Source organism: Salvia hispanica, chromosome 2 (assembly GCF_023119035.1).
Source record: "Salvia hispanica cultivar TCC Black 2014 chromosome 2, UniMelb_Shisp_WGS_1.0, whole genome shotgun sequence".
NCBI lineage: Eukaryota > Viridiplantae > Streptophyta > Magnoliopsida > Lamiales > Lamiaceae > Salvia > Salvia hispanica.
This window is the reverse complement of record NC_062966.1, coordinates 1590066-1724460: the sequence shown is the minus strand read 5'-3', so window position 1 is coordinate 1724460 and position 134395 is coordinate 1590066. Positions and strand designations below refer to the sequence as shown.

The window sequence follows — 134395 nt, the reverse complement described above, 5'->3', positions numbered from 1 at the left end:
ATCAAAACAACCCAGGAAACTCCTATGTGCCACCCCACCAAAGGAATAACCAAGGCAATTTTCAGAATTCCCAACAGAACCATCAAGGGAATCAAGGGTCGAGTAACCAATACAACAATCATCAAGGAAATTTTCAACAGAACCAAGGTCAAGGACAAAATTTTGGTCAACCCAACTTCAGACCACAACGGAGTTTGGATGACCTGGTCCATGATTTGGTAAATTCACAGCAGTTCATGCAAGGTAACCTACATTCCAACAATGACATGGTGCACAAGTTACAAGATGCTCAGTCAGAGCAAAAAGCCGCCATGGACATGATGGCAAAACAACTTTCCCAGATCGCAGTATCTTTGAACGAGATGCGAGGGAATGAAGGTAAACTTCCTGCTACCGTCAAACCGCCAGATCGGGCAAATATTAGTCAAATTACTTTGAGATCTGGGCGAGGTCATAGTACTTTATACACTTTATTACTTCATTCATTTTTCATGTTACTTCATTTTTCAGATTGGTCATAGTACTTCATTCGTATACTTTATTACTTCATTCATATTGGTTGTTACTTCATTCAATAGGTCTACTTCCCCATATGTGCAAATCAGCATTATTATGTTGTTTGTTTTTGCTTCAAGAGAAATGCTATTGCTATAATAGACAATTCTTCAAACGGGGATGACAACGACCTCACAATAAATTATGGTCACATTCCAGAAACATTGGTTCGTATTCTTCTCTTATGATTGAATTTTATAGCACATACATATGAATACACACAACTACAAATGACATGTATTTGTTTTGTACATGCAAAGATCATATTTTTGTCACTTCCTCACCAAGAATGGTCTCCACGCATATTGCAAGATCGTTTCCAACGCCAAAATGGAGAGATTGAAAATGCCATGGAGAAAAGTTGATAACGTTGAAGACTGTGGAGTATTTCTGATGCGGCATATGGAAACGTACAAGGGTGAGCGTGAAGGTTGCTGGAATTGCGGCTTGAAGAAATCAAGTTCAGGTGTGCTTCAGAGCTTGAGGGCCAAATATTGTTCGGCACTGCTGTTAGCCGAAAACAACCACGAAAGCTTCAACAACAAAATTGTTACATCAGCGTATTACGAAGAGGAAAGCAAACACATTGAAATTGATGTTGAGAAAATGATTGCAACATATTTAAAGAAGAAATAATGAATCAAATTTTGTATTTGACATACATCTGTTATGAGCAATTTTGAATAAAATACCACACTTTGTAATGTTGTTCATTATTAGCCTATAATACTGCATTGGGTAACAGATTTAGTTCATTTTAGAAATCTTAGTTCATTTCAAAGATCTATTGACAAATGGAAAATATAAAGTAAGATTAATAATCTACTCCTACTATATATTTTGTCTATTCTCTTTAAGATTAATAAGACATTATAAAAACACTTCAGTCTATTCTCTTTAAGCTTGCAAAAAGTCTAAACAAGTTCAAATTCAAAAATGTAAATGAAGTAAGGAACTACATGATTGAAGTACAGAAGTAAGGGAATGAAGAACAGAAATATCCAAATAAAGTAACATTTGGAAGAGAGCTACTGGAACAAATAGAACAACCAGCCTCAACATTGGTTTTTCCTCTTTAAATGTTGTTCAGTGTTAGCCTGAAATACTACATTGGGTACCATATTTAGTTCATTTCTGAGATCTATTGATTATTGATAAGTGATTGAAAAATGAAAAATATATCAAAGTAAGATTAAGAAAAACGTCATAATAAAGAATAAATAAGCCATTATAAAAACACTTCAGTCCATTCTCTTTTAGCTTGCAAAAAGTTTAAACAAATTCAAATTCAATATGTAAATGAAGAAACTACAAGACTGAAGTACAGAACTAAAGGAATGAAGAACAGAAATATCCGAATGAAGTAATAAATTTTGGAACAGAACTATTGGAACAGAACAAAACAACCAACTTCAACATTGGTTTCTTCTCTTTTTCTTGATTTTCTCCTCCTAAAACCAAAGTGAACTATTTCTTTTTAAATCCTCACTGCCTCTGTTTTGTCTTCTCATTCACCTTTTTGCAGTTCCTCGAATCATGGTGTCCAATCACATGACAATTTCCACACTTTCGGCCTGGTTTCATTGATAACTTGATTGCTGCCTCCTTCTTTGATTTCCTCCTACTTCCACTTCCCTTTGTACTGAAAACATTAGGAGGATGAACTTCAATAAAGTTTAAAACTTATGAGCCATAGAAGTTTTCAATCAATGCTCTCTTCTCTGTTGAAGACAGAACAACACCTTCTCAAGAAGTTGCTTCTTACCATCTTCAATAATTACAGTAAATGCATTGATTTGGTCAATGGTCCCTTCAATACTTTGTGCTATTTCAAAGAATAATGCATACATGTTTTTAAATGCAATCTTCTTCTCGTCTACAACAGAGAATATTTCATGATCATCACAAAAACCTCCATGTATTGGCTTCACAAACTGTGACTTCAACCATCTCCATCCATGCAACTTCTCGGGTATCAACTTAACAAACTTATATTTCAACACACAAAATATATGGCTGCACAATAGACCAAGTCTCTCAAACTTTTTACATCCACACAAATAGGTGTCATCGCCAATGGAATAAGTCAATGTCCATGAGTTTGAATCCTTGTCATTTATGTTATATACTTCATTCTCTCTATTGGTAGACACTCCTAGAGTTGCACAAGACAAAGAGAAACATGCATAAACTATCTCCTCTTGAATTGCATTAAAAGCACTACCACTATATATCATTGATGCATGTTTCTCGATTTCCAATTCTGTTCGCAAAATAGACACTTTTGTTGAATCATAGTATTCAAGCTTTGCGCTATTACTTCTTTGAGCCTCCAAAGCATGGTTATAGTTCATATAAAATAGCATAAGGTTAGCCCGACACTTTGAGTACCTTTTAAAGAAGCTATTTGTGATTCGGACAAAGATGTTGTCTTTATCAACGAGCTCATCGGAAAATCACGGAAAAAGGCTGGAACCCAAAACTTTCTAGATGCAAACATTGATGAAAACCAGTCATTATTGGCCAGCCCATATCTTTCCATTATAGCATGCCAAGATTCTTCATATGCATCGGGCTCTATCAACTCTGACCAAACACATACATTCAATTCCTTCTTTAGTTCTTCACTACCAAGCATGTTCTTTGGAAATTTGTCAGCAACTTTATTCATTATATGCCACATGCACCACCTGTGTCTTGTATTAAGAAGAACCTCTGCAATAGCAACTTTCATTCCTAAGTCTTGCTCGGTTACGATTAGCTTGGGAGCCACACCCATACATTTCACAAATTGTTTAAATGACCATGAAAAGGAGTCGGCATTTTCCTTGGACAAAGGGTCAGCAGCAAATGTCACAGGGCGACCATGATTATCCTTGCCCGTAAAAGGAGCAAATATCATGCAGTACCTACATGTTAAAATCACTATAAGACATGCAGAACACTTCACTTTAAGAACGAAATACTTCATTCTAAGCATGTTTTACTTCACTGAAATGGAAAAACTAAGCACTTTAAGCATGGATCACAAACACTTCACTCTAACACTATAATACTTTAGTCTAAGCATATTTTACTTCACTGAAATGATAAATTAGTGCACATAAGCATGGATCACAAGCACTTCGCTCTAACCAAGGAATACTTCACTATAAGCACATTTTAGTTCACTAAAACGAAAAAATAGAGCAATATAAGCATGCTCAATACACTTCACTGTAAGCATATTGTAGTTCACTAGATGCTCAATATACTTCACTAAAATGAATAAAAACAGTACAATATAAGCCATGCTCAATATACTTCATTGTAAGCTTATTAGAGTTCACTAAATGCTCAATATACTTCACTGGATTGAAAAACAATACACTATAAGCATGCAGAAATAAACAATACACTATAATCATATTCTAGGTCACTATATGAACAATATATATCATTATACGCTCAATATACTTCACTGAAGTGAAAGACAGTAAACTATAAGGCATATGAATGGAATTAGTGTGCATGTACCTATTTGTTGAGTATGTCGTATCAAAGAAACAATATCACCATACAAATGATAATTTCTCTTGGCAGTTGGATCATACCAAAACAAACGTGTCAGTCTATCCTTTGAGTTGACCTCAAATTCATAGGTAAATGCTGCACAAAGTTCCTTCTTCCTGCGCATCTCATTTAATAGCATTTGTGCATCAGCTCCTTCCACGTATGCTCTAAGGTCGCGTCTGTAGTTTCGCACTTCTAAAACAGTACACCCTACATAATCTAATCCACCAAGAACTTCCTTGAGTAAAATTTTTGAGATGTGAAAATTTTGCATTTAATGCTATGAAATATGTGGATGAAATTATGAGTAATTTATTGCATGATTCCTTGTGACCTAATTGCGATTTGGAGTTGAGATGGAGTTGAATAGTCAAACTTGTTGAATATATGACGTGGCTATCGAATAGTCAAGATTGTGGAAATATGACGTGGCCGTGGAATGGTCAAAGTCGTTAAAAATGTGACGTGGCGGTGAAATTTGAATGGTGGATTTGTGATGTGAATATGTGAATATTTTGATGCGGGGTGAAATAATATTGTGGTGAATTATTTCCCTAAGGGATGAGTGAGAATTTAATAGGAGCATTATTTATTTAATTGGAATTTTCGACCCTCCTATTTATTGGAAAGAAATCCTATTTTTCTTGGATTTAATTATTGCTTGGGTTAATTATTTAAATTAAATCCAAAGTCCGATCATTCCTTATTTTCTCCATGAAAATTTCGATCCCTATGTTTATCTAAGGAGATTTTCGAAAATCTCTTATTATGGGAGAAGGGATTATTTTATTATATTATTTGATCCCTTATTTATTCTCTTTCATAAATAAATTCAAATATCCTAGCATATCTTGCCATATCTAAGGAGATTTTGCCATATCTTATTTTAAATAATATTTGAAATTGATTCCTTGTAGAGAATCAATATTAACGCCTATTCCTAATTATTTGGGGAGGTTTATTATTTTATTCTGCTCCGTGATATTTTATCCTACTCCGTGAAATATTCAAATTAAACCATAGGCTAAATAAATAGCCTAAAAATTCGAATTCCCTATTTTCCTCTTCAAATTTTCGCCAACTATAACCACCATATCTATTCCAAATCTTCTATTTATTTAATTATGGGATTATATCTTGCACTCTATAAATAAGAGTGAAAACCTAAACCCTAGATCAAAGAAAACCGCCCTCCCCCCTCTCACTCACGTCGATCTCTCTCTCTCCCACTCTCTCAAAACTTTCTTCTACTTTTCTCCATTATTTCTTCATCTTTTGGAGAAGATTTGAAGTTGAAATTCAAGAATCTTTGAAGAATCAAGGCTATTACTTTGTTTTTACCATTCATTCTATCGGAAAAGGTATTTTCTATATTAATCTTTCTTCATCTACCGATTAATCGGTTTTCTTGAGTTCACATGCATTTAGATTGAGTGAAAGGGGAAAACAATTGATGAATTTGGGATGCATAGGTGTGTGTGTGTGAAACCGTGTGTGTGTGTGTGACCGTGTGTGTGTGTGTGTGCATGCCTCGGTATGTGTGTTGTGTGTGTGTGTGTTTTGTGTGAAAAACACTCATGCGTGACACGATTTGATAATAAATCTGGAGTTGTTGTGCGAATAAAAGCGATATGATAATCGTACTGTGATTTTGAATGGTGATATTAAAACTAATCGATGGGAAAAAGGGAAAACGTGGGAACATGCATGATTTTGATCAATGATTGAGACTTACTTGTAATACATAAATTAAAGGTGATAACTCGCGCTCACGGAGTGATAGCAAGAAGAAGAACATACTCGTGATCTAGGAATCGAGGTGGACTTTATTCTTAAACTCATTTATGTTGCTCAAAAGATGAATAGATATCATAACTATGCTCAAAGGTCAAGGGTTTAATGTAAATCCAACAAAAACGCATTATGTCACGATATTCTAAGCAATAATGAAATAGTTCAAAAACGATGATACTAAGTTTCATGTTTAGCGGAAGCAACCAAGAGAAAAGTGAAGAACATGTATGAAGACACAACTCCACTTGATGTTTCAAACGATCATATCATTATTCAATTTATTAGCTCAACACCGCCACCCGCTCGTCATTGCTCAACCTGCACATAGGGAAAACACATGCATGGCTGAGTATTTTAAACATACTCAGTGGACTCATGCCAAAACGTTTTAATAGTTATGCCACCCTTACCATAGTGAACTCGAGTTTTTGCATTTATTTAAATAATATCATCGAGTATCACCAAATAATTTCATGGACTGGCCAGTCAAACAATACCTCCCATTTTCTCATTAATCAACAATTTCATGGTGCGACGAAACTGTGGCCACACTTCGCCCACGAGACCGGCCGACTAGCAAGGACGACTCCCAATCTCCCGTGTACACTAGCCTGATAGGGTTTGCGGCCCTACTCAGACCCGAATTCGTTTATATAGCCCTATAGCCTAATGGAGCGCACTGGCAAACTAGGCATCAGACGCACACAATATCCAAAACAATCACAGGCATGGCATAACAGTTTAATCCACCCTTAGTTCTCCACTTTCATAAATTTGCAACATAAAAGAGTTTAAGAATAAAGCCCACCTCGATTCCTTAGATCACAAGTATGTTCTTCTTCTTGCTATGACTCCGTGAGCGTGAGTTAACACCTTTAATTTATGTGTATCATAAGTAAGTCTCAATCATTGATCAAAACCATGCATGTTCCCAACGTTTCCCTTTTCCCATTAATTCATTTTAATATCACCATTCAAAATCAAAGTATGATTATCATGTCACTTTTATTCGCACCACAACTCCCGATCTATCATCAAAATATGTCACGCATGAGTGTTCTAAAACACACCCACACGCACACACACAAACACACACGCACCAACACACACACACACGGTTTCACACACACACACACATGTGCATCCCATTCATCAATTAATTTCCCCTTCACTCAATCTAAATGCATGTGGACTCAAGAACACCGATTAATCAGTAGATGAAGAAAATATCAAAATAGAAATACCTTTTGTCGATAGAATGAACGGTAGAAACAAAGTAGTAGCCTTGATTCTTCAAAGATTCTTGAATTTCAACTTCAATTCTTCTCCAAAAGATGAAGAAATATTGGAGAAAGTAGAAGAAAATTTTGAGAGAGTGGGGAGAGAGAGTGAACGACGTGAGGGAGAGGGGGGGCGGTTTTCTTTGATCTAGGGTTTAGGTTTTAACTCTTATTTATAGAGTGCAAGATATAATCCCATAATTAAATAAATAAAAGATTTGGAAGAGATTTGAGAGAGGAATGGCGTTAATATTGGTGAGAAATATGGAGATTTCGAATTCCTATGCTGTTTATTAGCATATGATTTAATTTGGATATTTCACGGAGTAGAATAAAATATCACGGAGCAGAATAAAAATAATAAACCTCCCCAAATAATTAGGAATAGGCGTTAATATTGATTCTCTACAAGTAATCAATTTCAAATATTATTTAAAATAAGATATGGCAAGATCTCCTTAGATATGGCAAGATATGCTAGGATATTTGAATTTATTTATGGAAGAGAATAAACAAGGGATCAAATAATATAATAAAATAATCCCTTCTCCCATAAATAGGAGATTTTCGAAAATCTCCTTGAAATATTCATAGGGGCCGAAAATTTCATGAAATAAATAAGGAATAATCGGACTTTGGATTTAATTTAAATAATTATCCCAAGCAATAATTAAATCCAAGAAAAATAGGATTTCTTTCCAATAAATAGGAGGGTCGAAAATTCCAATTAAATAAATAATGCTCCTATTAAATTCTCACTCATCCCTTAGGGAAATAATTCGCCACAATATTATTTCACCCCGCATCAAAATATTCACATCACAAAATCCACCATTCAAATTTCCCCGCCACGTCACATTTTCAACGACTTTGACCATTCCACGGCCACGTCATATTTTCCACAATATTGACTATTCGATAGCCACGTCATATATTCAACAAGTTTGACTATTCAAATCCATCTCAACTCCAAATCGCAATTAGGTCACAAGAAATCACGCAATAAATTACTCATAATTTCATCCACATATTTCATAGCATTAAAAGCATTTAATACGGAAATTTTCATGTCTCAAAAATTAGAGTTCGAAAAAGTGGGATGTTACATACATAGCCCTAAGTTATATTCAATAGCTCATATATATGAAATAAAAAGGTCAGTAGTTGATGATATCACAAAAAATTAATTTATCTATTCTTAGAGCTTTCAAAACTCAGTCTATAAAAGGGGAATTAAAAATCAAAGCTGATCAGTAAAAAAAAATGAAACAGAAAAAAGAAATCTTAATGGAAATTAGCAATATTATTTCAATAGAGAAAATAAAACCCTCTTCACCAACACCTCTTCACCTTAGAGTTTACAACATTTCTTTGCTTGATCGAATTATGGATGCTATATACATCCCCGTAGTTTTATACTACTTGGGCAACGACTGCAGTGACAAAATACAACATCTAAAGGAGTCACTTTCTCGAACTCTGATCACCTTCTATCCCTTTGCCGGAATTATCAGAGATGCTCTCTCGAACTCTAGTATCAATTTGGTAAATTTGAGTACATATCTATAGCCTCTTCTACCGTCTTTGCTATACTAACAATCCGAGTCATGCCCTCTATCGGGCTAATCCTCTCTCCCTTAAATCATAAGCGCGTAACAACAATTCAATTATGGAAGAAAATTATAGGAGTAGTATCAATTTGGTAAATTTGAGTATATATCTATAGCCTCTTCTACCGTCTTTGCTATACTAACAATCCGAGTCATGCTCTCTATCGGGCTAATCCTCTCTCCCTTAAATCATAAGCGCGTAACAACAATTCAATTATGGAAGAAAATAATAGCATCAATTTGGTAAATTTGAGTATAAATCTAATTACACACTCTATATTGATCATTGAGAGCTAATAATATCATGTATATGCCTAATTTTATTATATAGATGATAACAATCATATATGTACATGAAAACAATGGAATCGAGGCATTTTTTTGGAACGGAGTTTAAGAAAAAAAAAATATATTGTATTAAACTGATGGAGATAAAAGTAAGAAAGAGGAAAAAGTAAAGAGAATTAAATATGAAAGTTGAATAATATAGAAAGAATAAAGAAAGAAAGAATAAAATAGAAAAGAAAAAATGAGTTAAGTATTACTATTATCTAAGGAAATGACACCGCTATAAAGAACTTCCCAAAACGGACAAACGACTAAACTATGATGGAAAGAGGGGAGTATAACTAAAATGGTCCAATAAATCTTCAGTTAGATGCCCTATATTTCCCAATATGAATTGCATTACATTACTGAGAATATTGCATTGCATTGCATTGAATCAGTAAATTTATTTATGAAAACACTTATTTAATAATAAATGAAAATCTTTAAAATTAAGGTGCCATATAAAATTATAATGCAATATATTGATGTATTTAATGCATAATTAGTTTATAAGTAACGTAAAATTATAGATTGTCGTGATATAAATATTATTATGAGTTCATATTCATTTTATTTTCGTTCCAAGTAAATTGATACATTTCCCTTTTTTTTTTTTATCAAAGTCGAACTCTGGTCAAGAAGTTGGAGACCAAGTCGGTAACACACCATGTATTATTCATGAATACATATAGTAAATGATGTGTGGGATATTAATGGATCATATCATATTTAGTTGTGTGGGCTAAATTCTGTCAAGGCCCAATGACAATTAAATTGAACGGCCCATGCCCATCAGCCCGTGTTTGTGTTTGTTGTGTGAGTGACTATCCTCACTCATTTATTCACACTATTCATTCTCTCTCTCGGCGATTTAGGGTTTTCTGAGATTTCTCTCTAATCTTCTTCTTCAATTACTAGCAGAGGCAACCACTTAATTTTGGTTTCCTTGTGAAGTCCGGCGCTAGGTTGGACTGTTCAGATCCGATTTGGTTTACTTAGGACCTTGGCCTCGTTTATAGACTTATTGGACGCATCCAGAATTGCATGACTTTATTGATCTATGTTCAATTCAATCCTTTTGTATTGTGTTTGTTAGAGCCATCTCATAATTAAATGGAGAAAGAAAGAAATCAGAAAAAAGGAAAGGTAAATTACTGGAAACAAAAAATACATCTTCAGGAATTGGAAGTCATTAGAAGTGTTGAAATTTGCATACTATTGAGGCTTCACCCCAAGTACATATCATTGATTGTATAACTAGTCAAACCAAATGAGAATTTCATGCCCTTGGTTAAAATTTAATTCGCCATACATAACATATGTATATTGACCACGATCCACTGCCCATCTATAACTAGTGTTTTTCATTTGTTTCTTCAATGCATCAACCTGACCTAATATAATATCCTCAATAATCTCACTATCGACCCTTCTAACTGCTGCATATTTATATTTAGGTAGTTTCACTTGCTTTATTTCGGATTTCAGAGGTTTAGGAAGACCATCATTTTGACACTTTTCAGGTACGTAATAGAACATTGTGTCAGTCGAATTTAAGACAGTAGAATTTGAAACATCCATCATCAGGAATGGGCGTATATAAGAATTATCAAAGATCAACACTCCTTGGTCATTACCCCAAAGCATAGTAATCCAATAAACTGAAGAAATAACACAATCAATTAGAAAATTTGAGAAAATGGATCAAAACTTAATGCGATTTAAAAATCTACTAGATGAATTGAATTGAACTTGTTGCCACAGAATTTAAATATGAATTACCTACTATTGTAGAAAAACAAAAAATAGTTGCAATTGAGAAAAAACTTACACTTCTCCAGCTTTTGCAAGACCACCCGTGATTGAGTGTTGTATGAGACTCGGAGCTCACCCATAAAGATTAACTATACTTTCTTATTTCAAATTCTTTTTTACTGTGAATAACAGTAAACGTTGGACATTGAACTTTTTTATACGGCAACGAAGGACCATCTCCTCCATATCCTTTTGTTTTAGGACCTTTGCATTCTTGTACAACAATGCATGAAAATATTACCAATAGACAAAATGTCTTTCTTAATGAAGACATTATATTGGAATAACTTGATTTGATAATGTTTTCCTTTGCTCGACTTGAGAGGTGTATATAGTCACACAAAAAATCATAACGTAATTATCATTAATTAGTCATCACTCTTGAATAAAACCTTGTGTTGTGCTTCTAGAATTGGAGTTTAGAAAATCGCTGACTACTATAAAATACAATCGAGATTTTTGTATAGTTTATTATTGATTCTTGAATTTATGTAATGTATATGCATTGATCACTGGCGTTAAATAATTATTAATGGTTTTTATTTTAATTGTTATTCTTTTATTTTCTATTTCTGTTATTCTATCCAATCCAATGCAGTTGCAGATTACTCTGAAGCACATAATATATACTCTTTCTATGTAAATATCTGTTGTATTTTTAAAATTTACATAGTAAAGAAAAAGTAAATTGTAAAAATGAGAGAGGGACAGCTGACTAAAATATGCATACTTGAACTTTTTCTATACTTTTTTTATCTCTCTCCTACTCTGATATGGTGTTCTTGAGAGTTTTCTACGGTGTGAAGGTGAAGGTATGAACGTGTGTTGAGAAGGCTACGTCTGGAAGTAATTGATGAGATCTTAGGTGATCTTTTGTTTTGTCGGTCTCACGGTGCTCCCTTGTATGAATCGTGTGATTGAGGAGGTCATTGGCCCTTGTGTATTCGCGTTGCGACCTTAGACAAACTCTCAATCTTCTGACTTTTCATCCTTGTAGGCTTGTACTACTTGTTTGGATCCGAAAGGATCTTGTTTACTAATCTATGTACTTAGTGTGCAGGTGACAAAAATTGACTAGTTTGAGACCGAATGGGTGACACACCATGCACTCTCTCCGTACTAAAAAAAATAGACTAATTTTACCATTTTAGCGTCCCACAAAATTAGATCAAGTCTAAATATGGAAAGTTATCAAAAACAATAATTCTACGCATAATTTATAATGTGGGCCCCACAATCTACGAACACCCATTCCACTATCTTTTTCCTCTCTCTCTTAATTTACTAATTGTACATTAAAACTCGTGTCATTTTCAATTTTTTCTATTTTAGAATGGAGGGAGTATTATTTAGGGGGTACGAGGAGGGGGAATGGGCCCTTTACGCTCCTATGTAGGTCATCTGCTCCTTTGCATAGTAGGTTCTCAATGGGTGATAGACTAAACATTTTTTTTAAAAGGGTTATTTGCATGTAAATACAAATTTTCAAAAAATTTTATTTTTTTTCTAAACTTTATTTTTAGAATACAAATACATGAACTTTAATCCTTTCTAATTTTTCCCTTAAATTAAAAATCAAAGCTGATGTATAATGGATTAATGGTTAAAAAATCAGTAAATAACACTTAGTAAATCCGGAAAAACTGACTTACAACATACTTCTAAGACCAAAGACCAAAATGGTTAAAAAAAACAATATAATTGTCATTGGATTGAAAGTACTAATATAATTTGTGAGCCTAATCTTGAGATGAAGCATTAGCAAGCGGATCAAGTAGCTGGCCGACGAAGAGCACAACCCCACTTATATCCTCTCTTATAGTAAAGAGAAAAGGATGGTCAGCCACGAACCGCTTCGGCGGCGGCCTATACCTCGAGCACCCCGACACTATATCTGCTTCTGTCACAGCCGCCGCCTCTGTGCCCTCCTCGTTCACCTCCACAAACGCCTTATGCTGTATTTTGTTAACCATCAGAGCCTCTTCATCCTCCACCATCTCAGTCAGACCACCCATCTCGAAAAGATCCACCACTCCCAATTCCTTCATAACGCTTGAAGCCTCAATCTCGAAACCTATCTTAAACTTAGGTATGCGGAATTCATCAAGAGTCTCGGCATAGGAAGGGCGATGGCTTTCTATGAACCCGGGCTCGGAGCAGATTCTCTCGGTCAGAGATGGCAGGCCGTCTTTGGCGTCTGGAAGATAGATGTACATAGAGAATCTGCGCGTGTCGCTACCTTGCTGGTAAGACAGCTTCAAAACTTTGAAGCCATCAAAAGCGCGGAAGAACTGGTTATCCCAGCTGGTCATGAAGGGGGCGCGAACAGAGCTCTCGTTTAACATGTAGAAGACGCCATCTGTTGTTAGACTCGCATCGAATGTGTTGGTCCATTTACCTTTGAAGTAGACTGCGTTTGCCAGGATGAGTCTGCTGTCGGGCTTGACTGAATCTGGTGGGAGTATTTCTTTGATGAGGCCTTTTGTTTCCTTTTCGCACCATGCATTCACTTCTTTTCTAGCCTCTTCCGGCTTCAAAAATATGTAAGATAGCAAAAATTAATTGACAAGCTATATAAAAACAAATATTTTATCAGTTCTTGATGCAACACAACCCATTTTCCCCAAATCTTGACACAATAACAAATTTTTAACCTTTTAGGCCATTAACATTCACTATAAATAATAGCAAAGCTCGGTCAATATTTGTCAAAGTTGATTTAACAATCAGAAACCCTAGACCTCCATGGAAGCAAAAAAAACACTAACAAAACAACCTATGCTCAAATCTAAGTATTGTAACTATCCTACCAAACATGTGGTCCGCATACCATATTTACACTCACAAACAAGCATAATAAGAATTTCATGACTTCCCATCAAAACATATTTCTTAATTTATCAATTATGCATTAAAACTCGTACCGTTTCACAAGTTTCTAATTTTTAAGGACGGAGGTAGTAGTAATCAAGTAATGTTTTCCACAGAATTAAGAAAAAATAGCATAGTACATTGTCACTTAGCTCCAAAATTCTGCTAAGATAACAAACCTAGAAGACATCTATCTAGAAAAATATGTTAGAATTCCCCATACTGCAAACAAATTGGCGTCAAACCCTTATTTCTTTCTTGTGTTATTATAAATTTACATTAAAAGTTAGAGAAAACCTACTTGATTCTGAAAATCAACAAGTTGGGCAACAGCCTTATAAGAATTGTGGACAATATCTTGAAAAGTGGGTTTGAAAGTGAGGCTCTGATCGACCCAGAGGCCGTTATTGGTGGACAAGAGGGGCCCACCGGCGTGGCTGCCGTCAGCGAGAACTGTGGCGGCAATATGCGAGTACATAGAATTGAGGTGTTCGACGCGCTCTGATTTGAGATAAGTGAGAAGCTGGTCGCGTGTAGAGCTGCTTGAGCCTGCGGTAGTCATGGAAAGCACCATATGGATTGAGAGAGGCGAGAGAATGAGGTTTTTGCCTTGGTTGCCGGCGGCGATCACGTGCTTCGCCAGCTGAAGATAACTATCGCTTTCTTTTTTGATGGGATAGTTGTTGAGGGGAGACATTGCCGCAAGAATGATGAGAAATATTCTTGTTGTTTTAACCAACAAAAACATTATTATAAGGCCACTATTTGTAGAGAGTATATACCAAGCTAGGGTTTGTTGTATCATTTCTAATTTTGGGTGAGATGTATTTCAAATAGGAAATAATTTTGTAAACAAATTATGATAACAATTGAAGTATAGGAGAAAATAATACTCAAATTTGATAAATTTGAGAATGAGTCTAACATACTCTATATCGATAGGTGTAAAAATTCCATAGTCTTGACATACCAAGTGGCAATATGATTTGGTATGTCCAACTAATAACATTTTGACAAATGGAATTATGAAAGTATCACGTGGATTATAAACTAATTAGTGTAAATATAAATAGATTCTTTATTTTTAATGAAAACTTCTCCCAAAATCGCCGGGTCTTCCTTATACAATTTTTGTATTGATATGCAATTATACACTCTTAATTTGGGATCTTATGTGTACCTTTATTTTTTTATTGTGTTATATATATATATGAACAAAAAATACATGTGGCCATAACTTGAAATATTATGTACAAGTTTTTTTTTTGGTTTTTTGTTTTTTTTTTAAAATATTACGTACTCCAACAAGTTATCAAACCATCTCATCATTATCAATCAAATAAATTATTTGTATATTCTAGCTATTCCACTATAAAGACTTTATGAATATTCCATGACTTCGATCATTTTATTTTCTTGTTTTGAATATTTTTTGAATTTTTGACCTGCTACTGAAAATGTATTAAAAAAGTCAAACAGTGAAATTAATTAATAAATATTAAATACTATAAAATTTAATTTACGGTCATATTTTATTAATTGTGTAGATTTTTAGATTATATGGAGTATATATAATGTGTAGAGGAGGATATTATTATATGCATGTATATGAGGAAGGTTTAGAAAATCTTGGAGAAATTTCCATAATTTAAAACAATAGCTCTAATTAGCTTCACACCCAATACTTACCATATGCACATGAAATATAACATTTTTAGAGTTCAAGTTGTCAAAATATTATTAGTAAAACATATCAAGTCATATTGTCACTTGGTATGTCAAGACTAGGGAATTTTTGCTCATATCGATAGTTAATCCCAAACCATTTAATGTTTTAATTAGTGTAAAAATTTCTAGTTACATGCAGTATTATCTAGGACTTTAGGGTTTAGAAAAATCTTACCCCCAAATAATCTATCCATTCCACGATAAGAATCACATTTCACTTTTACTATAAATGGTATATAAGTCTCATATTTCACTAGTTCACTTAACTCACATTTTATTATAAAACTAAAACTAATATAAAAATATGGACATCATTTCCACTAACTTTTCCAGTCCACTATTCTTTAAATTTCTTAAAACTCGTGCTTACATTAAATGTGACTCATATTATGGGACGAAAAAAGTAATAATCATGTGTAATATTAACACTAGTTCCTGAATGCAAAAAGTGAGTATTCTCTGACACTTTTTGTCATTAGCCATAGACACTAAAGTATTTTCAACAGGTTTGAACTGAGAAAACACATATTTGAAGGGAGAGATGTGATAGGTGCATCCTGAATCAATTAGCCAATCATTCATGGAAAAAGAACAGCCAAGAGAGGAGTTAACAGACATAATATCATGAGTCATGAAGCAGACACCTTCAGAATCATTATTCTTAGCCAGGTTAGCAATTGAATCCAGTTGATTATTATTGTTTTTCTGCTTTTTAGGATTAGGGCACTCCTTTTTATAGTGACCAACCTCACCACAGTTAAAACACTTTCTATTAGCCTTAGGATTCTTGCTCTTAGACCTGGATCTACTCTTGCCCTTCTATTTACCATTTCCATTAGAGTTACTGTCCTCATTACCCCCTCTTATTTTAGATCTGCCCCTAACATTTAAAGCTTTGGACTAAGTAGATTTAAAAGCCTGATTTTCTTTAATTTAAATTTTCTTAGATTTTAAAGAACTAATGATCAAATCAAGAGGGACACTATCAGTGCCATACTTTATAGCAGCTTTAACATCATTATATGAATCAGGGATAACATTCATTAGAGCAATGCTAGTCTTATCAATGGTTTTTTCACCAGACCTTTTAATATCTTAAACAAGTTTTTGAAAAACATCAATGTTATTCTCAATATCCTTTGAAAGATCAAGCTTGAACTTAAAAAGTTTTTCCAACAAATACATCCTTGAAGACATTGAAGTTTCAATATACAGAGTATCTAGTTTTTCCCATAACTTAGAAGCAAACTCAATGGCCCCAACCTTTCTGATCACATAATCAGAAAGGTTGAGGATTATAGTAGACATGGCTAATTCATTCATTTCTGCAACTTTATCTTCAGATTCAGTATCAACGATAGTTCCCTCTACTAACTTAAAAACTTTTTGCTGAATCAAAATACATTTTATTTTCTGTTTCAAGATAACAAAATCATTTTGTCCATTGAAGGGAACAATACCAACTGGCTGAGACATTTTGAGAAAGATTTTAACATGCATAAAAGAACCAGCAACACGGAAGGCACAACAAGCAACCCTACTAGCACAGTAAGTGGACTTAAACACAAAACAATTAGAGAGTCCACTTAGAACAGTTATGCAGGGATTTTTCATGCAAGAATCACATATGCAAACTTAGTATAAACGTGCTAGAGTATTGTAGTTGGAATTTTTTTAACTTAACGCGAACGCACATCTTCGGGATTCCCTTATCTCTATCATCTTTCTCCCTGTTTTATTTGCTCTTAGTTGTTCTATGCTTTTATTGTTTTTAGTTTTCAAAAGTTTTCCCATCTTTTTGTTTTTTGAGATAAATAATTTAGTCTTAGTAGAGGATAGACACTTTTGTTACCTTCCCCGTGTTCGATATCCGGACTAACCTTTAGTATACTATATATACTATGTATACTTGCAGGTTTATTTAGTGCTAATAAATAGTGCATCAAGTTTTTTAGGCGTAGTTGCCGGAAAGACAATTCACTTTGGGTGAAATATCGTCGAGACGGATAATTTTACTACTTTGGATTTTAATCGCTTTTATTTTATTTTTTATTTTTATTTTTATTTTGTGGATTTTCTGTGGGGATGGGGATACATATGGCTATGGCGACAGTGGGAGATTCGATCGTCTGCCTTTCCAGGCCATGGGGGATGCGTCTGCATTATTTCTTTGTGAATTCTCCTACGATGCACAAATTCACTAATTCGATAATTCTTACGAAATGTGTACAGGTATGGAGGATCGACCACTCGATTGGGGAGAAGTCTGGAAATGCATCGTAAAGTTTTCGAACATAGAAAGGTGAACGGTTGGAAAATCTAGAAAGAAATACAAACGCCTTGGAAAGGGTTGGCAACCCTAGTTACTCAAATCGAGATCTTCGGAATTTAATCTTGGGATCCACAGCCCACGACCCCGTAGGCGAGGCACACCTCGGTACAACTGGCTGCCCCGGAGGTTAACCCGAAAAGGAAAGTGCCACGATGTGCGGGCATGGCAAGCGGAACTACATATCAACCTCCGGAAAGCGGGAGACCTGAGCGGGGAAAGGGAGCGGAAAGTCGGCATGACACGTCTGAAGAAGTGCAGCGGTCCCGCCGCGCCTCAACACAACGACCCGCCACCCACGGTCGGTGGACTACGGGTAGCCCGCGGTGAAGTCGGCGGCCGCCACACACCCGTTGTGAGCGGTCGCCGGCAGCGGCGCCGACCCGGGTGAGACCATGGCGGTGTTGCCATCCGTATCCTGGTGATTGAAGGAAGCAAGAAGCTTGGCCGACTCGGTTGCCAAATTCTTGGGCGATAGTAAAGTCCACATGTCAGCGTTCCTTAGTAGGAGTACGCAGCAAATGCCCAGTCACCCAAATTTTTGAAAGATGTGGGTGGCGAGAAAAAGGAAGTGGGGGAAGTACGAAGCAGTAGAACATGAGAGAATTGCCGGTGTTATCATCGAAAGGGATTACCCACTAAACATAGATACTACAGGAGTTTCTCTATCTTTGTGTTTTGGGGAATGATGTGAAGGGTGAGCGTTATGTGATCTAGGATCTAGTATTAACTTGATGCCTTTATCTTTTTACGAGAAGCTTGACGATGATAGCATCAAAAAGCACTTCTCGATCGCGTTGCAAATGACGGATCGGAGCTACGGGGACCGCCTAAGGTAGAGCTAAAACCTCTCTCGAGCATCCTGAAGTCGTTCCTGGGGCCAGGAAAAACCTTTACCCGGTTGTTGTGTCCGGCGCGAGTGAGAAAGAGTGTGAGAAGCTTTTTGTGTGTTTTGAACAAGTATAGGTTTTGCCGCCATGGATGAATTACGATGGTGATTTGAAAGGAATTAGCTGACCACATGCATGTAGAATTTTACTTGAGGAAGGGCATAAACCTCGTGTGCGAATCACGTAGACTTAAGCTACAAGCGTACGAGATGTAGTTGAAAAGAGGTGATAAAGTACTAGATGTAGGGATTATCATTACCGTGTCGATAGTGAATGGGTAAGTCTACAGTAGTAGCTAAAAAGAGGATGAAGGTAGTGCCCAGGCCGGGATGGAGAGATGATAGCCACTAGGGTAGCCGAAGAGGTTGAAGTATGCATTGATTATAGGATGTTAAATCACGGCCATTGAAAGGATCATTTCACTTTGCACTTTGTTGATCGAATGCTTGATAGTAGGGGGATATGATTACTCACCCCATTTTCTTATTAGCTAATGCAGGTATGTCAATTGCAATTCTTCCCCGAAGACCAACATAAGAGTCTGCTTTCACATATCTTATAGTATTTATCTTATAGGAAGATGTCTTTTGGTTTATGCTTAATCTGCTCCTGCTCTTTGAGGAGATGTATGATGGTCGTATTTCATGATTTGATTGAAAAAGTGATGGAAGTTTTTATGGATGATATTTGTGTTTGGTAAATCTTATGATCATTGTCATGACAATCTAAATTTGGAGTTTGCATAGATGCGTAGAAACTAACCTTGTTCTCGGTGGGAAAAATGTCGCTATGGTGAAGGTATAGTTCTAGGCATAAAGTGTCTTACGAGGATAGAAGTGACAAGGCAAGATTACGACCATTAAGCTTCACGCTCGTCAACCCGAAAAAGGAGGTAAGAAGTTTTCTAGGACATGCAGAGAACACAGGAATTCATCGAGGATTTTCTAAGATCTACAACTTTCTTTGTAAATTATACGAGAATGATGTAGAAATTGATTTACCAGGTGCTTGAGACTTTGAGACATATGAAGAAAACTCGTGAAAGCTGACTCACCCATCTCGTCACACGATTGAGTCAACGGTTGAGATCATATTGCAATCACGAAGTGATATTACTGGAGTTGTTGACTTTAGGCGAGAAGAGGCGAATTTTTGAAGTCATCTATTATCTTAGTAGAACTTTAGATCTATACTCCAAACTAATTATCATTCTTGAAAGGGAGATGCTTCTTATTGTTTTTATTAACTTTTGGTAAATTTAGGGCTTTATCTTGTTTGGAACTAAAGACTATTGTTTTATCACCGACTATGCATCACAATGGGCATTTGTTTGCAAGAAGGATCTGAAACCACGACTTATCCAGATGGTCGCTATGCTCCCAAGAGTTTTAGTGAAATGAAGGACAGAAAGAGAGTCGCGAAGATGTGGTAGCAGGACCATTTGTCAAGGGTTGGAGCACCGGTGGAAGAGGAAGATTTATCTCTCGAAATCAGCGAGGACTTCCCAGGATGAGCATATGTGCTTCCTTTCTGACAGCTTTTTCGTGGTACAGGTAATGCATGAAATCATTTGAAGGTACATCCACTCGGATCTTACTCACTATCGGAAAAAGAAATTTTATAGAGATGTATGCGTATCTTAGTTTTTGATTGACCCTACTTGTTCAAAAGATGTCTGAAGATCTATCTTGGAGATGTGTCCTGAAGGCGATTGGGTGGCTATAGTTGAAAAGTGTCTCGTCTCCAGTGGAGGCCGCTGGTGTGCAAAGAGCGTGATAAAGTCTTACACGAGTGGATTCTATTGCTTTACCATTTTTGAAGCCTCGCTAGTTTTGTTCTCCAGCTCACGATGAATGCCAGCCAGACGGTGGAATTTCTACAAGAAGAAGGAAATGCCTATGAATACCATGATGGGTAGAATTGTTTGATGTATTGGGGGATAGATTTTATGGACATTCCAAAATCGGAAGGCATCTGATATATCTTTACTTGCGATAGTATATGTTTTTAGTTGGGTGGAAACAATTCCAGCGGAGACGACGATTCTAAAGTTGTCATTCTTTTTTGTTAGAAAAAACATATTTGCGGTTACAGTACGCTTTCGCTCTTATTAGTGATGGAGGATCTCACTTCAACAATAGATGGTTGGACATTGTTGGACAAATACGGAGTCAAACGCGATAACTTTCCTTTATCATCTCGAAATAGCCGAGTTGAAACAGGAAATCAAGTAGGTTATTCAAAAAGGCGGCGTGGCCCAGCAAGTTGAGCACCGGTTTGAATGGCAATTACAAAGGCGTAGGTATAATATGCTTATCAACTTGTGTTTGGTAAGTCTTGTGAACACTCTTGAGATGGAATACAAGTCATATTGGGCAATCAAGAAGTTGAACCATGACTTTATGAGCCGGTGAAGAAAGACATCTTTTTCTTAATGAGATGGAGCCGAATTGGATAGAAGAACTTCTGACGTTAATCGATTATAAGGAGCAGTGAGAGAACACAACAACGTCGAACTCATGACTTTAAAAAATGACTTTGTGGGGCGCAATCCAATCTTGTTTTTGATAATTTTTTGCTTTAATTTTAAGTAAGCTTATTGGTTTTAGTTTAATTTTTGTGCGTTGAAAATTTATGAGTTGACCTGCCCGTGGCGGCCGCGCGTATGTTCTTGGCCGGTCCGCTAACATTGGAACATTTTGTTTCTTGGCGTCGTACTTCGGAAATGCATGTGGAGCATACTGGCTTGTAATTTCAGTAGCGATTTTGAAAAATTTTACATTTTGTGATCGAGCGCAGCCTTGAAATTTTCAAAGTGGGTTTTTTTGATGGTTAACTCGGCGTCCACTACCAACTGCAAACTTATTTTACACTTTGTTGTAAATAATTTTGGGGGATGAAGTAATTGGGCCGGAAGTGAGTTTAGGTTTGTGTTTTAAAGTTTTGTTTTTTGTTTAAAACCCAATAGGTGAATTTTGTGTTCTCAAAAAGCGATTTTACTTGAATCCGTATAAATGAACACGAAGAACTTAGAAACACACGTCTTAAGGAACACACTTTAGACGAGTTACCAATGATATTACATTCCATCATGTTTAAAGTGGCGAAACTAGCGTTTTGATTTGATGGTTTGGTGGAAAGGTCGCGTAATTGGTGAATTGCTTGTTGCTTGAATCATGCTTTATACCTTGTGAGGATTTGAGCACAATTTCTTTCTTGGCCGTGATTGCTCTGGTCGCGTGTCTGTGTTTAGAATTTCATAAAATCTTTGCCTAGATCTCATAGTGTTTAAGTTGTTTAGGAGGATGATTGTATCTTTTTCTAGCTCTTTTATCCAAAAGTTTGACCCTCTCAAAAATTTTAAATAATTTTTCCTTTTGGAGCCAATTTTGAGCCTTTACTATCTTAATAAAGGAATTGGAGAGATAAGGTGAAAGTATAAAAAGTAGTGTGCTTAATGCAAAGAAAGTACAAGTTGTGAAATCGAAAGAATTCCAAATTTGTGTGATTGCCGAAAAAGAAAAAGAAAAGAAAAAAAGAAGAAGAAGAAAAAAATGTGAAAGGTTTGTAGAAAATAAAAGAAAAGGCAAAGGTTGAAAAGTGGGATGAAGGAGAAAAATAGATAAAGTGTTAAAAGTGCTTAGGTTTAGAAAAGTGGGGTGTCTTTACTATACTTGGGATATTTTATTTTAGTACGACTTTTTAGCCAAGATATTTCTCCTTTTCAAAGGCTGCATTACAACCAAAGATAAGGACCTTTCGGACTTTTGAAGCTTAATCACATTTAGTAGAGAGGGATTAGACTGACGAGCACTGGTAAGGCTGCATGATCATGGTTGAGTGTTTATCAATTTATCTTTATACACTTTGAGAGTGAGGAGAATCTTACGTCTTTGGAAGTTTGCCACGTATGAGCTTGATTCAGGTGTTCACAAGTTAGTAATAAGTGCACTAATAAAACCTTGCTTGATTTGATTGAGTTAATACATGTTTAACTTTATTCTTTCATCTTGAGGCGATTATGACGTCTAGTCCTTATGCGTCCGTGCGTATATTGTTGTGTCTTTATTGTTTTGTTCGAGGACAAACAAAAATGTAAGTTTGGGGGAGTTGATACACTCGGATTTTGCACTATTTTAGGTCATTATTTTAGTCCCGTTTTTATGTGAAAGTCATTTCTACCCACGTCCATTATTTGCATATTTTGTCTATTTTGGTATTTTGGCGTGTTTTGTGGCATGATTGCATAATTGAGCCGAAAAAGGGAACTAAAACGCAAAATCTGGAAATTTGGAGTCGAGACAGCGACCGAGCCGCCGCGGATGTGTCTCGCGGCAATCGGCGCTGGCCAAGCGGTCCCGATGCAGCGGTCACTTTCGGCATCTGTTTAGAAGAAGTCTAGATCCGGCGACCGGTAGGCATGAGCATAAGCTAGGTGACTCGTCCTTTCAAAGTATAAACTGTGCTAGAGTATTGTAGTTGGAATTTTGTATAACTATAACCGTGAACGCACATCTCTGGGATTCCCTTATCTCTATCGTCTTTCTCCGTGTTTTATTTGCTCTTAGTTGTTCTATGCTTTTATTATTTTTAGCTTTCAAAAGTTTTCCACAATCTTTTTGTTTTTCCAGATAGTAATTGAGTCTTAGTAGAGGATAGACACTTTGTGATTGTCTTCCCCGTGTTCGATATCCGGTACTAACCTTTAGCTATACTATATATACTCTGTATACTTGCAGGTTTATTTAGTGCTAATAAATAGTGCATCACTAACACATCCAAAGAATCCTATGAATTTAGTTAGACATAATTGAATAAGCTAAAAACATAGATTGGAGTGAAAACAATTGGAACATAAAACTAAAGCAAATAAAACACGTAGGTTGAATCCTTGTCGTTCTTGATGTTCTTGCTTCTTTCTCCAACCCCTTGCACAATGAAGAACTCTCAAATTTATGCTATGGAAGTAATTGGCAAAAAGAAGATGAAAGATTAGGGTTGGAGGAGGAGCTATGAAAGCTCCCCTTTTTGGGGGCAATGGAAGGGTTGAATTCTATGAATGAGGTTATGGGTTATATATAGGCTTGAGAAGGATTTAAATTTGGTAATAAGTTTCCTCCATGCATTAGGAAAGATGTAATTTTCGTTCCCCATAGTAGAAGGAAAAGATTTGGCTTCACAAGGTAATATCTTCTTTCCTTCTTCAAATTTCCGCCTAGACTGCAGCTGGCAGCTTTGCGCGACTTTGGTAGAACGGCCATAACTCTCTCCACAGAACTCCGATTGAGGTGATTCTTATACCATCTTGAACATATTTTAAAGACGAAGAGAATGGAGTGTAGAACTCCCTGATCGGACTTCAGGATCGCCGGAATGTTGAGTTTGAAGACAGCTACCGCGCGCCGCATTTTTGTGGCGGGCCGCCGCACCTTGGCCGGCGGTCGCCGCGCGCAGTCCAGAAGCTTCTGACTCTTTGTGGCGGTCGCCACGCACTTCCCGGCGGTCGACGGGCGTGTCTTTGTCACCGCTGAGCGCCGGCGGTCGCCGGTAGTGTTGCGGCGGTCGCCGGAGAAGCTCCAGATTTCTTACTTCGCGTTACTCCCTTTTTAGGCTCAAATATGCACATTTCTCACAAAACATGTCAAAATACCAAAATAGATAAAATATGCAAATAATGGACATGTAATGCAACTTTGACATTAAAAACGGGCCAAATAATGGCCTTAAAACCGTGCAAAATCCGAGCGTATCAACTGCCCACCCCTAAAACTAGAAAGCTTGTAAAAGTTTTAGGGTTCAAGCCAATTTACTAGAGCGGATACCCTTCTTTAAGGTGTATCCGTCTTACCTCAGGGCCTATACCGGATGCCGAGCTTTACTCTGAAGAGCCCGCCTTCTTTTAATTTGCGACCCGGCGTGCCCAAGTGATCCCCTCGTGGCTCTGATACCACTGTAGGGATCAGATCACTCTAGATTCATTAATTACCGAGACCTCTTTTGTATTAGGTCACCACTAAGATGGCTAATCTAATAGGAACAAGCCAAAGAAAACAAAAGATGTTACACAAGTATTCTGACTAAGTACAAACTAAGATTACAATCAAGAACTATAGCTAAATGCAGATCCTTGACCGGATCATAACTCCAAGTTTACACCGATTGTACATCTTGCACACTTAGTAACGAAGTCAATAATACAAGAAAGAGATCCTTTCGGATCTAAATCAGAAAATAACAAAAAGGGAAAAGGAACAAAAGATTATGATATGGCTCAGGTCGCACGCACGACTGCACAGGGCCAAGGACCTCCTCAATCTTCACCAACAAGTCTCAAGGGAGCACAGTGAAACAATCGGACCCCCAAAACCATAGGGATACTCCGATTACTACAACACAAAAGCCACCTCAACACACAACCACCACACATCTCACAATCACTACCGAAAGGAACTGATTCGAACACAAGCGTTCGAACTCAAAGAAAATCTCCAAATCAACACAGGATTTGAGAGATTAACACTCAGTTCTCACAAAAACAGAGAAGAGAGTCACCGGAGAAGAAGATCGGAGCACATTTATTTAGAGAGAGAGAGAGAGAGAGGAGAGTTCTAGAGAGAGGTCAGAGCATTTAGCAAAGAGAGAGAGTGGGAGAATAGGAATCGAATGAGGCGGATAGAGAATAGGGGTGAGTTTATCTTTCCCAAATAAACACACCCTAGATCCGACGGTCCAAACCAACGATCCGCGTGAGATGGCCACGTGGCAGCCATCGGAGCATCCCACTTAAGTTATTGGGCCAAACTGCATTTGGTCACCAATAATAGAACGGGCCATACAATTAAATCAGTCTAGCTGATTAATAACAAGCCCAAACAATTTGGAATCCATAATATCTCACAGTAACATTATCTTAAAATATAATTATATAGAACTTGTTGCTAAATTTGATTCTCATCAGTAACATTAACCTCAACGTTGTTGCATATATTATGTACTACCTCCGTCCCACTCAAGATGTCCACATTCTTGAGTGATCAGGGATTTTAGGCTGAGTTATTAGGTGGAGTAAGTAGAGATGTACGTAGTTGAAAGCTCTCAGACTCTTGCATGGTTCTCCTTTCTCGTTGTGGATTGCTCAAGAGTATTGTCAAACTGACCCAGCTGGCCAAATGTATGTGATCTACCTACAAATGTCGGTAAATCTGTCCAGAGGAAATCCAGACTGATCAACTTCACTTAAATCAGACTTGAGTGAGATGAATGGAGGAGCTCAAAAGTGTTTCAAAACCTTAACCCACAATACTATTAACTAGTATAGGGAAGTAAGGATCGATCCCACATAGATGATGTGTTTTACATTTGTTGTGGACAAAATGGGAATGGGTGCGGCCACGCTTTCCAAGGATGGATTAAGTTAAACTACTTGACTTGAGAGACTAAACTAACTAAACTGATCCACTTGCTAAACGGACTAAAATCTACTTAATCAAGTCATCCTAAAACTTTCCTGAAATGTACAAACAAAATAAAGTGGACGACTGTCAGTCTCCTGCAAAATGTACAATAAAGTAAAACTTTTCTAACAACTTCATCTTCTTCACGGAAACAACATGAAAAACAGAGCATAAACAGATCTGAACATTTACGAACAACGAAACTATCATAACAACTTGTAAATTTAAATCTACCCCTAAGAACTAAATGCACCTACGTAAACAAGAAACTAACCCATGATCATGCAGAAATCACAAATAAACCTAGATCTGAACATCCTAAACACTTCATCCATAATTTCCTTCGCAACTAGACAAAAACTTAAATCGAAAGATCGGATCCAACCAAATCAAACCGTAACAAAACACTTGAGCTAAAACATGCATCCTAAATCAGAAATCGGAAGCAGATCAGAGAATTCATGCATGGTAAACTGAACATTTCAACGAGAATCGAAATCATAATTCTAAATTTACTAAATCAGAACATCAATAGTCTACAACACCAAGCATAACCTGAAAATAGACAAAAACAAAGGTAGAAATTGTTTCATCGCCCCTTTTCGGAGCGGAAGTACAGAACCAAACGATTAAAGTGATCAAAACCAACACCAAACCATCACTGAGCTAAACTAAACATGAACCTAGCGTGTGTGTTAACGGAAATCAGAAGTTTGGAGTGTTGGGATCCCCCATTTCAGCCCTAGAAGAGAGCTGAAATCTACTGAGTGTCAAGAACTGGAAGCTCATCCTTCTTCCTTCTCAATTTTCATTCATAGGAAGGCGTGAGGCCTAGATCTTGAAGGGGTTGGCAGCGGAAGCGCTCATATAAATCAATTACATAACAATTCTGATCTATTTAGCATATTATTTAGACAAATTCTATTCGCACAATTATCACATGTATCATGCTCATAACTCAAATAAATCATGCTTTAAATTAATTAAAACCTAAAACATGCTTTTCTACGGTTTAGCTATTTTACCTTGATGATTCTCCAAAGAATCGAGCTGGCAGCTTTGCACGACTTTGGTAGAACAACCATAACTCTCTTCACAGAACTCCGATTGAGGTGATTCTTGTACCATCTTGAAGATATTTTCAAGACGAAGAGAATGGTGTATAGAACGCCCCGATCGGACTTCAGGATCGCCGGAAAATTGAGTTTTAAGACAGCTGTCGTGCGCCGCGTTTTTGTGGCGGGCCGCCGCACCTTGGCCGGCGGTCGCCGCGCGCAGTCCAGAAGCTTCTGACTCCTTGTGGCGGTCGCTGGGCGTGTCTTTGTCTCCGCTAAGCGCCGGCGATCGCCGGAAGTGTTGCGGCGGTCGTCCGACGCCACCTGAAGTTTTCCAGATTTCCTACTTCGCGTTTTAACTCCCTTTTTTGGCTAAAATATGCACATTTCTCACAAAACATATCAAAATACCAAAATAGATAAAATATGCAAATAATGGACATGTAATACAACTTTGACATTAAAAACGGACCACAAAATGGCCTTAAAATAGTGCAAAATGCGAGCGTATCAAAAGCATTTGAGGAAGTGAAAAAGGCAGATTTCATGCTTCACAACACAGTTGAAGAGCTAGAATTCGAAATACTTTCAGCTCTCAACAGATACCAGCCTAATTACGCCATCGGCCCCTTCAGTTTATCCGAGGCCAGCAGCGTTGCCGTCGGCAAAAGCCTTCACGCCGAGGTAGACATAACCAAGTGGCTCGGTTCCAAGCCAGCCGGTTTGGTTTTATACGTGTCATTCGGGAGCGTGGTTAGTACTAGCAAGGAAGTGATCGAAGAGATAGCTCACGGTCTTCGTCTCAGTGAGGTCAATTTTATTTGGGTTGCTCGAGCACATCTCACTGCTTTCAGCGATGCAAAAGTTTTACCGGATGGATTCGAGGAGTGCATATCTAGAGAGAGAAAGTAAAAAGAAAATGCATAACTCCAAATGACCACGGAAGGAGGACTTGGGGGAAACCAAATAAGCCAGGGTCACTTTGGTAAACTCGCCATCATTTCTTCATCACTGTAGCGGTTGAGATTTCCAATATCAAGTTGGATGCGTGAATTATTTCAGACAAAAGTCAAAAAGCATAGTGCGGGCTGGGGGCTTTTTCGAGGGCCATACTTGTTCAGTTATTGAACATCGAACCGTCATTAATGAGCTAATTTGACCTTAATTCTAGCCAATTAGTCATCACCGAACAAGCCCTTAATATAACACATGTAGTGTAGTTGATTTGGAGTCAGGTCTGCTTATCTGGAGAGAGCAGGTTCAAGTCTAGTCTGTGTGATATTCTTATACCAGATAGTTATATTCAATTTGTTAATGTGTTTTTTATTTACTCACATTACTAAAATTTTCCATTACTAGGATTAATTCATTTTTCCAATTCTCAGTTAAATCATTAATTAGTACTCCGTTGAGTCGTATTTCTTTTTAGTCCGTCCCAACAAAATTGAGTCATTTCTTTTTTTAACAAAAGACAAAACATCTAATCACTCTTATTTTATTCCATCATTTACTTTACTCTCCCTTATTTTTCCTACTTTTTTCATCTCTCCTATTTATTTAATATAAATTCTTAATCTCCGTGCCCAAAAGTTTTGTCTCAACTTTTATGGGACGGAGGGAGTAATTAATTTAAGTTTTTTATTTTATTTTTTCACTAGTATTTTTTATTTTTATTTTTCATTTGTGTAATACTCCCTTCGTTCCATAATAGATGTCACACTTTCTTTTTTAGTTTGTCCACAAAAGATGTCGCATTTCCTTTTTCTGGAAAAAATAATCTCTCACATTTATATAAATATATTATTTTCTCTTTCCACTTAACACACAAAACAACACCTCCTACAATCCCGTGTCAATATCAAAGTGTGACAGCTACTATGGGACGGAGGGAGTATTATTTTTGTACGTTAAAAAGTGTTGATAAGTGAACTAGTAGCACAATAAGCAAAATGTCAAAATGTAATTGTGTTGACATACTTATTTTACTGTGGTGACATTTTTAATATAATGTGTTCAATTAGTTAACAAGTAGCACATTAAGATAGTTAGCACACTAAAGCAACTATATATAGATATATATATATAGGGGGTTATGTTCAATTGCTAACTAATTAGCAATCATAAATTAAGATCATATCTGAGATCTAGTAATTAAAATAATATCATCGTTAATTATATTTTATATTAAAAATAATATTAAATAAACTTAAAGGTATTAATTTCAATTTTTAGTGCGAGTATGAAGAGGCATATCAATCATCCTATTGTATTATTATCTATATACATACACGTTTGAATATTTATAAAATACTGTATGATAATCAATGTAGGGAAATATGTACATTTACGTTTCATTTCCGATTTAAAAATGACATTGATTAGTCATAACTCTTTTAGTTTCATTGGTCCAATAATTTTAAATTTAAATGAGTAGTCGTGCGTTCATGTTTAATTAAACACTTTTGGTTTTACAAGCAAAAATATTATATTTACGTTTCATTGCGTTTTAATAGTCATTGTCATTGCTTTTTTGGTTTCATTTGCCAAATAATATCATGGTCATGAAACACTTTTTAATAATAATAATAATTATTATTATTATTATTTTATTATAATAATAATAATATAACATAAAGTACAATATTTTACTATATTAAACTATCCTGTATGCATGTAACAAGATCTCAAAATGAAAATAACGGTTAAATATGAAATTAAAAGTTGTTGGATGATGCAATCCATTAATTAGCTTTAATATTAGTGACAAATGTACTTAATTCTTAAGTCTTTTGTTCTTCATTAATTTATCATACCTTCCCAACTTCTTTTCCCCATATAAATTTCATGATTTTCTTTTCCCCACATAACTCGTCAAAATTCTCTTTGTGCTAAAATTCTCCTCCATGATTTCGGCAAGAATATTGGTGATAAAGTCGAGCCTCACAACACAGCTAAAAGTTGTGGGTCTAGCACCGATCGACCATCTCCATGAACATAGTTGGACAAGGAATATTTATCAGAGTAGAAGCACAAGTGGAGTGTTAAACATAGTTGGACAAGGAATATTTATCAGAGTAGAAGCACAAGTGGAGTGTTAAACATAGTTGGACAAGGAATATTTATCAGAATAGAAGCACAAGTGGAGTGTTAAATCTGAAAGCGATGTTTACCTTTCGACTGAACAATCAAAGAAACATGTTCAACTCACTCATATAAGCGAGGGCTGGAGGCCACGAGCTTAACCTATCGGTGAAAAAAGGAGAGCATGTTGGATTGGCGCTAGAGAGAGAGGACTTTGAGAAAGAAGAGAGATGCTAAGAACGAGGAGGTTTTAATTTAAAAAATTTGAGCTTTTATTTTTTAGAATGAGACTAATTATATGTGTGAAATGTTTACCAATTGACAATTAATGAGAGAGCTTATTGTATGTCATTTCATTCTTAACCTGTGGGATTGATCATATTAGTGGACAATTAAATATGTACTACCATGTATAATATATGTTGAATATTCTACATTCAAAAAAATAACTAACTCGCATAGTACGTTATTTTGATTTTTTTTAAAGTCACGTTGTTTCTTGATTCTTATTAGTTAAATAATATTTTAATATGGGTAAACACATTTATTTATAGTGATTAATAGTTAAATAAAGTATATTTTAGCTATATAAATTTTATTCTTAATTATTAATTATGTTTTTTTCTTTCCGTTCATTTTTATTTATGTTTTTCTTTTTCAAATTTAATTCTAATACTTGAGATTTTATTTTTGAAATGTGACTTATTAGCAATTAATGAGATTTATGGGTGATTATTCATTCTTATTTATTGGGATTATGATTAGCAATTTACCATGTATAAATATTTTGAATTATACTTTCCAAAAAAAATAATAAAATAATTAATGTAAATGGAATAATGCTATAAATTACTTATTGAGATTAATTATGTTGTTTGAATGTTTTTTTAAAATTTCCATTTAGATCTATACTTAAGTACATCAATATTTGTTTATTTAATAATTAATTATAAAGTTCATTATATATTATTCAAGTTTCTCAATATCAATATGAAATAAGCACATATATTTATACAACTTGATAACATAAATATAAATTTTGTTTCTTATTTTGAAAAACTTTATTATTAGTATTATATAACTCAGTTTACATAGTGTGAAGGTTTTCCATAATATTTATAGTATAAATTAATGATAATTTAAGTCCTTTTTAATAATTTTGTTTGAATTATCGATTATATAAATGTTAATTATCATGAATTGTCGGTTATATTTATGTCCCAAAATTTTGTACTTAGATATGTAAGATAAATACTTTATGTAAAATTTCAAATATAATAATGTACACAAAATCTATTAATAAGCATTTATTTAATTATTCATCAGTTATTGTTTTTATTGTTTACAACTTCGACATAGTGAACATTGTAAATTTTGATATTAATTATTTTATATAGATGGTATTTTAGTATTGAACGACATATGTTGTTAAAGCATGATTACTCACTTTATACTATAGATTCAAAAATATTTTGATTCATATATGTGCTTCTATTATTTTTATTGTAATTCTTTTGATTTTCTGTTTTAATTGTCTAATTATATATTTATCTATTTTAAATTTCATATAACTATATCATTTCTTATATTAGTTGATTAACTAACAATATGATATTAATACAATGAAAATAAAATAGGTCGTGCAACGCACGGGTGTAATACTAGTATATATACTAATTAAAATTAGCCACTTCCTCTCTCCTTAAATCATCTTAAAAATTTTAATTTACGTAATTTTCTCGATTGAAATTATTTTTTCGTAAAAAAAATATCAAATTAAAGGTAATTTAATAAGGATTCTGACGAGATCTCAATTGCATATGTTTTGACGATGATCGGATGATTTCATCATATTAATTTTAGTTTTCGTATATGTTGATAAGCATATTTATATCAATAAATGCATCAAACAATCTCAATATAATATCAATAAAACTGTGTTTGATATTCTCAGATACTTGTGTTGAGATTCTTGTGTCATTGTAATGATATTGATATTTGTAATCATGCAATGTGATCAAATGCAAACTTATATATTGTACAAACTCCAAACAATGATCTAGATTATTAAAAAATATCAACAGATTATAAAATAACAGCAACAGAAAATATCAACACAACACTGTGTTGATATTGTATTGACATTGTGTTGTGATCAAAATCTTGAAATTTTACACTGTGTTGACATTGTGTTGACGCTGTGTTGAAAAGTTTGGAGTTTATATAATATATGAGTTTGCATTTTATCACTACCCTTGTAATCATTATGTTGATATAAACGGTAAAAATTACTACTATGTTCTAACAGATTGACTATTTTACTTTTTTGTTGATATTTTATCTATTATTTATTGAATAGTAGAACTTTAATCTCATCCACTCATTTTAAGGTTTAATGGTATGCAATTAGTCTTAATTCTTGATTGGATACCATATACTACATTTTAACATGCCTCATAGTATAATATGCCATCAAAACCAGTGTTTTAAAAACTGGACCGGCCCCGGTTCGACCGTGAACCGGCAGATAATCCAGTCCGGTTCACACTTAAAAACCACTAGCATGTTGAACCGCCATGAACCGGTGGTATCGGCCTGTAAGACCGGTCCAACTGTGAATCTCGGAAACTGGATTTTGAAATTTTTCACTTTTCAAAAAAATTTCAAAATTTGTTGTTGGTAGGGCTTGAACACATGACCGTATTTCTAAATACCAACTTCATTACCACTCCACCAAATGGTCATTTTGAAATATTAAGAACATTAATTATTGTTATACATTAAATCTGAAATTTTTTTTTCCCACCAAACTAATATTCATTTTAATTTTATATATTTATATTTTAATTATGCTTTTACAATCACTAATATTTTACAATATTGGAGTTTATAACTATATATAGTATTTAATAGTTTTTAATATTGTGTAACTAGAGTTGTGATCAATGTCGAACCCTTCTTAAAGACCGAACTAGAGATTGAATTTGGGCCATTCATTTTTTAATCTTATGGTTAGGATTAATTTAATACTCCCTCCGTCCCGCTTTAGGAGCCCCGGTTAATCAATTTTGGGCGTCCCGCTTTAGGAGTCCCAGTTGAGATAAATTAATAAAAAATGCCTACAAAGTGTTATAAGTGTTAAAAGTGGGTCACAACATCCACTACAACTAATAAAAAAGTGATAAAAATGGGTCCCAACATCCACTACAACATTTATTTATTGGACACTCAATTGAAAGTGAATCCCAACAGCAACTATAATATTTATTTATTACACACCCAAACACTTTTTTCTTAAAACATGTGCCCGACTCAACCGGGACTCCTAAAGCGGGACAGAGGGAGTATTTTATTTAATAAATAATTTTTTATTTTCATTTTTTTAAAAAAATTTTTAAAAAATTTTTAAAATTTTATTTTTTTATTCAATAAAAACTTGCTGGAGTAAATAATGAACTATATTCACTACATAATGAACTAAATGAACGTATGTTATGAAATAAATTTTCGCATTCATTACATACCGAATTTACTTTAACTGAAAGATAATTATGTCATAACACATTGTGAAGTAATAAACTAATAGAATGAAATAATAACATGACTGAATGAAGTAATAAATTAACGGGATGAAGTAATAAACTAATGGAATGAAGTAATAGTATGACTAAATGAAGTAATAAGTTCATTACTACTATTTGACGTTTAACACAGTTAACATTGTATTTCAATAAAATGTCATATTTACTTCATTACTAACATTCATTTGGTTCATTATTTATTGAATATAGTTCATTACTACCGCTTACGTTTAACAATAAAATTTGTTGTATCATTAATGTATTTCAATAACATGTCAAAATTACTTCATTACATACTTCATTTAGTTCATTATTTACTCCAACAAATTTTTATCGAAGAAAAAAATATATATATAATTTTTTTTTAAATAAAATAAAAAATGAATAAAAATATTTTTATAAAAATTTTATAAAAATTTAAAAAATAAATTAAAAACATAAAAATAAAATAAATATAAAAATTAAAATTAAAATTAAAATTAAAATTAAAAAGTTTTATTGAATAAAATATTAAATTGATTGTAAATTAATCCTAACCACAAGCTTAAGAAAATGGATGACCCTAATTTGGTCAATAGTTTGGTCTTAAGAGTGAATTTGTGGATAATAGGACTCTCTAATCATTTATATATTTAATTTTATTTATCTATAAAAATAAATTATGAAATTTTATTATTTATGAAATTTTAATATTTTTACTTACAACTAATTATGTATAAGGTTAATGTTTGTATATACTATTAATTATATGTAAGTTTAATATATTTTATTTTAATTATATGTATTTAAAATAGTAAAGTATAATGGTTCAACTAATGATTAAACCGGTTGAACCGTGAACCAGTAATTGCTCTGGTTCGTTCACTAGTCCTATTTTTAAAACATTGATCAAAAGTTCAAAACTAATTTAGGCGACGAATATACCTTACCCATCGTCTCCGACTACCCACCGTTGAACATTAGTTCTCACAATCAATGTCCAACAAAATTGCACAAGAAAACGACTGAATCAGATTAATTGCATCCAATTTTTAAAGTCAAAAGCACTGTTAATCGATTTCCCGATTTCATTGATATAAATATGTTCGCTAAATTATTCCAAAAACCCACTCAGCCTCAACCATCACCTTCTTCCCAGGTGAGCTCAATAATTTATTCTTAATTTTCTTTATTTTAAATTTCCGGTTCGTTTCATATTGTTTTGCGAATCAAAGCTCGAATTTTTTTGATGAATTGCGCTCGTTTAATGTTTGGGTTTTACTCATTGAAATTTGGAATTTTATGATTGCTGTGGGAGCTCTCACAGTCATGCATATGTTTTCTGTTTTTTGTTGATTTTAATCGCAATTAAGTTTAAAAGCCATATTCTGCCAATATAGTATTTGGAGGCTTTTGTTTTTTGTTTTTTTTTTAAATTTTATTTTGTTGTTGATACAATGATACTCAAAAGTTTGGAGCTGTGCTATTCCAAGAAATTATTGAATTTGTCACAGGGCATATAATGCCTACGCAATCATTGTTTTCCAGTATTGGCAATCCGTGTGGAATTTACTGATAATTATGGTTGTCTTCTTATATTATTGTGTAGCCAGATGTTACTCAGCAAACGACGGCGTCTTCTGAATTGGCACCGCTTGTCGCTGTTCACTATGGCATCCCATCAACTGCATCGACTCTTGCTTTTGATCCCATTCAAGGCCTCTTGGCAGTAGGGACTCTGTACGTTCAATGTCCAAGTAGATGTTCGGTGCATTTGTCTTTTGTTATTTGGTAGCTGTTATTCATTTATGAGGCATACAAACTGGTGTATATTGTTTTACTTTTAGCAATTATTTACTTCCAATAATTTACTAATCTTGTAAGTTCAGTTGTAACGTGCATCTAGTTTCAGTAGTTAATAAGCTACTTTTTTTATTGTTACCTCATTCCTTCCAATTTAGCATAATTTTTCTCTTCCGATTGCAGTAACTCATCATCTCACGTTTGTGTCCATTTTCGTTGCCTATAATTAACCATCATAGATTTTATTGCTTGTTCTTTTTCATGTTAAGTGATATGGAACAAGATAGCTGGGTACATGGTTGAGTGATAGAACATCTGATCACAGTGGATGATCTAGCCCTTAAGATGGTATACTATCCGTACTTTAGTAATCATTTGTTTGGATGGGCTGCAGGGATGGCAGGATTAAAGTGATTGGTGGTGACAACATTGAAGCTCTTCTTATCTCTCCTACAGCTTTACCGTTTAAGTACCTAGAGGTTTGTTACTATAGTCGTAAGACAATTTTCTTCCATCCATCTCCTCCGTCTATCAAGGAGTTAGTTCATCTCTCTTCTTTTACTTCTTGCTAGTTTTTTGCATGAAATTTTTAAATCCTTTGGAAACCTAGGCCTCTCCTCTGATTTCCTGAATGTTTCACTAGATTATGACTGTTCAACGTCAACCTGTAATACTGCTCTATCGAATGGTTTCCTATTAATTTCCTATATTTACATGATAATGATGCTGACACTGACTGCATTTAGATCAGTCACCCATTCATAAATGATTGAAGTTCTTATTACATACCTTTTGGTTTACACTTGCTCTTTTCAGTTCCTGCAAAACCAAGGTTTTCTAGCGAGTGTCTCCAATGAAAATGAAATCCAGGTATGTGCTCAGTCTAACTTACTGTGTGCAATTGTGCATGTATTGTATTCTAGCTTATCTTCTGGTAAAATCCTTCTGTCTCCCCTGGCAATCTTCATAATTTTTATAGTTACCATTTGGATATTCAAGTTCCAAAATTAGCTATAGATTTATCTCCATCTTATGCCTGATACTCGTATAGATTTTTTGTTTTCTAATCAACCACCATTTTTCTTCTTTTAACATCTATTTGTATGCAACTTTATTAGGTATGGGATCTTGGGATGAGGTGTATATCTTCTAAGATAAAATGGGAATCCACTATAACTGCGTTTTCTGTTATCTCCGGAACCAATTACATGTAAGAGATTTTGAGTTCTAAAGTATTTTTTGTGTTTCTCTGAAAATAGTGCATCAGACATGGCATAAATGTCCTTCCTATTCCAGATATCTTGGAGATGAGTATGGCTTCCTGTCAGTGCTAAAGTATGATGCTGAAGAAAAAAACATTTCTCCATTACCATACCACATTCCTCCAAATCTTATTGCTGGTAACTGGATCTCTAGAATGACATTCTAAAAGTAATGCTTATGAGTTTGATTTGCTAGTGGTGATAATGCAAGAAGGCTGAGGATTTATAACTTGTGAAGATTTAGTGACCTAAATACTTAATAAATCTACAATAGTTGCATAGTCTATCTTTAAGGCACTGTTTTCAAAAAATTGTCCAGAGTTCGAATCCCATAGGTGACAATTTTTTATTTTCGAATTCATACAATTTCCTAGCAAATTCATACATGTTCCACATCGAAATTCATGGTTCATAATTTATATCTTAAAAGTGGTTTTGTAGTAGCCAACCCATGTATATATACACCCACATATATATGGTTAATATTCTATAAGGCACTGTTAGGCAATGAATTCATGGTTCGGGTTTGAACTCCAAAGGTGACAAATTTTTTATTTTTGGCTTCATGCAATTTCCTAGTGAATTCATTTTGCTCCATAGCGGATTCATTGTTCGTGGTTTATATTTTTATATTAAGTTTTATTTTAGAAGTGAATATTATAAAAATCTTTTCCTAGTGTACGAACTATAAAAAAATATCGTTATAATTTATTAATAGCATTATTATTTAAATATGTGTTGTATGTATAAAGAAAATTATCATAAAAACCATTGTAAATTGTAATATATACAAAGACCTAAATTCCTATGCTCCTACACTGAATATGGTTTTTACCAAATACATACCCAATCATCCTATATATATGTTATATTTCTATGCTCCTACATTAGGTATAGTTTTTACCAAATCCATACCCAATAATCCTATATATATGTGTGTGTTATATTTATGTCATGCCCTTGGCCTATTGGGCATAAATCTGATTCATTTGTAGTCAATCTTGTTTCTATTTTTCTGATTTACAATTTTATTTTGTAATGATTAAAGTGCATCATTAAGTAACTTGCCAATGCCTTAAATTTTGTAGAAGGATCTGGGATTACATTGCCTGATCATCAGTCCATTGTTGGCGTGCTCTCACAACCTTGTTTGTCTGGGAATAGGTAAATATATTATGATTCACTGAATCACTTCTTAATTTCTTGGAAATTAATCACCTCAGTTCTGTGCAATTTCTCCTGGGGTTTGCAATTTATTACAGCTGCAACAATACTCTGCTTTAAGATTGTCATAAATTGTGTGAGGCATCTCCAGCACAATTTTGTATATCCTGGTGATATAACTTTGGATGAGGGATAAGGCACAAACAGTGTTGATTAAAGATATTATGCTTCAAGTATGATAATTGGCTACTACACTATGTCAGATAGCCTTTCCACAAGTTTACATGTCATTGGGTTTGACCTTTGCATAGGCCTTAAAAAAACTAGCAGCTTCTAGTATGTGCATTCAGATATTTTATCACTTGCTAATACCGCGGTTTCGCATCATCAGTTCTCTACTCTGACGCTCCATTTCAAATTTTCAATAATCTATATCCACAACAACATTCCTCGAACCTACCTAAATTATTAGTACTCGAGGGCGTTCAGTTGCTTGCTTTCACCTGTTTGTGCAAATTCTTGTTTCCAATTGCTTGGGAAATAGATTTCTTCTCTTTATCTTGCTTTCCAAAGATTGTATCGTTCTGATTGGCAAATGAATACCATTTGGTAGTTTTCTTATCAGTTGTTTAGACTAAAATTACAGCAAACCTTTTCTGTTAGACTTAGTATTTTGATCAACATTGATGAATCAGGATTTCACCTCTTAGGGGTGCTTAAATTTAGTAACTTATTATTCACTGATTAGAATTTCAAATGATATAAGTAGAAAATAAATCTCATCAAATAGTTCTACATTACTATGGGCATGGACACACAAGAATATACGCGAAGAAAAGAGTTGTCTCTGCATGATGGTATGGAATAAATATGGAAACTCTTGGAAGGTATACTGTAGAGAGGTTATAGCCATTGCGCCTCCAATATCTTATTCATACAAGGAATTCAGTAAAGATGTTATCCAAAGGTGAACAGGAAAAAGGAGAAACTTTTGTCATTTGGTCATTTGTATACTTCATTCAGAAAAAATGTAAAACTTCTAACATGGAGAAGATAGATGATAAAGGGAACAACTTTCAACTTCTAAGACCATGATGACCAATATAAGTCACCTATGATTCATTTTTCAATTATTAGCTTCATCTATAGGTATTAGGTAATTAGCATACTTCCCCAATTCATAAATTCCCATATATTATACCACTACCCTTCTTCTAAACAATGATTCCAATAATTCCTACATCCTAAACATTACAAATTCACACTAATTTAGAAACAATATTTCCAAACAGAATTTAGTTCACTTATCAACATGCTAAGATAATCAAACTAACTTTGTTTTAGCATCATAATTCATATATCAACAAATTGCTTCCTAAATTCTAAATAATATTCAAAACAACAAATTCCAAGTAAAAATAACATCACATTAATCATAATACACATAATTGGTAAAGAAATAAGAAAAATGAAGGAAATCTTGCCAAAAAAGTGGCGAAAATCAGCTGGAAAGGGAGGCTCGTTGTGTGTGTGAGTGTGGTCTGTTTTGGTAGAAGGGGGTGGGGAGTATGCTGCTTCGCTTTTAATTTAAGTGGAAAATGCACATGGTCTATGCGTTTTTCAAATACACAGCGTTTTTCCTGTTTCTGTTGATAAAATATGGGACTTTTTCATAGATTGACCCCAAAGAAGAAACAAACCTGAGTTTGTGAGATGACATGTAACTCTAGAGGAGGGAAAGTTAATTATCTTCCAATCTTCCCAACTTGCTCCGCATGTTCTTTAGTGTCTGAAAGATAATCAGGGACATACTCAGATGCAAGATTGCAGTAATTCGTCTTATCATATTTATTGGGTGCCTCCCAAAAACTGTTTTGAAATGTATTTTCTATGTCATGCATGGCCATATTCCATTTTTCATTGGGGTAATGTGTTCCAGGCTTGAGTTTAGGCTGTGTATACCTGGAATTACAATGAAATGAGCTAGTTTTCTGCTTAATCTACTTGGACAAACAGTTGAAATACAAATCTAAGATTTCTTTTTTGTACACTATTTTCTATTGCAAACAAATTTTACTGTTTAATTTTCTCTTTTCCTAGTTCCATCACTTCATGTTATAATTTTGGTTAGTTTATGTTTGAAACTTCCTTTATATTTTTCATGGTAGTAGTTCCTTGGAATGTTTGGTGATGCTGGTAATTAAATGAATGGAATTTTTTTCAATCCTCTAGATAGGATACAGATTTCCATTTTTAAGTCAATTAAGCAATGGAAATTGTGGATTTTGGTAGAAGTTTCAGTTATTACAGTCAACACTGACCAGTCTGCTATTTTGCAGGGTTTTGATTGCTTATGAAAATGGTTCGATTATTCTGTGGGATGTTACACAAGACAAAGCTGTCCACGTTAAAGGCTATGGAGATCTGCAACTTGGAGGTGGTGCAGTTGTCAATTTTTCCGACAATGAGAGCCACACCCATCTGAATGATTCTTTAGATAATGAAGAAACAGAAAAGGAAATAAGCTCTCTGTGTTGGGTGTCACCTGATGGATCCGTATTAGCTGTTGGTTATGTGGATGGAGATATTTTATTATGGAACTTATCAGCTTCTGACAGTGATAAAGGTCAGAATTCTCAGAAGTCACCTGATGATGTTGTTAAGATACAACTGTCATCAGGGGATAAGAAGCTTCCTGTCATTGTTCTCCATTGGTCATCCAGCAAAGCTCATAATGGTTATGGAGGTCAACTCTTTGCATATGGTGGAGTAGATATTGGAGCTGAAGAAGTATTAACGGTATGCTTGAGCCATGAATGTAGTTGATCTTCTCACCTTCTTTGACATTATGCTTTTTTGTATTAGTAAAGAAAAGCCAACCATATTTCCAGGTCTTAGTTGCCAATTCTTTTGATGTATGTCTCTTCGTCTGCACCTCGGACAAAGTTGGCCTACTATCAATCTTCAATCCTTTTGTAATCAGATTGAGGTCCCATTTGTTCAAGCAGATTGATACAGGAAATAATACATACATAGATTGTAATGGGTTATGTATTGAACAATATGTGTCCCTGAGTCCAAATCTTCACTAAACTTTGTCTTGAAGTGTATTAATGTTCATACTTATTTGGTGATAGAGGAAATCACGTGACACACGGAGCCGAGAATGGTTTTAAGAGATGAAAGTCTTTATGTGGAACTTTATGATTGCTTCGTAGTTGTTAAAGCCACAGAAGAATAATACTCCCTCCGTCCCACTCAAGATGGCCACATTCTTGAGTGGCACGGGATTTTAGGAAGAGTTGTTAGGTGGAATAAAGTAGAGAGGAAAAAGTAGTTGAATATTTTAATGAGGAGAGAGGAGAGAGGATGTTATTCCAAAATTGGAAAGTGGCCATTTTGATTGGGACAAACAAAAAAGGAAAGGTGGCCATCTTGAATGGGACGGAGGGAGTAAGAGATATTGAGTTCAAACTAGTCTTTCATTGTCTGTTTAATCAAATTATATCTGCTATTAGGTTAGATGTTTTCAAAGAAATTTGTGTTGGACCATCTCTATCTTTTTCAGTAAATTTATGGCTTACTACTTTCACCAAGTACTATACAGAATTAGAAGTGATTCTCAAATTGCCCTTCATTCTAGCATTGAATATATCATTTTTAGTGAAAGTTTGCTTGCGCAATGCAGATCCTTGACCTCAACTGGTCTTCTGGGTTATCAAGATTGAAGTGCATTGACCGTGTTGACCTCACCCTCCATGGATCTTTTGCAGATCTTCTTGTAATATCAAACAGTTATAAGGCAGACCAAAGTAATAGCACGTCATTTTTTGTTTTGACCAGTCCAGGGCAATTGCATTTTTATGAATATGCTTCACTGTCTATGTTAAAGTCTGAGAGAGGAAAGAATCATTGTATGGAAGCCTCACAGTATAATTCACTCATACCCACTGTAGAACCATATATGACTGTGGGTAAGCTTTATATGATGGGTTCAGAGGGGAATGTTCTTGGTTCACTCTCAAAGGTAACGGATATTATCTGCCTTGATTTGTGTGCAATACTTTTCGGTTTTCTTTCATTTTAATGATCATTGATAGTTATATTAGGCATTTACCCCTACAAAGCAGCATCCAGATAAAATGCTGACCGGTGGGAGTGCAATGTGGCCTCTTAGAGGTGGTGTTCCTTGTCAAATTTCTACAAGCGAATGCTATACTGTTGAGAGAATTTATATTGGAGGGTATCATGATGGGTCTGTACGAATCTGGGATGCCAGTTTGCCTGTTCTGTCACTTGTTTCTGTTTTAGGATCTGAGGTAAGTAGAGTATTAACTATCAATTGCACTGATGGTTTTGGTGACTTCTCTATACATACTGTTCAACAGCATAAAGGGTATTGAAGTTACTGGTCCATGTGCTTGCAGGTAAAGGTTTTTGAAGTTACTGGTGCTAATGCTCCAATATCAGCATTGGATTTGTATCCTCCAAACTTAACCTTAGCTGTTGGCAACGAATCTGGTTTGGTACGAAAATTTTGTTTGTCAGTAGCTTCATAAAAGTGGTGATATAACGCTGCTAAACTTTGATTTCTCTGTACAGATTTTCCTTTATCAGCTGAAAGGAGACTCTTATCAAGCAACTGTCACCATTGTAACTGAAACAAAACATCAAGGTATCGTTCATAATATGACGTGGAAGTTTTGGCGGCTCGTTTGGCACAACCCAATAGAGATGCATGTGATGATGCTGATCTCTTGAGTTTACCTTAATTTGCAATCAGAACATGACTTTCAAAATGCTGCATTAAATAACCGCCTTTTTTTGCAATTACAACTTCCTCAAAACAGCCGTGAATTCACATTGTTTAATCTGCAATATGTCTATTTAGCTTACATGTGAGGCAAACTTCGCATGGTTGAAAAAAGTTAAAAGGTGGTGTTGTAATCACAACATTCTAAAAGTTGTGTTGTAATTGCAGATTAGGATCAATGTTGTGTTACTTGAGGCAATTAATTCATATATGGAGTCAGTTTCAAATTAGTTCGCTGTTCAGCTTCTTTGACCTCATATACTCCCTCCATTCCCTGCGTTTCGTATGGAACACTCATTTTGGAAAAATGATAATAAATAGTTGAAGTGGAGAGAAAGTAAAGTAAGAGAGATAATAATGTAGGGAAGACTCTTCTCTATATTATTATCTCTCTCTCCACTTTAACTATTTTTTATCATTTTTTTCAAAACGAGTGCTCAAAACGAAACGTCTCTACTACAATGGGATGGAGGGAGTATATAATAAGTGACCACAATTGTATAGACTGGGCTTCTAATTAAGTGAGTAATCTAGCCTTAAAGTTGGGTTTCAGTATTTGTGCATTATGTACAAGTCTTCATGGCTCTCAATGCAAATAGATGTTTTTCCTAAGAGTGTTTATGGAAACATTTGGCTTCATCGTAAAACAACACTCTTGATTATGAACTATATGCTGTTTCTTGTATGAACTGTGGACATTTCTTGTAAGCTACCATAACTACTGTCTTCAGTAGTTATGGTAGCTTACATTTTTTAATATGAACATTTATATTATCTACAGTTTACCTTTGAATGAGTCTTGTTGCCTCTTCTAGTAGCTTATCTGACAGAGAAAATCTTTAAAGATATGATGAACATCATCTACCTTATCTACAGTTCACCATTGCCTACCTCAAGAGGGAAATTATTGTTCAACCATATATTCCATCCTTAGTTCTCCTGTGTGTGCCTTAAGGTTTGCTACTTCTGGAGTCAGACTTGTTGCTGGATTTGAATGTGGACAGGCAAGAACTGTTTCTACCAAAATGAATAAACTAATAATTGTTTCCTAACCTGTAAATTTCATTCTAAAATTATGCTGTCCCTATTACAGATCGCAGTGCTTGACACCGGTTCAGCTTCAGTTATATTTGTTACGGACTGTATATCTAACTCGAAGTCTCCTATCACATCTCTGTCTGTTAGAACATGTCCAACTCGTCATAACCTGGCTGACAAATCTGACAATGAAACTGAAAGTGCACCTGGTCCAGAGGTTGTGTTTGTCCTGACCAAAGATGCTCAGATGGTCTTGATGGACTGTTCCACAGGCAATATGATCAGTTCACAGCCAACGCATCCAAAGGAAAAATCTATCGCAATAAGCATGCATATATTAGGCAAGTGTGCTCCTTGCTTACAATTTTATGCAGTGTTTCAGTCTTTCAGAATCAGATATTTATATTTTCTGAATTTTGAGTGCAGACCAGCGTCATCTTGGTGAAGGGTCCAAAAATTCTTTCACATACTCCCAGCATACCGACGCTCAGAGTGAGGCTTCAATATCCATTCATAAGAATCAGAGTGGTTTACCAAATGCTATAGCAGTGGAGTCTGATTTTGGGAACAAGATGGTGGCATCTCAAATTCTACTTTGTTGTGAGGAAGCCTTCTACTTTTACACTTTAGAGTCTTTGATTCAGGTGCTTGTCTTTCAACTGGTTCTCTAGTTAATTTAAGAATTTTCTCTCACACCTTATAAGAAATTCTTGAATTTAGGGGGATAATAACTATTTCAACAAAATAGAACATGGAAAACAATGTTCCTGGAGTACAGTCATCAAGAGAGATGCAGAAAGATATGGAGTGGTAGTATTCTATCAAAGTGGAGAAATTGAACTAAGGTTACTTTCTTATTCTGTTGCATATCTGACTTTTTTAGACCATGATACCCTCTTAGGTGCACAGTTTTCATTGTGATTTATACTGGACAAAGTGATTTAATACCAAGCGGGGCTCTGTTAAAACTTTAAATTGTGAACTGCATGGTTTATTTAACTTGATTACATGCACTGAAAATGCTTCAAGTTCTTGGTTATCCTGCAAGGTACTTTATACTAATAAAAGGATATGATTTACCCATTTAAGATAGTTTTAATTCAAAATGGAGTCTTGGAAGAAAAGTGCAGGCTTTATTATGCTCCATTATCACTGTGGCATGATTGGTATAACTGTATAAGGTACTCTGGAAAACTCACTTGCCATTAATAACTATCTTAGTCAATTATATGAAAAATTATTGAGAACGATTATCTTTAATAGGGGAGGATTGAAGATATTAAAATAAATAACAAAATGTGATACGAATCCCACATCGGGTCCACATGAAAGTGTGGAATCACATATTAGAGGGAGTCAACCCTTTACCTTTGACCATGGTTTTGGATTAAGTTAGGGCTCCCTGTCGTATATGCTTATCAAAATGATAAAATGAGAATAGCAATCATCCACATACTAAATATACACTTAGAATTATTTTACTGTCTCACACTTCTTTGGATGCAGAAATAATGGTGTGTATCTCTTAGGTCTTTACCAGATCTTAAAGTGCTGGGTGAGAACTCATTGATGTCAATACTAAGGTGGAACTTCAAGAACAAAATGGACAAGACAATCAGTGCTTCCGAGGAAGGGCAGATTACGCTGGTTGGTACCTATACAGAGTTTTATCTGCTCTTAGATTTTACACCCTCTGTCCCTAGGTAGTTGAGTCGATTCCTTTTTTCGCAAAAAACTTTGTTCTCTCTTTCTCTCTCATACTTTATGCTCTCGCCACTTTAGCCTTTGAACACCAATTTCTTAAATCTCGTGCCCAAAAGAAACGTCTTACCTAACTTGGGACAGATGAAGTACTTTATTGCATATAGTTCTTGAATTAGTGGAATTAGATTCTTCCCATTCCTATAAAATTCTGTTTTTCCACCATTTATTGAAAAGAAATTCTGTACTAAAAAATATTCCTGCATGGTAATTTAGCTTAAGTAAAACAAAGCATATCGTGCTGGTCTTTGTCGAACTACTCTCCTGCATTTTCTTAAAACTCCAGATTAAATTGATTATGTTGCTCAACCGAATATTAGATTCAGAGTGTTGTGAACTTATTGATTTCATCATGTGAGGTGTGGGGGGCGTATACCGGGGATATTAAATTGATATATTGATAATAAAAAGAGAGCAAATATTATGTATAATGTGATCATACAATCTTAAGCAGCTTTTAACATGGGGCGTTACTTAGATTTTCATCCTAACACTGCAAAATTCCAATTCTAACTACTGGACTCCCATTCAGCTTCGTATATTACTTTTAATTTTGTTATATCATCCCAGCTCTTGATATGCTTTAGTGTAGCATACTGCATTTCAAACCAATATTTTCCAGTATCAATTGTTAAAGACACTAAATTATGAGCAGCAGTTTCAATCTTGTTTTGTGAGGGTATGTAACTTGCACTATGGTCTCTATCTTTTACAGGTCAATGGTTGTGAATTTGCTCTTGTATCTCTTATGGCATATGCGGATGAATTCAGGTCTTCTGTCCTCCTTCAATTCCCCCCCCCAAAAAAAAAAAGGAAACCGATCTGTCTCCAATTAGCCCTGACAAGAAGCTATGTTTTCTTAGGATTCGTAAGCCGCTGCCTAGCCTACACGATGAAGTCCTTGCTGCAGCTGCCGATGCTGATGTTAACTACTTCCAAAATCAAAAGAAGGAAGAGGTAGTCATAACTACAATCAGTTTATAGATTTCATTACCTGAACCCGTTTAAACTATATTTTTTTTCCATTACCAGAGAGCTCTGCCTGGGTTTGTGAATAATCTGATAAAGGGTTTGAAAGGTGATAAAGAAGAGCAACATATGGATAATGCAAAAGGTCGTGAGATGGTGATTGCTCATTTAGAATCTATATTCTCACGGTTTCCGTTTTCTGAACCCTTTAGTTTTGAAGACTTGGAACTTCAAATAGGTGAGTTGTGTTGTACACCATTTTATCATACGTTGCTACTCTTATTTTTTTTAAGGAGGATCAATAATGGTTCCTCATTCACTCCATGGTTGTGGTGACTTGAACTCCCAACCTATTGGTTGGAGAGGAAGCAGCGCCTTACCAACTAAGTCGCACTTCACTTTAATTGTTAAATATTTTAGAAAGAAAATTTAAAATAATTATGCTCATGAAAGTGTTCATTATTTGCAGATGACCTTGATATTGAAGAGCCTGTTCCTTATGTAGCATCTTCACAAAAGAGCACCGGTGGCTCAAAAGGTGAAGAGCCTGTTCCTTATGTATCATCATTTTCTCATTCAGAAGGTTATATATCGCTATCACATTACATTGAAGATCGAGTTTTGAAAGTTCAAGTTCCAAATACTACATGCCAAAATAGTACTCTCTCCGTCCCGGCTAAAATAACACATTCCTTGGCCGGCACGGGATTTTATGAGTTATTGATTAATGTGTGTTAATTGGAAAGAGAATGGGGGTGAAAAAATAGTAAGGTGTATTAATTGGAGAGAGTTTTTGAAAAAGGAAATATGTCATCTTAATCGGAACAAATTAAAAAGGAAAATGTTTCATCCTAAGTGGGAGGGATCCTAAGTGGGAGGGAGGAAGTTGTATTACAATTAAATGAATTATAATTGACCATTGACCACATTTAATAATTTACAATCCTACAGAATTTCCAAACACTAATTCAATTTCGATGGCCATAAATAGAATGCGTCACTATAACAAATTATCGACCAACAAATTATAGACGAAACTCCTTCAAATGGATCATCAATGTAAAGTTTGTCCCCACTGAAAATTCTCAGTCTATTGACTAAATGAGATTTGTTCATAAAAAAGGATGGTCGGTATGTCTCTCTTTCCACACACAACAAGCACACACGTTTTTCATAATAAGTTTTTTTATTAGAAATGAGAAAAGAGGAAAAATGATCGAGTACTCCCTCCGTCCGCCAAATGTTATTCATATTTGACTTGACACAGATTTTAAGAAATGAAGAAATAGAGTTGAAAAAATTATTAGAATGTGGGTCTCACTTTTATATACGACCCGTCCCTGAAAAATATGAATATTTTGTTTGACATTGATTTTAATATATATTTGGTAAAGTAAGAGAGAAAGATAAATGGTACTGTAAGTATTAGTATTAGTGAAGAGTGGGCTCCACATCATTAATAGTATAAGTTGTAAATAAAATGATGTATAAGGGTAATGTGTTGTTTAAGTTTAATTATTCCTAAATTAGAAAGTTCATACCTTTCCGGGACGGACTATAATAAAAAAATAGTACTACATCCGTCCTCCAAGAATATGCATTCTTTCCTTTTTAAGTATGTCCCACAAGAATATGCATTTTCTAATTTGGAATACTATTTTCTCTCAAATGAGATGAAACCTACTCTCTACTAATAATATTTTAATTACTTTTTTTATTTACATCTCTCTTACTTTATTAATTTTGAATTAATACTCGTAGCGAATCTAAAGTGCGTACCTTTTGAGAACGGAAGGGGTATTAATTTTATAATATAATATAAATGTAATGAAACAGTGCAAAATAAGGTGTACTTATCAGGGAAAAAAAAGTAAAGATTTTGTGAACGTTCTAAATAAAGGTAAAAAAATAGACCATATTTGGTGGACGGAGAGATTTAGAGGAGTATTTCATATATACATTTGATCTCTTGAGTCTTGCCGCCACGTAGGATCAATAACTGTGATTAGGAAAGATTATCAAAAGACCAAATATAAAAGGAAGTCTATGCTGATTTGCAAATATTTGGTTCTCAAGTATTGGGAAAATAAAATTTCATGAAAAATAAATTCACCGACTTTATCGACGTCATAGTTAAGAAATAGGGATAAATATAAATTCTAGGCTTATTCAAATAGATCCAAGTTAAGTGAAATGATTATTTGATTCTCTCATAATATATTTATTTTGATCACATAATTACATTTTAATAAACAAGATAAAGAAAATCAATTAAAAATAACAAATAAATTATCTAAAGTTCGGAAATCAAATAACTCAACATCTTCATATAAAAACTAATATTACCAAATCCTACTATGAATGAATGAAAATACACCAAAGTAATTAATCTTTTTAATCTCACATATCAAAAGAAACTCATAAATTTTAGCTCTATCCTTTTTCAGTAATTATATAAATTTGTTACATTGGCAAAAAAAATTGATTAGATTTTTTTTTTCAAATTAATGAAAAAAAAAATTCAGGGTAATTTTAACATAAAATAATACTCCATTAAACTCTATTCTGACAAAGATTTTATGTACCAAAATCATGAAACTATTATTAATAGCACCAAAAAATTAAGAGTTGACCAAAATTTCTGCAGCCGCCCTTTAAATATGGGCATGAAAATGAGTCTAGCTGTTTTGAATTTCACACGTGCGGAAAGGGGTCAAATTATAATTATTCACAATTATATCTATAACAATAAAGATGGTTGATGTATACCTAAGTATTTTTCAAAGTCGGAAGTTTGAAAGTGGAAAATAATTGTGTTAGTAGAATTAAAAAAACATATAAAGCTATAGGCCTATAAGGTAAAGTCATATTGTGATAACGCATTCCATGAAAGAAGCATGTAAAGTAATTAAAAAAAGATCAACGTAAATATACAAGCAATTTACATCTCCTACGAGAGAATGAATATAGGTTGGTTGCCCTATGGATGTTAAAATGCAGAGTAATTTCGCCATGGACACCGCTTATATAACCAATATTATTAATTTGAGATTTAAGTTACGAAATGCCCTATTTGGTTTTGGTATAAGTTTTAAGAAATTCAAAAAAAAAATTGGTTAAATAAGTTGGTGGAATATACTTCTCACTTATATATATTAATTATATAATAATATGTTAGTGGAATAAGTTGATAAATGTAATGTCTACTTATCATTTATAGTAAAAATTAAGTAGGACTCTTGATCAGAGCGAACGAAAATGATAAAACAGGACACCACCTTTTATGAAAATGCACGATAATCATGTGATTGGGGATTGAAAATGGCGGGTGTGATCAAAATCATGGGTCCTTCGGTCACTTATTCGATCGAAACTGAATATCCGAAATAGTTTTCTCGTAGGATATTAGGTAGCACATTTACCAAAAATTTCGTGATCATGTACCCGGTATACTCATATACACCCTCCGTCCCTCACTAAGTGAAACATTTCTTTTTGGCACAGGGTTTAAGAAAATAGAGTTTTATTAGTTAAGTGAAGGTGAATCAAGTAAGAGAAGGTGTAAAAAAAGGAAATGACTCATTTATCTTAGAATATCCAAAAAAAAAAAATATGGATCACTTAGCAAGGAACATAAGAGTACCATATATGGCACCCCTACTTTAATGTATGTTACTCCGTACTACTTTATTCTCTCGTAATTTATCTTTTTTCTATCATAGTGCTACTTAATTTTCTTCCCTGCAACAATTTTTCCCATTTACCATTAAATACAAATTTCTTAAATCACATGCCTAAAAAAACAACTTGTGTAAAATAAATGTACTCCATCCGTCTATGATTAATTCAGACCGTTTGACTTGGCACGAATTTTAAGAAATATAATCGAAAGTAGTTGAAAAAATTAGTAGAATGTGGACCCTACTTTTATATATTAATTTTATAATAAAATGTGAGTATGATAAGTTAGTGGAATGTAAGCTCCATAACCAAAAGTAGTAAAAAGTAAGTGCTAATTAATTGTGGACGGACGAACAGGGGCGTATCCAGGATTTTATTGTAAGAGGGGCAAAATTCTATAAAGGAAATTTTTTTATATTTGAGCAGGGGCAATAAGTGCAATTTTGTGCATATATTTAAAAATTTAAAACAAATTTATAAAGGCAAACAAGAATTGAGGAGGGGCGTTTGCCCCACCTACTAATAGGCAAGATTCGTCCATGCGGACGAAAAAGGAAATTGATGTCGATCAATCGTGTACGAATGAAATAACACCTACTCAACCTTCGTAAGACCAAAATCGAGACCGAAACCAAAACCAAAACCGAAGCCGAAGCCGAAGCCGAAGCCAAATCAACCGACCCATCACTAATTAACGGAAAACCTAAATACTAATCAAATTAGAATTGAGGCTTAAGAATCACGTGACATACATATGATATGATAATAGGCCGCTGCAAAATCGGAAATAGAGAAGAAAGAGACGAGGCGCATTGGCTGGCTGTATATAAACGTATATACAACCATCTCCCTTTCAACCCAGCCACAAATTGCTTCCACTTGCATACTTCAGAGAAGTGGAGCCCTTTATCAACCTCTCAACTCTCTTCCACCCAAATCAACTTGCGCTCTCTTTCCATATACAAACAACATTCCCCCAACTTCCTCAAGTTCACAACTTTCTCCACAGGGAGAGAGCCCCTCTTAAAAAGGTGAAATCTTTATTGGATTGCCTCTCTCTCTCTCTCATGGCGAGTTTTGTCATATCAGGTTGTGGCTTGAAGCCGCTTCCAAGAATCTATCCTAAACCAAGGAGTGTCCAAAATTCTTTCTCCACCTCTAATTTAAGAATTTCAAGACCCAACCAGTTTTCTTCTTCGTCAATTGGGATTAATCAGAAACGGAATTGGGGTTTGGGAGTGAGTGCGCCATTGAGGATTCAGCCACTGGAAGAAGAGAACGAGGAATTCGACCCGGCGGCGCCGCCTCCGTTCAAGTTGTCTGACATAAAGGCAGCCATTCCTAAGCATTGTTGGGTGAAGGACCCTTGGAGGTCTGTGGGTTATGTGGTGAGAGATGTGGTGGCTGTTTTGGGGATGGCGGCCGCCGCCGCCTATTTCAACAGTTGGATTGTTTGGCCATTGTACTGGTTTGCTCAGAGCACCATGTTCTGGGCTCTCTTTGTTCTTGGTCATGACTGGTAATGTTTTTGGGAGATTGCTTTTGTGTTTTTTGGTGGGAGTTTTGTGTTAAAGATTTGATCTTGATGTGCCTTGAATTGATTTATGCAGTGGCCATGGAAGCTTTTCTAACAATCCCAAGTTGAATAGTGTGTTTGGCCATTTCCTTCACTCTTCAATTTTGGTGCCCTACCATGGATGGTATGTTGATGTCTATTTGTCATTGCATTGGTAATGTTTATGTTTAGTAACTAAAATTGAATCATGTTGGTTGTTGATTGTTATGGTTGATTGATGTAGGAGAATTAGTCACAGAACTCATCATCAGAACCATGGGCATGTTGAGAATGATGAATCTTGGCACCCTGTAAGTTTGTTTCTGTGGATTCGAAAACCTTGATTCTTTGTTGATGCTGTTGTATGGATGTCTCACAAAGCCAGAATTTATAATCTTGATTGCAGATGCCTGAGAAGATTTACAATAGCTTGGACAGTATGGCCAAGAAATTGAGGTTTACATTGCCTTTCCCTATGTTGGCATATCCTATTTATCTGGTGAGCACCTTACTTCTTCGATGTGTTTTTTGCCCTCTGAATTCGTTTTAATGACGTGTTTTTTGTTGTTTGATCGCAGTGGACACGAAGTCCTGGAAAAAAAGGCTCTCATTACCACCCGGACAGTGATTTGTTTGTCCCGGCTGAGAGGAAAGATGTTATCACCTCAACAGTTTGTTGGACTGCAATGGCTGCCTTGCTTGTAGGACTATCTTTTGTCATGGGTCCGATCCAGCTTCTCAAACTATACGGCATTCCTTACTTGGTCAGTCATTTCAATCCCGTTGATTATACGACTGTGAAATGTGGCTTTTCTACTTGTCAAAGATTTGGGCAGTTTTAGTATAAGTTGGTCATGAATTATCCTATCTCGGACTTGTTGGTAAAACTTCGAATTTGACTTGTGCTTCAGGGCTTTGTAGCGTGGCTTGATACCGTGACTTATTTGCATCATCATGGCCATGAAGATAAGCTCCCTTGGTACCGCGGAAAGGTAAAACTTAACTCATAATACTCCCTCCGTTTCTTAAAAAAACTCTTTCCATTTTGGTCCATTCCATAAAAATAGAAACTTTCCATTTTAGGAAACTTCTCTCTCTCTCTCTCTCTCTCTCTCTATATATATATATATATATGAGATGAGACCTATTTTAACACACTTTTGCATTAAAACCCTTGCTGTTTAAAAAATTCCTATTTTTACGAAACGAGGGAGTATGAAAATCCGGGAAGAGAGAATGTTCTCACAACTTGTACTTGCAGTTATTTTTTTATAATGTCTCTATATTCTTTGATAAAACAGGAATGGAGTTATCTGAGAGGCGGGCTCACGACACTTGATCGCGACTACGGATTGATTAACAACATCCATCATGATATAGGAACTCATGTCATACACCATCTCTTCCCCCAAATCCCACACTACAACCTAATAGAAGCTGTAAGTTTTTTTTCCATATTTAAAGGCATTACTTTGCCTCAGACAGTTGAGTTGGTTTTACATGTTTTTGACTCGTGAGCTTGGCCGATTCTTGCAATGCAGACGGAAGCAGCAAAGGGGGTGTTGGGAAAGTACTACAGAGAGCCGAAGAAGTCAGGCCCTCTACCACTCCACTTGCTGGGAGACCTCGTGCGAAGCTTGAAGAAGGATCACTATGTGAGCGACACAGGCGACGTCGTCTATTATCAGACAGATCCTCAACTCAATGGGGGTCAAAAATCTTAAGCTGTGATGAAATTTTTTATGGATTCTTTACCAGATGCTAATTCTTTGAAGCTTTTTGTTATGACACTGGTCTGAGCTCATACTGCAAACATTCTGACCTTTGGAACATATAGATAGTGTTTTTTTTTTTGCAACACAATTAATTTTTGCTTCATTTCTTTAATGGAGCAATCATATATTAGTAATAGATTGACTGCATTTGTCAAAGAATATAAATTATAGTGTATTTGATTTTTATTTTGAGTTGTAGTGTTATGGCATTGAACACTGTATATTTGATTGAAATTGCAAAATATATGCGTTTTACTGTCACTTCAGGTTAAAATAAAGATGAGACTCAATCTTTATATCTATTTCTTCTCTATAAGAAACATTCCACCATGGCAAGTTAACCGTGACAAATGTTAAAAGACCGAATCAATAAGCAAATTATTAAAACTATTGATTCATTATTCTATTAATCGAATTAATTTGACTACTGATCAGACGAAATATTATATGGAGTAACATATATATACCTAATTCTCGTAAATTACATTACACGGAGTATATAAAATGATTTCTAATTATGCATTAGGATTTAGTTATTTATAGATCACCGTGTACATTCATTTGGCTTAAGAAAGGTGTAATGTTTTCGTAACTTTAAATCTGATATCTTGGACGGTGGTAATTAATATTTAATGATGTTGGTGATGTTATTGTATGAATTGTATCTTGGTGTCCGAGTTTAAGTTATGACCAAGAAATGTATGGATAAAGATTTATTATTATTATACAAAACCTAACCAGTTGGAACTTATTCGAAAATAATAAATGAGGGTCCATACTAGACCACTGTCGTGTTTTGTTCTCTTTATTTCCAATCCATAATCTTGGTAAGTATTGCCCCATCAATGCCTAAGAAAATATGAACAAGCAAGAAGATTCAATGTCAGCATTGAATAATTCTACACGTGAAGAAGGCAATCAATCGCCTTGTCTTCGAAGATCGATAAAGGTTTAATATTGTGTTTAAAATGTTGATCACAAGAAATTGAATAACGTTAAATGTTAATATTATATTTTTATTAACTGTTGATCACTACAAATATGCACTATGTTTAATTCTACGTATAATTTTAGTTGTAATTTATTTATTGGTGAACTGATGAAAATGACAAAATAACCAAAATTGAATGTTTATCGGAGGACGGGGAGTCGTATATATGTATTTCTATAAGATCCACTTTCACCTATGGTTAATTTTTTGTAAAGGTCAAGAATTAGAAAATAATCAAGGGTCTTTATCAAAAAAAAAGAAGAAGAAAATAATCAAGGGTAAAACCGTTCTGGTTAGGCGGCTGCAAAAAAAATTCAATAATAATCACTCCGTATAAATTAAGAAAGCTCATTTAAATTCTTTTATTTTACCGCTACTTGAATTTTATAAAGTCACTTTGGGTATATATACAGTTGAGAAAAATAGATGAATTTAATCGGTAGTAGTATGAAATATCAACTCAATTTTAAATTTAAATATTTTTGTAATGCCAAAACAATGAATTTTGGAAACAATTGTTTGCTCTCCATGTTCAAATTCCAATTCCATGATACTAAACCCATCATATTTAATTAATTTCTTTAATTTTTTTTATCCGTTCCTAAATTCCTTATTTCTAGCCTGGCAACCTTTTCTTAATTTCTATCAAATTTTCAGTTTTTTCGTATTTATAGATAGAAAGAAAAAAGAAAAAAGAAAAAAGTGGATTAGAAAAGTTGATAACAGCGTCCTTATAAATTTTCATGTTTTGGTCGCCATTCTATTAACTAGTGATACACGTTTTTACCTCCCTAAATCTAAAGTGTTGATAATTGATAATAATATAGTGGGGTGTATTAGTCGTTGTTGGTCTACTTTGGTAGTAGATGGTGGCTTACTATTCAACAATTGGGACACTTCTACATGATCGATTACCTAACTTTCTTTTATTTTCTTTCCTTTTGTTTAAATATTTGTTCAATGTGTGTATTCTTTGCGTTACCCCAAAATTTTGCTTCACAAGCACAAATATATTGAAAAATGGATAAAGAAAATGCAATATCAAATTATAAACTAGAAATCATTTCATCTATTAGATCATAGAAATATATATTTGATTCATCACTTTGAATGAATAATTGTATTACTCGACGCCTGTTAAATATTACACATTACACGTATTCACTTTCATGATATAGAGAAAAGAATAAAGTATGCACCAAACGATTAGCAATTGACAGTGATAGAAACTACTAATACACAATAGATTGCTAGAAAATCAACAAAGGTGAGTACAATTAATACTAATAGACTCAACACAAAGCAAATGATAAATAAAAATAGGCCCGACTAATTAATCGTTTTAAGCCGAACTAGACAATTCCGCTGGCTAATATGGCCCGATTGAAGACCGGTTTATAGATAGAACGAGCAAGGTATCAAATTGCAGCCAAACTAATCAAACCTATTTATCCAGTTCAATTTTCAAAATATTGGTTTCAAGTTACCTAGACGTTTGAACTCTTGGCCGGATACAACGATGTTGTAAGTTATTGTATTAATTATATATTTTTATGTAAATAATAATGTCACATAATCATATGTGTACAAAATACATCCTCTGTTTCTAAAAAATAGACAACATTTGAAATAACACAGATTTTAATGTATAACCGGTATAGTAAGAAAAAGATATAAAAAATAATTGGAGCATTGTTAATAAAGAATGAGACCCATTTCAATAGAGAGAAAAAATGACATATCAAAAAATGACAAATATGGTCTACTATTTTTAAAGAATTGAAGAGTACTAGCAAAAAATTTCTTGGAGTAAATAAGAGCCGTATCATGAAAACGCAATTAAACAATCACAGAAATATAGAAATTCAATCCTGACGTTTATTCTTCGCTTTGAATATGAGAATTACATGAAACTACTCCTCCGACTCCCAAGTAAACAATATATTCATATCAAATAACAAAAAAATTAACTAATCATTTCCCAATCTAAAACTGATATTTCCATCAGTAAATCCTTGAAGCAACCATTGCTAAAGATATGGTGTTAAAATTGTAAGAATCGAATCAGAAAGAATATGATCAACCTAAAGATCATCTCAAGCCACTATTCTGCTCCTGCTCTATGTACATTTGCTCGAGCCGGAGACGGGTAGACGTTGGCGTCTACCCACCGGCAGCCTGCCTCTGGTGCGGACTATACAGCCCCGCGCCCCCCTGCCCCCTTGTCGGGCTGTACATCCCCGTGTTCCCACCAGCCGGGACGTCTTTCACCAGCGTGTTGACCCACGACACATCCGGCTCCCCTGCATTGGAACGAACGTTCGCACCGGCACTGTCTGATCGAAAACCGAACGAGGCTGATTTCCTAAGCCTGTTCACTTCTTCATCATTGAAGCCCCATTCTAGCTTCCCATCGGGAGCACCCCACTCCGAGTGATTCGGCGGCATGACACCAGCCGGCGAATTGGCTGTCGGCCCATAATGATATCCACCGCCACCGCTGCGGTCGATGAAGCTCTGGCTCCGTTTCGCGAAGGCAGCTGACCGTGAATTCATGACCGCTGCAGCTACTGCAGCGGAGGAGTCAAAACCATATGCTGAGGGATTTCTTGATGGCGAGGACGAGACATTCGTCGGGTAGCTTGCTCGGAGCTGGTTCATATTCTGTCGAGTCGGGGATTGCATCTGCGAGCCGTTGATCTTCGGTGACAGTCCCTGCAACTGGGACAGCAGAGAAGGGTTAATGGATCCGTATACGTCGTCAAGGTTCGTTGGCGTAAGATCAGCCATTCGGGAGTATGGAGACGAGAGACTAGCCATCTCCTCAACCAACTGCTGCCCGTGTTGGGTCCGGATTCTGTCCAATCCGAGCATCTTCAGATCCAGATCAACGTCTCTCGCGCTCAAGGCCGTCTTCAGCCTACTCCCGGGCAGCTGCAGAGCAGGCGGTGTAGCAAGGCTCATCTTGTTCGGCCACATGTTTCCCCCCATCGGAGACGAGCAGGTAACGGATGGGGACGTTGGTGGTGTCGACGTATTACTAGTCATCATCAACGTTGTCGCCATGTCCAACGCAGAAAGAGTCTTTGGAGACGGCATGGCCGAGCCCGTGGAAGCATACAACGGGCGCAGCTCCTCGGGTTTGTGCGCGAAAAAGCACACCTTCCTCGAGCAGCCCGTCTCGTCCTTGCAAAGGCGAGTCCTATACTGCGCGGGATGCAGCCACGACTCGAAAACACCATGAGCATACTCGCATCCATCGCCCTTCCCACAGTTCCCCTTCTTGAACTCAGGGCAAGGGACGCAAGTGTAGTGATACTTCCTCGGATCACGCCTCCTCGCGTTCTCACCGGGGTGGACAAATGGACACTCCGTCCAGTCGTGTGAATAAGCCCTCGAGCAGGGCTTCACCTTAAAGGTATACATCCTAAACTCATCACTGCCATAAACACCATTGTTTATATCCGGTAACGATATATCAATCGGATACTCTTTCCTCTCACTCGCAGCCAATGGCGTCTTGCTCCCCTCTTCCTCCCCCTCGCTGCTCACCCCATTCAACAACATCTCCAGCTGCTTCCTCCTCGGATCTGCAGAGGATCTCACACACGGGGCAATGAGGTCACCGGGCTTCCTCCCAGAGACGTCCACAACGCTGCTGTCTGCAGAGGCAGCCATCAACAGCTCGACAACCTCAACAGAGGACCACGAGCCACCAGCTGCAGCGCAGTGGAGGGCCGTGGCACCATCAGAGCCACACGCCCTATTGACATCGACTCGACCAGTTGCGATTATATACCCCAAGACCTCCGTGCTCCCATACAAAGCAGCAATCATCATAGGGGTTCTCTCCTCATACCCCATCTTCTTCCACCCAAAGCTTCTCCCGTACCAACAACTCACTTCATCAACATCACAGCCCCCTTGCTCGACTTCGTGTACGAAGCCAGCCAAATCATCCGTGGCCGCTAATTCGAGCAGCTTTGAGCAATTCCCATGTTTCTCCACATGAAATCCAGCCTCCATCTCCAAATCAAAAGGGCTGCGTTTATTCTTTGAATCACTGCACATTCAAAACCTGAAATGAAAGAACAAATACACTTATGAATCACAAATCCACAACCAAATTATTATTGTAAATCAGATTTGCTTATAGCCTTGACATATATATACATATAAACAGTTTACAGATTCAAACATTTCTAGTTGTATTGACAGCCTGGTTCTGCTAATAAAAACAAATACTTACATATATTTTCTCGGAGAAACCAAAGATTTATCCAACCATACAGACAGGTTGTCGACAGAAATAATCTTCCCCAAATTTATCAAAACCAATTAACCAAGAAGCCCTTTACAAATCACATCACACAGCATAAAAACCCTAATTTCATACAGACCTAAACCAAAATCTTGAAACTTGAAACCAACAAATTCATCGAAAATAAACTAAAATTGGGATCTTTATCATCAAATTAAACAACCCACTGAAGCACCAAAGCAAGGATTCCAGATATAAAGTTCACAGAGAAATAAAGAAGAAGAAAGATCGAATCTTTAACTAGAAAATAGATAAGGTAGACTAACTAACCTTTATTAAGAAGAGGAATTTTGAGGGAGGAATTTGAAAAGCTACGAGGGTTGTGGAGCGATCCGAGTTGAAGTTATGTGTGTTGTTAGAGGCGGAGAATTGAAGCTTTATTTGAAAAAATTTCAGAAAAGGGATGAGAATTGGATGAAGGATGGTGTGACTTTTCTTCTTGATTCAGTTAATTTATTCCTCTCATTTCTCTATTGGTCAAAGTCAAATCTTCACCCTGGGACCCACTGGAACACCAATTCTGTGCGGTTCAAATGCAAATGCAAATGCAAATGCAAATTCAAATTCAAATTCGAAATGAAATGAAATGAAATTCGAATGCAGATGAAGCACATATTCAAATTCAGAATGTGGGGTGGGCCCGACCGCCATAACGGGCTTGTCTCATCACCAGTGGCGCTGGAATCAGTTAAATAAGAAAAAATATTCAGCCGGCCATGTGTAGCACAGTATTAATATTTTATTTAAATACTCTTATAAATTAGAGTCCAATAATAGATCTATATCTTTGTCCAAAAAAATTTGATTCTACATAGGACATGTGTTAGCTTCGACAAAACATCTTACTCACAAAAAGTATTAAGTCAAAAAGAAATTCTCTTTGAGTTCTGAACTACAGTTTCAAATTGACACTTTAATCTTATTAATTTTTGGGCAGTGATTTAAAGACATAATGTCTCTATGCCATAATACCCTTATGTCTCTATGTCATAACTATATTTTATATGTGGACAAATATAACCAAACACTATTTTTAGATAAAATCAACTAGCATGATCATTAGGGAGTGATCTAATTTCTATAATAAAGACTAATAAAGCTAATGGTGAAATTCAATAGAGTATATTATATATTTTACATAGGAATAACATAAAAATAAATACTCAAAAATCAAACTAGAGTACTAATATTATAAAATACATAAAATTAAAACAATAAATTCAATTAGTATTATATTTATTTTGACTAAGGTTCGACAATAATTTTCCAAAAATTAAAAATTTGAATAAATTAAATTTTCAAAATTGAATAATTTAGAATAGTAAGTATGATACAAAAAAAACCTACACCCAATTAGTATTAATATATTATACATATTTTCTTAATTTTATTTCATGATATAGTGAATTGAGCTAATAACTCAATTATTTATAAAGCAAAAGAGAAAATGCCTTGTAATTATTTATTTGATCGAAGTTCGATTGCAATGTTCTAAGAATAAAAAATTTAAATAAATTAAAATTTTGGAAAGGAAGGAAGTAGTATAATAAAAATTACAAAATTCTTAAAATAAAAACTATAAAGTCAATTATTATTATTATTATTATTATTATTATTAATTTATTTAATGATATACTGAATGGAGCTTAAAACTCTAATATTTTATATAAGAAAAAAGAAGAAAATAATAAAGGATTAGTATTTTTATAAAATGGATTCATAATTTATTCATTAAGTTCAAATCTCATAATTTATTCCCTTAGTTTTGGAACATTTGTTGAATAAAACATATATGAATAAATCTCCCATTTCTCTAATATTCTACTTCTTTAGGTATATATTTTAATTTTAAATCATATCTTCCACATTTATATATATTCCATAATTAAGCTACCACATCCTTATTTAAGATGTAAGGGCAAAAAGGTAGATGTAAAAAAGTGCAGATTTAATTAAAAATATAATATAATATAAGATTACAATTTTAACTTCATTATGGCATTATGGCTTGGAGACATCACGTCTCTAAAACATTTTTCTTAATTTTTTTTCCATAGATATTAATCTTATCTTTTAAACTTACCTCAATCACCAACTACAATAGATGAATCAAGTAGAATGCAATTTAAATTGAGGAAGAATAAGTTGGCGGTTAATATACATTCCAACAAATGAAAGCTTTACACAGTACTGAATGTATATAATTAAGCTGGACAATTATAGTGTACTACTGTTAGCCCACGCGCTATGCGCGACACATAGTATTTTAAGTGATGGAGGTAGTAGTTCGTAACACATGAAAAAACTTATATTCGAACAACCTTAATTGTACAATAATAAGAATAGCAAAATAAAGAAAAAATAAATAATAAAATACAAACTCCAAATTAATGATTTATGCATATGCGTGAAACAAATGTGATAGTTTATGATCTTCATCTTCATTGCTTCCTTCCGTCATTTTGTTGTTTTAGGTGTTTTCTTTGCATGAAAACTATGGAGTTACAAAGTTGGCGACAATAGTGTAAAGTTGTAGCTTTAAAATATTATAAATGGTTAGTCAGAAGCTTATGTGAAATCTATATTCGTAGAAAAAAGAACTGTTATAGACTGAGACAGAAAAATAAAACAAAACTAACAAAAAATAAAACAATCTAACATCAGGGAAAAACTTAAATATGAACTAACATCACGGAAATAAAATAATCTCATATAAATGTACTACTATAGGTAAAAGAGTAACAACCATACTGTTAAAAAATCTTCTTTTTGCAAAGAATTTGTGATGCAACGGGACACGACAATGAGGAATAAATTATAAGCTAGCAAATGATACATATTTACAGACAAAAAGTTGAAAGTATTCTGTAAATTCCTTGGAAACGAGCCTTAAATTCTTGTTTCCTGCATGGTAAAACAAACAATTAATAATTTAGTTTTAGATAAATAACTAAAAAATAATACTCCGGTCTTATAACACACATTCCAAGGATATTACATTGTTTTGTCCACGTTTAATGAATTTATAAACACGCACGCACCGCCTTCGAATCACTGACGAAGTATTGTTAGGTTGTAGATCGTTAAGAAATGTGAATTCCATGATGTGAACAAATTTTTACTTTTGCGAAAATTTGTGATGGAGTGAGGAGAGATGACGACGAAGTGAAATAGAATCTTGCAAATGATACATATTTATGGATATAAAGTATTGAAAAGAAATCATAAACGTGACAGTTACAACTTAACAAGGAACAATTATGTCTCGTCCAATTAATAATTTGAATTTGGATAGGAAAAATCTTATACCAACAACTAATTATGAGTCAACAAAGTAACTCCTAAAATGGAGTGAGACATAATATGTCATATTAATCCTAATTAATTGATATGGCTACATATCAATACGCCAAGCGTTTTTCAAACTGAGGCCAATCTAACTATATAATAATATCATTAAAGAAAATTAATTAATAATTGATTAAGAATTGAAACTAATACGATTACCCAATTGATGCTTTGAAAACACCATAATGTGTATTAGTAATATTCCCTCTGTCCCACTTTCGGAGTCCCGGTTGAGTTCGTCACGAGTATTAAAAAATATAAGGAAATTTGGTGAAAAAAGATAGTGGAATGTGATTCCTACTTTCTTATACTCTCTCCATCCCAATAAATATGAAACATTTGGTTTCCGGCACAGGATTTTATGCAAGTGTTGTTTGAGTTAATGAAAAGAGAGTAAAGTAAGAGAGAGTGATGTTTCCATTTTAGGAAACGTTTCATTTTTAGTGGGACAACCCAAAAACGAAAACGTTGCATTTCTAATGGGACAGATGGAGTATTAGTTTTATAATAAAATGTGAGTTGAAAAAGGTTAGTGGAATGTGGGGCCTAATACCATTTATGGAATACTTCAACCGGGACTCCTAAAGTGGGACATCCAAAAATGTTAAACCAGGACTCCTAAAATGGGACGTAGGGAGTATATTATAACAGTAACGGCTCGCATTTATTACCATGCATATTTATGAAAATTTAAAATTGAATTAATAATCTATAATTTATTTTGAAAAAATGTCTATATTAGAGGCTCAAAATATAAATATTCAAATTAATTTTGTAACTAATAAATATTCCAAAATGAGGACAAACTATTTATAAATATTTCAAAAGAAAGTCAAAAATTTGCTTTTTATACATGCATGGATGTTTGATCAATCAAAAGTTTTACTGCAAATTTTTATATAAAAGCAATGAACCATCACACAAAAAGCTAGACAAAACATAGTCACACTTCGTGCTGGTATACTTGAAGCTGTAGGATTGTTGTACATAGCATCAACCGTATTTGGGTAGTGTAACTTCTTGTGACTCAGTTGATAACACAAACTAGAATATTGTGGACCCTTACACCTACGATTGTCTCTATCTGTACATAACATAGGTTAATTACACTTTTACTTGTTAATTGACTAATATAAGTAAGCAAATACCTTCTCTGTCCATGAAAACATTTGAGTAATCATCAATTGAGGTGATGAAATACCGATAGCCACCACTAGCTTGAATTGTCAAACATTTCATTTTTGAGTAATCATCAATTGAGGTGATGAAATACCGATAGCCACCACTAGCTTGAATTGTCATAGGACCAAACATGTCAGAATAAATACTTCCATGACCCTATTCCCCTTAACAATTAAAAGGTTTCTTAGCCATCTTGCCTTTCAGACAAGATTTGCAAGAGTGAAGTGTAGTCCACCACCATTTGGAACCTTCTATGGATTGACATGGTATAGTCTAAGACTCTAAGGTGCAACAAATAAGCATCATTCATTGTGAAAGAATGAGACTTTTTTTACTGGAAGAAGTTTATTGACTCTAACTTATTTTTAACACAAGTATATCCGCAAGTGTACGGGACTAATGTAGCAAATAGTAAGCAAAGAGTATCGTATCCACAGAGACAATGAGTGTCAACCTAATTACCACGAACCAACCTCAACTACTATCTAGATGAATCGGAATTTTGGTTTTTCTGAATCTATTTAAAAGAAAGGTAAAAACAATTAAAAATAACTAGAGAACTAAAAGCAAATAAGGAAACGGATGTAGATCAATGATGAGAAGGTAGAATCCTACGGGATCGATAACAACTATCCTATGCTCAACTAACTTCCTAACTATGCCAACAAAGGGTCTCAAGGGTTATTAAGCTATCACTAAGGTAAAACTATATCTTTTCTCAAAGCATATAATTTGTAGATTACTACCTAGAACCGAAGTCTCCTTCCTAGAACTAAGGCAACAACTCCTAATAGCTCCTAAGATACTTAGCTTCATTCAAAGGCTCAAATCTCTCGATTATATTGGCAAAGACGTCAATTTCTTCTCTTTCAAATTAAACTACACTCACTTCTCAGTTCTTGTAGTAAAATCCACATGCATTTATAAGGTGATCAGTCAAATAAATGTATAAGCACAGAAGAAATCAAAATAACCACATGAGCCAAGGCATAGAAAAAGGAAATCAATTAAACATAAGAATCATTGTATCTCCCCCGTAGAACTCTACGAAGGATTTAGCTACTCATGTTCAACACAAAAGTCAAAGAAATATTCAAAAACATTGTTTGAACAAGAATAAAACTAAAGGTAGAAACTCCTAGAATTGGATTGGGCGGATTGGAGGTCTCGTCTTCAATCTTGCGATGAATACTCGTCCTCTGCTCGTTCTTCTCTTCTTCCTAGGTGAAAAAGTAGTATTTTTGGGGTTGAAGGCGTGTAGAATGTTGTAGGAGGCGTCCCATGCACATTAGGGCTCGAAATTTCCTTGTTTGGATCTGTCGGCCGAACCTGGCGGGTCGCCAGGTTCGTTGTACGGTGAAGCTGGCGAGTCGCCAGCTGCTCTCGGCAATTCTGGGCGAAGGACTTGGCGAGTCGCCAGGTTGGTACTGATGCGAAGCTGGCGGTTCGCCAGCCTCGTGCTGCAAATTCGTCCTTTTTCCACCTTTCGCCATTTACGCTCATTTTCGACCCTTTTTCTACACATTCTTCACAAAATGATCAAAATACCAATAACATAGAGAAGTAGCTATAAACCATGTCTCAAAATACACAATATACGATCAAATTCAAGTAAAACTACCCTCTAAAATCATGTAAAATCCAAGTAAATCATTTATGTATATTAGATTCTTTATGGTGCGAGTACTACTGTGTAGGTATAATGGTGTACAAGTTGTTTTCTAAGATACAACAATAGAGGTAAGAACCACACTTCTTAATGATGCATAATTGATCAAACTAAACCAAATATCCATCATCCACAAGTTTAGAAACTAAAATTAAATTTTGTCTAAAGGATGGTGCTGATTAAACATTGTTCAACATCAAAAATTAATCATGAGAAAAACATAGATAACGGCCCCAACTGCAACAGTCGCTACTCTCGTAGCATCCCCTAGCTGAATGTAAATCTCAATTTCACACAATTACCTTGTCACCTGTAATTAGGTTCAATGCAAAGATGACCAGTGGTTCTCCTATTCACTACCCATAAATAAGTAAGGAAATGGCCGCTAAACATGATTCTAAAACACGAGCTTGGTGCACACCTGAGTTATTGCCCTATCTTAACTTAGGACAATTTGGCTTTTCAATACTCATTTTCTCCGCATTTGAAACACTTTCAAGTTTGTTTCCTTGGATGCACCTTTTTCTTGCTTATATAGCCTTATTAAACTGCCGACTTTAGTGCCCCCTTCTTCCCACTTTTTGGGCTTAAACCACGAAGAAAAAGCTTTGGACTTATATTGCAGCTCCATATATCAATACTTATGCCAAGGTGTAATTCCTTTGTCATTGAATTGTTGATAGCACGCAGACAAGCTTTGAAGGATGATGCTGACTTGGGATTCTAGATCCACTCTTCCACTTATGTTCTCAATGTGATTCACATAGAACATCATCTCAGGACATGGTCTCGCACAGATGTTCCTTCTCTCATTGCTTGTTTATGATATAAATATCCATTAAACACGATCCTCAAATCGCAAAATTTGACTTCATATTTACAATGTTTAAGTTAATAATATAAGTTCACATATTGAGTTTTTCAAAGTTAGTATCAATTTGAACCAGTTCAGGCTCTACATTTGTCTTGTCAGGCCAGTGCTAGCTCTTTTGCAACAAATGCATACCAAGTCTTATTAGATCAACGATATTGTATAGTATTTCCAATTAAGTAGATAAAGTTGGTCGTGGACTAAGACAAATGTTCCTTTTAATCTTAAACTATTGAAAAAACTAGACGTGGTCATTGGTCAAGGTCTAATCCACTTAGAATATACCAAAAAAAAAAAAACCGGCCGGCATTTGCTATAAATACCAAAATATATTTGAATTTAAGCAATCCTTATTCAAATAAATTCAAAGCAAAGAAACATGCTTATGCAAATCTGTCTCCTCTATGTCACAATCTGGCTTCACTCTGTCTCAGCGCAATCTACATCAATTGCGAAGCCCGGATGCCCAGAGCGGTGCGGGACCCAGCCGATCCCGTACCCGTTCGGGGTGGGGCCGGGTTGCTCCATGGAGCGATCCTTTGAGATCAACTGCAACACTTCCTTTGACCCGCCAAGGGCGTTCCTGTCCATCCTTGGCGGGGAGATCATGGGAATAAACCCGAACAACGTTCGGGTCAATATGCCGAATTTGGCGCTCTCTACGTACGGCCAGAGTGTGAGGATCTTGAGCGTTGTCTATAGCTTGTCGGCGACTCGATATACGTTCTCGGATCAGAACTGGCTCACGGCCATCGGCTGTGACGACATGGCGGCGGTGACGGGGCTGGCCAACAGGAGCTTCAGCGGCGGATGCGTCTCGTATTGTCAGAGCGCGGGTGACTCCAGTGGCGTCGCGTCGTGTCCGAATGATAGCAACGGGTTTGGGCTTGGCACCGGCTGTTGCCGCACCCCTATTCCTAAAGGTACTTGCACGTATTTCATTTCGGATCGTTCCAAACTACTTATTCCATTTAATTTTTTTTACGAAAAAACTATAGTCTATCTTCTATTCTACTCTATTTTCATCACACACTTTATTCTCTTTTCAATTGATCTTTAAATACCAGTTTCTTAAATTATGTTCTCAAAGAAATACACTACCTAAGTAGTTTGGGATGAAGGAAATTTGATTCTTCTAGCTTTGGTGGTCAACTTATTTTGAATTTTTTTGAGCACGTTATAGTGATATTTTCTCCAGACTTACCGTGTTGGAGTGATGTACGAAAGTAAAACACTTTTTTTTAAATCTGAAATCTATTGATTAATATTCTAATTACAATAAAGATAATGATCATTTAACCATCCAAAGTTGACCAATTTTCACATTCTTGTCTTAGTATGGTATATTAAGAATAAGAAATTAGACCAATTTTTTTCAGTATTAGTCTAATGATCAGAATCAAGACCTTTTAGCCTAGTTCACACTCTAATGTCATCAATTCGGATAATCTTTGCTTAGTTAATTATCACAAATGGATTTTAAAAAATAAACAACGTACGATGATGTTTGATGCTCTTTTTCCTGTCTCTTTTTCCCTAGACTGCAAATTATAATTCAATTGTTTTGTCCTAAGTAAAAACTCCCTCCTCCCCCCCCCCCCCCACCCTCATTTATGTGTTCTAGTATTCCATTTCGATCCATCTTTTATTAATTTTCCTATTTTCTTTTACATTATTTAATAGTGGATCTCACATTATTCCAGGCACCACAAACTTATATGTAAATTTAACAGACGTACATAGAAATTGGAGAAACAACAAGTTATTCTCTACTAGCTACGCCTTTGTCGGGGAGATGGTCACCTCCAATTTTTCGTACCGCCTGAACGACTTAAACAATGACACAATATTCTTGAGTGACAATTGGTCAGCCAAAAACACTCCGCCGGTGGTCCTAGACTGGAAGATAGGGCAGCAGAATTGCAACGAAGCACGAAGAAATCTAACAACATATGCATGTAAAGGCAACAGTGAATGTGTTAATTTCGATACCAACATTGCAGGGTATCTCTGCAACTGCTCCAAAGGATACCAAGGCAATCCATACCTCGACCCGGGGTGCCAAGGTAATTTGAGCATAATTTTAATTATTGTAGTATATAAGATAATTGTTATTTTGTGCTAAAAACAAAATAATTTTGATTTTTCTTGTTTTGGTTACGAGCAGATGCGGATGAATGCACGGATAATCCATGCGACCCCAACGCGGATTGCACGAATACTCCCGGGAGTTTTATCTGCAAATGTCGTAAGAGATATGGTGGCGACGGTATGAAAGACGGAAGTGGTTGCACTAAGTTGCCGCCATCTACAATTATCAATGTCTCCATAGGTAACATATCCCCGCTTACTAACATAATATACAAGTGTGTGTGAGTTGGTCTAATGGTAGAGTAATTAATCATGACCAAAAAGGTCTCAGATTTGGGTCAACAATGGCGCGGCTTTTAAAATTTATATTCACTTGTCTATAAAAAACATCATATTTTTTATTTTCTCATTTTTTTTTATTTTTTTGTTGTTACATTTGTTTTGCAGGAGTTGGTGCTGGAGTGGGATTTATAATGCTACTAGCAATATGCTTTTATGTATATAAGGCAAAGCAGAAAAGAAACAAGAGAATAGAGAAAGAGAAATTCTTTGAACATCTTCTTTTACAACATCAAACAAACGAAGGCACACTCGAAAGAACCAAACTTTTCCCCGCAAAAGAGTTGGAGAAAGCCACCGATAACTTCAACGCGAGCCGAATTCTCGGACAAGGAGGACAAGGCACGGTGTACAAAGGAATGTTATCTGACGGTAAGATCGTCGCTATCAAGAAACTGAAGTTGGTAGACGAGGATCAACTAGAGCAGTTGATCAATGAAGTCGTGATACTATCGCAGATAAACCACAGAAACGTCGTTAAATTGTTGGGGTGTTGTTTGGCCACCGAGGTTCCTCTCCTCGTATACGAGTTCGTCTCTCACGGGACTCTTTTCGATCTCATCCATGACCGCAATGCTGAAATTTCCCTTTCTTGGGACATGCGTCTGAAAATGGCAGCAGATATAGCAGGGGCACTGGCGTACTTGCATTCAGCATCTTCAGTACCTATCTTTCACAGAGACGTCAAGTCTAGTAATATCCTTCTAGATGAAAAATATGTGGTCAAAGTGTCAGACTTCGGGACTTCCAAGGTTGTCGCAGTGGATCAGACCCACCTGACCACGTTAGTGAAAGGGACATTCGGGTATCTAGATCCAGAGTATTTCCAGACTAGTCAGTTCACAGACAAGAGCGATGTGTACAGCTTTGGAGTAGTGCTTGCCGAGCTTCTGACAGGACGAAGGCCGATATCGTCAGATACGACAGAAGGCGACAGGAACCTAGCGGCGCGTTTCCTGGCTTCGTTGGAAGCTGGCGATCTCGAGAGTATTCTCGATGCCCGGGTGTCGGAGGAAGGTGGGAGGGAAGAGGTCGGTAGTGTTGCAAGGCTTGCGGAAAGGTGCTTGAATCACAAGGGGAAAATGAGGCCAAGTATGAGAGAAGTAGCAACGGAGTTGGAAAGCATTAGAATATCGCAAATGCCTTCAAATGCAAGGGATGAAGAAGGTATAGAAACTAGTGGATGTGAAGTGAAGCCAATGATGATTACAGACATAGATTACACGTGGGCTAGTGGTAAAAGTGAGATCTCTTCTCCATCGGATACACGTCCCTTCATTTCTGATATTGTGTGAGCGTTACATTGTTTATGTAAATTACTGTAGTAGTTAGGGATTGATTGAGTTTATTTAGGTTTTTGTGATATTTTTTTAGTGGTGTATTATGTTGTAATAACGCAATTCATTGTTTGCTTGTTTATTAATTACGGCTTTTATAAGTTCTTGATTCTGGTCAATTCGAATTTGTTACTCCCTCCGTTTCTGACAATTTGTCACTTATTTTCTTTTTTGTCTGTCCCTAAAAATTTGTCACTTTTACTTTTACTATTTTTGGTAGTAGACCAACATTCCCTTAACTCATTCTCACTCATATTTTATTTTAAAACTAATATATAAAGTATGACCCACATGCCACTAGTTTTTCCAACTCACATTCTATTACATTTCTTAAAATCCGTGCCGTGTCAAATGACGCCAAATTTTAAGAGACGGACGAAGTAGAAATTATTTATTGTAACTCGACGAATCAACGTGCGCTAAGTGGACTTATAGATATAAGTATAACTGGCGTGGGTTGCAAAGTGGAAGTTCAACAACTCCTTCGAATGTGGCTAATTTTCATAATTATAGTAATAGCGCCGTTCCATTTATTCTTTGCCAAAGAACGATGCTAATTGCTAAAGTATATGTTAAGATGATACCATCATTATTTAGTAATGAACCAATAAAACAAAGAAGATTTCATAATGTAAGTTTACTTCAATTTTGGTAACTATAACAATTTGTTGGCCGAGCAGATCTTGAAATTTAATTTAATAGTCTATCATATCATGTGATAATAGAAGGATTTGTTTTTGTCACATAATTTTAGTAAGTACCCCCTACGGCTCTTAGAAATATTAACTTTTAAATAGGCGTGTGTTTTAATGTACAACTAATAAAGTACTAATAAAGTAGGGGAGATACAAAGAAAAAGTGATTGAAGTATTGTTAGTAGAGAATAAATCTCAGGAGAAATAAATTTCCTAAAATACAAAATGCATAATTTTAAGGGACATATTAATAGTTCTTACTTTTAAGAAATGAGGAAATATTAGTATTTAATGATTTAATAAATTAAATAGAAACAGAATAAAATTAGAAAATTTAATAAAATAAATAAGTGAAAGTAAAGGTTCAACAAATTTTAAGTCATAATTTTTGTCAAGAAATGACTTATTCAACTTGGGACATTTCGAAAAAGAATATAAATCAATAAACTTGAGACAGAGACCTTGGTATTTCCTTTATTGGTACAGATAAGTTACTGCCTAATGAAAAACTCATATTCGACGGTGAATTAATGTAACACAAATATAATACTTCCTTTGTTCCCTCATAATTGAGATAACTTTTTGATACGGAGTTTTAAAAAAATGTTAAGTGTGTTAAATAAATAGATAAAAAAGTAAGAGGGAGAAAAAGGTAGAGAGAGTAAAATAGAAAGTGAAAAGAAAAAAGTTACTACTCCCTCCATCCCACAAAAGATGTTACATTTCTCTTTTTGGAAAAAGTTCTCTCTCACATAAATATAAAAATTATATTTTCTCTCTCCATTAACACACAAAACAAAACCTCCTAAAATCACGTGTCGTCCCACAAATGTGACATCTTTTGTGAGACGGAGGGAGTACTATATAGGTAAATGACTCAACTATGAGGAAACGGAGGGAGTATTTATATAGTTTTCCTTTCGTTCCATAGTAATGAAGGCGTTTCTTTTCGGCACGGAGATTAAGAAAAATTGTGTTAGGTGAGTTAAGTAAAGGGAGAATAAAGTGGAAAATAACAAAAAGATAGAGAAATGAAGAAAGAAAGAGTAAAGTAGGTGTAGAAAAATATGTTGACTTTTACAAAAAGTGGAAATGACTCAATTACTATGTAACGTACCAAAATGACAAAATGACTCTATTAATATGACAAAATGACTCCATCTCCATCTACACTCCCAAGAAATTAAAGAATTAACCCCAAGCAGTGGATATTTTCATTTCTTTACCAAATGAAAGCGGCATACATGGAATCGTGATATATAATTTGGTTTCGGTTTGTTATCTTTTCTATACAATTGGCTTTCTATATCTATGTTACACTGTCTCAACAAATTAAGAAACATGCAGAATTAAAGCTATTAATTATTAAGTTAAAATGGTTATATCTTAATTTTACGTGGTGGTGCATGGTTACTCGTGACAGTTTAGTACACATTTGTTATTAAACTATACTTGTAAAAAAAATACTAACACCGTCTCTAACCGTATACCAAAACTCATTTTTGGTGTAGATAATTTCTCCAACTGTACACCAAACTCAAACTCATTTTTAGGTTTTTCAATGGAATAACACCAAATATGGTGTTTACTCCAAAATTTTGTTAGAGAAATACTCAAAAATGGTGTAAACTTAAAGATGGTATAAATGGTTGGAGTAAAACTATTTTTAGTGTGACATATACTCAAAAATGGGTTTGAGTTTGGCGTAAATGGTTGGAGATGGCCTAAGTACTACTCCCCCACCTTAATAGAGACGTTGTATTTTCTGCAATTGCATTGGAAAAATAATAATAAGTAATTAAAGTAGAAAAAGTGTAAATAATAGAGAATAATGTAAATAAGTCTTATATATATATTATATTTTTTATTAACTTACTTTTTATACCGCTTTAACTATTTATAATTTACTTTTTAAAACGAGTGCAGAAAATAAAACTCCTTATAGTAATAATTATGGAGTAGTTCTTTTGTCCCATTATTGCTAGGAAATTTCGTTTAAGTATGTGATTAAAGAAAATTATGGTTAGTGAATTTAATAGAAAGAGAATAAGAATTAAAAATAAAATAAAATTGATAAATGTATTTTTTTATTAAAAAAACTAACTTAACCATAATAAATTTAATCATAAAGAAATAGTATAACTCAATTACACAACAGGGGAATAATACCATTTCTTTAGAACTTTTAAATGAATCAATAACTAAAGGACATTCGCTCTCATATACTAGTACTAATAAACTTCATAGTAAAAAAAAGCAATTGTAAGTCCGTATTTCTTATTTTGACAATTTCCGCATCTCCGGTTTTCATATTCTCTCTACGGAGTCCGTAAAAATAAGCAATTGTAAGTCCGTATTTCTTATTTAAATAGTTAGGGGTTGAAAAATAGGACCATACCCATTTTGCGATGTGACTTTTTTTGTTCAAAATATGACCGATCCATGAGTTTTTTCTAAAGTAGTGACCTGCTCAAATCACCCGGTCGGGAGTTTCTCACTACAATGCGGCGTCTTCGTGAAACAGTCATATCTTCTTTCTTCGGACTTCGATTGAGACGTGCGACGTATGCACGCGAAGCTCTTTTGAAGATAAATGCAATGGTAGCCTTGTAGATGCGTTTGAAATTAATCTTGATAGGTTGATTACTATTTAGATTCAGATCTTTTTTTCTTTCTCCGCTATCTTTTAGAGCTCGGTCTTCGTCCTGCAATATATAAAATAAGTTCGTTTTTCACCTAAAAAAATGTGTTAAAATAATGCAATAAAGGACTACAATTTAATTTACATACAAGTATATTTTTGAACTTGCAAGCAGTTGTGATGTAATGAAATATGTTTCGTGGTGTAATGAATCAAGTGCAATATACATAATACTCTATGTGCAGTGTATATAATGCCGAAAAATATGCTAATTTTTCAATCCTATATGAATATTAATAAATCGTCATTCGGACTAGTTTATCCATTGATCCCTCAATGCTATATCCGCGTGTATATGACACTCATGAAAAACCTATATCTGTGTCATTCTTCTTTTTTTATCTAATGGACCACATTAGTCGTAGTTTTGATTTAAATTTTGATTCATTTTAACAAAGGACGAAGGCACTGGTTGCTAAGACAAAATAAATTAAATGGAAAAAGAATAAAAGTAGAAAATTTAATAAAATAAATAAGTGAAAGAAAAGGTTAAAAAAATTTTAAGTCATAATTTTTGTCAATAAGATGAAAGGACTTATTCAACTTGGGACCTTTCGAAAAAATAAGAATCAATGAACTTGAGACAGAGCTTAGTATTTCCTTTATTGGTACAGATAAGTTACTGCCAAATGAAAAACTCATATTCGACAGTGAATTAATGTAACACAAATATAATACTTCTTCCGTTCCCTCATAGTTGAGGCAAAACTTTTCCGCACGGAGTTTAAGAAAAATGATGTTGAGTGTGTTAAATAAATAGATAAAAAAGTAAGAGGGAGAAAAAGGTAGAGAGAGTAAAGTAGAAAGCGAATAAAGTAGAGAGAACACACTAAGATAGAGTAAAGTAAGAAAATGAAAAAAGTTACTCCTCCGTCCCTCTGTAGTAGATTTATTTCTTTCCGGCGTGAGATTTAAAAAAATAAAAATTAAATGAGTAAAGTAAAAGGAAAATAAAGTAGTAAGGAAAAAAGTAGAAAGATGAAAAGAGAGTAGAGTAAAAGAGAGTAAAGTACTTTTTGCCAAAAAAGAAAATGACCTAACTACAATAGGACAATCCAAAAAGGAATATGACTCAACTACATAGGGTTGGAGGGAGTACTATATAGGTAAATGACTCAACTATGAGGAAACTTCCCAAAATAGAAAAATGACTCAACTATGAGGAAACTTCCCAAAATAGAAAAATGACTCAACTATGAGGAAACGGAGGGAGTAGTTATATATGTACTTACTACATTTATCTCATAAAACTAGTATTCTTTTTCTGTCTTAATCTTTATCAATTTCATATTAAAAATTATATTATCCTCAAAGTCCTTATATTTATTGTTGAATATTTTGTGGACCATTGTGTATTAGACTGTTACATTAATTAAATTGGGCTTGGCCTGATTAAATTAATTGAATGGCCCAATTATTTAGTAAGAGGCCCAATTGTATTGCTGGCCCGTTACTGACACGCTCGGATTTTGCACTGTTTTAAGGCCATTATTTGATCCGTTTTTTATGTCAAAGTCACTCTACACGTCCATTATTTGCATATTTTATATATTTTGATATTTTGACGTGTTTTGTGATAAATGTGCATAATTGAGTCGAAAAAGGAGTCAAAACGCAAAGTCAGGAAATCTGGAGTCATACGGCGACCGGCGACCGCCGGCGCCTAGCGGTCAGAGCAGTGCAACGGTCCGCCTCGAAAATTACACTTGGAAGAGAGTCTTGCCCGACGACCGCAGGAAGTCATGCGGCGGTCCGCCGCCAAAGGAACAGAGACTCTGGACTTCAACGCGGCGACCGCCGGCCAAGGTGCGGCGGCCCGCCGGAGAAAGGCGGCGAATCCGAATTGCCCTAGATCTGCTCCAAGATCTACCATATTTTGAAGATATTTTCCTTCTACAACAAGGATTGACTTTCCCCTATAAATAAATCCTCAAGCTTCATCAAATTAGAGAGCTTCTACTAGCAAAATAATTCACAGAGATCAAAAGCTAGAGTACTTTAATTGTGCAAGGAGTTGGAGAATGATTTCAAAAACATCAAGAACGACAAGGAATCAACCTACGGGTTTTAATTGAGAGTGAGGACTTTTCAAGGGTCTTAGGAGCTTTTTGGAGTCACTGTTGGGGTTTGTATACTAAAAGATGCTTCGAGCGTACATGCCCTTGTACAGTCAGCTTGTGCATGTATACGAGAAACGCCACGTCCACTTGTTTACCTAATTATGAGAATAAATAATATAATATAATGGTTTATTATTGAAATATGATAAACAAGTCTAAGGCTTTTTACTAAGAAGGTCAAGTAGGGAAATTCGATGAATCTCCTCATGAGTTTTCCAGTAGGGGACTTGGCCAGATCTAGTAAGAAGAAAAACGTATTCACAACCTAGATAGGCTTTGGCTACCTATTGGTACGGTTGCGGTGTTTGTGATAATTCTCTCTTACCTAAGAAGAGATTAGTAACACCGGTGTGGTAAAGCACTGAAAGGATCTAATCCGAAATGTATTCTTTATTGCTATCTACTGAAAGAATATATTTCAAGAAAGTTTAGTATTTTCTAGTCTATGATATTAATATCAATATTGTTTATTCAATCAAACGCCACTTTGACTTATCAATATGTGAGAGTTTGTACGTAACTCAAGTTCATGATATCTTGGGTGGTAGTAATTGAATAACATGAAGGTATTGGAATATTATTTCATAGAATTCACGTGCCCAGTGTGGTATGATTAAATCCCTAAGGGGTGATCCCCAAGAGGTGTTTGAAAAAAGAATTTATTATTTAGAAAACTGCGCAGTTGGAATTTATTCCACGAATAATAAATAAAGTTTCAAACTAGAAAAACTCTTTGGAGAATTAATTTAATTCTAGTCACATAGCAGACAAAAGAATTAAATTGACGGATCAAGATAATCTTAAACGCGGGAAATATTATAAAATAAAATGGACCCAAGTTATTTGTAATTTGGTGATTTAAGTGGGAGTGCAATATTATTCTTTAGTGGAACAAAATAATATTCCATTGATAATATATTAAATCATGGGTCATTTGATTTAATTAGTAATTTATCTAATGGGTGAGCCCAACACTTAAGTCATTCCATGGATCCCCTTACTAGCCCAATAAGGTCCACTATAAATAATGAATGAAAGGAAAACCCTAGCACACAATCCAAGACAACACAAAACCCTAACCCTAGGAGGCAAATCGACGCCTCCCTCTTCTCTCTCTCTTGGCATCGGTTTTCGTGCCTAGCACGTGGGAGAATTAGGGTTTTAATTATTGTTTTTGATCTATCCTAATTCATATGATTAGATCTAGACAATTTGGTGTTTGTATTTGGGTTTCCCTAGATCCATTCAAAGTTATTTAATTGATTATCTAAGATCCGCCCACACGGATGGAGAATCAAGGACAAGGGAATAGTACGGAAGCTTCGTGGTCGATAAAACAAGGATCTACAGGTGGTGCAGCTAGCAACGTCAATCCAATGATGGATCAAGAGGTAACAATCGAATCTACATCGAATATGCATGATTATGTGTTTATTTGATGTTATATCTATAGATCTATGTTTATTGCATGAAATTGGAGTTGAATGCATAATCACCTAAATAGATCCGTTAAGGACCTGTTTGTTTTCCGTATCTTCCGCTTTTGGTAGTCCCAACAGTCACGTGTTAGGATTGACAACCCTAATCTTGTAATCAACGTTTGTATCGCATGAGCATAAGCTAGGCGACTCGTCCTATCAAAGTAATAACTGTGCTAGAGTATTGTAGTTTGGAATTTGTATAACCATAACTGTGAACGCAAATCCCTGGAATTCTCTTATCTCTATCGTTTATCTCCGTGTTTTAATTGCATCTAGTTGTTATTTGCTTTCAACTGTTTTCTGTTTTCAAAAGTTTCCAAAATTCTCTTGATCTTCCAGATAGTAATTGAGTCTTAGTAGAAGATAGACACTTTGTGTTTGCCTTCCCCGTGTTCGATATCCGGTACTGACCTTTGGCTATACTATTTCTATTCTGTATACTTGCAGGTATTAATAGTGCTAAAAAATAGTGCATCAAGTTTTTGGCGCCGTTGTATTGCTGGCCCGTTACTTACTTGCTTACCCCGATGGCCACCACGTGTGCATCTCCACGCGGATCCTGAGTCTCAGCCGTTGGATCTGGAGTGTGTTTGTTAAGTGAGAAGGTTGACCTCTCACTTCTCTCATTCTGTTCATTCGCTCTAGACTCTCTCTCTCTTCAAACTTGCTCCGACTTCTCTCTAGCTTTCCGGTGACTCTAGCCGGAGTTTTCCTTCAAGATTGTGTTTCCACCGATGATTCTCAGTTCCTAAGAGATCTATCGGTTTAGTTTGAGTGTTAGGCAACTTCTTCGGTTTTCTTCTCAAACCCTAGAGTTCGGTCTTCTTTCTGTGACTAATCTCCTGAGCTTGGAGGTGGTGTGGTGAGGGATCTTTGTTCGTGACTGTGTTAAGAGAGACTTGTGTTGATCTGCGTGTTGAGGAGGCCTACTGTGGTGGTAACCGGTGAAACCTAGGGTTTCTGGGGTCCTTGTTCAGTAATACTCCCTTGTGACGGTTGGTTGAAGTTTTGGGGAGGTTCTTGGCCCGGTGTAGTCACCTGTTGTGACCTGAGCCATATTCCAGTGCTTCTATTCTTGTCTTGTGCGATTTCTTTGTGTGTTTAGATCATGCGGGATCATTTCTTGTGTTACTAACGTTTCTACCTAAGTGTGCATGGTTATTGAAGAAGATGAAGACTTGAACTTAGTCTAGGGTTCTTCAATTGTAATCTCTTGTATCAGATTAGTGTGTAATCTTAGTATCACGCTTGTATTGGCTTGTACCTCTGAGATTAGCCATCTCAGACCCAATCAATAAAAAGAGGTCCCGGTAATTAGTGAATCCTAAGTGATCTGATCCCATGAGCGAGAAAAATTGTTACTTAAAAAGACTTTTAAGAAAATATTTATTTTATAAAATAATAGAATATTATATGTAGTATATAAATTATTCATAAGCCTTAAACTAATCCTATAGCACATCTATAAAAATCCAAACCCATGGCCAATTTGATTTTCAACCTAGCCCAGAAGCCATGATTCACTGAAGATCTAACCAAACTAACTTTGAGTCTTGACCAATAAATCTGTAAATGTATTATCCAAATTTAAGAGCATCCGTATCGCGTCTCGATGCGGCTCGATCTCGTCTCTCCGAGACGAGACCGCATCGAGACAGCCTCCCATCTCGTCGCTAGCTCGTCCCGTAGCTCGTTCGGGAAAGCAAGCTGGCGAGCTCCCGTTCGTCCGTGACGCCCATTCGCCAGCCCGCGAGTCGGCGTCGTTTATATATGCTGAAAATGTCTTTTTTTTAAAAAATTCTGTAGAATATCAAAAGTTTTATAAAAAATTCCAAAAATTACTAGCCGTTTATAGCCGTTTTTTGTCAAATTTTTAATTTTTTTTTCTATTGTTTTTAATCCCCCAATCACTTCTATAAATTTTAATTATGTATTTTTCGTATTTTCGGATGTTGTAATTTTTGGTAGACGCACATGATAGTTAGTAGAGAACTCCTTCTTCTGCTTCTTTGCCTCCATTTTTTTTATGATTTGAGTTTTGAGATTTTGAATTTAAATGTGCAATTTTTAATTTCTAGTATTTTAAATTATGTCTTTTTTATTTTTTTAAAGATTTTAATTGTGTGTTTTTTATTTTTTTAGGATTTTAAATTATAATTTTCTTTTATTTAATAAAGTGTGTTTTTATTAATTGAATTTGTTGGAAATATAATTAAAAAAAATGAAATTGAATGAATAGTTAAGGGATGAGATGGTTAAGAAATAGAGGATGCAGGTGTTGTCTTTTAGTTAAGAGATGAGGTGAAAAGTACAGTGGGACCCATGAATAGTGAAGGGATGAAACTGTTAAGAGACAGGGATGCGGATGACCTTAGTCTTAATTGATGATTTGCAAAGGCTTAAGAATATGTTTGATAAGTTAGTAATGTCTAGATATAGATACTTATATGACTGTTTCCAAATATTTGGTATCATAATTAACCTATTAATTGATGAATCACATCCTATATTGTGTATCCTCTGAATTTCCTCAAATATCCCAACAAATTAATCACAAATCTCATTATTACATAAGATTCCTTTAACCACTTAAAATAAACATAACAATCAATGGTCTTGATTATTACACTCATTTTATACTAAGAGGGTGAGACATCAGGGTGATAATAAATTATTTTAATTTGCAGTTAGACTTTTTTTGAACCTACCTTTTCATTCAATGAAAAATTAATTCTAATAACAAATTTACTAATAATAAATTGATTCGTATACATCCCAACTATAGTTAAGTAGTTGTTATTAAATTCACTCCTATCTATCCCAGTCAAGACAAGTTAATCATAACTTTTTAACATAAATGCACCTTATTTTTACCTCTATATAAATAAAGAAAATAAGCCTATGCAAATCATCTATCCAACACTAAATATTTACAAAAAGAATATCACAATTTATTCAATATGTATCAAAGCAAAGCTACAATTGTGTTGCTTGTATTGATGTTAGTATTTGCAGGGCAAGCAAGTGCAACAACTAGCTTCAAGAAATGCTTTGCCAAATGTGTTCTTGGTTGTGTTTTTTCACTAGACAAACCTGTTTGTGTTGCAAAATGTTTAGCCGAATGTGTCCTTAATAAAGAGTCTAATTCTTCAAGCCAGGCCTGCAATTATGGTTGTGCAATGGATCAATGTGCCAAATTTGGCGATGGTATGTACCACTTAATTAATAGCATCTTGTACATACATATGTTCTTGCTACTGTCCATGCCTTAACTGTACTCATTTTTTTTACTGTCTCGTAAAAAATTTCAAAACAAATCACAAAGTTTGGTATGTCTCATGATATAAAAACCAGTTAGAAAAATCATATGGTATGGAATTTTTCGCATTCATCGCACATGGAATTTTATTATTGAACTAGTGTGTGGTGTTAATTGTAGAAAAATCATACGTTGATGTCTCCACCATTGAGCTACATGATGTAGTTTATTCTTAAATAAAATAGTATGAGTTGTTTTGATGAAACATATCAATGACAAATAAACATGTTTTTTCAATTAAATTTTAAAAATTCAGGACGGGCCAGAATTTGACCAAATTGTATTATATTTCTGGCGATTTACCTATTATATAGTATTATCCTCATATTTGTGCTCTTATTTAGTAATGAATTGAAGGCATATTATGCTAATTCAATTGATCTTATTATATTTTAGATGTGGCGAAGGTTGATGAATGTGTGACCAATTGTGAGTCTGTAAAATGTGGCGGCGCTACTCCTCCATCTCCATCTACACTCCCAAGAAATTAAAGAAAATTAGATAAATGAAAAGAATTAAAGAGCTATCAACAGTTAGTTTAGTTATGATATCTTTGATCATTTTTATTAATTCCCAGGTATAATAATATTTGGATTGATAACTTGATTTCACATAGTTTTATATTATGCATGGGTTTTATAAATTTCATAAGGAAATAATTGTTAATTAATTTTTATATAGATGCAAAATTTAATCATGTTTATGAATAATTTATATCCATAGGGAGAAAAGATGTTACTGTTAAAAAATTTTTTGCAAGAAATATTTAGTTGATCTGTAAAATATTGATATGATTAAGTAGTCTACTATTTCTTTGAACTTCATAACGATAAAATGAAGTGATGAATGTAGAATAAATTATTCATAAGCCCCAAATAGACCCAAATGCGATCTAACCCAACTATTAATTAATCTTGATTATTAAATAATGAATTAGGGATAGAAATAATGATAGATCCAGTCACACTAAATCTTTCAATAAATATTTGAACAAGACTTTAAAATTATAGCCATATTTAATCACACTTATTTCGAGAGTTAAAGATGGAGTATATATTAACAAATAAATGCAGAAAGTTATCAATCGAACGAAACAATATTCTGCAATTTTGGTTGTGAAAAGTGATCTATGGGCCAAATTTGATGATGGCATGCTCTTATTATAAAGAAATAATATTCTGCAATTTTGGTTGTGAAAAGTGACGTAGTGCCAAATTTGGTGATGGTATGCTCTTATTATTTAAATTTACTTTTACTTGTTTGGTTCCTAAAGTAAATTCATTTAAATAATATGAAAAAATAGTCTATTTCTGTTTTTATGTAGTGCAAATTACCAGAAAACATTATGAAGTTTGAACTATCTTGTACTTTCAAAGTCAACGGAAAAAACTATAAATGTTGAATATATATTTTTTCGCATTAATCACACATGAAAATATTTTGGTTAAATTGTATTTCACTTGTTCCATAAAAAAAAAAAGTAGTTTTGAAACGCAAGAGTTTAATGCTCAATTGTCAAAGTAAGATAGAAACGAGAAAAAATAGTTGGGTCCTCATTATTATAAAAAGAAAAGTTTTCTAATTTATAATTGTGATCTAATTTTAATGGACATGCAAAAATGACAAAAATAGTTTAGTTTTATGGGACTAATGAAATATTTGATATGGCTGGTGAGAGATATACATAGACATCACCGCCGGTAAATTAGAAGATGTCATTATGTATAGTCATTTGATTGAAAAATATCACGTCTAAGCAATCTATTTTTTCGGTCGTGAAATAATTGCGGACAATGTGAAATTTTGTGTTTTTCCCTAATTTTTAAAATGCCTGGATGAAACATAATTTGATTAAATTTTATAATTTTTCGTAGCAATTTGCCAATGCATATACTGTAACGATGTTACCCTAAATAATTGTAATTTTGTTTTGAGATGAAAATAAATTATGCTAATTCAGTTAATCTTATATTAATATTTTGCGGATGTGACGAGAGTTGGTGGGTGTGTTAGTGTGTGAGCCTTATGCTATTTATAACTGTGGCGCTACTCTTCCAATCTCATGAAATTAACGAAAAATTGAAAGTATTATAGATCTATAAGTCTATAACATTTTGTTTTATTTTATTTTATTTGCCATCAAAATTTTAATTGTGATATCTTATGTTTCTTCTATTATACTTCTTCCGTTCCCTAATAGGTGAGGCAAAAATTTTCGTCACGGAATTTAAGAAAATAATGTTGAGTGTGTTAAATAAATAAATAAAATGTAAGAGGGAGAAAAAGGTAGATAGGGTAAAGTAGAAGGTGAATAAAGCATAGAGAATATAGTAAGAGCGAGTAAACTAAGAAAAAAAAAGTTACTATATAGGTAAATAACTCAACTATGAGGGAACTCCCAAAATGAAAAAATTACTCAATTATGAGGGAACGGAGGGAGTACCGAAATTTTAACTAATAAAAGCACATTTCTGATTGATCGATCCTCTTATTTAGTTTTATGAGGTTTCTTAGCAGCTAGATAATGTACTACTACTAGTTATTGGTATGACACCATTCTTCGAGTGTTGGCGTTGCCACTCCGATGTTCTTCATGTCGACAACATTGGCTGAAACATGACATACAACCATTATTTTATCATCAATTTCAAGAATTCATATGTAAATTATAGAAATTAACAAAAATTGCACCATTGTGAATTTCAGCCGTGGCAGCAGCAGTTGCATCAACAATGACAGTAACCTCATCATAGTCCAACGAGACCGCATCAAACACAGTCTGTCTTATGCAATTTGGAGTTTGAACCCCTAACAATTAATTAAATAGGATTATAGTACTAATTTAATTACTTATGCAAATTTAATCTCCCTAACAATAACAACATGAATTTAAATTTAAATTACCACATACTACTATCTTGTAGATTCCAGCTCCCTGTAGATATGAGTGAAGGTTCGTGTTAAGGAACGCGCTAAATCGTGTTTTTATCAGTTTATAGTCGTGGGGTTTGATCTCGAGACCTTCTACTAGTTCTGCGCCAGGACTACCCTTTACGAGTAGTTTTGTTTTATCTGAAGCATAGAAATGCCTGCGGAATGATTCCACGTCTCTCCCAAGAGAATCGTGCTCACGAACAACCTTAGATCATTAATTAAGGCAAAATACTATTTATTTTAATAGATCCTTACAGTACTATTCTCTTGCCAAGAACATAGAGTATGATACTTAAGCATAGAAACAAAAATGGCACCCAAATAATCGGAATATCTCGGTTTCGAGCTACTTCAACGGCGTTGATAACATTTGGCACAATAGCTTCACCACCTTTCACAGCGGCCGGACTGTACGGCAAGATCAAATCTTTCTACAAAGATGTCAATTTAGAGAGAGAAATAAAGGAGCTAAGTTTATACTACTAATTAATTAATAGAATATACATAGATAAGTATGGAAATATAACTAATTTGAAATGGATATATGACCTGCATATCAATCACAAGAAGTACAGTGTGCTTCCACTCCTCTGCCATATCTACAATTGAAGAAATTATAACTTGTTTAGTTAGTTTCTTTAATAGAGAAGGGAAGATGCTAGATTTAGAAATTAAATGACAAATATGGATTGCACTATTCAGTTTGAAAAAGTAGATTTTCTATATATGTATATTTTGTTTTGTTTTATATCAGTATATATTAATAAGGATAACCGGTTCGATATGGTACATGGAAATGTAGTGGTACTAATTAGATAAATATGGTAATTGGATAAGAAAGATACACCACACAATTAAAAAACATATGGAAATTGTCCAATCATTGTATGCATGAAAAAATTGGGGGGCTTCTCACCAAATGCGTGCGTATTTTGTTACAGAATACATTTACTGTCACCTAAATCTAAGGAGAGTTTCCAAAATCATAAAATTTCAGCTGAAATTTGGTATTTTTCTTAAAAATTTGGTCGTTGATATCATAAACTTACATCATTTATCAAATTTTCTACAATTTCAATTTTTCCTTAAATTTTATTCGACGTAACACGTCTGATAATGTAGGTGGATAAACAGATCAAGGACGTAGCTTTTAGTGGATTTAAACATCGTTATTTTGTGCGTTATTTGAGTTTAAAATATTTTCCCAAATTTTGGGGGAATTCCAAATCGTGGGAAATTCTTTATATCATACTCCTAAGTTTATGACTTTTGTGACAAAATTTAAACTTAAAAAAAATATCAAATTTCAGTTAAAATTTATAATTTTAAAGGATAATAATAACCCTTTTATAAATGATGGGTTAATAATTGACGCCGCAAGACCATGGGTGTATATGGAAAAAACTTATCATAATTATCATACAAAAATTAAGATGATTGTGGCAATTAACGGTTGTGTAGGCAATGTAGATAATTAAGCATGTTATCATAAAAAAAATGGAATCAAACCGAACGAAAAGGTTGCATGATAAAGTGATTTAGATACATAATATCTCTAAGATATAATACCCTTATCCTTATGGCATTTTAATATAGATATATTTTTTATAATGACTACTTTACCCAATATCATACTAAATGGATACAAATCTAATTAAGGAATATTAAATCAAATTAAATATCTTTATCTAAATGCATATTTATTGATTTGATTAGAGATAAGCTACAATCATACCCAAAACTTTTTATATGTTTACATGTCATTTTTTTCATGTTAATTTTATACTATATTATTTATTTAAAAATCATGAATTCAGATTATAAATTAGTTATTATAATGCATACTAAATTATTATTTAATAATAAAATAATTTGATAACTTCATATATTATTATTTTTTCAAATAAATTTTATCTAACCAGTTGATAATTCAATTATTAGTTATTTTCTTTTTTTTATGTTATACTTTCATAGCCGGTTAATTTTATTATTTTTTTTGTTAAATTTCTTATTCAAATTTGAATTGTATGATTAAATAATATTCTTTTTAATACGAAAATAATTGGATGAATCAACTTTTCTCATTTTAGATTATTTAATATATCGTACATCAACTAATTATATTAAGAATTAAGAAAATTAAGAATAGTAAGCTCCATTAATAATATCCTTTTTTAGTTAGTAATTTTAATATAAGAAAATGAGAATATTTTAAATATATAGCTTTAAAATGTTAAATATAGGAGTATTAGTTATGAACATGTGATTTTTTTTGTTGAGTTGTAATTCCAGAAATAATAGTAAAAATGAAATGTAAAGAATTAACATAAAATTTTAAAATCAAAATTACGTAATCAATTAGTATTAAAATCAAAACTGCATCTCAAATAATTTTAAAATCAAAATTGCATACTCCAAAATTTTTTACTACATGATATAGTAAAATTTCAATATTTAATAAAGAAAAGTAAATACTTATGGTCAATACTAGCATTAACAATGATGTAAAAAAATAATAATTTAAAGTTATTTATATTTTTAAATATAATTTAATTTTTTTTATACAGTAAATTTAGTTAAGAACTCTATATTTTACAAATAATCAAATTAACCTTATCAAGATCTTAATTAATACTACTTCCATATATAAATGCAGGGGCAACAAAGTAATATACTCCCTCCGTTCCCTCATAGTTGAGGCGAAACTTTTTGGCACGGAGTTTAAGAAATGAATGTTGAGTGTGTTAAATAAATAGATAAAAAAGTAAGAAAGAGAAAAAGGTAGAGAGAATAAAGTAAAAAGTGAATAAAGTAAGAGAGAATAAAGTAAGAAAGAGAAAAAAGTTACTATAAATGGAAATGACTCAACTATAAGGGAACTTCCCAAAATGAAAAAATAGCTCAACTATGAAGGAACAGAGGAGTATAAAATTTAAATTTAATTTAAAATTAAATGTAAAATAAAATTACTACTTAACCTCATTATGTCTCCAAGACATTTTTCTTTAAATAATTAATGTCATGAAACTGAATTACCTTCCACTTTTGTAAAAGAATTAATGTGCAATTCATTATTCATTTTAACCCTAAGTAGTGGATATTTTAATTACTTTATCGAATGAAAGTGGCAGACAGAGAATAAGTAGTGGATATTTTAATTACTTTACCATATGAAAGTGGCAGACAAAGAATTAACCTTATGTAGTGGATATTTTCATTTCTTTACCAAATGAAAGTGGCAGACATAGAATCGTGATATATAATTTGGTTTCGGTTTGTTATCTTTTGGTACAATTGGCTTTCAATATCTATGCCATTCAGCTTAGGAAAGAAGGATATAAATCCGAAAGATGCATGTTACATGACTGTCTCAACAAATTAAGAAACATGCAGAATTGAAGCTATTGATTATTAAGTTAAAATGGTTATATCTTAATTTTACGTGGTGGTGCATAGTTACTCGTTACAGTTTCGCACACATTTTTTATACAACTATACTTGTAAAAAAAATACTAAGTACTACTCCTCCGTTCCACCTTAATAGAGACGTTGTATTTTCTGCAATTGTATTGGAAAAATAATACAGTAAGTAATTAAAGTAGAGAAAGTATGAAATAATAGAGAATAATGTATAGAAGTCTTATATATATTATACTTTCTAAAATTTACTTTCTTTCTGCGTTAACTATTTATAATTATTTTTCTAAAATGAGTGCAGAAAATTAAACGCCTCATACTAATAATTATAGTTCTTATGTCCCGTTGCTAGGAAATTTCATTTACGTATGTGATTAAAGAAAATGATGTTTAGTGAATTTAATAAAAAGAGAATAAGAATTGAAAATAAAATAAAATTGATAAATGCATAATTTTTATTAAAAAAATAACTTAACCATAATAAATCTAATCATAAAGAATCAACTGCACAACAGGGAATAATACCATTTCTTAAAGAACTTTTAAATGAATCAATAACTAAAGGACATTCGCTCTCATATAGTACGAGTAAACTTCAAAGTAAAAATAAGCAATTGTAAGCCCATATTTCTTATTTGGACAATTTCCGCATCTCCGGATTTCATATTCTTTCCACGGAGTCGTGCCCTACCTATTTAAATAGTTAGGGGTTGAAAAATAGGTCTAGACACATTTTGCGACGTGACTTTATTTTTTGTTCAGAAAATGACCGATCTGCTTGTTTTTTCTTACTAGTGACCTGCCCAAATCACTCGGTCGGGAGTTTCTCACTATAATGCGGCGTCTTCGTGAAACAGTCATATCTTCTTCTATCGGACTCCTATTGAGACGTGCGAGGTACCCACGTGAAACTTTTTCGATTTCGAAGATGAATACAATGGTGGCCTTGTAGATGTGTTTGAAATTAATCTTGATAGGTTGATTACTGTTTAGATTCAGATCTTTTTTTCTTTCTCCGCTCTCTCTTAGAGCTCGGTCTTTCGTCTACAATATATAAAATGAGTCCGTTTTTCACCTAAGAAAGTGTGTTAAAATAATGCAATAAAGGACTGCAGTTTGGTTTACATCAAAGTGTATTTTTGAACTTGCAAGCAATTGTGATATAATGAAATATGTTTCTGGGTGCAATGAATCAAGTGCAATCTATATACATAATGCTCTATGTGCAGTGTATATAATGCCATAAAATATGCTTATTTTTCATCCATTGATCCCTCAATGCTCTATCCGCGTGTATATGATGCTCATGAAAAACCGTATCTCTATCATTCATTTTTTTTTTATCTAATGGACCACATTAGTCTTAGTTTTGATTTAAATTTTGGATTCATTTTAACCAATGACGGAGGCACTGGTGGCTAAGTCATCGCCCGCTCCAGCGGGGGCTTGGCCAATGCCGGAACTAGAACCCTCCCTCTTTATAGCCGGCCCCGTCCGATATCTGCCCTGGCGCCTTGGATGGCCTTAAATTTGAAGTATGAGTACTCACTTGGTCCTTGGGCCTTTGTAGTTCTTGGTTTGTGTGGTAATGGAAGGAAATAAAATGAGTTCTAATTGAAAGTTGGAAGCCCAGATTTACAATTACAGCTCCACTTTCTTAAACAAACAGATCATTGACGCGAGCGCTCCGGAATGTATTTTGATTTTTGATTTTTGATTTTTTTATTTATAAATTATTAACATGAGATTGTAAAATTACTTTTTAATGTTTATGTCGACCGCATAAAAAGCTTATTAACTTTTGAAATTACAAAATTATTTTTATTTACCTATGAAACACATTACAACTTTGAGATTACAAAATATAGTGTAAAAGAATTTATACTCCCGCCCCATAACATAAGTCATATTTAGTTATGGCATGGATTTTAAGAAATATAAAGAAAAGTGAGTTGAATATGTTATTGGAATATGAATCTCACTTATATATAGATGTGTGTTTTTATAATAAAATATGAGTAGAATAAATTGGTGGAATGTGGGATTTACTTACTATTTATGGTAAAAGTGAAATAGGACTCTTATTGTGGAACAGACCGAAATGGCAAAACAAAGCTCTTATTGTGAAATTGAGGGAGTGAAATTTAATAATGGCATGAACTCGCCATAAATACTTCATTAATGTAGTAGTAGTTCAAAATTTTATTATTATATGAATAAATATTATCTTATTCATTAATGGCATGGTGGTGATCAATGACTAACTAATTAGTAATTTAGAATTGAATCAATTTCTGATTGTTAGATGAGAAGATCTAATCGTTGAAATAATGTCAATTGAATTATAATATAAATTTAAATAATAATTAAATAAAGTGTCTTAATGTGAATTCATAAATATAGTAGTTAAACTAACTTCTTTTTCTCTCTTCAAAATCATCTCAAAACTTTAAATTTACGCAATTCTCTCGATTTAAATTATTTTTTCGCAAAAAATATAATCAAATTAAAGATAATTTTATAAAGATTCTAACGACATATCAATTGCATATGTTCCGACGACGTTCGAATGATGGAATTTGATAATTTTTATTTCAATTTCCGTATATGTTGATAAACAGATTTTTAAATAAATGCATCAAGCAATCTCAATATAACGTAGGTACAATATCAATAAAACTGTGTTGATATTTTCTGGCAAGGTTGAAATAATTATGTCAATGTGTTGATATTTGTAATATAATATGTTGATATAAAAAAAAACCACAAAAATGATACTCCCTCCGTCCCACTTTAGGAATCCCGGTTTACCATTTTTGGATGTCCCACTTTAGGAGTCCCGGTTGAAATATTCCATAAATGGTATTAGGCCCCACATTCCACTAACATTTTTCCACTCATATTTGATTATAAAACTAATATAAAAAAGTAGGACCCACATTCCACTTTTTTTTTTCACCAACTTTCATTTACATTTCTTAATACCCGTGTCGAACTCAACTGGGACTCCTAAAGTGAGACGGAGGGAGTAATATGTTAATTAAATGACAATCTTACCCATTTGTTGATATTTTATCTACTATTTATTGAAATTTGTGAGATTAAATCTCATCTATTCATTTTAAAATCTAAAAGTGTAGATTTGTTCTTAATTTTGAATTATGAAGCTATAAATAATATAAGAGGAACCCTATCTAATAAATTTAGTTTTTATATTACATGTATCGATATTTTTCAAAATAAGCAAAGAATGATTCAAATTTGAGTGCTCCAAATAATAGAAGTATTGTAATTTTAAACTCGATTATAAATCAAGAAAGAATCAATATTTTAAATATCGAATATAATCATAGGTAGTGTCGTAGTGACTTGGTGCTACGGAATCCTATTGCTAATTATGATATCCAAATAAGAAATTATATTGGTCAACCAATAGGTCATCTTTCTAAAAATATCCAAGAAAAAGAGTTTTAAAATTAAATTGTTTGAAAATCTAACTACACACGTGTTTTAGTTTAAATTTTACAATTTTATATGCATGAGAATAATTTAATACCAATTGAAATCTATCGGGAGTTCGAGTCTGCATATTTGTCGTTTTTAAAAAAAATGGAAAAAAGAAGAAAAGACACAATGAGAGCAGAAGTTTATTTTCATTTCTGTTTATCACTCGCAATCGCTTTCACAAAATAACCTCATTCAGCTTCGGACTTTGTTGTTGTTGTTGTTTGTTGCAGTTAATTTGGAATCATGGCTTTCAATAATTTATTCAGCGTTTCAGGGCAACCGTCTTTAGCCAGGTGAAAATCTCATTCCAACCAGGAATTAATAATTTTTATTAAATTTATGTCGATTGCCATTATTGTATGAGACTCTTTTCCAATTGATTGAAATGAAATTTAGGTCAAGTTGATGTTTTTTTATGAATGGGGAATATCCATTGATGATTTTCTGGTTAACTCTAGGATACCTATGTTGAGAATTGATCAGTCTCAGATGGAAATGTGTGGCTTAATCAAGCAGAATCAGGGTTTGATTGTTAAAGGTTCTGTTCATAGTCGACCTTCCAAGGTGTTCTGTAGTGCTGCTAGTTTGGAGGAGGAATTTTGTGCAATTCAATCCAATAATTTCTCCAAGGCTGAGGAATCTGATGTCCAGGCTTTGCCGGAGGAGAGGGTTCCTAGTAGCGAAGAGGTTCCGTATCTTATTTAGGTTTAAATCAATGAGCAAAAATATAAAAAAAAAATGTGAACATCTTATCTTATCTTATTAGTGTTGCTAATTTTATGGACTAGCAGCTAAGGATATTGTTCGTTTACAGTTGAAGGCATTACTTGCTGATTCTCAAAGAGCAACACTAGTCAAGAAACTGAGCGAAGCAAATCAACACAATCGGTTTCTGAAACGCCAGGTTTTTTATCAGCGAATTCTGTATTAATTGATTAAGCTACAGTGTGCTAAGATCAATTGAAAGGATGCCAGAGATGGCATAATTATATCATGCATAATTATTAGTATTTTTGATCGCCGTGGTTTATGTAGTTACAAGTTAAGGAAGATGAACTACTTGACTTCAAGGCTGAACTTGCTGTCATGGAGTTTGAGGTTAAGGTATGACTTTGGCACTAGCATCAAAAATGTGTTACCTCCGAGGAACATCATGTGGCCCATATTATTGAATCTGCTTGTAGGCTCTGCTTGGTTTGGCTGAAGAAATCGCTAATTATGATATTCCAGTTGGATCAAGAAAGATTAATGGGAAATACATTCAATCGCACCTCCTCTTGAAATTGGAAGGTAAAACTAGTCACAGCTTGTCTTTGTTGAATCGAATCAGTATCTCTCCGAACTGAACTCAATAATCTAGCTCTGTTAAAAATAGAACTCGCCTAGACTAATTTGAGGTGCTGTCTTTTAACCATTTCTTTTACTACAATTAAATGTTTCTAAACCAAAATTTCCAAGTATAATGAACTATAAATAAAGGAGACTGGTGCACATGAGTACTATAGGATGAACAACTAAGTCTACTATACGCTATGTTGCTACAGGGACTATATAGTGATACATATATCTATAGACTATATCTTTCTGTACATTTTCTAATTATATAATGTTTCCCATGGTAAAAGCTGTACAAAAAAGGTTGGCAGAACAGATCAAGGATGTGGATGCCGCACAGCCTCAAGAGGTTCATTTAATTTGGCATGGTGTGGCAGAGGTAATTAACAAATGTCCTTACTTGATAAAACCTGTTTATTTGAATAGGAAACATGCATTATGACCCTACTGGTTGTGTTATTGATATCAGGAAGATTAGGATGTTAAAAAAGTACTTGTTCATGTGATCATAAATCCTGGATAGGAAAAGTTACACCATGAAGTTATCTTAATAGATATCAGCTTTTGAATTTCTTTGAGCTTCGAGCATGCATGGAAGTGCCTTAGTGGATTTAAAGTTTGATTACAGAGTTAAGGCTGACCAAGGTACAGAATTCTCTAGCAAATGTTGACGACTGATCATTAACCTCTCAGACCAACAACCTGGGACTCGCAAACTTTTACCTGCTTCAGACAAAGGAATCAATTACCTTCTTACAGTTCAAGAAACATAAACAATATGTTCCACACTACACAATTCGATGAGTATGTATGTTTCAAGGTTTGATACGTATTACACTAGAATCCACAAGTGTGTTGATAGGTATACAACTAAAGGAAAGCTATAGCCTATAGTTTTAAGAGATCTACTCATCCTAATGAAGCATTCACAGCTATTTTATCTTCCCCACATTGTTGTTTGAACACTGGTAAAGAACATCCAAGACATTGACGAATTGATAGCTATTGATATGAATATGTGTGTTAACACTTTATTCCAGAACTATGGAATTTACTCCATGGTTGGATGTCAGATACACATCTAATAAACAGTCGCGTTTATTTGATATTACATGATGTATCTTGGCTTCAGAGCGTGCAAGTGATGGGATCCTTCGATGGCTGGAGTCAAGGGGAACATTTGTCACCAGAGTATACAGGTTCATATACAAAATTCTCAGCCACATTGATGCTAAGACCTGGAAGGTACTACAAGACAACACTGCTAATCATTAAGCAGTAATTGCTTTTAGTATTCTTGTCTCTAAATTTGTCAATATTTGAAGATATGAAATCAAGTTCCTGGTGGATGGTGAGTGGAAGCTGTCGGCTGATTTCCCCACTGCTGGTGAGGGGATGATGCAGAACAATTTGCTGGTTGTCGAATAACTGCGGTGTGCTAGATCTCTATATAGGTGTTTCTTAGTATCCCACGGAGTGAATTCTGTAGTGGAATTCTATTTCTGTGGCAAATAGAGAGACGTTAAGACGCTCTGTTTATGCTGATATTTGAGGCTAAGTTTTGCTGATAATTGATATATGAAGTTGCTACAGGGTCCTCCTCCCTCCTCTACCTGGATGGTTGAGGGGTCAAAGTAAATAAACAACATTTTGTCTTGCATTAAAAAAATGTATAGTTTTTATTTTATTTATACAAATTTTAAATTTTAAATTTGTACCATGTAATTATGTTTGAGTTTAAACATATATCTTAAAATTATCATAATTAAATGTTTTACCTTCTATAAATATGACTAATTTTCATTGGTAGCACGCTAGGCTAGCCCGATACCCAAACATTTAGGGTTAGTGTTGAATGTTTATAACCCAATAAAATCATAATCTGATTAGCTTGCACCTGATTAATCGGCGACCCGAGAAGGATTGGTCCGAAATTCGCTGGGTTGACTCGATTGACACGCCTAAGTTCACATAACCAAGAACAATCAAGGTCTAGTCGATCTTAAAATGAGTGAACAAGATTAAAGCTTCTGGATTTCAATTAAAAGTGCACAAAATATCAACAAACGGGTAAAATAATCAATATGTTAGAAATAACTAATTTTTCGTGGTTCTTGTGATGTCAATATAGGTGGCGTTCAGTTGTCATGACTAATTATTATGAGACTATCCATCTAGGATTAAGTTGTAAGAGCATCCCCATCCGTGCTCTTAGCTAAGAGTACGGTGGTGGGCCCGGACCCACTTTTACTCCTTGTCCTTAGCGAAGAGCACAACACCCAATCCGTGCTCTTAGCTAAGGACAAGTTCAAGGGTCTCACCATTCTATTATTTAATTTAAATACTCCAATTATTAAAAACATTTCTACATTATAAAAATACATTAAAAATAAAAATTACATAATTAAAATCCTAAAAATAAAAATTACATAATTAAAATACTAAAAAATAAAAATACATAATTAAAATCCTAGAAAATAAAAAATACATAATTAAAATCCTACAAATTAAAAATTACACACGTGGAAGACTAGTCCTCTATCCCCAATTGCCTCTTGAGACCCCAAATCATTTGCTCATGTGTTGCAAGTTGATCCGGAGTCATCCGAGACGTATCGTTCATATAGAGTTGACTCAAGATGGCCAACAACGTGTTGTTTGGGGATGGAGGAGGCACAAAGGGAGCGGGGGCGGCGGGGGCGGGGGCGGATGGAGTCGAGGCGCGACGGCGGGGGCGGTTGGCCGCCGGGTATTTATAGATGAAAATGTGAATTTTGGAAAAAATTGAAAAATAAATTAAAAGTGGGTAGAAAACGGATATATTTTTTTGGGAAGTGGGAATTTTTTTTTTATTTAAAAACATTTTTTAAAATAAATTTTGATTTTTTTAAAAAATAAAAAAACGAAATTGCCAATGGCTATGCCGTTGGCCAATCAGAAGCTGCCACGTAATGGTGCTCAGCGGCACGAACGTGCTCTTAACTAAGAGCAGCGCCGCGCCGCTGGCACGGACGGACGAGCACCGTCCCTGCTACCGCTACGGATGCTCTAAGATTATTTTAGTTGGAGGGGGGAGGCTATGACTAATAATCATGAGACTATCCATCTAAGATTAAGTTGAGGGGGTCAATCTTATGAACCAAACATGATATATATTTAATCATGACATTTAGTCTAGTCAACCGAACACCTCCATAGTGTATTAAAATTATCAACACAATCAAACGAGTATGTTAACACAATTACATGAAAAATATTTACACATCTATATTGATATTACACGTATCAGTATATTGATATACTTAGATAGACATGTTGATATTAAAATAATTATCAAAATATATGAAAATTTAAATAAAAATTATATCAAACTTCATCAATTGAACGTCATCATCTGAAAACCAGTCGAGATTCCACGTCATCATCTGAAAACCAGTCGAGATTCCGTTAGAATTCTTATAAAATAACCTTTAGTTTGATACTATATTTTCTGCAAAAAAAAGTTCATTTATACCAAGAGAGCTATGCGAATTTAAAGTTTTGAAATTGTTTTTAATACAGAGAAAAAGTGATTTGTTAATTACAGATAGATGGATTTAAGTGGTTTATTACAAAAGTGGTATGGGCTTTTTAATTTTCAACTATATCCATGGGCTTAGATAAATATGGGCTTTATGCAAGCATAAATTTTGAAGAACTTCAACAATTTCCGAAGTCTTGCAAATTTCAAAGAAAAAAATATCTGAAGGGTTTCCAAATGGGAAAAGCTAAGTAGCCACATTATCTACAACCATAATCTGATTTTCTAAAAAAAACTGGTTTACTTTTAGTTTTCTGGTTTAATAAAAACTGAATTTCCTTATCTATCCTTACAGCCTCTTTCAGCTTATTCACCCATAAATGGCGCCCATCTTTTCAGTTTTTTCCCTCCCTCTTATCCCCTTTTCCCATTTTTGGGTACATCTTATTTTTTGAAAAAATGTAAAAGATTGATCGATATTTGCATTATATTTTGTTATTAATATACTCCACCTCTTTGGAAAGAAAAGTAGAAAACATCATATCTACACTATTCCGTATATCTAGTTATTTTGTTTATGGAATTTTAGTCTTTAAATTCAGCTAATTTAGTTGTCGATTCTGCAATCTCAAGTCTATATAATAATGTCACATTTAACATATTATACCGCATGTTTTATTTTCTATTTTGTTCTTATTCATTTTTTCTTTACCTTTTGTTAAGAGTATATATTATGCAAGTTTTATACTATTAGAGTACATGTTTTCATGTTTCAAAATTTTAGTAATAACTTAGAGAAAATAAAATTTTGAAAAATAAAAAAATAAAATTAAAGCTACAAAAGGTAAGCCGGAAACTCAAATAACAATATTATATCATATACTGTATCAAATTGTAATTTGTTTCATGTTATTGCGAATTGAGCTAAAATCTCTAATACTATTCGTAAAGAAAAGAGAGAAAGTATTAACTATATATTTTTAATAATATTAAATAGATAAGTTAAAAACATGTAATTATTTATAAGATCGAGGTTAGACATAATATTTTAAAAATTAAATATATAAAAATCGATAGGTTGAAGAGTAATGAATTAAAATTTAAATTATAAAATTCTTAAAATCAATGTAATAATTCATTTAGGTTAGTTACTATTAAAAATGAAACGTTTTTCTTTTTTATTGTCTCATTAAAAATGAAACGTTTCCTAAATGAAAACAACTCTATCTCTACTTTTTCATCTCTCTTACTTTACTCTTTATTTATTAACTCACAAAACAACACTACATAAAATCTCGTGCCGATTCCAAATGTTTCATATTTAATCGGCCGAAGGGAGTATACAATATAGTAAATTTAATTTTTGTAGAATATATAAGCGAATTTATAGCGACTTAAGCTAATAACTCTAATACTATAAAAAAATATTAACTATATATCTTTAAAATATTAAATAGATGGGTTAGAATAATGTTAGTATTATAATCATATTGAATTATGAACCACATAAAATAAAAAAGTGTAAACTCACTTAGTATTAATCCATCATATATCATATTTTATTTGTTGCATAGTGTAGTGAATTGAGCTAATAAGAAAGAAAAAAAGGAAACATTATGTATCTTTAAATTATTTTTATGATCGAGATTTGAGTGTAACATTTCAAAATTAAAAATTTAAAGAAATTAAAAGTTTTAAAAGTAAATTAATAAATCAAAATAGTAGACTCAAGTAGTGCTAAATATATTGTATACTAGTGTCATTTTGTTGCATGTTAAGGCAAGTTGAGCTAAAAACAGTAATATTTGTAAAGAAAACTTTAACTATTACATTATCTTTAAAATATCATATCAATGAGTTAAGACAATGTGATTATTTCTTGATTAAAGATCAATTGTAATGTTAAAATAATTAAGAATAAAAAGAATTAAAATATTGGAAAATAAATAATTAAAATTATAATATTACTAAATTCAAAATCCTAAACTCAATTAGTATTTATATATCAGATTTTAGTTTGTTTCATGTTATAATGAATTTTAATATATTATAGAAAAAAAGAAGATATTAATTATATAAGGTTAACTTTCCAAAAAGTTAGAAAATAGAAGAAAGGATGTTGGATAGTAAAAAATTCATATCAAGATTATGAGATTATTAAAATCAAAACTGTAAATTCAGTTAGTAATAACACATCATATATTAAATTTTAATTTTATTTCATAGAAATAGTAAATTGAGCTTTTAATTACAAGACAATATACTTATACTAAAGAAAAAGGGAAAATATCTAACTATATTACTTAAAATATTATATAGATGGGTAAGAAGAAAAAGGGTAAATATCTAACCATATTACTTAAAATATTATATAGATGGGTAAAGAAGATGTGATTATTTTTTTGATTTAGGTTTGACTGTAACGTTTTAAAAATTGAGAATCAAGAAATACTAGTTTAGCAAAAAAATTAAGAATCGAGAAACTAAGAATTAAAAATGAATGATATTTCATATTTTGTAAGTTGGTATCATGATTGTGGAAATTCTAATCTTTTAGCTCCATATTAGTAGGAGATAATTTCTTGAAATATCCATACATTAGAAATGCTTCGGTGGATCCTAGCTCCGCAAATTACAAACCACAATAGATGATTTGATTACTATTATATTAAACGTATAATATAATTTTAATCCTGCAATCATAAACCTAACAGAATTAAGATTTGAAAACATCGAATCAGTTTGCAAAATAATATAATTTTTTTAATTAAATCAATAACTTAGCATATTTATTATATTCTAATTACGATATCACAGACTAATTATTAGAAAAAAAGTGTTTTAAAAAATAAAATAAAAATATTAATAAAAGTAAAAAGTTTAGATAAAATAAAAAAATAAAACACACATACAGATATTATAATTAGAATTTATAAGTATTTTAGCTTATAAATCTAATTGAATTTTAAAATATATTTGAGTGTTTAAATTCAAAAAGAGTTACATAATACTATATGCATGGTGCAAAAATTAAGATATCATTAAATAAAAAGAAAGAAATAAACATGGAGTAGCAAATTTGAATGCATATCGAAATTTTGTTTTTAAAATTTGTCTCTTGAGTTTTTACTTTTTATTGGTACTATGGCATAACTGAAGTGTAGTTAATGCGTAATTTTTGTTCAAATTTGAAAATGGAGAAGAGAGTGAATTCTCAATTCTGAATTAAGAGGGTTGTTAAAGTCTTTTACTTACTACAATTAAAATTTTAATGTATAATTATTACTTTAATTTACTAAAGTAACCTTGTGTGGTTAACCATAATGTGATTGTTTAGCATCATCCTTTCCAAATGTATGCAAAAACTATCTTAGCTCATTAAGTAAGTCAAAACTCTCTAAATTAACTACTTCAAATGAGTTTAATTTTCTAATAAAAAACTAAAGAGCTCCGAACAAGAGCATAAAATATTTATCTAATTGAAGAACTCCCGAATAAGTATAGGTATAAAATATTTGTCAGACAAATTCAAAATGAAAATCTTCGCAATAAGTACCGAATATTTTCATATCAACTTGAGAGGTAGTGTTGAAATGAAAAAATAGACAATTAAAAAATTAAAGTAGAAATATTTCCTTATTCATGTACTAATCCCTCAATAAATAGGAGATGCATATAATTGGGATTCTTAACTTTATTATTATTCTTTCAATTTCAGTATTTATTTTCCACATATCGATTCATAGAATATTCATAGTCTTGGATAAAATATGGAATTGGATTATTGGATATGGATCGTGTGGTGGAAGAGGGAAAAGCGTGTTACTATCACTTCCATATATATCAATCAAATAAAAGCGTGGCTTGTCATCTTATTGCTCATCTCACCACTCACCCAATCGTATGAAAATGTGTAAATTCTTGATAATGACTAATTTTTACAATTAATAAAATTATACTTTATTATGCGATGGGATAAAAAAGCATGCATGTCACACACTAATAGTGGAAATTACAGAGAAAAATGTTAAAAGAATGCACATTTCTTATTTTGTCCCCATGCATAAACACAATGATTAATGAATTTATTCGACTATATTTTCATGCCCCACATATTATGTGGGCATTTTAGATTAGGGTTTAGTAAATAACAATAAAGAGTTATCTTAATCAGTGCTCTACCACACCAATCCCGTAGGGGGCGTAGAATAAAAATTCTATCAAACATTACAACTTTTATCCAATAGGTATACAAGACCAATTGCTTGTGAAATGTCTTTCACACTTGGTTCTGTACTATTTCTCTTTTGGAAAGAATTAACTGAGTCGCCTATTGTGATGACTTATGTTACAATCAAGTGTATAATGCTAGATCTAGACTAATTTGCTCTAAGACTTCTGCTAAGTATTTAATAAATAATCAAAGACAATATGAATTACATTACTTTCTTTTCGTACCGAATTTAAAGCAAAGTTCGGAGTTCGTCATATTTTCCACATTTAATCTCCAATGATCCGGTACATTTTTTGTGTTATAACCATTTTTAAGCTTGACATATTGATATAAAACTATTGTACGGATTAAAAAACAAAAAATGACACATGTAGATTAGGACCATTAACCTTGTTGTCGGAGGAATACATGAAGCAATCCAAAGAATGATGCAAATTTGAAGAAAGACACACCACATATAATAAAACAAGACTTTGTATAAAACTCCAAGATGTAGCAATTTTGAATGGTGTCAATGCGTGGGTCATATAATATTCAAGTGGCGATGATGCTGAAACACCTCCTCGTCAGCATCAAATTCAATCTCTTCGATTGTTGCATCTTCATATTTCATAAAACAAATGAGGTAGGTTACAAATTAGATTTGACAAATTTGTCATGACATTTTTAAGCATTTGGCTAATTATAGTATGTTTGTTAGTGTTGACCAGTTGATAGATACGTATATATTTATTTGGATAAATAAAAATATACATTATCTATAATTTTTATATTTAAAATAATTTATCTATATTTGTTGTACTATTTGTTATAAAGCACATTAATGTTTTTATTATGTTATATAAATGGATACAATCATACTCCAAATGTTTATTTAATCGTAAGAAGTAACTAGCTGAAAAAATAAGATGTAATGAATATAAAAGTAAAAGGTTCTAACACAAAAACAAAATTAATAAGAAAAAAAAAGAGAGAGAAAAGAATAATTATGTCTAATTTTTGATATATTATAATTATACTCCAGTTTATAGGATAGTATCAGAATTGAAAGTAAATTAGATTAATAAATAACTTCATGATAATAACTTTAGGATTTTCGGATATGTTGATGGCCGCTTCATTGTCACAAAATAACTTGCACGAATTTTGTAATACTAGTCATACTTCAGTCATTAACTTCTTTAGCCATATATAAGACCTCAGTTATTCTACTCTTGATTCCTCGGAACTTGATTTCAGCATTTTATATAGCTAACACCCTTTATTTCTTGCTTCGCCAAGTCACAAGATTACCTCCTACAAAGGTGAATTATCTTCGTTTTCAATAGGAAACTCTATATTTCTTCATCACGTCAGTGAACCTTCCAAACAATGCTATGTGAGATTGTTTAAGCCATAAAGTGTTTTCTTAAGTTTGCACACTTCTCCACCATTGAAATCTACAGTGAAATTTGGTGGTGCTTCCATGTAGATTAGTTTTGTCAGCTCCCTGTGTAGTTAAGGATTGGTAATAACAAATTGATATAACAGTTATACTTATTTGCAGCAATGGAGAACAGTATCCGAATAGTACTCATCTTGGCTATTGTGGAGAATGTCTCTGCATAGTCGACCTCGTAGGTATGAGTACATTGGTCTGACTTCTTCTGGTCGCATACATATCTCCTAGGTATTGTCTTTGATCAGGGCTCTAGTCTCCACCAACATTGTCTATCTCCAATGCTTGATATTCATTGCATCTTTTGCTTTTTAAGGATACCCTTCTTCCTCGTATAGGCTGCTGCAAATACCCTAGCCGTTTCAGATAGGTTAGCCTTAACAAGATTTGCTATTGAATACCTGCTCTTCTTTGCCACCTTTTCTCGGCTATATCTCTTTGGGGTAGGGTACTCTTTAGAGGGAGAATATAATACCCAATATCTCCATCAATGGTTGCATTCTCATCAACATCTGGCGTGTGTTTGTTAGGAGAAACAATGATATTATTTGAGCTAGATTCAGGCGGTTGGCGGTTGAGGATGCTCCACAGTGATGTGACATGCTCGGTGACAACGCTAGTTTGCTTTGTTAGTTCCACGCTCAAGTTGCTCGACAGTGGCATAAACCAACTTATGGGTCAGTTTGGCTACTGTCCCCATGAGCCAGCATTGCAACGCTGCCTAATTGAGCTATCTCATCCACGTAGTAGAAGCGTTGACACTCAGTGTCATACCCAATAATCCTTCTCGTCTTGATATCTTATAATACATAGAAATTTGGATGCATCAGAAGAGTACAATTTAACTTCTCTGTGAAATGGCTAATGGACATCAGCTTATGAGACATTTTAGGCACATAAAGGCAATTTAAGAGTTTTGGGTCGGTGAAATTTCAGTAGTCCCACTTTCCATTTACTGATGTCAAGATTTAGACATTCTAACACATTCTCGAACATGTGGGCGAAATGAAAATCGAATTACAATCACGTGGGTAGACGATACAAGAGATAAGATCCATCATCAATGTGAGCCACCATCAAACTTTCACCCATGAGATAAAGAGATTCATTATCGACTTGGACTTGTTCTGCCTGTGATACAATTGTTAAATATTACTGCCTCCGTCCCAGATAATTCGTCCTAGTATTCCATTTCGGTCTGTCCCACTTCACTTTTACCATTTTTGGTAGTGGACCTCATATTCTACTAACTCATTCCTGCTCACATAATATTATAAAACTAATATTTTAAATGTAGGACCCACATCCCACCAACTTTTTCAACTCACCCTCCATTAGATTTCTTAAAACCCGTGCAGGGTCAAAGTGTCCCAAATTATCTGGGACGAAAGGAGTAATCTATATTCTTCAATTGAATGACATGTCTGTATAGACCAAATGACTATTAGTCTAGTACACTGTACATATAGTCAAAATTTACCCTACATATAAATTTAGGAAAGATTCACCAATATCAATCATGGGATTTCTTCCTTCCAATCACTATCTCTTTCTAACAAATACTCCCTCCATTCCCCAATAAGAGTCATACTTTTCCATTTCGGTTGTTCCCAATTAAGAGTCACACTTCATTTTTACCATAAATAGTAAGTAGGTCCCACATTCCAGTAACTCAATTCACTCACATTTTATTATAAAACCAATATAAAAAAATGGGTCTCACATTCCACTAACTTTTTCAACTAACTTTTTTTTATATTTCTTAAAATCCGTGTCCGATCAAAGAGTGACTCCTAAGGGTGTCTCCGGTGGCGCCCCTCCCACTAGTCCTTCCCATGCCACGTCAGCACTAGCCCTTCCCATTCCACCGCCACATCACTAGCCCTTCCCACTGCACTAGGACTTCCCACTAGGACTTCCCGCAATAAAATTAATAAATTCACAATTAAAATTAAAATTTACGGAATTAAAATTTACAAAATTAAAATTTCGACACGAGCCGTATTTATAGAGTTTTTTTTTTTTAAAAAAAAAAGTTTCGGTGGGACGTCCGAGTGGGACGTCCTACCCACGCCACAGTGGCGCCCGTCAGGTAGGACGTCGAACCGAGGGGCGAGGCCATCACAGGGGCACTCGGGACGGGCGTGGGCGCCCTTCCCGCCCACTATGGCGCCCGTCAGGTCACCCGTCCCTGACGGGCGAGTGGGAGGGGCGCCAGTGGAGATACCCTAATAAGGGACGGAGGGAGTACAATCATTTTGAAAATAAATTTCCCTTAGATATTAGTTGTAATTATTTTATTTCTTGTAAGTTAATAAAAGAAAACAGTTATTAATATTTGAAGAAGAATAAACAGTATTAATATAGAAGTAATGAAGAAAGATTAAAGAAAGATAAATAAAGAAGGGATAAAGAGTAAGAAATCGACACTCACATTGAATGCAACGAATGAATTATGTACTCCATCTATTAAATAATGTATGTTAGTGAAAATATAAATCTTTCCAATAATATTATTGAAGTTAACAACGTGTGTAATAAAAATATGGAATTGAAATATGCAAGTGATAAACTTTGAAGACATATCCAATATTCCAATTAATCAAGAATTATTGATAATCCAATTTCGTGGAAATGGAGAAACAGTTGATGGCGTAATCATAGATTTTACAGTGAGAGGGAGACGGAGATCGCGAGCCAAGCAATCGCTTTAAAAGGAAACTATCCTCACTTCCCCACTCTCTCTTTCTCTCTCCTCTCATTTTCTCCTTCCCTGTTGCCTCAATTCTTCCGCCACCATGTTTTCCTTGAATGGCACCACTTTTCTGGTAATTACGCCCCCAATTCATCTCCTTCAAGCAATTTTCTCATTATTCATCCAGATTTTATTCAATTTGTACTTCGATGACAATTTATCGTATAATTAGAGATATGAAGTTAAAACATTCTGCAAATCGGAAATTTACAATTGATGAAAATGGCAATTATTGCAGAATAATACTCTGGCAGGGGTGTCGAAGAGCTTGGCGCAGAGGAAGGTATCAGCTCCAAGTGTGGTGGTAGCTTCTGTGAGCTCAAATGGCAACGCTGCAGACCGAAACGTCAGCGTTTTGATGGAGAATACTCTCAAGGAGATGAGAGAGAATGCTCCCTCCCCTTCACAGTCGCAGGTGACGGAGATTCAACCAGCAGCATCTACTGTCGGCGGCGGGGTGGAAGATGTGTACGGAGAGGATACCGCCACCGAGGATCAGTACATCACCCCTTGGACTGTCACTGTAGCTAGGTCATCCAGTAATCTATACCAATTTCCTTTTCCTTATTTTGTGTGTGTGTGTTTTTGAGATTTAGTGGCTGTCGATGATTTCTATGTTGATGCTTTTGCTATAAATTGTGTAGGAGTATATCTTTTTAAGTTAGTAAAGATCTTGCAGTCTTTTCTGGGAAATATTATTTTTAAAGTGGGCCTTGTGAAATGATATTTCTATTCTGGGATAAAAGATTGTTTTCTTCTTTTCCTGTTTTTATTGCTTTGTTATTAGCTTGATCTTGATACGTAGCTATTTTGTTGAATGTGTTATGATTTGGGAATCCTTTATTTCTTTAATGAATATGAGCATTAAAGTGTTTGTTAATCCGCATAATATGAGAATTGATAAGGTGTGTTGTGTGTGAGATGGCAGTGTTGTTCACTGGCTAATTAATCCTTAGTGTTTCCTATGAATACAATGACTGTGGGACTGTTGCCTTCGGCCTTCCAATGATTCGAGTTTCTTTGGCTGTATGTTTCCCTAATCACGGTTCTTTGCTCCACAGTGGATATCCATTGCTGCGTGATCCACACTACAACAAAGGCCTCGCCTTTACTCTAAAAGAAAGGGATGCCCACTTTTTACGTGGCCTTCTCCCGCCAGTGGTTGTAAGCCAAGAGCTCCAGGTTAGCATAATAGACTTCTCAAATTCATGTTTTTTTTCTAAACATCCGCATGAATTGTAGTCATCCATGAAATTTAATAAGCATTTGTCTGCTTTCTCTCTCTTTGTTTGAGAAGGTTAAGAAAATGATGGCCAACATGCGCCAATACCAAGTGCCTTTGCAGAGATACATGGCTATGATGGATCTCCAGGTAATTATGCAATTATCAGATACACATTAGCTGTGGTGTTTGCCGTGTTTCTTAACTCTGGTTTCGAAAATATTGGATCTGCTTTTGTTTATGCATCGAGAAAACCTTGTGCTCAAGTTTGGTCTTTATTGTGCTATTCAGGAGAGAAATGAGAGACTGTTTTACAAGCTTCTCATTGAAAACGTTGAGGAGCTGCTTCCCGTAGTCTACACTCCGACTGTTGGGGAAGCGTGTCAAAAGTATGGGAGCATTTTCAGACAGCCCCAGGGCCTCTTCATCAGTCTGAAAGAAAAGTATATTTCGTCCTACCGATACAATTTGCTGCTTGGAGGTTCCTGTTGTGACATTTTAAACTGATGAGCTGTTGCTGTTTTGCAGGGGAAGAATACTGGAGGTATTGAGAAACTGGCCTGAGAAGAAGATCCAAGTTATTGTGGTGACAGATGGTGAGCGGATTTTAGGTCTTGGAGATCTTGGCTGCCAGGTAACTAACTCAATATTTTCTTCTTTTTTGAAATTCCGATGGGGTTGTGCTATATATATGAATTATATGAAAGATTATACAACAATGTGTTCGATAAGTCAAACATTCTTAGTATTAGTTGGGAAGTTTGTGAAAGATTCCTAGGAAAAGTGTCATGACCGCCCAATTCATTTGTGTTGAGTAGACCTTGTTGTTGTAAGAGTTCTTAATTCATGAGTTGTAGGAGGGATTTATGTCACCACACACAAACAAACACTAAAGCAAGTGTTGGAATTTGGATGCAGAGCGAGTGTTAGGACAACCAATGAGGGACGGTCATAATAACGTTTACAAGTCATTTTCAGATGTACTATTGATGTCTAAACCACGTCGTTTCTTTTTGTCCAAGTTACTTCTTTTTTATTCCAAGTTGCTTTTCTTTTTGTCGAATGAATTGGATCCATGAATCTAAGAAATGGTGAGAATTCTTGATCTCTCACAATTCGAATATCCAGGATTGGAATTGATAAACTAGTGGCTTCTTTGTGACCGTGTTCCTTGCCCGTACTATTTGTTTTGAATCTTGACATCGTTTAATGTCACCAGGGAATGGGGATACCCGTTGGGAAGCTTTCATTGTATTCAGCTCTTGGCGGCATTCGTCCTTCTGCTGTAAGTATCACGCTACTTTGGATTCATATATATAGTGAGGGTCTTTATACGACTTGTGCTTAGTGAATAATCCGTTATTAAGGGTCTGCTCTTATGCTTACAGTGCTTGCCTGTGACCATTGATGTGGGAACGAACAATGAGCAGTTGTTGAATGATGAATTTTATATCGGACTCAGGAGAAGGCGGGCAACTGGACAGGTTAACAATCTATACACATCTTTGCACCTTCTTGGAGTAAAATCTTGACGCAAGCATTACTTTTCCAATAACTTAATGCAATTTATCTTCATGAGCAGGAGTATGCAGAGCTCTTAGATGAGTTTATGAATGCAGTGAAGCAGAATTACGGAGAAAAAGTTCTAATCCAGGTTTGGTCTCACTTATACTAGTGAAAGGCGTGTTAACCAATTTGTTCGATAGTTCTGATTCTTAACGATGTCTTTCCTTCTGACGCTAACACAGTTTGAAGATTTTGCAAACCACAATGCTTTTGATCTCCTTGCCAAGTATGGAACTACCCATCTCGTGTTCAATGACGATATTCAGGTAAGTACACGCTCATCATTTCTTGCCTCTCTGTTGTCTTTGTTTTCCTTCTTTCATCTCCAATCACTATTAGTTTTTCATTATTTCTTTTTTATGTATATCAGGGTACAGCATCTGTGGTCCTTGCTGGTTTGATAACAGCACTCAATTTAGTCGGGGGTACCTTGTCTGATCATAGATTCTTGTTCCTTGGAGCTGGAGAGGTGTGTTTTTGTTATAAATCTCAATATCTTTTCCTATGATTGATCGAATTGTTAGAATAAGTAGACATCTCAACACTAATAATCTTTGATTAGGATATTAGCAAAATTCCTAAGATTTATACCACACTAGGATCACCTGGTTTTCCTCCTTGCTCATTAAATCTTCGTTCTGGTTTGACTTTGGTTTTTCTACTTGCAGGCTGGCACTGGTATTGCAGAGCTCATAGCACTTGAAATATCAAAGCAGGTACTGTAATTGACAAGAATTTGCATCTTTAGGATAATTTGTCGTACATTTATCTTCTTCTCTGATCTTAAATCCAGAATGATTGTTGTTGGAATTTATTTATACACATCCCCTTCTTATATGTAGACGAATGTCCCTGTGGAAGAGGCTCGTAAGAAGATCTTTCTGGTCGACTCAAAGGTATTGTAGTTCTTAATAGTTCATCTTGGCACTTCCATTTCTTTTTCCATCTGCAATAAAATCCCCAATTCCTTTTCAGGGTTTGATTGTTAAATCTCGTGTTGAGTCGCTTCAACATTTTAAGAGGCCATGGGCGCATGAACATGAACCTGTCAGAACTTTGTTAGATGCTGTGAAGGTATGATCTATCTTTTTATCGATTTATGCACAGATACGTATATATGCATTTGTATCTACATGATCATGTGCATCCTCAACTGTGGAATCATCTTATATGTCACATTGTGATAGGTCATCAAGCCAACAATATTAATAGGATCATCAGGAGCAGGGAGAACCTTCACAAAAGAAGTGGTCGAAGCAATGTCCGCTTTAAATGAGGTACACAATCTTATCTAGATCCCGATTTCATAAAGTCCACTCACTCGCCTTATAAAATTGCTCTTTATCTGTTTCCAGAAACCCGTCATTCTCGCTTTGTCAAACCCAACCTCACAGTCTGAGTGTACGGCTGAGGAAGCTTATACATGGAGCGAGGTGATGAGCCACCTTTCATCTTTAATATAAATTCTTCCATCTCGTGAAAGCTATTTTACTTATTTCTCCCTGTCAACTCCTCATCCAGGGTCGAGCTATTTTCGCTAGTGGGAGCCCGTTTAGCCCGGTCGAATATAATGGCAAATTTTATGCATCTGGCCAGGTTCAGTCTAAATATCCTTCAACAGAGTTTTATCCATTACTAAACTTTCCACACTACTCTTAGCTTTAATTTCTTCTGCAGGCAAACAATGCGTACATCTTTCCCGGATTTGGTCTCGGTTTGATAATCTCTGGCGCCATCCGTGTTCACGATGATATGCTTCTCGCAGCTTGTAAGTTCCTAACAATTATGATCCTAATTTAGACATTCCACATGATGAAACACAAAGAAATTTGCAAATCGAACTTCACTTTGGGTGTGTTTGGTATAACGGAATTGGATTTGTGTTTCGTCCAAACAGCGGAAGCACTAGCAGAACAGGTTAGCCAAGAGAACTTAGATAAAGGGCTCATATATCCACCATTTTCCAACATCAGGAAGATTTCAGCCCGAATCGCAGCCAGAGTAGCAGCGAAAGCCTATGAACTCGGTAAATATCTTTATTCTTAAGCCAAACGCATCCATGAGTAGCATTTGCGCGTAGCTAAGAAAAAGTAACACGGTCTTTGCTGTTGCTATCTTTACCGTGCAGGTTTGGCAACTCGTTTGCCGCAGCCAGAGCCGGAGAACCTTGAAAAATATGCCGAAAGCTGTATGTACAGCCCCAACTACCGCAACTACCGTTAAGCCAGCGGCAAGATATGCTAAGCCATTGCCATTTAAATCTATTTTATCTTTCATTTTGTGCTTCGTTTTCTTTTCTGAACACAAACGCGATGAATTCTGTGAGTGACTTATATAATGTAGGATTATAGATGTAGCTTGCTGAAATTTATGTTAGTCAACATGAAGTGGGTGAAACTGTGGTTTTGGTTGCATTGTATTGTAGTACTACCTTTTTAAAGCTAATGAATATATTCAGAGAATATAACTACTAACTAGTACTTTTTGGACACAAATTACACAAATGTATTGTACACGATTCTATATCGATCTTGGCAATCTATTATTCACGTAAATACAGAACTTTCAATTTTTCTAATTTGAGTAAATGGCAAAAAAACACAAATTCATGAAATTTGGTCACATTCTGGTCATTCACGCAACTTTGAAAAATTACCAATTACTAATTTGGACATTTTCTTAATTGTCTCATAAAACAACTTTGAAAAATTACCAATTACTAATTTGGACATTTTCTTAATTGTCTCATAAAACGGGGAAATTATTGTATGCTTTCAGCTGGGGATGTCAGTGTAGCCCGAAACTAGTGAGTTGGCCCGAATAGTCCGCCAAATTTATTGAGTTAGGGCTGAAAATTTCTAGTCCAATAAAATTTAAACCTGATTAACCCGCAACCCGTCATGGCCAGACCCAATAACCCGATGGGCTGGCCCGAACACCCGATAAAATTTATACTCCCTCCGTCCGCTATTAGAAGTCCCATTTATGGGCGGCACGGGTTTTAAGAAATGTTATAAAAGTGGATGGAAAAAAGTTAGTCGAATAGGGGTGCCCACTTGCATATATTAGTTTTAAATGAAATGTAAGTGGAATGTGTTAGTGGAAGGTGAGACCATATTACCATTTATGGTAAAAGTGAACCGGGACTCTTAAAATTACGGGATAGACCAGAATTTGACCAAACTTCATAGATTTTTTTTAGCCATTTACCCTTCTAATTTTTATTAGGCAACTTCTATTTTTAAATTTAAATATATGAATTTTGAGGGTTTTTTTTCCCCTCTATTCTCTCTGATAAAATTAAAGCTAATGTACAATACACTTTGCATATTATATCATCTACGTGGTAATATATGAACTATAAGATTTTTTTATTTTCTCCCAATAAACAATTTCAATCAAGATAATTTTTTTTTGAATTGCTCTAATTTTGCATTTTCTAAATTGTACTCCTAATGTTTAGTTTTTAGGCAATAAATATTTTTTTTACTATATTGAGCTATATTTAATGGTTTGAAAAATGAATAAATTTTATGAAATACTATAATGAATTGAAATATTTTCTATTTTTGTCTTAATTACATTTGGTTAGGATGATAAATATTTTCATTATTATGTAATTAATTACGCTTAATCTTTGTGATTTGAAAGAATCTGCATATATTATTTTTATTTAAAAATTATGTGATTTAATTTTTGATGAGTGTCCTTCAAAAACATAGATACAAGTAATAGTACTAGTTCTTGAAATTAATGATAAATTGCAAAAAGTAAAACGTCAATATGAATTAGACTAAATAAATTTGCAATTTATTCGAAACTATTCATAATATATAAATAAACCTGAGCACCTCCAATTCCAAAGATTTTATTTTACGCTTTGCAGCCTACACACAGTGATGCATGATTTTTCTCAGACTTTCAGCTCCTTAATTCACTTGATGTAGATGCTAGGGTTCTTCAATTTCAATTGGGGTTTTGGATTTGAGTCAGCTATTCCCCCTTTCCAGAGGCTGGATCACTTTCCCATACCACCCAATTCGATCCATTTTACGACATCTCGAACGCTTAACTTTTCATTCCGACTTCGTGAAGTCGAGAATTTGCTGCTAGGGTTATACCTACACTTCTCCCAGATTGGGAAGTTCAATTAGGGTTCATATCGCGGCAGGAGTTTTTTTTTTTGCTTAAATAAATAAATTAAGAGAAGATGTTTCAATACGCTGGATTCTAGCTTCCCTTTTCGAGATTTAAGGTTTTTGTTTTGAGAGGAATCGCCTTTTTTGGGGGTTAATTTGGTGTTTCCCGATTGCTTTTCGGAATCCAGCCATGGCGTCGTACAGGCCGTTCCATCCACCGCCGCACTCATCGTTTGCTCCGCCACCGCCGTCGAATCCGAACTCCCTGCCACCTCCACCACCAGCGGCGCCGCGCGGTGGAAGTCAGTATTCGCAGAATTGGGGGACCTACAGCGGCGGCGATGGCTCGAATTACAATTACCAGCTTCCAGGCTATGGATCATCGTCATCACAGCAGCATTTTAACCCTCCAGCCCCTCAACAGCAGCCGTATCAATTTCCGCCTCCTCCACCTCCACCTCCACCGGAGTTATCTTCTTACCCGCCTCCACCTCCACCTCCACCGCCACAATCTGCCCCAGCAGCCGCAATGTACTACCCGTCATCTCAGTATTCACAGTTTAATCAGCCACCACCTCCACCGGCTCGTCCTTCGTCTCCTCCTCCTCCACCTCCTCCTTTGCAGCCGTCATCGCCTCCACCATTACCTTCTTCCGCGCCTCTTTCCACGGGTGCAAGCAGGGAGAGTAGGCAACCCAATCCGGCCGCATCATCTAGGAAGGAGCATAAGCCACCACTGAGTAATAAACGACCGGGTGGGCGGATTGAGACTGAGGAGGAGAGAAGGGTAAGAAAGAAGAGGGAGTTTGAAAAGCACAAGCAAGAGGAGAAACACAAGCAACATCTCCGAGAGTCACAGAATAAAGTGCTGCAGAAGACCCAAATGCTGGCCTCCGGGGCCAAGGGCCATGGCTTGATTAGTGGATCTCATATGGGTGACAGAAAGAGCACTCCATTGTTAGGTGGTGATAGAATCGAAAACCGGCTGAAGAAGCCAACAACCTTCCTCTGCAAGTTGAAGTGAGTATATCTGAGCTTTTTCTCTTAGTCATCGTCATTAGATAAAATATGCACTAGCAATTTTGTGTTTTTTGTAGGTTCCGGAATGAACTACCTGATCCGTCTGCAAAGATGAAGCTTTTGTCATTAAAAAGGGACCCCGATAGGTATGGAACTTATCTCATGTTATAATTCAAGCACTTTCCTTCTCAGTCATGGTTAGCGGCTTATCACTGGTCACAAAATTGCAAGATTGATTAGTGGTGCATTTCTGATGCTATGATCTATTTCAAGTCTGATACATATGGTCTTTGCAGATACTGTAAATATCAAATCACATCGTTGGAGAAGAACTGGAAACCTCAGCTACATGTTGAACCTGATCTTGGAATACCTCTGGACCTTCTTGACCTGAGTGTATACAAGTAAACTTCTCTGGTCCTTCTTTCTTTCATGTACCTTAAATTGAGCTGCTCTTCTGATTCATTCCATCACTCTGTTGTTCAGTCCTCCAAAGGGTGAAAGGATACCCCTCAAGCCTGAGGATGAGGAGTTGTTACGTGATGATGAACCTATAACCCCGAGTAAGACTGATGGCATTAAAAAGAAAGAAAGGCCTACAGACAAAGGTGTCTCTTGGCTTGTTAAAACTCAGTACATATCACCTCTCAGTATGGAGTCCACTAAGCAGGTATCAGTTAGTTATTTGCTCACTACGAATTACTGCAGAATCTACTGGAAAAGTAACCAGAAATTTTTGATATTACGTGTAGTCTTTGACTGAAAAACAAGCAAAGGAATTGCGAGAATATCGAGGTCGGAGCCTCTTGGAGAACCTCAACAGTAGGTTAGTTTTTGGTTCGTGCAAGAAGAATTGTGATTGAACTATTCACATCAAATAACCTGTTGATTCCTATTTCTTTTCTTCAGGGATAGGAAAATTCAGGATATTGTGGCGACGTTTGAGGCATGCAAGACCAAGCCTGTTCATACAGTTAATCGACATCTACAGCCGAGAAGGATCCTCCCACTTTTACCTGATTTTAACAGGTATGCTATATTGTTGTGTCTTCATATACTTCACAATTTTAGCTATTTGCTGTTGTGTGTTTTGAGAGGAGTAATCTGGTATAAGTATAATTATTACTGCTGCAATAGTTTTGCTAGACCAGAAGATTACATTTTTAATTTCCTCATTTTTTTTTATTCAGGTATGAGGACCACTTCGTGGTTGCTACTTTTGATAGTGCTCCAACCGTGGATTCAGAAATCTACAGAAAATTGACTGCAGCTGATCGTGACGAGTACGAACAGAAAGTAAGTACACATTGATTAACTGTCAATGGGATTATGAGATTAATATTTTAGATAGTGCTGGAGTATGTAATATATATAACCTTCATGGTGTAACGAGTCATCTGGCTTTGAAGGCAATCATGAGAAGTTATGCGTCAACAAGCACGGACTCAGAAAGACCCAATGGATTCTTAGCATACATGGTGCCATCAGTAGACGAGGTATACTTTCCTCAAAATTTGAGGTTTGAATTTGTGCGTATCCATTAATATTCGAATTACTTAATCATCTTTCTTGGTTATGGTGACAGATAGAGAAGGACATATACGATGAAACTGAAGATGTCTCATATTCATGGGTCCGCGAGTATCACTGCGATGTACGTTTCCAAGATGTTTTTTTCTTTCAATTTTTTTTTGTTACTATAACTGCTTCTCTTATTAACTCCTTTGACCACTTGACAGGTTCGAGGTGATGATGTGGATGATCCAACAACCTACCTTGTGTCGTTTGGTGATACAGAAGCCAGATACCTGGTCTGTCCCTTTTTCAAGTTTACCTTTCAAGTTCCTTATTCCGTCAGCATGTTTGACTGATTCTTCTTGATGCAGCCCCTTCCAAACAAGCTAATCTTAAGGAAAAAGCGTGCCAGAGAGGGAAAATCAACCGAGGATGTGGAGCAATTTCCGGTGCCTAGGTCAGTAACAGTAAGGAGGCGAACCAACTTATCTATTAAAGACTTGACAGAGGAAGAGGTATGTAAAAAAACTCGTTACTCCCCCCTTGTTCGTCTATACAGTGCAGGTTCTCACTCCATGTTAATCAGGATTATGTACCGTTGAACGGTAATCTAAACTCGAGAAGTGGAAGGGGTGCCAGCATGGATATGGGACCCGGTCGCTTGCGTAGGATGAGTAGTCAGGACATGGAACCTGATGATTACAGCGGCGCTGAGGATGATTTATCTGAATAGTTGCTCTCTTCTCTCTCTTCCCCTTCCTTTCGGAAACCGCATTAATTTTTTTCCTTTCACCCCCTCCGGTAAATCAAACTACAGTGCTATTTAGATATCAAAGGAAGGAAAGCTGCATCACTTGCACAATGTTATCCTTTGATCAAACTTAATTGCAAACAAATACCTATAACATGCAATCAAGAGTGGTTGACATGATTTCTTACAACATGAGGAAAGCAGAATCTAACAGATTCCATGTAAGTATTTTTATTTCTTAAGTTGAGTATTCCTATGCTTCAGATATATTTACTTCTTCAGGGGGTTGAGATTCTAGCTTTGCCGCAGCTTGCAGCACCCGGCTTTGGACCTCCGACGAGGAGGGCGATGTAGGGAGTCCGTTCCGGTTCGTCTCCAGCTTCCCAGCAGCCCATGAAATCGCCTGACCTCCAAGTGCAACTGGTGCTAGCAGAGACCTAAGGTAGTAGTAAAATTTTCAACAGTACAGAAACCAAAATCTGTGTCTGAATAGTGGATATATGTTGCAACTGTATCTGTAGAATGCTTTTATTTGTTTAAATGGGAACCTTATATCTTGCTGGAAGTCTTTTGTACCTTGATACAACGCTATTCGTCTGAGTAGAGCCTGTTTGATCATGTATACGGTTATGATGCCAGATTTGGACAAAATGATGATCTCTCGTACCTGTCCGAGACTGATAACACCAATGAACTGTAGCGTCATTTCCCACTCTGCAAAAAGAGATTATAAGCATTGTTCCATAGAAACACAAACAAATGGTGATTCAATATGTAGAGATAGTTGCAGCAAGGAACTGCAGCGTCATGAATAAGCTGCTGCAGCAATGCCCTATATATGAAGATTTTGGTGTTAGTAAGTCTTTCTAGCCAAGAAATAAACAAAAATAGATAATTTCATACAATTAGTAGGGAAAATCCTTACCACTCCAAAAGCAACAAGTTTAAATGGGGTAGGTTTGATTTCCTCAAGGATAGCTTCAGCTTCCTGTGTATGTCAACAAAATTCAACCCTACCATAAAGAGAGCTATAGAACAAACAAGTGTGCTCAATGTAGAATTCGAGACCTCGTTGAGTATCGTAAGTGCTGTCTCCGGTTTGAGCTCTTTAACGCGACACCCTTGTTTCGAGCATGATGCGAAACCTCCTAGGACTTGGTATGCTCTCTGTTCTTGCACAAAAATTCACCATAAATACAAACTGTTCACATCAAATTTCAGTGTATTTATGCTGGTTTTTTTTCCTCTTGCCTTTGTTCCAAGCTTCCTCAGTGATCTTGCAACACTCTTGGAACGAGATCCATCAGCATCCATTACCAAAACCTTGGACCTGTCGTATAAAATATCAAACTGATTTCAGGAATCATTATAGAATACTTGAAAGTCTTGTTTATCAAGACTCATCTTGAGAATGTGACCATACTTGAACAACTTTGAGGTCGCTAATAACGACAGCAAGAAACGAGTCCTCCAAATCTCTTCCACCCTTCAGCAGCTACTGATGGAGCTCTCCACCTGAAGATTCATATGCCGTACAGAAATTGACATCTTTGAAACATTCTTTTCACATATCCTGAAAATCAAGTATTAGAGTACAAACCTCGGGTGGCCCTACGCTTGCATATAGGAACCGAGCACTCCTTCGAAGATCAGGAATACCGTCTTTATCTCTGAGATTCTTCACATCCAGAAATAGACCGCAAAGAACAGGTCATAATAAACAAGAATACGAAGTAAACTGAAACAACTGGACTACTTTTCTGCAACGGTAAACATTGACTATATCGAATAAGCAAATTTCTACCAAAGCAAATGCAAGAGAAATTACAGTCTATTGCCTCGGGCCGAATGTCAATAAGCACTGCGCTGTCCTTCCCTCATAAGAGCTCCACAGCTGATTTGGGAGATAAAATCTCCAGCATATCCACTATATTTCAAAACTCTATACGAACCCCTGCAAAAATCTGATGACAAATTTAATTTACATTTAAAAAGAGAGATAATTTTGAGCCTAGAGAAACAAGTGAACAAAGAGAAAACAAGAAATTTATACCACAGAAATGCTGAAGCCCCAAATACAAGAACAACTGGTGTGAGTGGATCGTTTGGATCCAAGCCGACTCTTTCCTCAAATCCCTCCAATGCGAAGTAGACCTTTACGTGTGAACATGTTAATAAGATAAAAGAAAACATTTCAAAAAAAGTTTTTTATTTTCAGAATGTTGTCGAATTTCACCTGCTGAAATGCAGAACCGATAGGACTCACTACTTCAGCAACGCGTCCTTCAGTTGATCTGAGAACATCTTGATAATCTTGAGGGAGAAATCCCTTCGCAAATTCATAACCATATCCAGCATTCTTCGTTAGCAAATCCTCTACTACAACTGTTCGCCTCAAGACATCGACTGCAGCAGATGCTGCTGCACCTGATCCATCCTTCAATCCACTCGACGCACCACTCAGCTTGTTACCAGCTCATTCTCCAGTTTGATCAAGAAACGTGTTAATATCGTTGATGACACTATCAACCGCCTCACTAGCACTTGTTAGGCAGCATTCAACGAAGAGGTGATGGTTTCTATTGAATCATTCAAAACATCCTCTCCTCCCTCAACAATATCCGCAAGCTGTGTGTTTTGGACAGACAACGGGTTCACATCAACGAGCAAAGAATCAGACACCACAGCAGGATCAATTGCCGCACCACTAACAGATACAGGAAGGCCAGGATCAACATAGCTAGGTTGGATATCAGTGCTACCAACGGCCTTACTGATAAAGTCTGTTAGCTGAGCCTCACTCGAGCTATCTACAAACACCAAATTAGGCCCTAAACCGCGCATGTCATCACTCTGGTACAATGACTGAGTTATGGTGTCTATAGGGCTAAACTGATAATCTTTCACAACATAATCCGAGTATAAACACGTAGCACCTCTTCGCCTGGAGAAATTCGAAATGTCTTGACTGATTTATTCACATTTGTGCAATCAAATGCCTTGGGGTACGAGGAAAAACATTTCAAACCTCCATAAGCAGGAATCTGCAGAACTATGTGTAACACTTGATCAGTTTCATACTAAACTAAAATAAAAAAACAATTCAGTATCAAATGAAATAGAAAGCAACAATAAAATCAATTAAATCAATTTGTTTACCTGTCCATGGCAGGAGCAGCTGGTGGTAGCTGAAGAAACAGGCAACATTGCCAATCAAACACCTCAATCAATAAAAAAAAAACTTATTATTTTGCTAAACCCTCATTTTTAGGGCAATAATCCCCCAACAAACACTGAAAGATGTGAACTTTGATTGAAACTAAGCTAAAGTAGAACAACCCATCCACAGTTTACAAGATTCTTAAAATGTGCTATGACAGAAATAGGACAACATTGTTTCTGGATTTCAATTTTTGTCTCTAAAATATGTTTGATTCCAATATTTAAGGAATTATCCAATGAAGTGAAGTGTAATTAAAACATGAGAGGTGGGAAAAATGCATGGACACTCTTTTCTCTCTTGTGGGGACAATTTTTAGATTTAGATTTGGACTTAAATTTCTTGTTTTAGTTTAAAGAAATGAATATTTGCCAATAACCTTTTTTTGACAGGAAAATTTAAATCAAAGTAAAATTTGCAATATTTAGAATTGGATATTAGTCATGCCAATTCCTGTAATTTGCCTTGATTTCTAAACGAAATGCTTTATTTCTCCTATTTCTGCCAAAAAATGAAAAACCCTTCAAGTCCACTGTATCATCATCTGTATGTCTAAAAGAGAACTAAGATTTCTCTCCCTTTTTAAAAATAATGCAAGCAAAGAAAATAAATAAATTCGAGAGGGCAGCGGCAATTCAAAACTTCTCTTCGAGATAAAGTGAATGGGAGGCAGCGATGAGGGCTGCGCCGATGCCCGACCCGTCAACGTAGTGCTCGAACACGACCCTTGTTCCAGTTGTGTCCCCGAGCAGATCGAACACCGTGCTCTCCAAGCACTTCCTGTACTCCGTGTAGTGCTCGTACAACCCGCCATCCATGGCTATTATAGTCTTCTCCTTGTTAACGTCCTTCCCCAACTTCTTCAGCACCCCCAAGATCCCCGCGGCTGCAAGGCGGGCCCCACGCGACGATATTATGTTGATGAGCTCCACCACAACCCGCCTCTTCTTCACCGAGGTATGAGATATCTGACAAACAAACAACGATAGAGACAAAGATACATCGTCTCATCATATATAGCCACGCTTGAGATCAAACAACAACACAAGGCGCTCCAAACGAGCAACGAAATAAACGAACAAACACTACCTCCAGTATACTCTTCAGTTTGTCATCAACCACCTTCAGATCAGGCGATGTATCGTGATGCATAGCCGACAATTCAGGTGTCCTGCGTTTATATACGCTCCAAAATCAAGCCTATACATCAACGGCTTCTTCTTTTTTTTCGTTTCTTTCATACATTGTACATATTCGTCGTTGATTATTTTCTATGTTCGCAATTTGAAACGCATAAATCACGTCATATAGTTCTCACGTAACCACAGATTGAAGTGACGAGCCGTGTGATAAATAAACTATGGTAGTAAGATTGGATCAAATCATCATGTTAAAAGTTGAAGTGATAATAAACCTCATTACTTCATAGAAATACCTCAAAATGAATGGACTTTTGAGTTTGGCCGGAACTTCATCGCCAAAAAAGCATGCTTCCTCAGCCAACCTAAGCAAAACGCGGCGTAAAATTTCTCCCAAGTACATCCCAGAAATTAGCTTCTCGAATATCTGCATTCGCAAAAGTTTTTAATGAGTTAAGCAGTCGAATAACGGAATAAGACATTACTCATACCTGTTCACCCGGATTCAGGCTTTCAACATCCATTGCGCTGTCATACTCAGTCAGTGGGAGATGCGACGATCTGAAGTTGCCCCACTCCATGTTTATCGCCTGTGTCGTGTAAGATTTGAGCCTTGATTCACATTAATAGTTTCGAGCTTAAAAGAGAAAACTAACCATTTCTCCAGATTTAGGCAAAGGACCGTGCCATTTAGGGATGGCTTGAGCACGTTCGACATATGCAGCATTCGATCCAGTGCCCAATATTACAGCAACAGAGACATCTGGATCAGAATGTCTCCCTCCTGCTAATGTCCCGATCGTATCATTAATCTGGCACGATAATCACAAACATAAATCAACGCCCTTTCTGTTCAAGTACATTTATATGTTTAACCTGGCATGATCATCAAATATGAACACAAAACTAAATAAACAAACGCACCAATGCAGCCACCCGCATATCAACGCCCTTTCTCTTCAGGGCTTTCGTTATTTCAACTACCACATCTTGGCCAACCTGCAACGGGCGATGTAAATGACTAACAAGCAATTTAACAAATAAAAATGTGCTTTAGATGAAGCAGTACCGTGTCATCAATAGAGAATCCTTTCGTCCACCTAATTAGAGTTCCAGAATTTATCGAGTTCTGCATCACCGGGAACGAGAAAGTGAAACCTAACTCCCTCTCCTTCCCAGCAGGCTGTTCATAAATTCGTTCTTCGTCAGCCACAAATGAAGCAAGCTTCTCCGCGATAAAGTCAAAAAGTGCCTGAAAATAACAGGTTTGGTTCGTTCAATAATGTCGTTAAAACTGGCAAACTACATGAACAGTAAGTAATAATTCCTGACGTCCGAGCTCCCACTCATCAGCGCTGGGGGGATTGATGCCTCGGCAAATTCCTGATGGACAACGCCACGCTCCCTGCCTCCTAGCTCAACGCGCAATACACGGAAGTTTGTCCCACCAAGATCTAGTGCATAAAAGATTCCTTCCTCATCACTGCCACACAAACCAAATGAATATAAACCAACAAACTCAAACAAGAATGTCCAATCATCCATCTGCAATTCCATGGCACAACAACTACTTATGCAAACATCTTTTGTTAAAGAATCATGCGCGAAAACCTCGGTGTCACGATCGGACCAAACAAGCTACAAATGGCTAGTGTATGAACATTTCATGAATCTACACAACAGAGGGCACATCAAGAATCATAATCCCTCCCACTTTCCTTTTTCGATCATCCCATAAAAATATCTCATTTCCATTCACCGAAAATTCTCTCAAACTCATTATCCATATACATTAATTTATTTACTAACGTATCCCATTAGAACACACCATTAAATACTAAGTAATAACAATGTGGGTCCCACCATCTATTGTCTCTCTTATTTTACCAATTAGTATGTATTAATTCTCGTGCCGTCAGGATCAACCGCCATGCAAACAAACAAGGACATGAGGAAAAACAGATCTTGCAAACTCTCTCAATCCATATCAAGAATCATCTAATTATGAAGAAACTTACAAATTCACACACACATATTGACATATATACAAAGAGGGAGAGAGAGAGGTTATATATATATATATACCCAGTGGGGAGATTATCGACATAGCTGATGAGCATCTTGAGCTTGCTGCCGCCCTCAGAAGCCAAACCAGCATGCATTTCAACAGTAAGGGCGTCTGCAATCTGCTTCAATCTGGCGTCGGGGGTCCCACATTTCTCCTCGAATTCCTTCACCAACGCCCTCGCACACGCCCACCTCCCAGAGTTCTTCATCCGCTGACGCACCACCAGCGCCGCACCGGCCACCACCGCTGCGGCCCCGATCACCGCCACCCCGACAGCTACCTTCCCCATTTTCGATCTCACTCGACTCAAGGAACGAAGGAATTAAAGAAAAGAAGTTGGGAAAATAGAGAAATTGAAGGAGAAAGGATGTTTATTTGTGGTGGTTTGTTTGTTGAGTTGAGTTAGTTTTTTCAGACTAAAATGTCAAGGTGGAAAATCCGACATTGAAGCTGTCTCCTCTACTTTGGAGATCTTCGCGGTCTTTTTTTCTTCAATTTTCCCTCATTTTGTGTCATTTAATGCAAAGGCTTTTGGAAATTCATCTATACTTTAATATGTATTTGAGCATAAAAATAGAACGTACACACATTTATTGTCCCAGTCGAATTGATTTATATTAACACATTTTTAAAATAAAAAATACCATTTTCTATATTATTCTTTTTGCCATTTTACACTTTCTCCCCATGTAATAGTAGTAAGTACTAAAAAATAATCCATTCGTCCGCAATAAAAATTTTGTTTTTCCATTTTGGTATGTTCACCGGTAAGAATCTTAAATCACATTTACTATAAATTATAGTAGGTTCCATATTTCATTAACTCATTTTTAAAATTAATATTTCCTCTTATCATAATCTAAGTGACGCATTTTTTCTTTTAGGATATTTTATTCTAAGTGATACATTTCATAAAGTAGAAAGTGTGACATATACTTTGGGATAGGGTAAGTATATACTTGAAAGGCTTCATGTTGTTGGCTAGGTTGAGTTTTATGGTGACTTTTATAATATTTGTCTCGCTTGCTGTGGATAGCACAATCCGGATTTCGAGGCTCACTCGGACAAAATAAGCCTATTAATTAGTGCGCATGAGTTTTTCTGTACGCCTCAACAACTCTCTCACGAAAAGTCTTCACCTTCTAGTTGTTGTCGATAATCAGATCTTGCAAAGTGTTAATACACACTTCAAAGATATGGTGTATAATAAACATGTGTGTCCTGCTCCGTTATTGGAAACTTGGGAAATCAATGACTGCATACGAATGTCAATGTCAAGGATACCATCGATTTCAGCATGTACTCACCTAGGGGTGTTGACGAGTAGGGCGTCGAGGATCCGACAGAATCTGGAGTACCTGTTGGAAATAAAGAAGCGTACCATTCGCGCCATTGGTTTTTATCGTTGGCTATGATGCAAGAAAGAGAGATATCGAGGGAGAAAATTGAGATAAAAATAGATGTTTGGCATGCAAAAATATTAAATTGGAAAAGATGGAGTATATATAAATGAGCATTGTTGATTTTATTTTTTTTTAAAGGTAAAAATCCGTTGAGTAATAAATATATTGGTGTTTATAGGTATTTTTAAAATTATATTATTTGAGATTTATATAATTAAATTTTAATTGCTAAATTAAGATTCTGAACCGATCAAATTTATAATTTTAAGTTTGGAACTAATCCCTTATAGATATATAGTTAATCAAATTTCATGGCTAATTTAAGTTTTCAAAGAATTACACCAAATAAAAGAAAGACGAATAAATATACAAACGAAAGTGGTCAAAAGTTTATTAGATGAAGACAATGTTGTGCTATCTGAAGTCCGAACCAATCAAAACTTAAAATTAAATAGAAAATTCATCCTGAAGAGAACCAATGAAAAAGAATATTAACCAAAATACTCATCAAAAAGAGAAAACAACAACATAATATCAACCAAGACACCATAACCCATAATTCCGACAACCTTCCTCTCTCTCTTCTCCCCCTCTTTCTAGATATATTGATCACAATTTGTCAGAGGGGGGAATTAGTAAGTCTCTCATTTGTGTCTAAAATTTTTAAATTCCTGAATAATAATAATAATAATAAAAAAGAATCATTAGTATTTTTTGATATGGGTTTCTGTCTCTTTCTCTATCTCAGATGAGAGAGGTGGACACGATGGAGAAGAGGGTAAATCATGTAGATTGATACTCCGTATATGATTTGTTTTGTTTGTTTGATCGAAAATGAAAATCAAAGGATCAAAGGAGGTGGCCACAAATATGAATTTTGGGTTGACCGTGGCCTTGTCCCTCGGTGGGGCCCTTTTCACCTATCTCAAAATTAAAAACATCAAACTTCCTCCAGGTAAAAAAAACTAGTTAGACATTATATTGTAAATTTGTAATTAATACTAATTACATTTTTTATTCTTGCATGACTAATAGGTGATTTTAGAAATGTCGATTCAAGAGATGAAAATGGAGAGATCAAGAACGATGATCAGGTTAATTTCGTTATGATTTTGTTTTCGTTTCGATTTTACTATGATTTCGAGGCTTGTTCCATGCAGAGCGACGTCGTTTCATCGAGCAGTTTAGAGATCAGCAATCGAGTCAAAATGCTCGAGGAGAAGGAGAGGAAGCTTGAGCTCCGGCTCTTCGAATTCTACGGTATCAAGGAGCAAGAAACTGCGGTGATCGTGCTCCAAAACCGCCTTCGTTTGAACACCATGGAGGCGAAGCTCAAGATCGAGTCATTGATGTTGGACAATAAGCGGCTTGAAGCTCAGGCCGCGGATCATGCGAATGCCACAGCCGAGCTCCAGGCCGCCAATGCCAAGATCAAGATGCTGAGAAAGAAGCTCAAGTCGGAGGGCCAGAAGAATGTGGAGATGAAGATGCAACTCGAGGAGGCGTGCGAGTTGAGGTTGGAGTTGGAGGAGATGAAGAAGTGCAATGAGGTATTCAAGTTGGAGAACATTGAGCTCGCACAGAAGCTCGAGTACGTGCAGATGCTCGCAGTTGACAACGAAGAGGTGCGTAAATTACAGGACATATTGCTGGAAAAGTCATCAAATTTAGTCAATCCTGGTCAACTTACAAAAATAATCGATTACTATACCATAACTTTGATATCTTTCTCAATTGTCTCATGGCGAAAAATTCTAACGTGCTATGTGTATGACTTTGTGTACATGTCACTGACTAATTATGTAGTCGAACGTTTTATCAACATATTCTATTTGCACATTATACGTGCTTCTTTCCCGAATATGAGATTATAGACCAATTGCGAAAATTGTTAAGATCATGATATAAAGACTGTTTTTTTAAGATGCGGAATTGAACAGAAGTTGACTAAACGTAGGTTTTTATTTTCAGTAATTTGCGCTGGAGTTTACTAACTTATACGTACTTTCTTCATGATTCTAAGACTACAGAGTACAGACCAATTGTGAAAATTGTTAAAATCGTGATATAAAGCCTATTTTTGTATGATGCAGAATTGACCAGAACTTGACTAAACGTTTTTTCAGTAATTTGCGCGGGAGTTTACTAACTTATATTCTCACGTCCACAACCAATAGTCATGTTCGAATGTGCAGATGGCGGAGCTGAAAGAAGAGAGCCACCGTCTACAGCAAGAGAACAAAGATTTGAAAGACGAGATGCAACGGCTGAACGCGACCGACTTAGAAGAGCTCGTGTTCCTACGATGGATCAACACGTGCATCCGCAAGAACTACGAGCCGGTCTCGGGAAAGAACCTCAGCCCCAAGTCCGAGAAAAAGGTGAAGAAGCTCCTCCTCGAATACGCAAACAAACAAGGCAAGAGCATCGACTCCAACTACCTAGAATCCGACCAATGGTCGTCGTCGCAATCTCAAGCCTCGTGCATGACCGAGGAGCGCGAAGATCTGCACTTGGATCTCCCGCCCTCGTCCGCCAAGCCAAAACTCTTCGGGAAGCTGCGAAGGCTACTCCTCGGGAAAAGTTCTAGCCGGCAGAGTCCAACCCAATCCGGGGAGAGTCTCCCCGGTCGGTTGTCATGCGAATACCCGGCGGGATCACCGAGGGTGGTCGAGGCCGGGGGCCACGACATCAACGAGATCTTGTCAAGGAGCAGCTCACGCAGGTCCTTCGAAATCTCAAGGTCATACTCGCGAGGCGGCGCCGCCACCGCCGCCGCCACTTCTAAATATTCGTTTAGGAGTTTGTATGAATCTATTGCTTGATTTTGTCGATAGGGATTTTCATTTTTGATTAGTGAGAGCTGTTCTCCAAATTGGAAATTTTGACATTTCTTTTTTTTTTTTTTAATTAAACATGCGTCCTCTTCTACTTCAATTTTTGTAACACAAGTTACTTTTTATTACATAGAAATCCATTATAGTACTATCATAAAGATAGATTTAATTTTGGAAGCTCAATAAGATATAGAGTTCAAACTTTAAACAAGAAAACGTAAAAGTAGATTAATATGCTTCAAATAAATTTTACTAGTAACTAGTAAGTGTGCACGAACCTGATAGCAGCCAGTAATTATGGACATAAAAAGGTTAATAACGATTTGCTGACACACCAATTCATATCTGAGATAATTCCAAGTTATGAATTACTATAACAATTTAAAACCAAAGTATTTTGAATTAAAGCAAACAATAGTAATAAATTTACTATATAAGTTGTAATTAAATTGTTATAAAAATCACTAATCTACAACGAGAGTATTCTAGTGGTAAGTTATAAAAAAATATTACTAGTATTAATTCTCAACTTAAATCATGTCGAGTTGTTTTTTGTCTAGAGACCTCTGGTAAATGGTAATATTCATACTACTATTTTTTTTATCCGATGCTGGAAATGTGTAAATCTCATTGTTCATATTGCACTTTTTTTTATAGTTCCCTCAAGTTAAAAATATAGTTTGTATCTAAAACGCAAGATAGGGGGCATGGAGCTAAGGGCATCCACAATGGGACGCCCTAAGCGACGCCCTATACACCGCCATGTCAGCATTTTATCCTCCTCCTATTCCACCTGTAGTGGGGCGGACTATAGCCCGCCCTAAGCGACGCCCTAAGCATTTTATCTATTATTTGAATATTTAAATACTTCAAAATTTGGAAAAATAACTTCATTTCATTAAAATTCAAACATTACAATACAAAATAAAAAAAAAACTATAATTTCTCAACAGCGGCGGCTGCGGTTCCAAACTTCTTCAATCATGTCGGTCATGAGCTGAGTATGGTCTTGTTGGTTGCGCATTGAGGCCTGTCGTTGTAGAACCGAACCGAAGCCAGTCAGTAATCCTCGAGTGACAGGCGAGGTCGCCGTGCTGGAGCTAGATCTGGCTTCATCATCCACCCAATTGGTGACATGTCCACGTTCTTGTTCGACTATCATTTTATGCATGATGGTGCACGCATACATGACGTAGGCGATGACTTTCTTGTACCAGAAACGCGTCGGACCTTTCACAATTGCCCACCGCGATTGGAGCACCCCAAAAGTCCGCTCCACATCCTGCCGCGCGGACTCCTGCTTTGCCACAAACAAGACTCTCCTCTCACCAATTGGGCAGCTGATCGTCTTCAAAAAAACAGGCCACCTTGGGTATATGTCATCGGCCATGTAGTACCCCATATGATGTGTGCGGCCGTTGGCAGTGTACTGAATGGCCGGACCGCGACCCTGCACTGATCGGCGAATAGGGTGGACGAGTTGAGGACGTTGATGTCGTTTTTCGACCCGGCTACACCAAAGTAGGCATGCCAGATCCAGAGGCGGTGGTCAGCGACGGCTTCTAGGATCATCGTCGGGTGGCTGCCCTTGTAGCCGCTAGTAAATTGGCCTCTCCAGACCCGTCGGGCGCTCTTCCACCGCCGGTGCATACGCCGATGCTCCCTAGCATCCCAGGGAAGCCATGCACCGTCTCGTGCATCCGCATCAGGTTCTGGCAATCATCAGCAGTTGGGCGTCGCAAATATGTGTCGCCAAAAGCCTCCACAACTAACTTACAAAATTTCTTGAGACGTTCGCGGCCAGTTGTATCCCCGACGTGAAGGTACTCGTCGAACATATCCGTTGTTGTGCCGTAGGTCAACTGGCGGATCGCAACCGTGCACTTCTGCAACGGCGTAAGTCCGGGTTTGCCGATCCCGTCTTCCCGATACTGGAAGTACTCATCACGTCCCTCCGACGTGTGCACAATGCGGAGAAAAAGATCTCGACTCATTCTAAAACGTCGGTGAAAAACATTCGGGCCCCACCTTGGATTCTCGGCAAAATAATCTGCGAACAGACGTTCGTGCGGTACGTCGTGCTCGCGGGGGACATACGTTCGACGTCGTATCGGGCGAGGGACCCGCGCCTCCGCCGTCGCCGCCGCCGCCTGCTCCCGCTGCATTTGTGCCAAGCATTCCGCTTTGGCTTCATTAACGGCGTCGAACAAGGCTCGAGTCAAGGCCCGTCTGCAGCCATCCGATGTACTCAAATCGTAGTCGTCGGGATTCATTTTTGAGACGATGAGAGAGAATAATTGAAGAGAAATTGAAGAGAGGTGAAATTGGAGTGTGTGAAATGGTAGAGAATTGTAGTGTTTAAATAAGAAAATTTTTTGGAAAAATTAAAAAAAAAAAAAAAAAAACGCGTGAGCATCGTCCACGTCGTCCACAGTGGCGAACGATGGGTATCCTCCGCGCGTCGTCCGCGGACGATGGATAACCCATCGTCCGCGATGCTGCAGTGGCGGACGATGCGACAGACGATGCATCGTTCGTCGCATCGTCCGCCCCATTGCGGATGCCCTAACATGCTATGAAGGAGACACAGTCATTGAACTAGCATATGAAAAAAAAAATGGGTATATTACATTTTACAAATGATTTTCATCAAATTTTATTAAGAAATCACGGTCTATACTTCATATTTGGATGGATGTCAAATCAACACTTAAATCGCATTAGCAAATTAAAATTCACGAGTAATTTGTTCGATAAAAAAAAAAAAAACAACGTGAATACATTTTCACAGATTCCACTAATTGGAACGTGACGTCCATTCAACTTTCCAATTGCAAGCTAAGTTCGGAAAAAAAATATACTCCTACTCACTTTATCTTTAAAGTTTTTGCTCATCTCAAACTATTTATAATATTTCTATTTTAAACAAAAATTATAATATTTAATTAATATATTATACGGAGTAGTTAGTTAAGCATTTTTGTAATAAGTAACCTCTCATTACACTTAAAATATTAATTTAAATACACCAAAAAATTAATCTCAAATTTACTACCTAATTCAAGTATTCCATTTCCAATATTTTGAAGCCCAGTTTGGCCGTAGACATGTAATCGCCCCCAAAGGCCAACACATAGTAAGAGTTATGCACCAACTTTATAGTTTGATAAAGTGAAAGGGCAGAGTGTTAGAAGGTTTTAAACTTATTTAAAAAATATCACCAACTTCTGTTTTTAATCAAACCTCCCAAACTTTTTGTTTTTTTTTTCACCTCAATACATAAGAAGACAACATCATTTTAGCAAAAAACAAAATGGAAGTACCTCTAACTTCTGGGTATACGAAAAAACATCCTTTGAGTTTGAAATAAAACAAAATATCCTAGATATTGGAGATGTAAACATTACTTATATGAATACCATGATATATTATATAATAAAAAAAAAAGTTAAAAATTGGTACATTTGAAATTGTGTATATATTTTTGAAATAAGATAAGTTTTGAATATAAACAATGCAACACAAACGGTATTACTTTCAGTGTTCTATTTCGGACCGTTCCACATAATTTATCCCATTTCATTTTTATCATTTTTGGTAGTGGACCTTATATTCCACTAACTCATTTCTACTCACATTTTATTATAAAACTAATACTTTAAAAGTATCTCACCAACTTTTCCAACTCACTTTTTATTAGATTTCTTAAAATCCATACCAAATCAAAATGTCTTAAATTATCTAGGACGGATGAAGTACTGCGTTAAAATCATGATCACTTTAGTCAACAAAACAAACAATTCCAAAAATATTTATTTTGCAAATCACACTGTCACACAGAACCGACACTAAAATCCAATTCAATCAAGACATTATACATCCATCCACCATTAATGCTGATACCAAACCAAACCTCACAAACACCAGAAACATTCTTACAATATTAGTCACGTATTTTTCATTTTTCTTAAATACTAGCAGCAGTATAATTAGATTCCTCAGAAAATTAGAAACAAAAACAACCAACAAAACAAACTCTTCCCAAACCGAAAAAACTAAAAAATTAGCAGATAAACAACTCCTCTGCAGATTCTGTTTTTTGTTTCCCTAATTAATCTCACCTCAATGCTACTGAAAATTCGAGCTAGGTGTGTAAATTGCAAGATCCGGCCAATCTCCGCCGCCGCCGCCGCCCTGCAAATTCAAGAACTCATCACCATCACCGGAAACGTCCAAACCCGGATTCGCATCCTGGCCCGAACCCGCTTCGTCGAAATGGGCCGGCCCATTAGGGCCCAGCAAAGCGTCGAAGTGGTCCCCGCCTGAGCCCAGCAAAGAGCTGAAGCTCAAGCTATCAAATTGCCCACTGAAATTCTCTCCTCTCAGCGGCAATGTGTCGAACACCTCGCCGGCCTTGTCCTGATCGCTGCTTTTTCCGTCTTTGGGCGGCGGGGAGGGGGATACGTCTACGGCGGGGCGTTTGGAGGTGGCGGAGGAGGTTTCGGAGGAGCTCCGCTTGGAGGTCTTGCGAGAGCCGCCGCCGACGGGGATGTTCCGCAAGGTGCCGCCTTTGGTCCAGTAGCGCTTGCAGCTGCGGCAGAAATGGCGAGGCTGGGAGAGGTTGTAGTTGTTGTAGTAGCAGAATTTGGTGTTGTGGGAATCGCAGCGAGGGCATTTCAGCTGCTCCTGCTCCGGGAATTGAGGCTGCTGCTGCATTTTTTTTTGGTTGTTGAAAAAGATTGGATTTTTGGATGGGAAATTGAAGATCTGCGATGAGGGTTTGGAGAATTGGGGGTGAAAATTGAAGGTGGTGATGTGAAAGATCTGTGGGATTCCGCGTGAGAGAGACGATCCGACATCATGATATATACATACACGATGCATACAATACATACAAAACGAGGAGAGAGAGAGAGAGATGAATTGACAATCACTACAGAAGTCTCTCTCAAGTTGGAATTTTTGGGTGAGGTTTGACGTGACATGACTACTCATGGAGAACTAGTTTATTAATTAGAGGGGTGGTTTATTTCTTCTTAATCACTCATTAGAATAATATTTAGATTCTCTGCTGTTGAATGTGGTGTAGCAGCATAAATTCTGTTGATTGATTATTTTAGGCTTGGTTTTCTGTCTTGAAAATGATATGTACGCAATAAAAATAAAATATTGGCCCTAGATTTTAAAAGATAAGGTAGAAAATAATAAAATAAAAGAAATAAAAACTCCTTTAAGATGAGACGTCACATAAACAAATACATTACAAATTAGTTATGGTAAGAATTCTTTGAGGTTATTGAATCCATGATAGGATGGGAAATGACAAAATTATTCTCAGATTTTTGAGAAGTTTAAGAATAATTTCATTTTTTATTTATGTGTTAAAAATAAATTTTTATAAATGAAAATACTATTTAACTTATTAATTATTTCAAAATATAGTTAATCATCATTTTTTAATAAAATTATTGAATATTAACCAAAATATATTTTTAAATACTAGAAGCTAGCACACGTAATTAATAAATAGGTCCAAAAAGCTTTACCAAATAAATGTATGAGATCAGTGTTAGCATTAAATTATATTAATAAATATAAATAAAATGAATTAATGACATATTGGGCATACTTAACATATATAGTAAAGTGAAAAGAGACTGATAAATACAAATACACTAAAATAATAAAATGTGACATCATACATGTATTAGCCTACATAAGGAAAATAATAAGTTTATAAAATGACAAAAAATCAAATTACTTATCATGCAATCTTGACGCATTTATCAACAATAGTACTCTCTCATTCCCAAGATAATTGAATTATATTCCATTTTATATTATCTCAAGTTGGTTGAGTCAATTTACTTTATAATAAAAAGAAAACTAAATATTTAATCAATTATACTTTATATTTTCTTCTATTTTATTTTTTTATTTTTTTATTTTATTTTATATTATATTATATTTGTCTCATTCAAGATGTTCACTTTTTCTTTTTAGTTTGTCTCACTTGAGATGTTCACTTTCTGTATTTGGAAATAAACCATTTACTTCTCATTAAAATATTCAACTACTTCTTTCTCTCTACACTCCACCTAACAACTCCTCTTAAGATCCCGTACTACTCAATAATATAAACATCTTGAATGAGACTGAAAGAATATTTATTTAATCCACCATTTTTTTTTTTTTTTTTTGATATTCAAGCCCAAAAAAAATGGTCCAACTAAAATCAGATGGAGAGAGAGAATACATAATCTCCAAGATAGTTTTATACACAAAAGCACTCAATATTATGTACCTACAAGTCTACATTATAGAAGCACCTTCAAAAATCAAAATACTTCATGACCACATTGCATTTTTATTTCTTATTTTACTAATTCTTTATTATTTTATGCAATTTGAAATTATATTTTATAATTAAATTATGCAATTTTATTAAAATCAAATCACATAATAAAAAGCCAGAAATTATATAATTAAAAGCTAGATATATACATAATTAAAAGCAAAATATGATATGATATGATAGGGTGGATCATTATTCATCAGAGGTGTCCTATTTAAGATTTATTAGATGATCTTTCACATGGATGGATCCAATTCATAGTGAGAAGTGGCAAATGCCCCCATCTCAATTTTCCACATACATGTACATTTATATATCAAATTATATTAATTTATTAACTAAGAACTAAATTGCCCCTCCATATATTATAATAAAAAGTATAATTGCCCCGTCTAATAAAATAAAATAATTGCCCCGTCTAATAAAATAAAATGCAGTCAGAATCCAAGATAATAGAAAAGATGGATAAAGTATTTTCCTTTTCCTTAGAGAATAGAACATGCAGAAAAAATCCAAGGGTTTATAGTTGTCGATCAACAAAAATTAGAACTTCTCTAAAGAAAAATTTGAATATTTATATTTTTGCCCCCTCTACTATAATTTTCTAGCTCCGTCCTTGATCTTTCAACAGAAATATCTAATACGGGGGACGCAAGATGATGCAACACATCATAAATCATATTACATGCGTACGTAAAAACAATTGTTTAATTAATAGCTTGATATTAAATTATAAACATTAGGTAGTGGTCGAATTAGTGGAAATAAACAATTTAGGATTATTTAAATCTAAGGGGACCAATGGCATAGTCTTTTTATATGGCGTGAGTGTAAACGGAGAGACAAGAAGTCAATTTAAATTCTTATGTCAAAAGGTGATCTTTTAATCACAATCAACCTTAAATATATGTAATTAGGGTTCCATAATAATTTAGACAAGGTACCTTTTCCCTTTAATAATCCCAATATTCTCCTTGAAAAGTGTAAACACTAAACACGCACACCTTTGGTTGGAGGATGGATGTAAAAATCATCAATATATCTGATACATTTTATATTTATTGTTAGTTTAATTTATTTTCTCTCTTCTCTTGAAGAGAATTTCGTTCTTAAGGCTGCATAAAATGTTAAATCATTTAAAAAATAATAATTGTATAATTGATCAAAAAAATATGAACTTTAATAATATTACATGTGTAAATATATCTATAAGTTTAATTTTTAACACTTCTATTTCTTCTAAAATAACTATTACTCCCTTCAATTAAGATCGATACAATTTTTTTTTAGTTTATCCAGATAAGAGCATCCGCAATGGTGCATAGGCCAGGAGATCCCACAAACGCTTTCCCTTTGATTGCCGCCCATCGAGACCGGAGCACACCAAATGCCCCCTCCATTCGCGCGCCCCCCCGTCGGGTGGTTTCTTTCATCATTTTTTTTGCGGACGTTTTCACAAAGACCGCCACCGGGGGTATCCCATCCGCTGAAGAGCCCATATCATGCCTTGCCCCGTTGGCCACGAAGAGACCGGGCCGACGCCCGGCATTTCGGGAAAAGGGGGCAGTTCAGGGCGGGAGGCCGTTCGACTGGCACCCCAAAATACGATGCCGATCCCCGAACGCCACGCCTCGAGGATTATCGTGGGGTTCTTTGAAACCCGGGCCCTTCCAGGGGAGTTTTTTCCCCTCCCCAAGAAACCTTTTCCGCTAACATCCCGGGGGAAACCCCGCTTTTCCCCGGGATTCCCCATCAAACCCGAAATCTTCGGGGGGGTTAATACCGTCACCGAAAATGCCGATCACGCCCATTTTAAATCCTTCGAATTTCGGCGACACCACCGATTTGGGGGTACTCATCCCAAAGTCCCCCCCCGAGGCCCAACCGCCCGATTGCCGGTACTTTGGATAGGGGTGTGGCCGGGCCCCCCGCATCGGCCCCCGGGTTTAAAAAAATATATTGACCCCCTCCCTAACGATGCGATAAACAACCCCCGCGATTCCAAACCCCCGAACATGTTCGGGGAAAACCGGGGGACTGGGGGAAAAATCCCGCACCCGATTGCCCCACGGATCCCCATCAACACTGGGCGTGGGGACAACCGGGGAAGGGGGGGGGATCGCCCCCCTGTTTCCCCCATACGCAGTACCGCCCATCCCCGGGGTTTATAGCCTCCAATGTTTATCCTCCTTCTACCCCGGGGTCCCCCCCACTACCGCTACCGCTACCACCCGCGGGTCCATCGCCGATTCCTTAACAAAGCGAGAGAGAAAACCGTTAAAAAAAGTGGGCAAAAGAAAATGATAAAAACGTTTATATATGATTTAAAAAAAAAAAAACGAAAAACGGCGCCGGCCGACGGGCCTCCAAAGGGGGCTAGCCGACCCAAAGGTTTGCCGCCCAGAGGACGGCGAGCCCACCCAATCCGCGCCATTTTGGCCGACAGAATGGTTCGTAGCCGACCTGGGGGTGAATTTGGGCAGGAATTGGATGCTCTAAGGTGAGGAGTACTATATTTTTTTTTTTGAAAATTTTACCCAAATAATACATATAACCATTTTTCATTTTTTCCCAATTAAATATTCTATTATTTTTCTTTTTTCATTTAATATTTACACCATTTTCTCTCTTTAATTAAACTCATTAATGATAATTTCAAAAATTTGGGACTTTTGTTTTAAACTGGATTGAGGGTATACAAATTAAAGTTTACTATAAAATTTTGAGCTTTAAACCAAAGAGTATGAAAAAAAAAGGATACTGTAGTAGATTATTTGGTGTTTGATACTTAAACAGTAATAAAAATGGTGTAACTAAAAGTAGTCAAATGTGACGGTGCTATAAAATTTTTCTCGACTCTACAGTTTTTTTCATAGTCGATATTTCCTTTTCCCTCATAGGTTAAATCATTTTTCTATTTTGAAAAATTTTTTTTTTTATATTTTTTTTTATAATTTTATTTTCATATATGATACTTCCGTTTTTCACAATAAAACATATTTTTTTTCGTTTTAGTCTATAACAAGAGGGATTTACTTTTTTTCATAAAATAATTTGACTCACATCCATCAACTTATTTCACTCATATTTTATTATAAAACTAATATATATACTCCGTAAAAGAAACACATTTCTACTAACTTATTCAACCCATTTTTTTTATATTAATTAAAATTCGGATCCACATCAAAGGGACCATATCAAAAAAAGTAGAATAAAATATTTTCCCCTTTCTTTACTTCCTCTAATTTTATTCCTTTTATTTTATTCTATTTTTATTTTAGTCTCTTACTTTTTTTTATTTATCTAATTAAACCCTTAAATATTTATTTTTTTTTAAATTCTCCCAAAAAAAATTTCCCCCTCAATTACAAAACAATGGGAAAAATCCAAACCCGAGCCGAGCTGGTAAGTGGTAACCGACCAATCAAGCGGTCAAAACATAGTGGCATGCAATGTTGAATCTGACCGTCCATTTGGGCGCAAGCATATGAGTTGGTGCCGTTGTTTGGGGCTTTCTTATTGGGCCCAAAACCCTAAGAGTTCATAGTAGTGCGGTCTGACTATTTTTATACAAATTCAGCCGTACAATAATTATTGCTTTTTTCTTTTTCAATGTTTTTTTGTAATTTCGGAAACAATACAAAATACGCCAAAACTATGCTAATCTATTGATATATTTTTGGATGTAAAGAGTCACCATCTAAAGATACTTTAAGTAAGATATTTATTCTTTTGGTTTTTTTTAGTATTTATTTATATGAATTTGTGCTATTCTAAAATGAACATCCATGTGATAATGGTTTTCTTGCTCCAAACTGAAAATTTAG

The 134395-nt window shown here is 35.1% G+C and overlaps 14 protein-coding genes and 1 pseudogene across 15 annotated transcripts; 7 read left to right on the top strand and 8 right to left on the bottom strand.

Annotated features, from left to right (window-relative positions):
• Window positions 1-2040: 2040 nt before the first annotated feature.
• LOC125205207 (protein FAR1-RELATED SEQUENCE 5-like) lies at window positions 2041-4381 on the bottom strand. The gene is made up of 4 exons (XM_048104030.1): window positions 4149-4381; window positions 2947-3464; window positions 2321-2710; window positions 2041-2219 (listed from the first exon to the last, which is right to left on the bottom strand). Exons 1-4 carry the CDS (start codon window positions 4379-4381, stop codon window positions 2041-2043), a joined length of 1320 nt encoding a protein of 439 aa, XP_047959987.1.
• An 8294-nt stretch (window positions 4382-12675) lies between these two features.
• LOC125205206 (serpin-ZX-like) lies at window positions 12676-14504 on the bottom strand. The gene is made up of 2 exons (XM_048104029.1): window positions 14109-14504; window positions 12676-13467 (listed from the first exon to the last, which is right to left on the bottom strand). The coding sequence occupies exons 1-2, from the start codon at window positions 14502-14504 to the stop codon at window positions 12676-12678; spliced, it is 1188 nt and encodes a 395-aa protein (XP_047959986.1).
• Window positions 14505-34846: 20342 nt separating this feature from the next.
• LOC125205204 lies at window positions 34847-47811 on the top strand. Its single transcript, XM_048104027.1, has 22 exons — window positions 34847-35063; window positions 35514-35644; window positions 36102-36186; window positions 36524-36577; window positions 36826-36917; window positions 37004-37107; window positions 38058-38133; window positions 40473-40932; window positions 41822-42160; window positions 42243-42452; window positions 42561-42659; window positions 42736-42808; window positions 43823-43950; window positions 44040-44325; window positions 44411-44628; window positions 44705-44829; window positions 45514-45631; window positions 46461-46516; window positions 46609-46702; window positions 46778-46952; window positions 47184-47297; window positions 47804-47811. Exons 1-22 carry the CDS (start codon window positions 35007-35009, stop codon window positions 47809-47811), a joined length of 3102 nt encoding a protein of 1033 aa, XP_047959984.1. The 5' UTR covers window positions 34847-35006.
• Window positions 47812-51245: 3434 nt separating this feature from the next.
• On the top strand, window positions 51246-53986 carry LOC125207882 (omega-3 fatty acid desaturase, chloroplastic-like). The gene is made up of 8 exons (XM_048107384.1): window positions 51246-51914; window positions 52006-52095; window positions 52195-52261; window positions 52357-52449; window positions 52529-52714; window positions 52862-52942; window positions 53252-53389; window positions 53492-53986. The coding sequence occupies exons 1-8, from the start codon at window positions 51463-51465 to the stop codon at window positions 53672-53674; spliced, it is 1290 nt and encodes a 429-aa protein (XP_047963341.1). The 5' UTR covers window positions 51246-51462; the 3' UTR covers window positions 53675-53986.
• A 2586-nt stretch (window positions 53987-56572) lies between these two features.
• On the bottom strand, window positions 56573-59462 carry LOC125205782 (zinc finger CCCH domain-containing protein 29-like). Its single transcript, XM_048104899.1, has 2 exons — window positions 59308-59462; window positions 56573-58794 (listed from the first exon to the last, which is right to left on the bottom strand). Exon 2 carries the CDS (start codon window positions 58785-58787, stop codon window positions 56880-56882), a length of 1908 nt encoding a protein of 635 aa, XP_047960856.1. The 5' UTR covers window positions 58788-58794; window positions 59308-59462; the 3' UTR covers window positions 56573-56879.
• Window positions 59463-66437: 6975 nt separating this feature from the next.
• LOC125208046 (wall-associated receptor kinase 2-like) lies at window positions 66438-69956 on the top strand. Its single transcript, XM_048107592.1, has 4 exons — window positions 66438-67030; window positions 67811-68173; window positions 68275-68439; window positions 68646-69956. The coding sequence occupies exons 1-4, from the start codon at window positions 66487-66489 to the stop codon at window positions 69830-69832; spliced, it is 2259 nt and encodes a 752-aa protein (XP_047963549.1). The 5' UTR covers window positions 66438-66486; the 3' UTR covers window positions 69833-69956.
• Window positions 69957-82594: 12638 nt separating this feature from the next.
• LOC125206072 (probable inactive nicotinamidase At3g16190) lies at window positions 82595-83851 on the bottom strand. Of its 2 annotated transcripts, XM_048105357.1 has the most exons (6): window positions 83674-83851; window positions 83442-83555; window positions 83212-83329; window positions 83102-83125; window positions 82882-82998; window positions 82595-82799 (listed from the first exon to the last, which is right to left on the bottom strand). In XM_048105357.1, exons 1-6 carry the CDS (start codon window positions 83719-83721, stop codon window positions 82726-82728), a joined length of 495 nt encoding a protein of 164 aa, XP_047961314.1. In that variant the 5' UTR covers window positions 83722-83851; the 3' UTR covers window positions 82595-82725. The 2 variants fall into 2 exon arrangements, with proteins under 2 accessions (XP_047961314.1, XP_047961313.1); XM_048105356.1 differs by having other exon boundaries at window positions 83095-83329; window positions 83674-83849.
• A 6264-nt stretch (window positions 83852-90115) lies between these two features.
• On the top strand, window positions 90116-92975 carry LOC125206071 (protein PTST, chloroplastic). The gene is made up of 8 exons (XM_048105355.1): window positions 90116-90341; window positions 90507-90735; window positions 90863-90952; window positions 91084-91152; window positions 91233-91338; window positions 91674-91762; window positions 92516-92628; window positions 92709-92975. The coding sequence occupies exons 1-8, from the start codon at window positions 90292-90294 to the stop codon at window positions 92809-92811; spliced, it is 849 nt and encodes a 282-aa protein (XP_047961312.1). The 5' UTR covers window positions 90116-90291; the 3' UTR covers window positions 92812-92975.
• A 10265-nt stretch (window positions 92976-103240) lies between these two features.
• LOC125205796 (NADP-dependent malic enzyme-like) lies at window positions 103241-108580 on the top strand. Its single transcript, XM_048104925.1, has 20 exons — window positions 103241-103403; window positions 103569-103861; window positions 104392-104512; window positions 104628-104702; window positions 104844-104995; window positions 105081-105186; window positions 105772-105837; window positions 105941-106036; window positions 106135-106206; window positions 106301-106384; window positions 106489-106587; window positions 106787-106834; window positions 106961-107014; window positions 107094-107192; window positions 107306-107395; window positions 107474-107551; window positions 107640-107714; window positions 107796-107886; window positions 108016-108144; window positions 108247-108580. Exons 1-20 carry the CDS (start codon window positions 103374-103376, stop codon window positions 108339-108341), a joined length of 1953 nt encoding a protein of 650 aa, XP_047960882.1. The 5' UTR covers window positions 103241-103373; the 3' UTR covers window positions 108342-108580.
• Window positions 108581-110047: 1467 nt separating this feature from the next.
• LOC125205912 (protein PAF1 homolog) lies at window positions 110048-114108 on the top strand. Its single transcript, XM_048105115.1, has 13 exons — window positions 110048-111277; window positions 111355-111423; window positions 111574-111681; window positions 111764-111947; window positions 112030-112103; window positions 112187-112306; window positions 112468-112573; window positions 112687-112773; window positions 112863-112931; window positions 113017-113088; window positions 113164-113307; window positions 113379-113764; window positions 113853-114108. The coding sequence occupies exons 1-12, from the start codon at window positions 110448-110450 to the stop codon at window positions 113523-113525; spliced, it is 2010 nt and encodes a 669-aa protein (XP_047961072.1). The 5' UTR covers window positions 110048-110447; the 3' UTR covers window positions 113526-113764; window positions 113853-114108.
• On the bottom strand, window positions 113628-116750 carry LOC125205201 (annotated as a pseudogene).
• Window positions 116751-117160: 410 nt separating this feature from the next.
• On the bottom strand, window positions 117161-120341 carry LOC125208230 (hexokinase-1-like). Its single transcript, XM_048107811.1, has 9 exons — window positions 119988-120341; window positions 119235-119385; window positions 118972-119154; window positions 118827-118901; window positions 118559-118714; window positions 118394-118492; window positions 118199-118329; window positions 117853-117934; window positions 117161-117731 (listed from the first exon to the last, which is right to left on the bottom strand). The coding sequence occupies exons 1-9, from the start codon at window positions 120257-120259 to the stop codon at window positions 117399-117401; spliced, it is 1482 nt and encodes a 493-aa protein (XP_047963768.1). The 5' UTR covers window positions 120260-120341; the 3' UTR covers window positions 117161-117398.
• Window positions 120342-121911: 1570 nt separating this feature from the next.
• On the top strand, window positions 121912-124198 carry LOC125205200 (protein CHUP1, chloroplastic-like). Its single transcript, XM_048104024.1, has 5 exons — window positions 121912-122008; window positions 122122-122328; window positions 122409-122467; window positions 122534-122998; window positions 123569-124198. Exons 2-5 carry the CDS (start codon window positions 122208-122210, stop codon window positions 124196-124198), a joined length of 1275 nt encoding a protein of 424 aa, XP_047959981.1. The 5' UTR covers window positions 121912-122008; window positions 122122-122207.
• A 958-nt stretch (window positions 124199-125156) lies between these two features.
• LOC125205198 lies at window positions 125157-126483 on the bottom strand. Its single transcript, XM_048104023.1, has 2 exons — window positions 125863-126483; window positions 125157-125660 (listed from the first exon to the last, which is right to left on the bottom strand). The coding sequence occupies exons 1-2, from the start codon at window positions 126481-126483 to the stop codon at window positions 125157-125159; spliced, it is 1125 nt and encodes a 374-aa protein (XP_047959980.1).
• A 1557-nt stretch (window positions 126484-128040) lies between these two features.
• Window positions 128041-129226, bottom strand: LOC125204112 (dof zinc finger protein DOF3.1-like). The gene has a single exon (XM_048102672.1). It carries the CDS (start codon window positions 129203-129205, stop codon window positions 128339-128341), a length of 867 nt encoding a protein of 288 aa, XP_047958629.1. The 5' UTR covers window positions 129206-129226; the 3' UTR covers window positions 128041-128338.
• Window positions 129227-134395: the final 5169 nt, after the last annotated feature.

Coding starts and splice junctions, on each gene's coding strand:
- LOC125205207 (XM_048104030.1), bottom strand. CDS start 4,381: ATGCAAAATTTTCACATCTCAAAAATTTTACTCAAGGAAGTTCTTGGT. Junction 3,465..4,148: donor AGACTGACACGTTTGTTTTG/GTATGATCCAAC, acceptor TTTAACATGTAG/GTACTGCATGATATTTGCTC. Junction 2,220..2,320: donor TACTGTAATTATTGAAGATG/GTAAGAAGCAAC, acceptor ACTTTATTGAAG/TTCATCCTCCTAATGTTTTC.
- LOC125205782 (XM_048104899.1), bottom strand. CDS start 58,787: ATGTGCAGTGATTCAAAGAATAAACGCAGCCCTTTTGATTTGGAGATG.
- LOC125205204 (XM_048104027.1), top strand. CDS start 35,007: ATGTTCGCTAAATTATTCCAAAAACCCACTCAGCCTCAACCATCACCT. Junction 36,187..36,523: donor TACCGTTTAAGTACCTAGAG/GTTTGTTACTAT, acceptor TGCTCTTTTCAG/TTCCTGCAAAACCAAGGTTT. Junction 42,660..42,735: donor TTGGCAACGAATCTGGTTTG/GTACGAAAATTT, acceptor TTCTCTGTACAG/ATTTTCCTTTATCAGCTGAA.
- LOC125205912 (XM_048105115.1), top strand. CDS start 110,448: ATGGCGTCGTACAGGCCGTTCCATCCACCGCCGCACTCATCGTTTGCT. Junction 111,948..112,029: donor GTATGGAGTCCACTAAGCAG/GTATCAGTTAGT, acceptor TATTACGTGTAG/TCTTTGACTGAAAAACAAGC. Junction 112,932..113,016: donor TCCGCGAGTATCACTGCGAT/GTACGTTTCCAA, acceptor ACCACTTGACAG/GTTCGAGGTGATGATGTGGA.
- LOC125205206 (XM_048104029.1), bottom strand. CDS start 14,504: ATGTCTCCCCTCAACAACTATCCCATCAAAAAAGAAAGCGATAGTTAT. Junction 13,468..14,108: donor TTGTTGATTTTCAGAATCAA/GTAGGTTTTCTC, acceptor ATATTTTTGAAG/CCGGAAGAGGCTAGAAAAGA.
- LOC125205198 (XM_048104023.1), bottom strand. CDS start 126,483: ATGAATCCCGACGACTACGATTTGAGTACATCGGATGGCTGCAGACGG. Junction 125,661..125,862: donor GGATGCTAGGGAGCATCGGC/GTATGCACCGGC, acceptor CGATCAGTGCAG/GGTCGCGGTCCGGCCATTCA.
- LOC125206072 (XM_048105356.1), bottom strand. CDS start 83,721: ATGGCAGAGGAGTGGAAGCACACTGTACTTCTTGTGATTGATATGCAG. Junction 82,999..83,094: donor CTACAAGATAGTAGTATGTG/GTAATTTAAATT, acceptor ATTAATTGTTAG/GGGTTCAAACTCCAAATTGC. Junction 82,800..82,881: donor CACGGCTGAAATTCACAATG/GTGCAATTTTTG, acceptor GTCATGTTTCAG/CCAATGTTGTCGACATGAAG.
- LOC125208230 (XM_048107811.1), bottom strand. CDS start 120,259: ATGGGGAAGGTAGCTGTCGGGGTGGCGGTGATCGGGGCCGCAGCGGTG. Junction 119,155..119,234: donor TGATGAGTGGGAGCTCGGAC/GTCAGGAATTAT, acceptor TGTTATTTTCAG/GCACTTTTTGACTTTATCGC. Junction 118,715..118,826: donor ATATGCGGGTGGCTGCATTG/GTGCGTTTGTTT, acceptor TTATCGTGCCAG/ATTAATGATACGATCGGGAC.
- LOC125205200 (XM_048104024.1), top strand. CDS start 122,208: ATGAAAATCAAAGGATCAAAGGAGGTGGCCACAAATATGAATTTTGGG. Junction 122,468..122,533: donor AGATCAAGAACGATGATCAG/GTTAATTTCGTT, acceptor TGTTCCATGCAG/AGCGACGTCGTTTCATCGAG. Junction 122,999..123,568: donor TCGCAGTTGACAACGAAGAG/GTGCGTAAATTA, acceptor TCGAATGTGCAG/ATGGCGGAGCTGAAAGAAGA.
- LOC125208046 (XM_048107592.1), top strand. CDS start 66,487: ATGCTTATGCAAATCTGTCTCCTCTATGTCACAATCTGGCTTCACTCT. Junction 68,174..68,274: donor CCTCGACCCGGGGTGCCAAG/GTAATTTGAGCA, acceptor GGTTACGAGCAG/ATGCGGATGAATGCACGGAT. Junction 68,440..68,645: donor AATTATCAATGTCTCCATAG/GTAACATATCCC, acceptor TTTGTTTTGCAG/GAGTTGGTGCTGGAGTGGGA.
- LOC125206071 (XM_048105355.1), top strand. CDS start 90,292: ATGGCTTTCAATAATTTATTCAGCGTTTCAGGGCAACCGTCTTTAGCC. Junction 91,153..91,232: donor TCATGGAGTTTGAGGTTAAG/GTATGACTTTGG, acceptor ATCTGCTTGTAG/GCTCTGCTTGGTTTGGCTGA. Junction 91,763..92,515: donor TTTGGCATGGTGTGGCAGAG/GTAATTAACAAA, acceptor TCTTGGCTTCAG/AGCGTGCAAGTGATGGGATC.
- LOC125205796 (XM_048104925.1), top strand. CDS start 103,374: ATGTTTTCCTTGAATGGCACCACTTTTCTG. Junction 104,513..104,627: donor TTGTAAGCCAAGAGCTCCAG/GTTAGCATAATA, acceptor TTGTTTGAGAAG/GTTAAGAAAATGATGGCCAA. Junction 106,037..106,134: donor GAAGGCGGGCAACTGGACAG/GTTAACAATCTA, acceptor CTTCATGAGCAG/GAGTATGCAGAGCTCTTAGA.
- LOC125204112 (XM_048102672.1), bottom strand. CDS start 129,205: ATGAGTAGTCATGTCACGTCAAACCTCACCCAAAAATTCCAACTTGAG.
- LOC125207882 (XM_048107384.1), top strand. CDS start 51,463: ATGGCGAGTTTTGTCATATCAGGTTGTGGCTTGAAGCCGCTTCCAAGA. Junction 52,450..52,528: donor TGGCATATCCTATTTATCTG/GTGAGCACCTTA, acceptor GTTTGATCGCAG/TGGACACGAAGTCCTGGAAA. Junction 53,390..53,491: donor ACTACAACCTAATAGAAGCT/GTAAGTTTTTTT, acceptor CTTGCAATGCAG/ACGGAAGCAGCAAAGGGGGT.